The 113,607-nt window shown below is 34.0% G+C and overlaps 10 protein-coding genes and 8 pseudogenes across 13 annotated transcripts; 9 read left to right on the plus strand and 9 right to left on the minus strand.

The window, feature by feature from the left end:
- Positions 1–2,961: 2,961 nt before the first annotated feature.
- Positions 2,962–6,873, minus strand: LOC120127454. Of its 2 annotated transcripts, none has more exons than XM_039145370.1 (4): positions 6,798–6,873; positions 6,607–6,652; positions 5,334–6,152; positions 2,962–5,137 (listed from the first exon to the last, which is right to left on the minus strand). In XM_039145370.1, the coding sequence occupies exons 2-4, from the start codon at positions 6,610–6,612 to the stop codon at positions 3,815–3,817; spliced, it is 2,148 nt and encodes a 715-aa protein (XP_039001301.1). In that variant the 5' UTR covers positions 6,613–6,652; positions 6,798–6,873; the 3' UTR covers positions 2,962–3,814. The 2 variants fall into 2 exon arrangements, with proteins under 2 accessions (XP_039001301.1, XP_039001302.1); XM_039145371.1 differs by having other exon boundaries at positions 5,334–6,149; positions 6,798–6,872.
- Positions 6,874–7,802: 929 nt separating this feature from the next.
- On the minus strand, positions 7,803–10,766 carry LOC120127472 (annotated as a pseudogene).
- Positions 10,767–13,055: 2,289 nt separating this feature from the next.
- LOC120127280 (metalloendoproteinase 1-MMP-like) lies at positions 13,056–14,033 on the minus strand. Its single transcript, XM_039145223.1, has 2 exons — positions 13,506–14,033; positions 13,056–13,365 (listed from the first exon to the last, which is right to left on the minus strand). The coding sequence occupies exons 1-2, from the start codon at positions 14,008–14,010 to the stop codon at positions 13,160–13,162; spliced, it is 711 nt and encodes a 236-aa protein (XP_039001154.1). The 5' UTR covers positions 14,011–14,033; the 3' UTR covers positions 13,056–13,159.
- An 8,551-nt stretch (positions 14,034–22,584) lies between these two features.
- LOC120127294 (glutathione S-transferase F13-like) lies at positions 22,585–23,817 on the plus strand. The gene is made up of 3 exons (XM_039145231.1): positions 22,585–22,734; positions 22,815–22,863; positions 23,354–23,817. Exons 1-3 carry the CDS (start codon positions 22,588–22,590, stop codon positions 23,815–23,817), a joined length of 660 nt encoding a protein of 219 aa, XP_039001162.1. The 5' UTR covers positions 22,585–22,587.
- Positions 23,818–26,213: 2,396 nt separating this feature from the next.
- On the plus strand, positions 26,214–43,993 carry LOC120127359 (glutathione S-transferase PARB-like). Its single transcript, XM_039145269.1, has 5 exons — positions 26,214–26,440; positions 26,517–26,565; positions 26,652–27,102; positions 38,929–38,933; positions 43,979–43,993. The coding sequence occupies exons 1-3, from the start codon at positions 26,291–26,293 to the stop codon at positions 27,098–27,100; spliced, it is 648 nt and encodes a 215-aa protein (XP_039001200.1). The 5' UTR covers positions 26,214–26,290; the 3' UTR covers positions 27,101–27,102; positions 38,929–38,933; positions 43,979–43,993.
- LOC120127295 lies at positions 33,012–34,254 on the plus strand (annotated as a pseudogene).
- LOC120127297 (desiccation-related protein PCC13-62-like) lies at positions 35,015–40,568 on the plus strand. Its single transcript, XM_039145232.1, has 4 exons — positions 35,015–35,070; positions 39,880–39,967; positions 40,009–40,104; positions 40,176–40,568. Exons 1-4 carry the CDS (start codon positions 35,015–35,017, stop codon positions 40,566–40,568), a joined length of 633 nt encoding a protein of 210 aa, XP_039001163.1.
- Positions 41,463–43,278, minus strand: LOC120127361 (heat shock factor-binding protein-like). Its single transcript, XM_039145272.1, has 5 exons — positions 43,135–43,278; positions 42,486–42,539; positions 42,258–42,281; positions 42,149–42,191; positions 41,463–41,789 (listed from the first exon to the last, which is right to left on the minus strand). The coding sequence occupies exons 1-5, from the start codon at positions 43,135–43,137 to the stop codon at positions 41,644–41,646; spliced, it is 270 nt and encodes an 89-aa protein (XP_039001203.1). The 5' UTR covers positions 43,138–43,278; the 3' UTR covers positions 41,463–41,643.
- Positions 43,712–46,552, minus strand: LOC120127298 (annotated as a pseudogene).
- Positions 46,553–49,084: 2,532 nt separating this feature from the next.
- On the plus strand, positions 49,085–50,081 carry LOC120127358 (stress-related protein-like). The gene is made up of 3 exons (XM_039145268.1): positions 49,085–49,246; positions 49,335–49,562; positions 49,641–50,081. The coding sequence occupies exons 1-3, from the start codon at positions 49,145–49,147 to the stop codon at positions 50,064–50,066; spliced, it is 756 nt and encodes a 251-aa protein (XP_039001199.1). The 5' UTR covers positions 49,085–49,144; the 3' UTR covers positions 50,067–50,081.
- Positions 50,082–53,025: 2,944 nt separating this feature from the next.
- On the plus strand, positions 53,026–64,374 carry LOC120127355 (annotated as a pseudogene).
- LOC120127356 (thiamine pyrophosphokinase 1-like) lies at positions 63,656–67,219 on the plus strand. 3 transcript variants are annotated; one of them, XM_039145266.1, is made up of 6 exons: positions 63,656–63,781; positions 65,949–66,045; positions 66,184–66,256; positions 66,447–66,548; positions 66,697–66,946; positions 67,083–67,219. In XM_039145266.1, exons 1-6 carry the CDS (start codon positions 63,706–63,708, stop codon positions 67,202–67,204), a joined length of 720 nt encoding a protein of 239 aa, XP_039001197.1. In that variant the 5' UTR covers positions 63,656–63,705; the 3' UTR covers positions 67,205–67,219. The 3 variants fall into 3 exon arrangements, with proteins under 3 accessions (XP_039001197.1, XP_039001196.1, XP_039001198.1); XM_039145265.1 differs by lacking the exon at positions 63,656–63,781 and adding an exon at positions 65,679–65,841; XM_039145267.1 differs by lacking the exon at positions 63,656–63,781 and adding an exon at positions 65,701–65,841 and having other exon boundaries at positions 65,944–66,045.
- A 1,115-nt stretch (positions 67,220–68,334) lies between these two features.
- Positions 68,335–70,534, minus strand: LOC120127360 (uncharacterized protein OsI_027940-like). Its single transcript, XM_039145271.1, has 6 exons — positions 70,398–70,534; positions 69,738–69,918; positions 69,135–69,288; positions 69,011–69,048; positions 68,825–68,912; positions 68,335–68,718 (listed from the first exon to the last, which is right to left on the minus strand). Exons 1-6 carry the CDS (start codon positions 70,400–70,402, stop codon positions 68,639–68,641), a joined length of 546 nt encoding a protein of 181 aa, XP_039001202.1. The 5' UTR covers positions 70,403–70,534; the 3' UTR covers positions 68,335–68,638.
- Positions 70,535–71,887: 1,353 nt separating this feature from the next.
- LOC120127299 (probable E3 ubiquitin-protein ligase BAH1-like 1) lies at positions 71,888–72,334 on the minus strand. The gene is made up of 2 exons (XM_039145233.1): positions 72,148–72,334; positions 71,888–72,069 (listed from the first exon to the last, which is right to left on the minus strand). Exons 1-2 carry the CDS (start codon positions 72,332–72,334, stop codon positions 71,888–71,890), a joined length of 369 nt encoding a protein of 122 aa, XP_039001164.1.
- Positions 72,106–73,587, minus strand: LOC120127264 (annotated as a pseudogene).
- A 4,288-nt stretch (positions 73,588–77,875) lies between these two features.
- LOC120127300 lies at positions 77,876–80,953 on the minus strand (annotated as a pseudogene).
- On the plus strand, positions 80,944–86,212 carry LOC120127279 (annotated as a pseudogene).
- Positions 86,213–90,244: 4,032 nt separating this feature from the next.
- On the plus strand, positions 90,245–90,904 carry LOC120127301 (annotated as a pseudogene).
- Positions 90,905–113,607: the final 22,703 nt, after the last annotated feature.

Consider the following 113,607-nt stretch of genomic DNA (forward strand, 5'->3'; position numbering starts at 1 on the left):
ATTTTCCACGTTCCACCTGTATTTTCTTTATAATTCATGGGAAAATAAAAATTAGTTTCATATATTACTCCAAGAAACTTTGATAAGATGACATTCTCTAAGCTTATAAATTTCGATGGTTCTACCCAAATTCTCCTCGTAATTGTCTAATAATGTTATAAGGAAAAAGTTTAAATATAAAACTTAGGGTAAATTATAAATTTCACAATTTCAACTTTAATCATATTCCTGTTTTGATTTCTAAACTTATTTTTTCCCAATTTAATCATTAAATTTATGATTTGTCCTAATTTTATCACTTTATTATTAAATAATTAATGGTATTATGATTGGCTATATATTTTTTGAAAACTATGAAAATGCCCCAAAGCTTTCTTATTTTCTTGTGAAAAATATTGATTTCGAACTTCTTTTGATTTTTTTACGATGGCGCATCTCCTTCCCAATTCCAACGGTGGAGAAGGCAGTGAAGGTGGAAACGAACCATATATCCTGATGTATGTTGATCGGACAATGAATATTGTAGATTAGATTGATTTGTGATTTTGTAAGTTTTAATTTCACGTTAAATTTTGTGAGTTTTAAATATATTTTAAGAAAATATAAATTAATAAAATGAACGTGAATAATGATATAAACTCGTTGGTGTCTTGAATGATCAAAAAATATGTCGAGGAAATATAATTATGATGTTGGATAAAGCATAGATGAAATTTTAAGAGATACATCTTTGTGAGGAGGAAAAGAAGGAAAGAAAATAGCATTCAAAATACAATATACATCAACATAAAACCGGCCACATCATCATATTATTTTAGTTATTTTATTTAAAATAATACGGATTTTTAATAAATATATATAGAAAAAACTCGGCTATAGAAAGAGAAACAACAAAGAGACAGAAGAATTCTGAAACCATTGGCAAAGTTATAAAACTATGGCCAATATCATATTTCAGAATAACAATAATAATAACAACCATTTTTACAAGCATCTGCTACATCTCCATCGCCAACTACATTTCTTCCAAAAACAAATCGAAGTTGCTCGGTTATCATTGATGGCAGATCGATGTAATTCATGAAAGGAAACGCATATGAACACAACAATGTGAAGACACTGATGTTTATTTCATTGCATTATAAAGGACAAGACTAAGCAGCATTTCAGAGGCTGGAATGCAACAGATGCTGAAACGATTTAGAAGGAAACAGATTGCTAGTTGACATTAGCTAAGTAACCCTCGTGCGTACAACCAACACAGAGACAGACATGGCATTGTATTCTTTTTATTGTTTCTCTTTGGTTTTTAAATATTTTTCTCACATGAAAGTGAGGTTTGATCGAGGCGAATGAACACTAATGAGTATTATATTGTTTGTTGAAATGGACGCGTTTTGAAGATGAACAAAAGCATTACTATTGATAATTGATTGGTTTTAAATGCATCAACTTAGCTTTCCTCCCCCCCTCCCTATATATAATTTAATAGATTTATGTTTAGAATGAATTTTATTCTCAAATTTTAAATCAATTCAATTGTAATACTAAATTTTATTTTAGGTTTTTTTCGTTAATTCATTCACAGACGAATGATGTGTCACTTTAATTCTAAATAGAAGTCAACAAATAAAATTTTAATCTATTTTTTGTTCTATGTCATTTTCATCGAAGTTAAGTTTTTTTCTTTAAACTTTAGCAATTGTCAAAAATCACCATTTTATATCTTTTGCAATCACCCTAGACACTGATAAATTTAACTTATCATCTTCTACTATTTTGTCGATTTGGATTTTTTTTTCAAAAACTCTTTAAACATTAGAAAATCTATCTTTTTTGTAGGTTTAGGGATTTTTTTCGGATTTAAGGAATTGGTGTTTGTTTGAAAAATCAAATGCTAGAAGCCTTCTTTCGAGAAGATAAATAACATACTTCAAAAATAGTCTCATATTCCGATCATTAGAGGAGATCAAAGTATTTGAACATCGAACCTTTAGATGAATTTTTATCGATTTTGAGTAAATTCTGTGTACAACCAACTTGAAGAGAAGAAAGAGGGGTAAAATACAAACGTTTCGATACTGATATTATTGTAAATAATGACCGATGACGAGTAACAATTGATCAATAATGACATCAAAAAAATTTAACGATTTTCTAACATAGACTAAAATGATACACAAATTAAAATTTAGTGCATAAAAATGAAACGTTTAAAGTTTAATAGTATACAAATTAAAATTCATGAGAAAACAACCACGTCATTAATGATTTAATAATTCAATACTTATATTAAAGTCAAAATTAAATTTCAATATTATAATTAAAGCGTCCTTAAGCTCAATAGTAAAATGGGTACGAAATAACCTTTAAAATAATGTATCCAATTTAAAATACTTGATTTATAAGTTTATTATTAGCCAAGGATGTTAGATTGAATGATTAAGAACTCAATACCCTTAAACAAAATATCAAAGAGCCTCGTCTACGACAGGACTTTCTTAAAGCATTTTTTGATAATTTACATCATGTTTTTCATTTTCCCTAAAAACCCATACAAATTTTGGTTCAAATTCATGTCAATCAATGGGAGGATTGTTGGAGGGAGAAAACAAAAGACCTTAGTAATTCAACACCTTTTTGACTCATTAAACATAAATCTAAAGAAAAGCATTATTTAACTAGACTGGCAAAGCAATTAAAGCATTAAATTAATGATTAACATCATCATCAATTCACCACCGGCCTCATGAAAGTGAGGTCCCTCAAGTCTTATCCATGCGAGGAAAATAAAGAACTCAGCTAGAAAATGACCAAAGCTAAGCTCTTGGCTCAGAATGGAAATGGACCCAAGGGCTCTTTGTATTTGCATAAATGGTCCCTCCTGCATTTGACCATGTCTTCAAGTTCAACACACCGTTTTCTGATAACTAAAACATGGTTTTATAGAGAAACAGAAAATTAACTGGAAAAAGGGCAGTCATCTTTGTCAAGAGTCCAACATTAAAGGTTGGCACTGTTTGCAAGTCAAATTATCAATAAGGCAGTAAGAAATAAGAACCACCTGTGTTAATTGCTTCTAGGCTGGAAAAGGCCCTTCTTTCTGTGATTATAACCCCAAATCAGATCAACATCGGTTTCATCCGACTTATGTACAAGATGAACATGTTCGGAACTTCAAACTTCTTTCACCGGATAATGGTCACGAATCTGCAGTGAGTTGGGGGAATGGAGGTTAGTGTCATCCTCATGGATTTAAGGAAACATTTGCCCTCCCAATGATTGACTAGGAAAAAAATCAAAATCAGTAATCACCCGAAAACACAATGCTTCGGAACAGCTTTGTATATTGCAATTCTCCGGCTCGTTTCTTGATGTATCGTATTCTGATGCGAGTGACTGGCTTTTTTTTTTGCACTGCAGAAACCATCCTAAGTTTCCCCCATGCTGGAATTATTAGCACCGTTTCTAAAAAGGGCACTAACATGTGGCCTAAAACGAACTCTTCGTGAGTTATTCTGGGAAGCCTCTGCAGGCTCTCGCTTCTTTTTGGGATTGAAGAACCCACACCCAATAGCTTCTAAAGCTTTTGTGGTTAACGGTCGATTCCTAGTACTCTGCCGCCGGTTTTGCATTGTAGGTTGCTGGTTGACCTCCGCAACTTTATCAGGAATCTTTGAATTCGGCTGCACTGTTATTTCAGACTGAAAGAATGATATCTGTGAACAAGAATTGTAACTATTTTACACCGTCTCTGAGATGAAGGGTCCATCGGTTCCAAAACCCAATGAAACTTGAGGGATGTTTAAGTCTATCAATGTATGTGGCCGAGTCTTGTCAGAGATCCTTCTTCATGCAGGTAGCTTTCAGAGAAAATGCCTTCCTTTCTCTGATCAGGACTGCCTTCAGACAAAGAACTCGAGGGTGACAAGTTTTGTGGTCCCGTTTGAAAAACCGTATCTTCACAGGCATCAGGCAAGTTAGACCTACAGTGCGAAATGTCTTCATTTAACATCCTGTCAACCAAAATGTTTTCAACACTACAGCTTAATTCTCCATTGATACAGTCAGTTAACACCTGCTGTTTAGTAACAGGAACCAAATGTTTCGAATCACTAGACGGCACCTTTTGGCTGAAATTATACTTCTTAAACTTTTCTTCCTCGTCATGAAGAAGGCTTCTGTTGTGCATTTCTCGATTTTCCACTGATATAATGCTTATTTCAGAGGTGTGGGGAATAACGGTATTTGAGCTACTATTTACACAATTTGTTATGTCAAGACATTCTCCCCCATTAGCTAGGGCCACTGCAGCATTCGTAGTACTTGTTTCTTCCTCTTCATCTTCAGAGTCATCCGATGTATCCTCCTCAGAATCAATGGAAATACTAGAAGGGGTGGATAAGTTACTAGCTACAAGAGGTAAGCTTCTTAGCTCTCTAACTCTGGATCGTTCAACCCTGTTGGATAAACTAGTATCTATAATTGTAAACTTCATTAGATCTGGATTGCAGCTAGATTTTTGTGGCTTGAGGTAACAACTACGTTTTTCTTTTGTAGAATTAAAATTAGGATCTTGTTTTATTACTGGGTCCAACTTATTTTCTAGGTCCTCTCCGCTGCCTTTCGGCCCTTCAATTTCAAGCTCAAGAAGCCCCGGTTCTGATGCAACTTTATTAAGAACGTCACTAACGGAATCAAAATAATGGTCACCTTTCACTAATCTCCTCCTCGAAAACTTCTTAACACCAGGTACCAGGAACACCAGAGAATTCTTTAAACCAGAAAAAGCCTGATCTTTGGGCTGTTCAGAGTGCCAACCCCTAGCTAAAAGTCGAGGCCAAACAGCTTCCCAGAAAAGATCGTTCGATCTAGCTTTGCTCAACCTAAAACCTCCAGTTAGGAACTTGATAATCTCTGCTGATGTAAGACTAGAACAAGCTTTGCCAACTGGTATCTCGGGATGGAAAGAAACTACATGATTCACTTTTATTGGCTCCATAGCATTGCCAGTGAGGTCTAGCTTTCCTTTGCCAATGCCTATGGCTTCTATGAGCATACCAATGCCTACTGTGTTCTTTATAGCGAATACGTATTCCTCAAATGTTACTTTTCCCTCCCCAAATGTCTTAGAAACCTACAACAATCAGAATTCATAAAACATCATGGTGAAATAATTTTCTCTGAAAAAATATAGACCAAATACAGCTGCAAAATCATGTTCAAAAGTAAGTAGACTCCGAGAGATGTTCTTGATAGGTAGGTAACAGTCAACAGCAATACTGGAAAGATCTATTGCGTAGGTTTTGAGTATAGAAAAGTCAGGAAAATACCTCAAGCAACATATCTTCACATTCTTTTGAAATATAAGAAAATAACCGAGATAATAGTTCATGTTGCCTCCACCCTGTGAACAGCTTTTGTCCATGAACGCACAGCCTGCTTCTCAACTTTTGCCATTCTGACCATCTCCGATATCCAGCGGACTTGTAAAATTTTCCATAATAGAAAGACAATATCTCTCCCATCCCTTTACTCTCAGCAAATTTTTTCACAAGGATTAGATTTTTTCCGAAGATGTATAGCCCAAGAAGAATACTATCAAGTTCAATATCCTTCCATACTTCACTCGAAGACCCTGGAAGTGGACAAGTACCTCTATCCACCTTCAGCTTAGAATTTGGCTCCTCGGGGAAGTGTAATTCAGCATCCATCTTATTTCCAGTTGTAGATTGAAGCTTACAATTCTCTTTCATGTCTTTCCTATTAGCCGTCGTAGGACTTTCAACTTTATATTCTGCACATCCATGACTCAAAGTAATGTGGCTCTCTTCACTGTTTCCAGATTCAAATGCACCATTTATGCTTTCAGCTTCAGCCTTTGTCCAGAAAAGATGGATACACAATCCCATTGGAAAAGGGTTTGGCACATTCATTTCGGTTTTTGAATCGATTGGTTGCTTTAAAACCTCTAAACTCCAACATTCTCCAACTAGAGGTGGAATTTCTGCTTGGTATTGATCTCCGACACGAGGAATCAGCTGTGGATCTCCGGAAATTTCATCCGAAAAGGAACATGAAGCAAGTGATTTTTCAGATGGTTCATAATCAATTCCCTCCATGTCATTATCCAAAAAAGTGGTGTCCATCAGCTAAAGAATTGAGCAAAAATACATCATAATATCGTCTCATGAAATTGCATCCAAAAGATATATAAAATTAAACCTAAATCATGAAACCTCACGGCTGCAATTGAAATAAATAACATTTACATTTCTACTAATCTAAATTATCAACAGAAAGAACCAAAACCAAGTAGTAACCGACATTCATCTGCCAAGGCACAAAGCTTTCAATTCGTCAAATTCGGACAATCTCATTGAAACATAAGAGTGTACGCAGTAAAAAGATCTGGAAAACATGTCCATTATCTCAGCGAAAAAAAATAAACACGCAATCTCCTTTGATCAAACACATAGCGAACTGAACAATTAGACAAAACAGTAAGAAAAAAGAGATTAACCGATGAGCAGTTGGTAACAAATGTATATAAATAATAAACATGCAAAAAAGAAGGAATCTTTATTTCTAAAACATATAGCTAACCTCCATGGAAAGAACTCCAAGCTAAATTCCACGTAGCAAAACCAACCTGGAAAAAGTGGGTTTTCATCGTTATACAAGTATAAACCTCGATTCACTTAACTCTTCTTCTTTTTTACTCTTTTTTTACCACAAGTAAAACTACAAAAATAAAGAAAAGAACAGACAGGAAAAAGTAGAGAGGTCTTGGTTACCTTGTAAAAGAGGGATTAACTTTCATGAATACGAAATGAAAGTTGAACTTGCAGAGGGAGAAATAACAACAATAGAGCAAAGAAGAAATTCTCTCTAGTTTTTTTCTTCTCCTTCTTCTTTTTTGCTGTTAATTTAAAAGAAAAGAGAGCGAACGAAGATTAACGCTTGTGTTGGGTTCGATTTATGAGAGTTGAGACCACGCGCGTTCGCATGTAAGTTTTGATACAAGGGCTAAACTACCAAAGCGGCCTTGTCTGACTGTCTTGTGTTGCCTTTGGACAATCCTATTTTAGGAAATGTAGGCAGTGTTTTTTTTTACCTCCATTTTCGAACAAAAAAATACAATTTAATATTTTTATTCAGGAAATTTTTTGGGGTAATATCTTATTTTTAAAAAATTATTTTTCTAATTTTATAAAGGTAATATCTCAATAATTTAATCGATGATTGAGAATGACTAAAAAATTTGAAGGAAAAACAATCGTTACAGGTAATAGTAAAATAGAATGTATTGTTTTTTAGTTTAATGCATTTTTCCTTTAATCATCAAATTTTAAAACTTGAATTACAGTCATTACTTTTTTATTTTGTTTTTATTATAGCTGCTATTATTTGCTGTCGTTAAGATGTTATAATTTTTAATTTTCCATTGTAATTTAAACAGATTTAAAGGATTTTCGACGAATTGAAATAAATAATATAAGTAGTTTGACAAGTTTTTCCTTGAAATATAATTAGATTTAATTAAAATTATGTCATCAAAATAAAAAGTATCTTAAAAGATTAGTGACTACCAGTGTTTACCCAAATAATAGTTTTGGAAACTGACGTAACAAAAACTACCGGAGTTTGGGTTTTAGTGGGATGAAATCAATAGGAATGGGACGTGGCCCATTTGTGAGTTCATTTTATTCTCGTACACTGTTGTTTCTTCCTTCATAGACTAAACAACAGGGGTAACTACAAAATATAACAAGCTTTTTTCAGATGTTCAATGGAGGAAATCACTTAATCATATATCCCATGACATCTCACGCTTCTCTATAGCTCATAAGTCATCCCAACTTTAAGCAAACGCTTGTGAGGGATTTCAAACACTTTATCAGTTTGCCTCAAATTCCTCTTTATGAAATTATAAGCATAATTGATCAAAATCTTCTTCCCTATACCCGCACCTTTCACTGCAATCACTTCGTTTTCACCAACCAAGTGAACCACTCCAGCTTCCCTTGCTTTCTCCACCATTTCAACATCTTCTAACCACCCATTACTACTTATTTCTCCTCCATTTTCATTCATGTTTTCACCGTTTTCCGATGCGATATCGTCTTTCTCTCGGCATCCTGGTCTTCCTTTGGACCACGATCATTGATGTTTAACAAAGTGTCTTCTTTGATAAACTCTTTCAATTTTTCCAGCAAACTGATTTCGAAACCGTCTCCCTCATTGTGCACGTCTGTGTACCCATATCGAGCAGCGCAGCGGAAGACATAAAGCTCTCTCGGCTCTACTCTTCGGAAACGAAACCTTTCCTCGACCGGAACCTTGCTGATGGGTAATGATTTGATCGAGACGAAGACGAGTACCGAGTGCAACGCGGATACGTTTTCCAAATAATGCTTGAAGATAGGCGGAATGCCGTGGACGAGCTCCGAGTAAAACATGGCAAGTCCGGGGATTCGGCTGAAACATGTGTTCGTAGCTATCTCCTTGAACTTTTGAGGGGAAACCTTGTGGTCAAGCTCGTAATGGTACTTTCTTTGATACACGTTGCTCCAAATACACATCACAGTAACTATAAACGCCGCAAAGGCCAACGGCAAGTACCCTCCTTGGTCGAATTTATACAGGACCGAACTCAAATAGAGCAGCTCCACGGAACCGATGACGATAACATATGCGATTATCAAAAGTATGCTGGTTTTCCATATCATTATCATTATTAGAACCAACAAAGATGATGTCAAAGTCATTACGAATACCACGGCGATCCCTGTTCTATGACGATTAATTTCAGAATCGATCGATGTACAACAACGTTACCGCATATCATCAAAGTGTTGGGGGATTACCATATGCATTGCCGATCTTTTGAGTCGTCCTGAAACCAGCGGTGACCGCAACACAAGCCAACATCAAGAGGTAATTAACCTCGGGAATGTAAACTTGTCCTTCGTATTTGGTGGAAGTGTGCACAACTTTGACTCGAGGGAAACACCCCAAGGCGAGTGATTGTTGGATTATAGAGAAAGTCCCTGAAATCATTGCTTGACTTGCTATTATTGCAGCTGCCACAGCGATCACGAACATCGGCCAATATATACCATCTGCAACGAAGCAAGGCATTAGACACGATGTTATCGAATTTAAGGTTTAAAGTTTAGGGTTTACTTGGAATTGACTTGTAGAAGGTATCCGACACTAAATCTTCATGTTTACGAAGGAAAGAAGCTTGCCCGGTGTATGCTAGTATTAGAGCTGGATAGGTCACCGTGCACATGCTTATTTGTACGGATCGAACCGTGAAATGGCCTACATCAGCAAACATTGCTTCGGTTCCTGCATGGAGGTGTAAATTTCCTTCACTAAAAAAGCACGTTTTAAAGGGGGTTATATGGAGCAAAAATGTTGAATCAGAACCTGTTATGGCAAGAACGACGCCACCAAGGGAAACCCATGCATCCTTTTTGTTTCTCTTGAAGTAATCTACAATGTAGTTGGGGTTTATGGCCTTCACCACCGTTGGATCGAATTTGATGAAGTTGTAAACCCCAATCCCCCCAATGAATGCGAACCAAATACAAATGATCGGAGCGAAGGTGTAGCCGACTTTGTCGGTCCCAAATCTTTGAACCATGAAGAGGCAAACCAAGATAGCTGCAGATGTCCAAACAATCGTGCCTTCTGATAGAGAAGATTTTGCTTCCCTGATTCCTCCCACGGCTGATAAAACTGCAAATTATAGAACATAAATAACTTTTTAAAACTAGTTTATGAACTTGAAAGCATTGAAGATATATATATATATATATATATATGTTTATTGTTTGATCTATTGGTGGTGGAGTTTTCGTAAACCTGAGATGCAAGGAGTGAGGACGCCATCGCCGATGACCATGGAAGTACCGAGCATAGTGATGATGAGAAGGAAAATTTTGGCAAAGTTGCTATTCTCCAACGTGGACTTGAGTTTTGAAGCTCGTTTAAGGCGTTTGGTAGGCAAATCCAGCTGAAAATTCGATACATCAGCGTCCTCAGCTTGTTGACTCGGGATCAAACCCACCTTTGCATATCGGCATATCAACGAATACAAAGCAAACGTTCCTCCTGCAGGTACCCATGCATATATAATTCATGTTAGGTTAACTATAACGCATGATTTTACGTGAGTTGGTACGAACTTAATAAGTTTAATTATATATAAAAATATAATCCATAGCTTCTGCAGATGGATGCATGCAGTTGAAATTCTAAATGTGAAAATTACCTTCGCCATTATCATTGGCTTTCAAGACAATGAAACGTATTTGGTAAGAGGAATGAGAGTGATAGTGTAGAATATCAAAGAGAGAACCCCTAATATGTCATCGCCGTGCTTTATCCCGTCCGTGAAAGTACTCGCATATACGTATAGCGGCGATGTCCCGATATCCCCATATATTACTCCTAAGCTCTGAAAGGCCAGTTGCAGTATCGCCGACCACCCCCAAGCCTTTAAAATTATAACAACAATCCCAAAGTATTATGTATGTACATATAAAACGATGAATTAGATTAACTAAAATGCTGTGTTTGCAGACCCGAGAAGCGCGGCCATGGCGGTCTAGAACCTTGGCGGACTCCACGTCCAGGGAATCGATCCTGCTTAACTTGTCAAATAAGTTCTGCCGCTGATCGGAAACTTCCTCATGGTGATCGGTTTCTACTATCGGATCATCGGAGACTGTAGACATTTTTAGTATAAACAAGAAAAAGAAATTACCGAATAACAAATGTGTGTGTATAAGTATATAGTAGTGATTAGATTTATAGTTTATATGAAATCAATAAAAGAACGGAGTTTGTGAAGAGCTCCACGACGTGATGATGCACCAAATTAAGGTATTCTGATGTGATCTCCTGAATATTAAATATATCAATGATTAAGATGTGATTATTATAAATATTATATGATATTTTTGGAAGTTTGTTTAAGGAAATAATAAGAAAGGTAATTAAAGAAACAAATTAAAGTAGATAGTTTCATGTAAAATCGTCTTTCAAACGACTTTATATAACATTGAATGTTTTGGTCCAATTTTTTAAAAATAATTCAAATACATAAATAAATTTTAGATGCCTCTATTTTTTTAAAAAAAATTATTACTTCTCTAAAAAAGTCATTTTTACATGACAACTTATTATATAAAAAAAGGTTAATAATATAGATTATGACATTAATAACATAACGTGTAACCTTTAAATACTCAATCAGATTGCGCTTTGACGCAATTTTTATTTTGAAATTTTGTTTTTAATGAAGAAGTGTATGCGCATATGCCTTTCAACAATGCCTTGTAATTTTGTCAACTTACAAAATATTATAAAAAAATATACAATAATTCAACTATTAAACTGTTTCCTGAGTTGGAAGAATCAATACGTGTGATATAAACAAAATTAAAAATTTGTCTCTTTCAAATATATTATGTTATAGATTTTAAACTTTTCATGGTTATAGTTTAAGAATTTAAAAATTTTATTGGTTTGTTAATATATATTCAGTTGAAATAACATGTTATCTAGAATTTATTTGATCATTGTTTAATTAAATTAATTGTATCACATGTTTTTAAATTAGTCCTTAATTTTTTTAAGTTTATCCTTAAATTGTGATCATCTATCTAAATTAGTCTTCAAACTTTTTAATCTTCCAATTTCATCCTCAAATTCACCCAAATATGTAATTAGTTTCAACCATAAGTTATCCTAAATTTTATCTTTTTTCCAAATATATAATAATATACCTTGATCTAATAGTTCTATTAACAAGGGATATGATCAGTGCATTTCGATAGTTTGTAAAGAAATTAAAATGTTCAAAAGTTTAAGGACCAATCTAGAATGAGAGTCATAGTTTGATGATGAAATTAAAACGTTCAAAAGTTTAAGAACTAATTTAGAACGAGAGACATAGTATGGAGATAGAATTAAAACATTCAAAAATTTATGGACTATTTTTTTATAAATTTAGAATTAATACAAGATAATAAATGTTCAAAGATTTCTAGCACTTTGACAATAAAAGGTTTATACCACTTTATAGGCAGTGCTTGGACTCATGACTCAATGGATAACTACAAATCCCTTAACTATTAAGATCGCTTGGTTCGTGCAAAATTTATGAACAATTTTAAAATAATAATATGAATTTGAAGACATATGATACAATTATTTCTATAAGTTAATAGGAATAAATTTGTTATATAAATTTTAGGGTAAATTATGCATTTAGTACCTAAACTATCAGTTTTGATCCGTTTTAATACTTAAACTTTCAATTTTTAAAATCATACCTAAATTTTACTTTTTGTTTCATTTTAATACTCCATCGTTAAAAACTTAACACGTTTAATACTTAAACTATCAGTTTTGATCCGTTTTAGTACCTAATTTTTTTTAAAAAAATCAAAACTTAAGTATGATTTAGGTACTAAACGTGTTTTGGCACCTAGACTTTCATTTTTTTTTTCAAAATTTAACGACTGAGTACTAAATGAAACAAAAACTAAACTCTTGGTATGATTTGAAAAAATTAAAGTTTAAATACTAAAAACGGATCAAAACTGATTGTTTATGTACTAAATGCATAGTTTACCTAAATTTTAAAATATCAAAATAAATTTAGCGTGGAAAAGCTAGAACAGGAATATTCGAAGCCAATAGGAGAATTTAGTGAAGGTGGAATACAGATCTCTAATAAAACATCATCTAAATTTATTCGTATACAAATTATTCGCGTCTTTATCATAAAATCACAATGTTACGATTAGTAATAAAATACCATACTTCAATATTTTCATTATTGTGATTGAGTTAAACAATTTAAATCTTTTAATACCACCATGTATTATTAATTTAATATTTTAATTTTTAGCTTGGCGTATGATTGTGGATTAAAGCCATTTATAAAAGAAAAGAAATTTTCCTCCTTATTAAAAGATAATAATCCATTTTAATTTATGTATTATACGATAATTGATTAGCACATGCAATTACAAAAGCTTTACGCTTATACTTCACTTCTTATTATAATAATTTTAAATGTGATAATCACTTATTTAATAAGATAAAATCAAGCTTCCCAAGGTCTTGAAATTAGCTATATAGATTTAGCTAACTCAAGGTGCGACAGGGAAGTGTAGTATAAAGACTGTACTACATAGATGTCCTCTTGGCTAAGCTCCCTTTTGTTAGTTCCATAATCAAGATAAGGATACATGACTGCAGTTCGATCACTACTGTGCTCAAGGCCGAGCGTGTGCCCTATTTCATGCATGGCTCCAGACATCAAATCCAGCTCGTTTCCTACATACAGAAATATATGCAAAATTTTATGTTATAGAAACGAAAATAAATTATCAATAAAAATATATATAATTTATATGAAATTTGAAAATTTCATGACAACGACCGCACTCTCAAACCATCCCTTGGTCCATTCCTACCTGCAGGGTAAGATTTAGTGCTCCAAATCGTGTGGTCAATATCAAGGTAAAGCCTCCCATCAGGTGGATAATAACCAAAACCATAATTCTTAGGGTCCAGTGTAGTAAACGAAATCTTGATATCGGCGTTCTCGCCTGGGTATATCCTTTGGAACGCGAACTCAGGGACAGCACCTTGCCATTTTCGGAATGCCGCATCGATGACGGCAACAACCACGTTGGAATTCAGATTCGGGGGCATGGAGGAAGTGGATGTGAAACCATAGGTCAACGGGGAGTGGTACCATCTCCCACTGGAAAGGGTGTGGTTGGCATCAAAATGAAACAAGCCATCGAAAGTTGGTCGGCCGATGTCATCGGGGCTACCGCTGCTTCTTCTCCGGTCTTGCTCGTGATTTCGAAGAGATTCGAGTGTTATGGGTCTCGAATTCACTAGGAAGGCTGGAACACGAGAAATGTAAGAAATGCTCCGAAAAGTTGATGGGAAATTTAGCTGCCATTGCATGCTACGGTGGAAGTTTATGTGTTTTGGTTGTGCGGCTTGGTGTTTGCCTCGATCCCTATTTATACCTACAAAATGTTAATTAGTTACAAGGTCTTCATTCTCTCACAATAAGTTTAATATCTGAATTTGAAAAATTATTCGAATTTATCAAAATATTTAAGTTCGCATACAATTTAAATAAAGTAACTATATTAAAACATTATTTTCCTTAAAATCGTAAAAAATAATGATTAAATAATAAAAATAAGATCATATAAAGAAAACAGTAAAAAATTTCAATCAAACAATTTGGAATTAAAATATAAACAACATCAATATCGGTTGTGAAAAATAAGCATCATCGACACTAAATAATAAAAAACATGACAAACACGGACTTTAGCAAAACTTAAATATAATATATTTTTAGTGATTGTGATCATTTATCAATATGAAATAATCAATTTAAGTATAAAGTAATTAATAAAATAATCAAATAAACGTCAATTGGATAGAGGACAAAAAAACTAACTGTGAAAAAAGAAAAATTATGCTACAAGAGCAAATAAAAAAATCCACCATTTTAGATTATTTTAGAAGAAAGAAAAAGATTTATTGAATAAAATAAAAGAACACCATACATACAAAAAATAATTAGAAATAAAGCACGAACAAAGTGATCTCGGCAATAAAAAAATTATTGTTATTCATTAAGGTCTTGGGTTCGATTATCAATATTGCCAGAGCTATAAGTGTTTAATGTCAAATAGGTGAGAGTGTTCTTTTAACAAATAGTATCATGTACTCACTCCATATTAATAAAAAAAATAATTAGAAATTTAACGGATAAAAAATATAAAACAATTATTAATGATTATTTAAATTATAAATCTTTAAAAAAGTGTACCTGAGAAAAATTTTGCAGCTATTTTCTTTTTGATAAATGAAAAGGAATGAAGTAAAATAAAAGGTAAATTATATGTTTCATTACTTAATACTCAATATTTTTGTTTTGGTCGTTGAATTATAAAATTTAACAATCTTATTACTGAACTTTTAAATTGTGCTTATTTAAGTTTTCAAGCGTTAAATCTTTAACACTAGCCCAAAATGTTACTTTTTGGGGATTTTTACTTCTGTTGTTAACATAAAATTTCAACATTAATCTTCACGATTAACATTCCTTTTTATTATAATTCGACCGTCGACGATTATCACTTATAATATACTTGGTATTAAAATATTTTTCTTCTTTTCTTCTTCTTAGTCTAATTTTTCTCAATTTCAACAAAATTCAAGTCAAAATCTTTGTTCGGTCTGTAATCTTCATTGTTTAATTAACACGGAATCAAAATATATTGTTTTTCTTCACCTTCTTGAGCTCCCCACTTCTCAATTTGAAAGAAAACACTCTAATATTGATGAATCAAAGTGAGTCTAAAAATCTAAGTTTGAAAAAATTATAGAGAGGGGTGTTTTAAAATTTTACTAAAAAAATTAAACACCGTTAAAAAATAACGGTTAAATGATCTAAACAAGTTAGATTTGAAAGTTTAATAATACGATTATAATTTTTATGATTGAAGTATTAAAACATAAATACGTTAAAAACTATAGGTAACTAAATAATCTCTGTTTTGCCCACTAATTGTTGAGGATGCCTATCAATATCATTACATACGTTGGGTAGATTGACGGATTTTATATAACGTTCTGTCATTTTTGTCCATCGAGGGTGTTCTTTCACCCATGTGCTTCTCGTTCTTGTAATTTGCTGGCCAAATGATCAGCAAAATCGGCCTTATCTTTTGCAATTGGAATCCTATTGGATAGCGGAGATTGCCAATAGATATTTTTGATATATAATTTATTTTATAAGTAATGAATTTAAAATTTAAAATTAATTTATTATGAAAAATTACAATAAATGCAAAATATATTAAAAAGCTATATAAATATATAAAATAATTTACGTAGAACCAACCATTAATATGTAAATACCCTTTTAAAGTGTCATTCAACCATTAAATAGTTTGTTACATTTGAAACATTTCGAAGGGTTTTTTTATAAAAAAATACATTACGAAGGGTTGTTTAACCAAAACGGGGCTTTTAGGGAAATAATGTGAAAAATATAAAAATTAACTATTTTAGTCAATTTTGAAATTATTTAAAAAAATAAACTAAAAGCTATGATAAAAATAAAACCGTCTTCGTATTAAATCATTGTGTGTTATAGTAAAATCATTTGTATAAAATTAATTGAAGACCATATTATTTTTACTATAATTTTTTAACTTATTTCCTTCAATATTTTTATTTTTTTCTCATTATTTGTGTAAATAAGCCTATAATCATAAAAATGAACTGATATGACATGTATTGGCTGCTTTAGGAGTTTGGCCTCACCAATAATTCATTGTACGAACCATAAATGATTTGAACTTCACAGGAAAAATCCATCGTATAAACCATACATGATTTGCTCGACATAGGAAAATATTTGAGATGAACGTTAATTAAAATCAAAACGTTTATTTAAATTTATAATACTTTCAACTTATAAAAAATAATGTAGATACGTATAGTATCAATTAATCAAATGATCAGTGTAACAAAGAATCGGGAATATGATTTAAATTGAGGAAATATAAGTATGAATATTATTTTTGTAAATTATATAATCATAACCTTGGTAGTCTCGGTGATCAACGGCGACACTAATCTTGATACTGGTTGTCGACCGTCTGTATTCATTATTTTTTTAATTCTTAACAATTCTGCCTTTTTGACACGTATTTTTCTACCTTTATGACACGTTTTTCTCTGTCTCTATGGTAGTTTTCGATTATTTTCAACTTATAAAAATAAGGTGGCGTTTGGTTCGCATGAATCCCTTAGAATTAGGGGGGATTGGAATCAAATTCCACCATTTTTCCATATTTGATTCAAGTTTCCAAGGGAATTAGAATCCCTCATGGCTTCAACTTTCCATCAAATGAGGGAAAGTGAATTTCATCTATTATATGATGAAATTCAATTCCTTTGTTGGAGGGAATTGAAATTCGACCATACTACTTTCATCAATCTTTTGATAACTTATTCATATATTGAATAAAAATATTTTTTTTATAATTTCGGGTCGGGTTTCTAATTCATATATTCGGGTCGGGTCGGGTGAAACTTTATTTTGGTCGGGTTGGGTAGGTTTTTTAAAAGTGTGATATTCGGGTCGGGTCGGGTCGGGTTTAGGGTGAAAATACCCGACCCGAAAATATATATAATTTCAACTTATATATTTAGGAATAATTACAATAATACCCCTCTATATATAATTTTTTCCAATTAAGTCATTGCTTTTATTGAATAAAAATAATTTTTTATTATTTCGTGTCGGGTCGGGTTTCTAATTCATATATTCGGGTCGGGTCGGGTGAAACTTTATTTTGGTCGGGTCGGTCGATTTTTTTAAGTGTGATATTAGGGTCGGGTTTGGTGTTTAGGATGAAAAATACCCTACCCGACTCGACCCAAAAAAATATATAATTTTACCTTATATATTTAGGAATAATTACAATAATACCCCTATATATATATTTTCAATTAAGTCACTGTTTTTGTTGCATAAAAATATTTTTTTTATTATTTCGGGTCGGGTCAAGTTTCTAATTCATATATTTGGGTTGGGTCGGGTGAAACTTTATTTTGGTCGGGTCGAGTCTCGGATGGAGGTTCCCTTGTTCTCGGGTCGAGTCAGGTGGACCAAAAACCCGACCCAACCTGACCGATGACCATCCCTAATTGGGATGATTTTAACTTATGATGTTTATTAACATGATTTTTATAATTTACTGAAATGAATAATCAATTAATAAAATTTAAATTTAATTTTTTTTAAATTTTTATAATATATTGTTACATGTAATTTATAAAACAAACTAAAATTAAGCAAAAAAAAAAAATAAGAAGGGCAATCCTGTCATTTTACATTACTGAAATCAAATTCATCTGACATGTCTGCGAACCAAACAGAATATGGAATTAAATTCCAATTCAATTTCCTGCCAACCAAACAGAATATGGAATTGGATTCTAATTCCTGACAGATTCCAATTGCTTCACATATTTAAATTCTCTCAAAAACATTCCAGCAAATCAAACGCCACCTAAATGTTTGTTATATTTTTTTCTTTTTTCCATAGCCCCCATTAGTTTCTTTTTTTCTTCATCTTTATGATCAACGACGACATTAGCCTTGGTGTTAGTTGTCAACTGTCAATATTCATTATTTTTTATTTTTTTCTTAACAATTATACATTTTTGTCATGTATTCTTCTGTCTTTATGACACATTTTTCTTTGTCTCTATGATAGTTTTTTGTTATTTGACCATTGTTTTCTATTATTTTTTAGAGTATAATTTGACATCGCCACAATTAATCGAGATGACAGTTATATGTTATCATGACAATCTTTTCTGCTTTGGACTCTCGGATTGAATTTGGATATGTGATTTGTGTTTGTGGATAGTATTTTCACATAACTCGATTTTAATTTGAGATATGTCGGTGGTCTTTCAATAAATTTTTCTCTTTTGTTGTTCATTTGCCAATGCAGTCAGATATATTTGTATTTATTCATTGTTCAAGTTTATTTGGTTATATTTTTTAACATTTTTCTTGTATGATCCTTGTGTGATCTTAAGTTGTTAATTTTCTTGTATTTAGAAAAATATTCTTATTTTATGTTTAATTTACGATTGTGGTTGTAAATATTTATTATAATTTAAATATTTTCTATTTTTAATAAAATTAATATTTTCTATTAAAGAAAATGTAAATAAATATGTAACAAATATAAACGTGATATAGATACACTCCGAATTAAAATATATTAAATTTGAATTAATTTAACATATATTGTCAAATTTTGCAATTTATCCTCACCAATGATTCATTATCATATCAATCATAAATGATTTGTACGATAAAATATTCTATATATATATTTATTTGATGAAATAAAGTTAAAAACTAAACTTAAACAACTACTGTCAAATCACAACCAGCAGAGTCCTGCTGTAATAAGTAAACAACTTCCAGCGTGGTGCGTAGAAGACCATGTCAACATCCCTTATTATTGCATTGCGATAGTCTAAGTTCACGTTGCGATATATTCTAAGTTCGTTGCGATTTATTCTAAATTCGTTGTGATTTATTTCAAGTTCGCGTTGCGATTTATTCCAAGTTCGTTGCGATAGTCGTTGCGATTTATTCCAAATTCATTGCGATAGTCGAAGTTCGCGTTGCGATGTATTCTAAATTCGTTGCGATAGTCCAAGTTCGCGTTGCGATTTATTCCAAATTCGTTGCGATAGTCCAAGTTCGCGTTGTGATTTATTCCAAATTCGTTGCGATAGTCCAAGTTCGCGTTGCGTTTTATTCAAAGTTCGTTGCGATAGTCCAAAATCGCAACGACGATATTACATTTGTTTCTTAAGAATTTTATCTAAAAAGATAGTATTCGCGCAGACGTGTCGAAGACACGTATTACCACGACCACGACCCGACCCGAGACGGCGGCGACGGCGTGCGAGAGTCCTCCTTGTTCTCTATCACTTAACAAGGAAGTGGGAAAGCCAAGCCTTAAATACCATTCCCAATAATATTTCCAATACTATGTGGGATTGAGCATTACCAACACTTGTTCCCAATACTATGTGGGATTGAGCCTTAAATAGTGATATTATTTTTGAATGTTTTGCTTAAAATTGCAATAATCGCGATTGATTGTAGATTGACTTTTAATTATGACATATTTAATCGTATAATACTAATGCAATTGGTTGCTGATTCAGTTGTTTTAAGGTGCATGATTGTTAATTGTTTCCTGAATAATCACATTGTATTGGAAACAAATGTTGGTAATGCTCAATCCCACATAGTATTGGAAACACTATTGTGAATGATATTTAAGGCTTGGCTTTCCCACTTCCTTGTTGAGTGATAGAGAACAAGGGGGATTCTCGCGCGCTACCGCCGTCGCCGTCCGCCTCGGGTCGGGTCGTGGTCGGGTCGTGGTCGTGGTAGTTCGTGTCTTCGACACGTCCGCGCGAATACTATCTTTTTAGAGGAAATTCTTAAGAAACAAATGCAATACCGTCGTTGCGATTTTGGAATAAATCGCAACGCGAACTTCGACTATCGCAACGAATTTGGAATAAATTACAACGCGAACTTCGACTATCGCATTGCGATTTACATTTTCGCATTGCGATAGTCCAAGTTCGACTATCGCATTGCGATTTACATATTCACATTTTCGCATTGCGATAATCTAAGTTCGCATTGCGATAGTCTAAGTTCGCATTGCGATAGTCGAAGTTCGCGTTGCGAATCTGAAAACTGATTTGCGATACTGGAGATCGCATTACGAATTATCGATCGCATTGCGATTTGCGATACTGGAGATCGCATTGCGAATTATCAATCGCATTGTGATTTAGTTGGTCATTTTGGCAAATCTAAAAAAAATGGTTAAAATCATATATTTTAAGACATTTTTGGTCAATGAGGTTATTTTCTCATAATTCATTGTACGAACCATAAATGAGTTGAACTTCACAGGAAAAATTCATTGTATAAATCATACATGATTTGCTCGACATAGGAAAAATATTTGAGATGAATGTTAATTAAAATCAAAACATTTATTTAAATTTATAATACTTTCAACTTATAAAAAATAATGTAGATATGTATAGTATCAATAAATCAAATGATCAGTGTAACAAAGAATCGGGAATATGATTTAAATTGAGGAAATATAAATATGAATATTATTTTTGTAAATTATATAATCATAGCCTTGGTATTAGTCTTGGCTATCAACGCCGACACTAATCTTAGTATTGATTATCGATTGTCGATATTCATTATTTTTTATTTTTTTTTCATTTTTTTAATCTTAACAATTTTGCCTTTTTGACACGTATTCGTCTGCCTTTATAACACGTTTTTCTCTATTTCTATGGTAGTTTTCGATTAGTTTCAACTTATAAAAATAAGGGTTTGTTCTATTTTTTTTCTTTTATTCATAGCCTCCATTAGTTTTTTTTTCTTCGTCTTTGTGATCAACGGCGACACTAGTATTGGTGCTGGTTATCGACTGCTAGTATTCATTATTTTTTCTTTGTTTTTTCTTATTTTTTATTCTTAACAATTCTACATTTTTGGCACGTATTATTCTGTCTTTATAATACGTTTTTCTCTGTCTTTATAGTAGTTTTCGGTTATTTGATCGTTGTTTTCGTTTATTTTTTTAGGGTTGAATTTTATATCGCTACGGCTAATCGAGATGACACTTATTTGTTATCATGATAATCTTCTATGCTTTGGACCCTCGAATTGAATTTGGATATGCGATTTGTGTTTGTGGATAGTATTTTCACATCGATTGATCCTGATTTGCGGTATGTCGATGGTCTTTCAATAAATTTATTCCCTTCTGTAGTTCATTTGTCAATATAGTCAGATCTATTCGTATTTATCTCTTGTTCGAATTTATTTGGTTAGATTTTTTAACATTTTCTTTGTGTGATCTTAAGTGATTAATTTTCTTTATTTCATCATTGGCACGAGATAAAACACTGGATGTAATTAAAGTTAAGGTACTAATTTAAGAACAAGATTTTTTTTATACTAATTAAAAAAAATATGTCTATTTCAAGTACCAAATATATATTTAAGCCTTTAAAATATGTCATATTTCTTAAATTAAATTATAATAATAAACCATACAAAATATAAACGGGATAAATGGGATCAAATATTTATTTACTAGTTAATTCAATGTCTTAAAAGGGATCAAATTACAAAATATCGTATCCAAAGTGCAAATAACCTAAAAATTCAAGTTATCATTAACATAGTTTACCCAATTAGAAAAAGGATTAATATAATTTGGGATAACATCCCAATAAACATTGTTAAATTATGATTTGATCATTAAGTAATCATGACATCCATATTCAATAATCACATTATTAAGATCCAACAACCTAAGTAATGAAAGCGATTCCCTTGTTTAAATTGCTTGAGATACAGTTGGAGCAAAAAGACATGCATTCCACAAAACCTGTGTACCATATTGAAAAACTCCATCTCACAACAAGTCCCCAAGGGTAGTGGGTAGTGGATTTAGCACTGTTTCTGGGTCGATTGTTTAGTGTCTTATGTTTTACATGGGACTTTATCATCATTGTGATTGTTTTCATTAGAGGTGTCTTAGTGTTATAGACTGAGCATTACTTCAACATTGATATTTTCACTATCTTGATTTAGATATTATCTACCGGGGTATATAAGAAGTAATGGGGGGAGGGGGGGGGGGAGGAAATATAACAAATACATAACAAATGGCGCCATAGCCATGTTTGTAGCATAAAAATACTCGGTCCACATCTTCACATCTATATATAGAACTAATATCCCGTCATTAAGTAATGAAATACTTTTTAATATATTATAAGATACAAAAGTATTTGTAAATCCTCATCAATTTATTGCTCTATCTATTTTGTTTCTAATTTAATCTCTCAATGACGATCAAGTTGTACGGAATTGCAATGTCCACATGCACCGCCAAGGTTATATCCTGTCTCCACGAGCATGGTGCAGAATTTGAGCTCGTCCCTGTCAATCTCCAAACTGGTGAACACAAACAGCCTGCTTTCCTTGCCAAAAATGTAAAGATCCCATCCTTTTTTTTTACAATGTGTTTAAACCATGACTAGTATTTTAAATTTATGTTAAAATATATATGCAGCCCTTTGGTCAGATCCCTGCACTAGAAGATGGCGATCTAACTCTCTTTGGTAATTTCTTTTCAACATGAATCTCTGTCCTACTTAGAATGATCATAAGTCGGGTTGGTTCGAGTTTTTTACCCACTCGAATTAACCTGAAAAATAAACCAATACACCTGCATCTAATTTGATTTGGAATTTAGAAGGATCTCATCTAATTCGAAATTCGATCTCAATTTTTAGGTCAAAATATGTATTTGTATCATATTCTGCTAGACCTATATATAATTATTTTTATTAGTGAAAATAAAGATTTAATTGAAAAATAAAATAAAATTATTATTACAATTATATATAAATGATATTCTAATTTCAATATGATTTGACCTTACCCTTAAAATTTATGATCCGACCTTATTTTTAAAGTAAAAATAAGAAACCGACTCAATTGAATTAGACCGAGTCAAAATTCGTCAAATCCGTGTGAAGTGCACATCCCTCCCTCTCCTACCTTAATTTTGTTTCATTAATGTTCATATGTACCCTTTGGGAAAACAAGAATCCAGGGCAATCTCAACATATGTGGCTGAAAAGTTCAAAGGAAGCAGCTGTGATCTTCTAAGAAGCCAAAACCCGAAAGAAGCTGCACTAGTGAAGACGTGGATGGAGGTGGAGTCCCAGCAATTCAGCCCCGCAGTCGGCCCAATATTCTACCAATCCATCATCGTGCCTGTCATGTACGGCGGGTCACCAAATCAAACGATTATTGATGAGAGCTCGGCGAAGTTAGGGAAAGTGCTGGATGTGTACGAGAAGAGGCTGAGCAGCAGCAAGTACCTGGCTGGGGATTTTTATAGCTTGGCCGATCTGCACCACCTTTCTTATATATACTATCTGATGAAGACTCCGTATGGGAAACTGATAAACGAACGTCCTCGTGTTAAAGCCTGGTGGGAAGATATTTCTTCCAGGCCAGCTTTCAAGAAGGTGGCTGCTGGTCTAACTTTGGGTGACAAAAACTAGTTAGGGCCAGGCTTTGCCTATTGAAGTAAGAGCCTTTTGCAATAAGTAGTTGAAGTCTTCAATGTTCTCTATTTCATTTCTTCTTTGAAAACAATTAAACATTTCATTTCATAAAGGCTAAAGCAATGGTTGATGTGATTCAAGCTAATTAATATGCCTTCCTTGAATATACTAAAAATAAAATTGATTATTCGGTTGAGTCGGGTTTAAACTATTAAAAAATTTAAATTAATCTAATTAATGAGTATTGTTTTATTATTTAAAATTTTTAAAATCAAATTAAGTTATGAAATTAAGTCATTCAAACGTTTACTATTTTTAACTTAATTAATTAACAAAGTTCATATAATTTTATTGTATAGAATGAATTAACTATATTTTAATAATAAATGAAAAATTATGATATAATATACAAATATAAAGTCTTTTTATTAGTCTAGAGTAAATATAAGATAATATAATTCAAAGACTCTCAATAATTTAATATTGAACACTTATACACCTTTACGGTGTTGGAACCCAAAACCCCAAGGAAAAGGTGCATTTAGGCAAGTGGGAGGCCTATTATTATTAGGGAAACTATACCTTTAGTATCTCAATTGTTATTTTTGTTTCGTTGTAATCATTCAATCATTTTTTGTTTTGAAATTATACCTAACATTTAATTTTGGTTTCATTTTGATCATCCACCGTTAAAAAATTAGTGGTGGTGCTGATGTGTCTTCATAAAATAATGTCACATCACTATTGAGAAGAAAAAAGAAGAAGAAAAATACCACGTTAGTAGTTATGTTAATTTTTTAACGGTGTATGACTAAAATGAAATTAAAATAGTGGTATGATTTTGAAATAAATCATAAAAGAGTGATCAAAACAGAATAAAAGTGATAATTGGAGTGCTAAATATGTAATTTATCCTTATTATTATTATAATAAACCAAATCACTTCTACTTACTTTCGCAGCTTTCCAAGGTATGATTTGTTATATCTAATTAAGCATGACCATCTGTCCTTCCTTTCTTTTTCTTTTCACCTTCCTCATATAATATATATTAAAATAATAATGATCACTTGTCGAATAAAAAACCTTAAAGAACATTGTCGGTCCATTAAATAAATTTGAAATTTTGAAAAACAAAAGCCAATGCATTCACGTTAAGTTATTTAATTATTATAATTAAATTTTAATTCGATTAGTATTATATAATATTATTATATAATTTAAAAATTTAAATTCAAATTACCAAAAATATTTCTAAATCCCTATTCTTGTCGAGGAATAATCCAAGTTGTCAATAGTTTTTTTTTAATGCAATTGGTTTGCTAAAGCTGTCTCTATACCTAACTTCCTAGCATTCAATTATTAAGCATAAGTTTGAGTTTATATATTAATGTCACATCAGTGCCATCCTCTTTAAAGATTTTGAGTTCGAATAATTATATTTACAAGATGTGTGTATTATTAATAGTTAAGAAAGGTTTTGAACATATGTTACCCTTGTGATCACCTCATACAATTAGAAAAATATTTATGTCACATATGATATTTGTATTTTGATCGAATATTTAACTTGATATTTATATTCTTGAAATGTTTAATATAAGATTATCAGTTTGATAAATTATTCAACTACAAAGAATTAATCGTATTAAATGTTTTGTCAAATAATAGGTATTACATTTGATATTATATTAGAGTATATTTCCTATATAGATAAAATAATCGGTTGGATATCAACTTAATCGAAAAGATATTAAAATGTTTTATTTTAAAAATAACAATATTTGTATCAAGGGTAAATTATGCATTTAGTACCTAAACTATTAATTTTAATCAGTTTTAGTACTTAAACTTTTATTTTTTTAAATCATAACTAAAGTTTAGTTTTTGTTTCATTTTAGTATCTCACCATTAAGTTTTGAAAAAAAAAATAAAAGTTTAGGTGCAAAAACACGTTTAGTACCTAAATTATACTTAAGTTTTTAAAAAATTTAAAAATTTAGGTAATAAAACTGATAAAATTTGATAGTTTAGGTACTGATCATGTTAAATATTTAATGAAGGGGTATTAAAATGAAACAAAAAGTATGTTTTAGGTATGAATTTGAAAAAATTGAAAGTTTAGTACTAAAATAGATCAAAACTGATAGTTTAAGTATTAAATACATAATTTACCATAGTATTAATAATACGAATATTTTTATCTTTTTAAATTCTAATATAATATTTTAAAGAAATATCTAAAGAATCAACGTGGGGTCAACTGAATTATATAAAACTCTCCAACAACTCTATGAATCCAATATTTTTATTTTTATATTGAAGCATTCTAGAATGACGGGAGTAGGTCTCTTCCTCCTTCCATGTTCCATATATTATATGCATACAACAGCTTCTTTATCATATTCCACAAACAAAAATTTATCGCCTTGAAAACTTGAACAAGTTACTGTCTTCGTCATCGAGAAAGTATGGCAGCTATCAAAGTCCATGGAAGCCCCATGTCAACAGCTACTCGGAGGGTTCTTGCATGCCTTTACGAGAAAGAACTTGATTTTCAGTTTGTTCCTATAAACATGGCCGCCGGTGAACACAAATCCGAGAACTTTCTTGCCCTCAACGTAAGCATTTTGTTAACAAAAATCTATATAATTCCATGTTTCCCAGAAAAATAACTTTTCTCATCATGTTTTATAGCCGTTTGGTCAACTTCCAGCTTTTGAAGATGGGGACTTGAAGCTCTTCGGTACAGTTTCATGACCCAAACCCTTGATTTGTGATCGGTTCATCACTGTATGTCATGTTTAGCTAAGACCCTATTTTGAAACGCAGAATCAAGAGCGGTGACCCACTATCTCGCCCATGAATACGCCGACAAAGGGACCCAACTGTTGATCGCCGGCTCCAACAAGGAGGCGGCCATCTTAGATTTGTGGACGGAAGTGGAAGGCCAGCGGTTCAACGCTCCATCTTCAGCGATAGGCTGGGAACTGTTTTACAAGCCATTCTTCGGCATGGCGACCGACGCTGCAGTTGTGGAAGAAAACGAAGGTCTTCTCGGGAAAGTTCTTGACGTGTACGAGACTCGGTTGACTCAGTCAAAGTACCTGGCATCCGATAACTTCACCTTGGCCGATCTGTATCATCTCCCCAACATTGAATGCTTGTTGGCGACACCGGCCAAGAAGCTGTTTGAATCGCGCCCGCATGTTAGCGCTTGGGTGAAGGAGATCACTGCTAGGCCGGCGTGGTCCAAGGTCCTGGCTATGCCGAAACACTGAAAACACTCTTAGGTGCTGTTGAGTATTATGTTTTTAATGAATAATGACGGGGTTTAAGTGTTTGTGTCAATGGCTTTTGAGTGTCGTCTTGTTCAATCTTCGGTGTGGAGATTGCTAACGTTCGTATTTGGATGCCAACAAAATAAAATTTTCAACCATTGAATATTATTTCTTGATTATTTGCTATATAATATTGTTGAGCGACTATAATTTGGTACGCAAGTCGTTCAACATTTAAGAATAAAAATATAAATAAGGTAGTCTACATTATCCATCACTAAATTTTGGGTGATGTATTATTTATATTATTACTTTTTTTGGATTTTTTTCTCGGTTTCTCAAATTTTGTCTTAATTAATTCGAATCAATTTGTGTCGTACACCTGACTTTATTGAGGGAGTCTACCAGAATGAATTTTTGTTTACACAATGCCTCGAAATCGAGACATACTTAAATTATATGAAGCTACTTACCATTTGAATCAATTCTTGTTGGTTATATTAGTGAACTTTTAGTTTCTTTAATTATAATACTGAACTTTGATTTTAACTTTAGTTATGTTATTGGGTCGTTAAAATCCAAATTATGTGATGACATGGACAAAATGATATCGTTGGCATGGCTATTGATGCCTAAAATGACATCGTTTTAGGCATTTAACTTTATAGATGTATTTATTTTTGTCACTAAACTTTTAAACATTTCATTTTTTTGCACTATACTTTTCCAGTTGTCGTCGGCAGCTAATCATTGTTCGTAACATATAGTCTTTCTTTGCAAGATCGGTACTAAAACATTTATATTCACTCAAAATCGATGAAAAAAATAAAAAAAAAACACTAAAAGTTTTAGAGGTTTGAGAACTTTCTTAGATTTGAGGGTTTTGGAGAAGTATTATTTTTGGTTTGTTTGAAAATTTGAACGGTGAGAAGCATTATTTCGAGAAGGCAAATAACAAATTTCAAAATTAGCCTCATCGAACAGTCATCGAAATCGATTTGAGTACTAACATGTTGAACATTAAAATGAATTTTCGTCGGTTTTGAGTGAGTTTCATGTAAAATCAATCCTAAGAGAAGAAAGAATAGTGAAATACAAATGTTTTAGTGTTGATCTTGTTACGAAATATAGCAGATGATGGGTGGTGATTAGCTACCAACTATAAACGAAAAAGTATAGTGCGAAAAAAGTAATTGTTTAATAGTTTAGTTGCAAAATTGATAAACAAAAAAAGTTCAATGCCTAAAACGACGTCATTTTGAACATCGATAGTCATTTCTAAAATTACGTTTTGTCTATGTCATCACTATGACAAAAAGATTTGTCCACATCATCATGCCGCTAAAATTAAAGGCCCAATGACATAATTGAAACTAAAACCAAAATTCAATGTTATAATTGAAATATTTGAAAGTTAAGTGATAAATGACATAACACCTAAAGTTTGGCCTTATAAATAAGTAAAAGTCAAAGAGTTGTTGAGCTGATAACACATTTTTATTTTTGAGTTTTCAGTAGATATAAATTTTAATATGATTTTAAAGTATAATTTAATATTTAATTGTTTTTGAATCGATAAAGATGTATTAATGACAAATAGAATGTTAATTTTTGCAAAAGAGTACGTAAGGGAAACTTAAAAAAACAATGTGGCTCTCGTTATCTTTTCACCCAATGTAACCCTCAAATTTAGAAAACAAACCTAATATAGCCCTTTGACCAACAATTTTTGTCGTTGCCCTTTAGGATGTTGATGTGGCACTTTACGATACTAATGTGATAGTCCACAATGGATAGTGATGTGGCAGATGAGCTAAATTGATTTTTTTTTGTCAAGTTAAAGGTCAAATTGAGTTTTTTTAAAGTTTAATGACTTATTTGATTTTTCAGGAAAAACTTATTTTAAATTTAAACTATACAAATATAAAAATTTGATTCTTTTGAAAAGTTTGATAATTTAGATTATGGGTGATCTGTTAAAACTCAAGGTACAAAGGATATAAAATATTTAAAGATTGTGATGAAAGAAATAAAAGAATTTATATAAATCGAAACAATTAAACACATAAGGTTAAATTCAATTTATTTCTTCAAATCATTTTATTTAATTATCGATTGAATATTAATTTACTTGACATTATTATTATAATTAAAAAATAAGTATTTATATGTATTTAAAGTTATTATTTTTAACTTAAAGGTTGAGATTTAAAAATAATTTATGTAACATCCCAAATCAGGGTCAGTGACTAAATTATAAATTTTGAAAGTTTTCTGCTCAATTTAGAAATAAATTAAAAGTCTCAGGAGTTAAGTAGAGAATTTTAATATTGGATTAAATAGCAAAGATGGATGAACTAAAGGGGTAAAATGGTCTTTTCATGGGAAAGATTTTTATATTCCCTTTTTGAGTATTAAACGTGAGAATATGAGAGTTCTAGATTTCTCTTCTTCATCTCTTTTTTTCCACCGTGAAGCCATAAGCAAAGGTAAGATCTCTTGTTAGTTGATATTTAGCTGAATTTATGATTTGGTTATGATTATTGGATGATAATTAAGCTTTAGGAAAGCTTAAATCATCTTAAAAACAAAGGATGGTGGAATTAGGAGATATTAAAGATTAAGAGTTTTTGAATGAAATTTTGGAATAGAGTTCATTACTCAAATTGGAAGTTGAATTTGACTTGTCATCTATGAGAATAAAAAGTTAGAAGTGTTAGAATTAAGTTTGGGTAACATGGAAAAATTGGTATGATTCTTGAATGATATGTGGAGGAGTGGATTTTTGAGTTAAAGAGATATTGAATGAAAATTATTAGTTTAAGTATATATTGAGTTAAGAATATTAAAGGAAGTGAAATAGGAAAGTGATTTTCGAGCTCAAAATGTGATTTCTGGGCTAGGGGAATCGGTACCCATTCAAGGGGAACCGATACCCCCTCAAACGAACCAGAATTTACAGAATGTCATGGGGAAACCGATACCCCCACAAGAGGGAACCGATTCCCCCTAAAAGAAAGTTGTGAATATTGGTTTAATACGTTCGTGTAAGTTGCTAGTATCCAATTACAAGGTGTAGGTATCTAATAATTGACTTAAAATGTACATTTATGTAGATTCTAAGCGTAAAACAATTTCGGAATATTTGGCAAGTAAGATCGATCAAGGAAAAGATAAAGATCGGTATGACAAGTGAGGCCAGGTGAGTGCATATTATTATAATATACGTATTGAATATGGAAATTGGACTTGCGATAAGTCTGTTTCCAATATGATTGTAGGAGTAGAAGTATGATTATGTTTGATATTGTGAATATGTTTTTTGTTCGTATTATATGTTATGTGGTATGAATTTATATGATATGAGTTATATGACAATTACTTATGTATTATAGGAAAATTGTTATATGAACATGTGATATAAGTTATAGGATCACAAATTATGTAAGGTAACCACGACTTATGTGTTAACAAGAAAGTGACATAAAATATAGAACAAGATATAAATTACCTGATTTAGATATAAGGGAATTGGTGGAATCAACTTAAGGGATTAAATAAATGTGAGATAAGTTCAATAACATTGACCTATAGAACAATATGAGATTAATAGATATATATTAGGAGATATTGATAGAACTGGTTATAGGGATATGTAAGACCAATTATATGGTAAAGATCTATGAAGCTATAGGAAGATGTTATAGGAGTTTTTGATGATAATTTATTAGAAGACTTGCATATGCGATAAGTATGTGAAACTGAATTAGGTAAACATGTGTAAGGTTATATAAATAATAAATATAAATGAGACAAGTAAGTAATGATATGATCAATTATGGGAAATTGTGCATTAGAGTTATAAGATTTATGGAGAATGGAGGAAAACTAGATAAGACTGAACTATAAAAGGAACTGAGAATAATATATCACTTAGGAGATTTGGATATAAAGTGATGATATGCACATAGAATATAAAATGCATGTTTATAAATATGACCATGAATGATGTAAATAGGAATAATTTAAGTACTATATAACTATGAGTATTTGAGTATGTATCTAGGTGATGTGATGTATGAGGTCGTACAAAATATTATAAGACTCCGTGATTATATGAGAAACCAAATAGGTACATGTGAATTATATGGAAATGAACTACGTGAATGGGTGTGATCTTATGAAAATTTATGATGAGCCATGTGAATGAACTATAAGATTATATGTATATGTAATTATGAAAAGTCATAATAATAGAATGTAAGCAAGGTGTCAATAAATGTAAAATGACACGAAAAGTTATATAAGCTACGTGATATGTGAAAGTGAACTATGTGTTATGTGAAGTATAAAAGAAAATGCCCATGTTATGTGTCTTGAGAGCTAGGGGTATAGTTGGCATGCAAAGAGTCGAGGGTCTACGTGGTCCTTCGGGATATATATATATTCTTTGGAATATGTGTGAAGTCTTGTGAGACACATACTTGATCCCTAGTATATGTATATGATTCTTAAGGAATGATATGTGGTCCTTATGGACATTATTATATGGCACTACGGTGTAATTCTACGCGGCACTCCGGTGCAATTCTACGTGGCACTTCGGTGCAATTTTACGAGCTGTGGTGACAACATTAGTGCACAACCTCTATAGAATCACATATCTATGGTTCTCACATGTGTACATGGGCTAATAAAGGAAATAATATAAAAGAACCTTGCATGATAGTATGTGATTGGTTTGTCATATTTATGGTGTGAAGTGATATATGTGATATGATGATGTGTAAATACCTTACATATGATTTACATATTTTGTGCTATGAAACCTGTTATAAGAATATGTGAATGATGTGTGTGTACAAGTAGATAGTGGTTGCATGACAGAATGTATGATTTTGTATCATATAATAAGTATAGATTATGAATGCATTAGTAGTGGTTATATGTTTTTATGCCTCACTAAGTCATCGACTTAGCGTGTGAGTGTTTCACACGTAGGTTCCGGAAAGCTAAAAGAAAAGTGAAGAGGAGCAAGACCGGTCAGTTACTTCTTACCAAAGATCAGATCAGAAAAGATGTCTTGAATTAGATGTATTTTGTATATTGAATATAGTTGGCATGCACTAATTGATTTAGTTAAACAAACCGCTGTGACTTTAATGAAAGTTTTAAATTTTCTCGAGTTTTTGTCATGAGTCAAAGTTCGAAAAGTCAATGTGACACCTCAGACTCGTATCCGGGTCGGGTATAGGTTGGGGGTGTTACAATTTAAGTATCGTAATTTTAAAAAAAGAATATTTCCAAACAAGTATATTTAATCGGGTGGTCAAGTTATTCATTTTTTCTTCATGTTTCCTTAGTAATTTAATTTTTTAAATATATATTTAATTTTTTAGTAATTTAATTTTTAATTTTAGTATTTTTATATTTTTCTATATTTGTATAATTTAAATTTAAAATAATTTTTTTAAAATCAAATAAGCCCTTGAACTTAAAAAAACTCAATTTGACTCTCAAATTGGACAAAAAAATCAATTTAGTCCATCTGACACGTCACCAGTCATTATGGACTACTACATCAGCACCGTGAAATCATGTTAGCATTGTAACGCTCAACGACAGAAACCATTAGTCAAAGGGATACATTGTGTTTGTTTTCTAAGTTTGCATTGAGTTTGTTTTCTAAGTTTGAGGCCACATTTGATTTAAAAAAAAATAACGATGGACACATTGGTTTTTTTTTAAATACGATGGTCTCACTTACCCCTTCACCTTTTTTTAAATATTCTGAATTTAAGTAGTTCATTTATTATTAATATATTAAGAAAATATAGAATAAATACTACATTATAATCACCTTATTTTATAAAAAAAATATTTAATTTTTGTTTTTTTTAACAATATAAGTAAGGTAAGCAGTGAAGGAAACAGGGGATTGGTCAAAGTGAGTGATCTGAAGCAGAGAGTGAAAATGAGGATGGTTGGGCTAACCGGAGGGATTGCATCGGGGAAGAGTACAGTCTCTTCCATGTTCAAGCACAACAATATTCCCATTGTCGATGCTGACGTCATTGCTCGTGTAATCTCTCCTCTTTCTTCTATATCATTTTCCTTTATTCGTTTTTGCAAATCACCTATTCGATCAAATTACAATTAGAAAAAAAATGAGAAAGATGGAAAAAAAACCTGGTGCTACTAGTTTCTGTTTTTGTTTGCAGGATGCTTTGAAAAAGGGTTCCGGCGGGTACAAAAAGGTGGTGGGGGCATTTGGGCCGGACATTTTACAAGATGATGGCCATGTTGATCGTTTGAAGTTGGGCCGAATCGTCTTCTCTGATGCCTCCAAACGTCAACTCCTTAATCAGTAGATTCTCTATAGTTTCCTCTTCTATTGTACTTATTCCGGTTGCCTACTAGTCCTAGAGGCCAGAATTTTAGCTTCACAAACGCTGATAAAAAATAGCATTTTTAGTGTTACATTTGTTCTTCTTTAAGTTGGTTTTATAACATGAATTTCTCAAGTATGTCTCTTATGGTGCTGATGTCATAGCAAATTCTATTACTTTGATGATGTTTCATTTCTCTAGGCCAAATGCCAGGAATGTTAGTGTCCTTTATCCCTAGAGGTATTCTGGACGAGGCTTATTATGTATCATCGTCGTTTACCTTGTCTTGGAATTGTTGATTGTATTGATTCTGAATTTGGTTTATTTCTTCTCGTAAGTTATTTGCTCCTTATATATCTTCTGGCATCATTTTAGAAATTTTGAAGCTTTGGATAAAAGGTCATAAGGTGATCGTTCTTGACATACCATTGTTGTTTGAAGCCAAGTTGGATAAGTGGACAAAACCCATTGTTGTTGTATGGGTTGATCCTGAAACACAGCTTCGACGACTTATGGAAAGAGATAATTTGACAGAGGAGGATGCCAGAAATAGGAAAAGTGCTCAGATGTCTCTAGATTTGAAGAAGAGCCGAGCAGATATAGTGATAGATAACACTGCATCACTTGCAGGAAAAGTTCGGCGAGGTTCTGTCTCAGGTCAAAAGGCCCTTGACATGGACTGAATTCTGGCTTTCCAGGGATGGAGCTTTGTCAGCTCTTCTTGGTGTGATTATAGGTGTTCTCGTGATCAAGAAACTCTTTTAGTATTTATAGGTAACTCAAATACAATCACCATCTTCTTGTGGTTTAAAAAAACTGGTTATAATTCTTCTTTTCTTGACAAGGAAGTGATGTTGTTGTAGTTTTAAATGACAGCAAATAGCTGAATTACTCTTATTGTTGCTAGTTTTATATATAAGATTTCTCTACTGCATCTTTTACTTACAGGTTATGCCAAACTATTTTAGAACTGAATTAATTGAGCCTGATTCATCTGTTATTACTCGAATAACATACTCGAGTTTAACTACGTTTTTTATTGCCTTGTTTTATGATTTGATTGATCTCACTTAGAATTATCATCCGGTGTAGTCCTTCTTGAGTTATTCTTCCCAGATTTTACATGCTTCACAATAACTTTTAAAAGTTTAGTGATAAAAAAATCATTTTAACGTTATATAGTGAACATTTTTTAATTTATCCTATTTCATATTAATAGTGCATATCGATGTGTAATATTAATAGTGTATTTCGGTGTGAAACATTCACTGTAGCATCATCCTTATTCACATATATCTATAAATGGACCAAGGGGATGATGGGGACTGTCTTCCCTTGAAATTATTTTATATTATTAATTAAAAGTAATAAAAATATTTTAAGACCCCAGCGGTAGCGGTGGGATCAATGGTAGTATATGTAAATAGTTGAATTTCCCTCCTATAAATCGACTTTATAACTCGTAATCTTGCTCATTTTTCATCTATAAAGACTTTCGACCCCTCTCCCCCATTCTCTCTCAGAGATGGCTGCTGATCAAGATGCCGCCGGAGGAGCACTGAAATATAAGGTCAGATATTGGTATTTCATCATTTGCTCATTTCTAGTGCACTTAATGGTAGTTTTCTAACTGAGCTGACTCATCCTTTACTGTTTTATACATGGGTTTTGAAAGTCCTCATTCATTGTGAAGGCTGCAAGAAGAAAGTCAAGAAAGTTCTTCAAGCCATCGATGGTACATGTGCATGTTACTGATTCATTACAAGTGGTGATTCTGTTTCAGTCTTCTTCTTTCTCACGTTTTTAATCTTGTTTTATTTACGTTGTCTGTGATATCTTTTCTGTAATATCTTTTCTTTTGGGGTTTCGTTATTAAGGTCTATAAGCCCTCTTTAAGGGGTATTGTAGGGTCTACCCTCCCCTCTTTTTCTTATTTATAAATGAAGAATTTTTTTTAATATTGGCCCTCCCTCTCTCTCTATCTCATTTTCCCAGATGTATGAAAGAAATAGTATTTTCTGTGTGTTCTTTTGGCTAAAACATTTTGGTATTGTACGAATGTCTTTTGCTTTCAACATTAAGGGTGGTTTAATTCACGGAATGTAAGATTATTAGTGGGAATAAAAGATTATCAGAGAATAGGATTACTGAGAATGTTGTATTTTGTATTTAGTTGGTTTGCAGGAAATAAGATTACCGTGTTTGGTTAAAAGGTTAAAAGAATAAAGATTATTGAAATGTATATTTGACCAAATTATCTTATTATATTTTGTAAATATTCAAGTTGAAAAATATTTATATATTTTCTTTAAAAATTTAAATTCATAAAATTTATAATTTTTTACAAAATTAAAATATACAAAAATTTAATAAAATGGTAAAATTTTATTTTAACTCTTGAACTTCATATAAAATTTTAATTATATATTTTCTGTAAATCTAAAATAGTTTAAGGATAAATTTGTAATTTAACATTTATAGAATTTTTATTATTCAATGAAGAAGAAATATATTTAAAAAAAAAATAAATTTAAAGGCATTTTAGTCCAAAACGTCGGTAATGTTACAATACCTAAGGGAATGAAGAGAATGACATTTCCGGTAATATACCTAAAAATCTACTGTTGGTAATAAAACATTACCGGGAATGACATTCCCGACCAAACCAAACGGAGAATGTGAGTTTCATTCTCGAAAAATCCCACGTTCCTCCATCCAATCAGCTTCTAAGAGATATTAGTGGGTTCCCGCATCCCCCAAAATAAATAATGTTTATTTTCAAATTCATCTATACGTTTTCCTTCATATCCATTGCAATACACAATTCTATCTCATTTGTTGACGACCATTTTAAAATAAAATTTATTAGAGGTAACATAATCATGTAATCTTTTATTTTGAAGAGACAAAATTAATTTTGTTATTGTCTCAGCTTAATTTTTTTTTTAGAATTTTTAGTATTTTTAAGGATTATCACCTCATATATCTCTTTATAGTTTTACCCTTGTCTAATGTAAAACAAACATCCATTGAATCGAATTCAGATCATAGTAACTATCACCTCCCCGTTATACGTCAACAATCCCTATGATTCTCAAGCTTCAAACTCCCTAATTATCTCATTTGTTTATGAATTTTGGCTTCCCTCGATCAATTTAAACAATTACTACATGAATTAATTACAAGACGATAACTTGTTTCCATTGCTTTTTCAAAATAAAGAAAGGAATAGTAACTAATCTACTATTCAAATATTGGGGCATATCGTGAAAGATGAATGATAACATGATGCTGATATTTTGGGACCCTCTTGCTAGACAATGATTTATAAAATCTATTTGTCTCTTCTCCGATTCATCATTTGAAGAAACACTTTGTTTGATTCTCTGTATTGACTGATCTAAAATATTCTCAAGAGTGAACACATGTATATATTAAGTATAGATAAGTCGTAGACATAAATAAAATTTTAAGCTAAACATAATCAATAAAATGAATAATTATCAAAAGAGAATTTAAATTTCAAAATGAACACTTATCTACTCTCACATCTTAATGAATCCTTGGTTGCCTATGCACCTAAGGTTCTAAAAATCGAAGTTCCTATCACGAGATAACCCCTAAAAAAGTTTGGAATTTTAATACCAGTAATTTAACAATTCATGAAGTTTGTTAATTAAACTGAGATTTAAGACATAGCAGATTGCATGTCAAGTTGAGACGAAACGGAAAGGTAGATGTCGTAAAATTTGGAGGATTAAGGGACATGTTGATTTGAAAGCCTTGAGTAGAAACCGAGCTGGGAAAATGCAGAACAGTTCATAATAACAACGAGGGAGCAAAGTGTATCTTAGTGAGAAATACACGCGCATCGTCTCCTTTGCTTTGTTTTTATTACCAAATTTCACCCTTTCATTTTAATTGAATTTGGCGTCCAAATAATAAATTTAATTTAATTAATTATAACTTCCCTTAGTATTATTTTTAAATATTTTTATATAAAATTTTTCTTTACTAATACTTATCTAAAAGAAAAATAATTATAAAGATTCTATAAAAAAAAATAACGAAATAAATTAACCGAAATTTAGTAAATCATTAAGAACACAGAAAAGCAGCTTCAACAACACCCAAATGCGGGATAAAAATTGAAGGACAATCACACGTCGTAAAAGAAAGAAAATGACAACCTGGCAAATATTACTCATTTCCTCTATGTTGCAATAGAAGTCTTTCACGTATAATTTAATAACAATCCCAGTTATAATTAGGGCAAAGCACACAAATAGTACCCGCCTATACGATACTACTTTGTCAAGTTCCTCGACTATGAAAGTCACAAAATCTACCCCCAATTATAGGGAGTTACTTCATTGGGTCTTTTGACTGTTAAATGTTACAAAATGGTATCCCGACTATTCATTATGTTCCAAACTCGTCATTTTTCGTTAAAATTTGACAACAATCTGCTGGACGTTAACTTGCTAACTGAGATATGATAAATTTGATCTCATAATCTCAAACGACTATCATATCTCAGTTAGTATGTTAATGTCCAGCTCAGACCACTCCTATTTTTTAACGAATATTGAATAGTTTGGAACTTTTAACAGTTAAGGAACTCGGCATAGCAACTCCATATAATTGGGGGGAGTATTTTGTGACTTTTAGTGAGAGACCAACAGATAATATTCTATAATTAAGGGGCTATGTACTTTACCCTTATACTTAATACAATTTATAATTAGATCAATCATTATATATAAATATATCGATAACTAAAAATATAAATTCGGACAAAGTTTACGCATAATAATTAGACTTGAATCGATCTAAATTAAAACGAATAACTCATATCAGACTTAATCGTAAGAATTTTTATATCACGTTTAAGACTCTAAATTGCTTAAACTTTCTTCCAAAACTCTTCAATCGAAAGATAATATATTTTTAAAAATTTAAATTTACATTTTCTAAATATTAAAAAAACTTATAATAATCTATACTTAAATTTATAATATTAAACGTTAACCTGAAATCTCAAACACTTGGGTTGTTTGTTTGCCTCTTAATGGAAGCATTCAGCGCTTTTGTTTCGCACCTCTAAATGATTCAGTGTTGACTGATTCAGCAAAACAGTGTTGAATGATTCAGCACAGAAGTACATTCTGGATGATTCAGAGCCAGTAAACAAACATGTCACATTCAGAGCTAATTCATACAGCCTCTGAAGTAAACAAACAGCTCCTTAGTAAATATAAAATTAAATGTTCATTCTTCTCAGTGCATCATAAAAAAATTTAAAAAAAGTTATATTACGTATAATTTTATGTTGAGAATATTCTTAAAATTTTTGTAGGGACGAATTTTAAAGATATGAAAATAGATTATTAATAAAAAAATATATAAAAAAATCTATAAAGTATGATAATTAATTTGAATTCGTCAGAGGGACACTTCCTCTACCCATCCCCTAAATCTTTTTTTATATAAATTTTAAATTTAATCATAATTATATCTAGAAAGGAGGGAAATTAAAGACTCTAGAGAAAGAAAAAAAGAAAAGTGTTCATCACACACATTTAACTTAAGGTTTGGTTACATTAATTTCGTGGACCTAATTCTCTTCAAGTAGTATGGAGCAATATGCTTTTAGTAACGTTGGGCATTTGAGGTTCTCCTTTTATATTTTGCATAATTAGGGAGACGACTTCCGTCGTTTCTTAAAAATTTTAAATTATCATATATTTTAGATATTTTTTTATCTACTTTTATCTTCTAAAATTTTATAAATGTGTCACTCCTTAAACTTTAAAAATTCATCACATTTAGGATGTGTTCGACCTTATTCATAACACTATCCATTTTAGTTGATAGAACCAAAGATAGAGTTAAGATAATATTTAGCAAGGATAATGATTAATTAATATTTAAATCTAAATTTTAAAAAATTATTTAACTTTTTAACTTAACAAAATCTAAATTTAAATATTATTAACTAATATTTAACTTAACAAAAATCTAAATACTATCTATCAAATGAAAAAAAAATAAGGGTTATAACCCCTCCCACCCTCTGTCTTGGATACGACTTTCAGAAACGCATGCAAATGATCTACTATAAAACTACAATTCATGTCGGTTAATTATGTGTTTAAAAATAAATGAGTTATTATTTTTAGGGTATTGGTGTGGTTTAGTAACATTTATAGTTTCTCAAAATGTATACATTTTATTAAATTGATATTAATTTAAAATAATTTAATAAATCTAATTATTTATTTTTAAATATTTTATCAATTAATCTTTGATTTGATAAATTTATTTGATCCGAGAAAATCGAAAAAAAAAATTATTGGTTGAAACTTAGTTTATTTTATTTTTTTGCAGGGCTATAGTAAACAGGACACTTCCAAATGCTCCACTAGAAAGGCCACAGATTAATCTGAGCGCAGCAGCTTTTGCCATGGCTTTGAATGTCTCTAACTTGACTCCTCCATTAAATATCTACTCTAACAGGCTCGGATTTATGCTCGCATCTCGCTGTCTCTTATTACTCAATATGAGGGTGCAAATGCAATTACCCCTCTGATTATCGGCACCAACGAGCGACAGGTAATTTCTCTGTCCGATCCCATCCTTTCCAACCCGATTCTCGAATAACCGCCTTCTTCTTCTTCGTTTAGCTGCTGGATGGAATAGCACGCTACAACGCCGCGGAATACGAAGCCATCAACGCCCTACTCTTCCAAAACGCCAGTAGAAGGGTACCACCTACTACATTAACAGTGGGGAATCTCACCAACATTACCGCCGAAGGGGTTAACCTACGTGGGAGGTGCGGTGCGAAAGATGAAGGTTTAATCGTCCCACTGCAACAAGGAGCCGAGAATCGAACTATCACTAACGTCGTGCAGGGGGATGTCAATTCCCTTTCATTTACTCGCACCGAAAGGGAGGTCCTAAGGATCTCTTTTGCAACTGGCAACGCCACCAGACCCGGTGCACTTTTACCGAATGGCGTCAATGGGACAGTTTTTCGGTTGATTCAAACACTGTTCCGAAGCGTTGTCCCATGAAAGCTAGCCTTCATCATATATAATCGTCTTAGTATACTAAAAGTAATCAAATGAATAAAGAATTATAGGGAAGTCGCTTTCTAGTTTGGAAATGAAGACTATACATGTTAGAACGAAACATATATATACATAGTTATATGTAAATGTTCGAACTTCGAACCATCATAATAGAGATTTGGAATTATGTGATTCGGCAATATTACATGTCAGTTTTAATCATTTTTTTAACTCTCCCACTTTCCAAGTTAATAATACATAAAAAAATAATTTGAAAACCTTTGCATACAATTTTACATCAAAAAGTTTTTTAAAATATAATTAAATTATTATTTTATTAAAGGAAATAAATAAGAGTGGTTTAGATCAGAATTAAATAGTAAAGATAGTCTATTCCGACTTATGTCCATTATAATATTATGCTACCTGGAGTAACAGATTTGGTGTGATAGTTTGGAGAGTCACCGAATTTTATTTTATTTTTTGGAGATTTAATCAAAATTTTGAGGGGTTAATGAGAATTTTTAAAAAAAAAAAAATTGAGTGCCTAGTTAAAATTCAAAAGTTTTGAGAAACTTAATAAATTTCTTTTAACAATTTTAAGGGGAATTGATTAAGAAAATTCCAAAGTTCTAAGATTTCGTTAATTTTATAATAAATTTGAAGAGGCCTAATTAAAATATTTTTGAAGGGTGTAATTCAAATGCCCCCATATATTTAGAATAACGCTCTCTGGCTCAATGGCTCCTTTAAAATTGTTCCAACCTTCAAGCTTTACATTTTAAGATTTTAACTCATTATTATTCTATTCTAATTTTGATCGAAAGATTGGATCCGATTTAGAATAAGGGTCATAATTTAAGGATAAAATTAAATTTTCAAAAGTTTGAAGATCAATTTAAAATGAGGATAAGGCAAGATAATTTGTGCTCAAAGTTCATAGAATAAAATACTTAATACAAGGGAAAAAGAAAAGGGAGATGGGAACTCCTAGTATTGTCCCTCTCTTGACAAAAGTAGTCTCAAACAAAACCATTACAATCACAATCAACTGCGAGTTATAGTCTTTGGCCAAGTTTTATGCTGAGCCTTCATCTTGTTTCGCTTCATCCGACTTTTGCTTTGATGGGTCTAACGGGGATAAGGAGCCCTCCACTCCCATCTCTGCTTTTAGGTCATTGATGCTTTGCTCCAACTCATTTATACGGTTTCCCATGTCATCGAGTGCTTAGAAGTTAAGTCAACAATAGTTGTCCCACACTCAACAGTAATAAATAGCAACTCTTTTCATTTAAAGTAATGCTAAACAATGGAAACATAACAAAGTTTCAAACTTGTTCAGATCTGGCCAACATAACAATAATGAGACACAGGTTCACATCACTATCTAAGAAAGAATCTTTAGTCTAGGATTTCCACATAAGTTGGTGAATGTATAACTAAACTTAAGACTACTTTACACAATTCAACCTAGTTATGTAACAATCAAGTTAAAAGCTCAACAAGAAAAAAATAACTTTTTTATGTAAGAAACAACATTTTCAAAAAAGGTTGGTCTTATGGAAGAACATTTGAAAGGATATTCTTGGTGATAATGGAATCAGACATCGTTTGAAACCTTGATTGCTGCAAACAAAATCTTTGTCAATACAAAAATAAAATCCAATAAAAGAGGGTCCAATTATAACTCACCATTTGTTGAAGAAGATTTTGCACCTAAAGAAACCAAAGAAGTTGTTACCAAAGACGTACGAGAATGGCAATAAAAAAACCAAAGGAAAAGATTGATGATTACACCCATTAGATAGCATTATCTGACTAGGCAACAGTTCAACATTAATCAAATTAAGCAGTGGTTATGCTGTGCCAGCTACATTTCAAGCAGTTCTTTCATGTTATAAAGAAAGGTTAGGAACTCACAAAAACTGTCATATCAGCAGTGTTTTGCTTTGACTCGTCCGAATTATGTCCATCCTGCAAAAAGCATAACAGTCAGCTTGCATACCGCACATTATCAGGCACATGACTTGATAACAAAATTAATCCCTACTTCAGATTGCTTTAACGTCAAGACTATAGTTGATCAGATCCTCAACTTACTACTCTGAAACTGTACTCCTCTAAAGAACTTCACACAAATCTAATTTTCTTTAGGAACTTCTGCGGAAACTGCATAGGAATTATGAAAAATCTCAAGGAGAACAAGGAATCGTATGCCACTAATTAAGGTTTCGTCACAGAATACACTAAGAGTGATAATAGAGCCCATAAATCAAACCCGAATGCCAGCATTTAAAGCACAAACAATTTTAATCCAAAAAAATTACAAAATCAATAATGAAATGATAAAATCCCTAACTGTCAAAACACATACAGATAAACGACTTCAAGATAACGGATCTAAAACAAGTAGCTATTATTTCAATTTTTTTTATGAAAAAACGATATGATTTTAGATCATAGCATTCTGAGCAATTAAAAAGGATCCGAGAAAAGTGATATTGAGGAAGACTATCAGTTCGAACGATTATAAAATGGAGAAAGAGAAAGGAAATGAAATAACGTTAACCATTGTTTCGCAGTGGATCTTGGATGTGCTCCTCAGTTGCAAACCTGACCCGCAGCTTCAATTCAAAAATCTTGGGAGCGTTGAGCGAAATTAAAATCGATTGCTTCGCTGCTTAATTTATACGCGGATGGTTCGGTTCCTTTTTCATCCCGTCTATCACCTTTTATTTACCAATATGCCACTCCCTCTTTAAACTTTTTTAAATCATTATTTTTAGGGTAAATTACCTAACTGTCACTTGCCTTTCATATTCATACTTTTATCCTTACTAAATTCAAAAAGTTACATTTTGACTCATATTATCATTTTATTAAGATTTTTTGTTAAGTTATAACTTTCATATTAGTAAAAAGGATTAATTTTTAATGTAATCCTTAAATTTTAATAAATTACTAATTTGACATTTAAATTTTAGATAAATGTCAATTTAAAATAAACGACACGTCGGTGCTCAAAATTTTTAGTTAAATTTTTCATATTAAATAATATTTTGATGAAGAAAGTTCATACAAGCATTGCACTGCACACAAGTGAAAGTACACCATGATATTGACGAGCAAATGTCTGATTGGATAACACTTGGAAGATGAGAGTTCAAAATTTTCGCCGGATCCGCCAGACACTTCATTTTTCCTTTCGACTAACCGATTTCTGGCTTGCATAAGGATTTTCCGGCGTATAGTACCACAAACCCAACAGTATAAGTAAGTGAAGGCAAAGGAGTAGAAGAGATGAATATAAGTTTGATGGAAACACATTCCAGCACAGCTCCACTCCTAAGAAAATAAGCAGGCTGAACAAACAAAAGATTAACAAATTATTATACAGAACTAACAGCACCAAGTGTATTCGAAACCGTGTTGGGCTAAAGAAGTTACCGAAGCAACGTAGGGAAAGGTGTTGTCCACAATAGGTAAGGCAAACTATATAAATACCTGCACCTAGAGACCATAGTTAAGAACCGATGAGGGGGATCGGAAATGGTCTGATTCCGTCTCAGAGATTATATAGAGAAGGAATCAAATAGACACAAACTAGAAAAGTACTTATCGAGATAGTCCGTAATAATATGTATCATCGGAGGCGTAAGAGATATGAATATCAAAGGTAATTGTTCTAGCTGGACACTCACCACGAGTAGAACTGATAATGCAATGAACGGGCACATAAAATGCCAGTGAAGTTTCAAGCAAACATGGTTGTCAAGATATCTGGATTTGTCTTCACCAAATTTAGCATTCCGAAGAATAGGATCGACGGAATGACGGGATTCTCTAATAAAATTCATGTCTATTGAGGGTTGTTGGCCATGGAGAGCCGGATGTTGACAAACAACACCTAACCCTTGAATACAAAAAATTAAAAAGCCCTCCTTCATGCCTGCAAGTCATATGTACAAGAGCAATCAAAATTATTTATATAACTTACATGGATACAAATATTGCCTAAAAGGTTCAAATTAGAAATTTTATGATAAATAAAACCCGGCGACCACACATTCATCATTTACTACCAAGTGAATATGAACCATTTCACTTACTTGCACCATTTATAATGAGCAAATACTATAAGCAAAACGAGGTGTGCAATCAGTAAATAGACGACAAATTCCCTCGACACAAAAATGGGTTGAGGAATGAACTTGAAGTTGACAGACCTAACAAAAGAACAGAAGTCAGAGTTAGACCTCAACGACACCCATTGTTGTTGTGCAAGTCACAAAAAGCATTGTCCGGAGAACAATGAAGTATAGCGCTATTCACAAAAAATGGAACTAAACATGTTTAATAACTGGCAACTAATCGGAACAGTGAACATTTTTAATACTATAAAATTACCAGAAGTGGATGAAGACGTATCAAAGATTAAAGGCTCGTGATATATATTCAATTGGATATGAAACTAAAAATGGAAGCCCCAGCACAATCTGCAGAACCTTTTACTGAGTATGTAGAAAAGAATAAATATATTGGCAGGCAATGCCACCTGCAACAACATTACTTGCAGTAGTCCAGCTCACCTAACCACATTGAATATAAGTTACGATGCAAGGAGATTTATATTTATTCCCGTGTTGTCGTTAAAGAAAGGAAATTAGAAGTAGAAATCCCAAGTATCAGGAAATTTTTAATGCTAATAAAGAGTCGTCAAGGGCCTTTAGCATGAGTGTAAAAAGAGATGGAGCAAAGAGGAGAACATTCATCTTTATTGAAACCGCAGCAGTCAGCACTACAAATAAAAAAAGAGGGAAAGCAGGATCAACTTTTCTTTTCCCTTTTAAAAGGGAATTAAAAACTGTTTTGATAAAGTAAGCATACTACCTAAAAATAATCAACCCGAAATGCCACCATCCAAAAAGAATGGATTCAATGGCGGCATGGAGGAATGTCATTGCAAAACAGTCATTAAACAGACGAAGCACGAATATTGAGTGAACTCGCTTTAAAAGACAAAGCAAACTAAGAGCCCACCATGGAAGCTGAAAGAAGTTTTAAGAACAGTAAATGTCAATTAAAAAAAGCACTGATGCAAAATAGAGTAAGAAATGTTAACAATAAAGAAAGTTTTCCTTTTCCAGAGATTTGATAGTTTCGGAGTGAAGATACAAACGTTAGTTATGCTTAAATGTGAAAATGGAAACAAAAAATCATAATTGAAATCAAGTGATCTCAATTTTACAAGTTTCCAACATTGAGAACACTCAGTTAAAGATATATATTTCTCAGCTTTATGAATTTTACATAATAATAGTACCTGAACAGTAAGCAAAAGCAAATTTCATACCACATCAGTCTTAACATAGATTAATAAGACAATCCCCAGGTTTATGATGTATAAAATCCCAAACAAAATCTGCAATCAAAACCAAAACAAGAAGTAAGCATAACTGGTTTACATAAGCACAAATCATAGACAAGAAAATTCAATTTGCCTAACTAAAATGATCACCTGAGCTGGAAAAACCTGTCCTCCAGTAACATGCTGAATAGCAGAATAAACATAAAGGAAATCAGCAGGGTAGACGAGCGGCCCAGCGTCTGGCTGAGAGCTTCGTGATAGGTCTCTCAGCTTGGTTTGTTTGGGCCGACGGCAGAAACCGACTGTTTTTCTCTTTCTTAGGCTTACTTAGGATTGAGCTTGGCTTGGCTACAGCATCAAATTTTTTTTTGGTTAAGTTAAAATTGATTACATAGTAGTATTGTTCTAAGTACTCTCAACTATTTGATAATAAACGCTTAATCACCTTTACAGTTGCTAGTGCTCGAACTCGTGACAATAATTCCTTTAAACACTGAGATAAATTAGCTCATGCTTAAACTGACATCAGAACCCAAAAAACAGGAATCTTACTCATAAGTTGATGCTTTTCGTCTTCCTCCATGACCAAACCCCCTTCTTCAATTCGGGTGAAATGCATCACATATTATGACTCTAATGAGACAATAATAATTCTCTCGAATCGCATGACATCAATATAACCACATATTCCCTTCACACGTAACAATTAAAGACTTTACATGATGATCATCTTCATTTATACTTCACCAACATCATAATGTTATGTCGCACCTCACCTGGATAGTGTAAAATCCACAATAAGTTGATTGAACAAATGTTCTCTCCACGATAAATTTGATAGTATCGAACAGGATTTGATGCCCCCATTAGAGTAATCAAGTCTATTAGATTCATTGATCTATTAAATAGTTTCAATGATAATTTCTTTAATCTTATATGATCTTTAAGTTATGTGCTTATTTTGAAATATAAATTTTTTTTATGTTAATTATTTATTTTATTAATGGTATTCATCTCAAAATTTTATTTATATTCACTCATATAAAAATTTTATATTCTTAATATATAATAATCACCCTAAAATTTATTTTTAAATTCGTCGTGATCAGTAATTATTGTATGGATCTCACTTTCTTCATGGTTAGTCTAGCGGGGTGACTCAAATTTACAACCTCTATGCTCAAAATATTAGAATAACTAATTATATTGGACAAACCAATGTTCTCAATAATTAAGGCATTGTTGTTTTTTTAAAGTATTAATTCCGAGTACACTTGTTGTTATGTGAGCTATATAAGAATGTATGTGTTGTACTCAGTTTACATATCAATAATATACTTCTCTCCATTCGTTGTGAAGTTTCCTTATGAATTCTAATTAATTAATATGGTATCAATCACTAAAGATCTTGATGGCTTTTCTTTCACATGTGTATTTTTTGGGCTGCTGGTGATTTCGCCCACTACATCTATTAAAGGAGAGGTTGAGTTTTGATCAAAGAACGTCAAGATGTTTTTCTTTCACATGTGTATATTTGGGCTGCTGGCGATTTCGCCCACTGCATCCACTGAAGGAGAGGTTAAGTTTTGATGAGATGAACTTCTTGTTGTGGAAACAACAAGTGTTGCTCAATGTACGTAGTTATCGTCTTGAACGATTGCTTATTGGTGCGATGAAGCCTCCACCTAAACTAGTTGCTGATGAAGATGGTTCGAATAAGGCGTATGAGTACTTTGTTGCTCAAGATAGTGCATTGGCGCCCTGGTTGTTGTCTACGATAAGCACACATCTTCTTTCCCAATTTGTTGGAGCGGAAATTGTATCTGCAGTTTGGAGCACAGTTTTTCCAACCAGGTCGTCGACAACTGTTATGAATTTGCATTGTAAGCTACAATCTCTCAAGAAAAGAGAATATATAGTATAAGGACCTATCTTGCTCGAGTTAAAGAAATATGTGATGCTTTGACATCTTGTGAAAGTGCAGTTTCCCTGGTTAGTCGTGTTGCAAGTATGTTGAAAGGGATGCTAAGGAAATATCAACCTTTCATGGCAGTTATAACCACCGGTAGAGATTCCCTTTCTTTAAATAGAGTGTGTACAATACTCATTGATTGGAAACCAGTTGGTTGGAATTGATGCCCAAGAAGAAACATTGTTGGCGAATGCTCATGTTGCTCGTGTAACGGTGTCAATTAATTTTGGATCTAATTCATATTTCCATAATTATAAGTCTCATCATTTGCCATCTTATAATGGAAGCAGATCTGGTGAAAGAGGTGATCGCGGACGTGATCAACTGCGTATTCAGTGTCGACTATATTACTCAACCCCGCATATATAGGAGTATAAATTGTCATTGTCAAATAGTTAAAAATACTCGAATAAATATTATATTATATTTATCTCAAATTTATGTAAAAAAATTACTAACTATATCCTAGCTTTGTTATTTTCTCAGTGGTCTAAAATAATAATAAATTTTAATTAAATAAAAGTGATAGTAAAAATAATAATATATAAATTTTTATAAAAAAATATGAATGAAAAAAAATCACTAAAAGCGAAGATATTAATAAAAATATATATTATAATACAATAAATAATATAATTTTAATTTTATGAATAATTATACAGATACATAAATATTAATAAAATCCTATTTTTTATTATAAAATAATTTTAGGGGAGTGCTATATTTAATAAAAAAAACATAATGTATTTATTTAAAAACAAAATTCAGTTATTGGTCCAGAAGGCCATAACTTCCACCGTGAAAAGAAGTGAAGGAACCATGGGAATGAGTAAAAAGTGACACATGCATCTCCTTAACGTGTGTGCCAACAGCCGTTCCAATGATGTCTCGGCACGTAGAGGCACCAAACCCCTATCTCCTTTTGCCACTTGTCAATCATTCACGACATGAAAACGACACCTACTCGTCCACCCTTCAAAAATGTTTAAACCCTCATATCAATGGGCTCGCCACATTTTCCCTCGGGCCCAATTTACACAGCCTCCAAACTGATCATGGTGACCCTTTTAATCTCGCACCACGTGGCATAAAAATGTATCATAACCGTAGGAATTGCTATAAGAAGAGCTGTTGTTACAACGCTCTGGTTCGTCTCTCTCGTTATATTCGAAGAAAGCTTTCGTTTCAATTTCTGTAGTCTAAAGTCTGTTACTACTTTTCAAAGTATTAGTCTCGATAATGGCGAAAACAAGGGTGGAAACGGATGTCAAACGGCCAAAGGAGGCGGAAACCACAGTTAAATCACCAACAACGGAGTCTGATCCTAAACAAAAAGAGGCGGTAAGCGCAAGAAGCATCTCTTGATAATTGTTTTTTTCCTTTTCTTTTTGATGGATGAGAAGTTGATTTTGTTTTATTTTGAATGTAGATCGAAGATAATGTACAGAAGAAGCTCAAGTATCTAGATTTCGTTCAAGTGGCGTCAGTTTATGCAGTTGTTTGTGTATCATGCGTCTACGAGTACGCCAAACAAAACTCCGGTCGGCTTAAACCGGGCGTACAAACTGTCGAAGAAACCGTCAAGACCGTCGTCGGCCCCGTTTACGATAAATTCCACGATTTACCGTTCAAGCTCCTCGAGTTCGTCGATCGCAAGGTAAGCATTCAACGCCTCAGCCCCCCGAAACGCCATTTTTGTTAATGAACCGTTATTTTTTACACACGTGGTCTGCAGGTTGACCAGTCCTTGAACGAGTTGGAACGTCACGTGCCGTCTCTGGTAAAGCAGGCTTCATGCCAAGCTCGAACCATGGCTTCGGAGGTCCAACGAGTCGGCGTTCTAGACGCGGCTAAGATGATCACGAGGAACGTTTACAGCAAGTGTGAACCGACGGCTAAGGAGATGTACGACAAATACGAGCCGGTAGCGGAAGGGTACGCAGTTTCTGCTTGGCGGTCGCTTAACCGTCTCCCGTTTTTCCCTCAAGTGTCTCATGTAGTAGTCCCCACGGCCGCTTACTGGTTGGAGAAGTACAATCAGGTGGTACGTTACTCCGGTGAGAGAGGGTACGCTGTAGCGTCGTATCTACCTTTGATCTCGACTGAAAGAATCGCAAAGGCTTTCGGAGAGGGTCACGGGGAAACAGTTCGCCGGCAATGAAATCGGTAGGGGGTAATAGTAGGGTTTTGGGGATTAGGTGGTTAGCTTCCTCAACTGAAAAATGTCGTCGATGGAATGGAGTCAATGACTCCATTGTTGGCCTTCTTTGTTTTTAGCTTAATATTTTGGGTGCTCAAGATCAATGCTGAATGGTTTTTCTTTTTCTTTTTAATATAATAAATATTTTTTATAAGTCGTTTTTTAATTAAAAATATATAAATATAAATAATATAGCGTTAAGAGTGCAATAAAAGATAATCTAATGACTTAAATTGAATTGTCTAAAGCAAAATGTAGAGGTATTATGAACTAATAAGACTTTAATTGAATTGTAAAGCTAGTTCATGTAGAGGTTATCTATGAGTGAGATTTTTTCATTTCTATGGTAAGTATCAATCTCAATAATTCTAATTTAAAAAATTTATTTTATTCATATGATATAATTAATTTAAATATTTATCAAATCACAAAATTTAATAATTATTAATATTAATTATTTTATAATTAATTAATTTTACAATAAAAGAACTGTTAATTTAATTAAAAAAAATCAAATCAAATTACAATAAAAATTTACGGTTGTAATTGTAAACTAAATATATCATAAGATATTTTTTTTATTGTTACACAAAGATCATATAATAAAAAAAGTTAAAAATCATAACCAAATAAATTTAAATAAAAATAGATGCAAACATATCTAAAAATATTAACAAAATGATTAAGAAACATATCAAGCTATTAAAAAACTAATGATAAACCATAAATCATAATTGACGATAAGAGAAAATTATTCACGAACACAAATTATTCTCTAATTTCAATCTGAGAATTCAAAGCATGATAACAAATACATCATCTTAATCAATTATTACGATGTCAAATTTAATTTCTTAAAAAAACAAATGAAAATAAGGTAAAACGACTAAAAACATATACTAAAATATAAAATGAGACATTTCATACAGATAGAGTTGTTAAGAATAAGAAATAAAAATAAAATAATAAAATATAGGAAAAACAATAAATACTAACGATTCGATTGATGGTCAACGTTGGTGTTAACCACTGTCGATCACAAAAATAAAGAGAAAAATGTTATTAGTTATTTAAACATTAATTATTCAAATATGAATGACATAAAAATAATGTTTAAATAAATAAAGATTACGAAATAAAATATTGTATTAAGTTCGAGAAAATTTTAATTTTAATTTGTTTAAAAATATTTTATTTTAAATAATAAAATAAAATAATTAATTTAATATCTCTAAACAAAATTTAGTATTTCATAATTTGTGTCTTTTATTTTAATCTAACTAAAAAATATTTTTTCTTGAAACATACGGTGTCATATAAGATATGTATATCTTATCAAACACATATTTTAAAATATGATCGACAAAATACATATTTATTTAAATATTGTATGTTAAAAATATATTATTTCTTTAAATGGAATAGATACATACCCTCAAATAATTAAAAAAATGATATCATTTAGGTAATTTTACATAAGACAAAATCCACAAGTATGACAAAAAGTACAGCTTTAATTCCAAGCAGTTCGCCTTTTACTTGATGTCTCAAATTTGAACTTGATAAATATGAATGAAATCATGGTTGCATACATTGACCGTGTAATAATTGATGTGCATCGTATCGACTCAAAAACAATAGATATATTTATCAGATCATATCATATCATGTGCATTTGTTCCCCTTAAGAACCAAAATAAAATTTAAATCATATGATAGATAAAAAAATATATATTATACTCGATTCAAATTCAAATGAACTAAAACACATAATCATTCCTAATTACATCTGTAATCTTAGCCAAAAACCCTATGCACATTGAACACAGGAAATCTTAGACGACAAAATGGTTTTTTCAAAGCAATAATAATTTTATCATTTAATAATATTATGAGCTAAAGAAATGTTTCAGCGACACCATCATTGAAAATAATAGAATCAACAATCAAATTCCTCCCTAATTTCTCTATATCATGATTTTCACTTTATGACAATTCAAGACAATGATTATGCCTATTTGAGTCTTAAGAATTATCTCATCACTCAGTTGTGTCCGCAACACACTTTATACGCTCAACTCACTTGTTTTGATCAAAACAATGAGGTCCATTAACTCTCGAGTCACCAGCGACACCATGCATGTGGCTTGCTGAACTATTTCCTAAAATCGTTAACATGTGTAGAAATTTTATTTCGGTCACAAAATAAACTACCAAGCATTCTCATACGATCGATGAAACCAAAGTTTAATTTCGTCGCATCTTTCAATAGCTAACAGTAATATATTGAAAATTTCTATTTTTAGTTTCAATTATGGTTTACCTGGATACGAGGAAATCAAAATGTTTTTTTGATGAATTAAAACCAAATGAAAGAAAGAGAAAAATATATGAGTGGCTTGATGTTTAATTTAACACGGGAACCTTCAAATGACGACAAAAACAACAGTATAATGAGAAAATAATGCTATAGTAAAAACTAAAAGTTAATTTTTTTTATATGCCATTGTTAATCGTTACATAAATTTGAACTCCAATTATGTTAATTTTATAGACAAACAAAGTCTTATCATTATTGAAATTGACCAATGATTACTTCGTTAACCGAAAACTCAAATTTTACCATGATTGCCAATTTTAAAAAATTGGGGATTTGAGAAAGAAGACTTCGCATCAACATTTTCTAACGATAACTAACATAATAATCGTAATCAAAGTGAATTAAAAGGTTAGTGATGAAAAAGGAAATATTATAAAGTTTAGTGACTACCAAATGTAGTTGACCTTTTACTTAATTAGCAAAAACTGCAAACTAAACCACCCATTCCGCCTCTCCCTAATTATCCTAACCTCCGAAAACCAAACCAAAAGAAATAAAAACAAATATTAGCTGCACCTCAACAGAGAAACATTTGATAACTGATCTTCCCGCAATCATTCACTTCTTTTTCTCTTTCCCCGTTCTCTTCCCAAAGACCAAAAGGTTTCCTCTCCTCGAATCAGAGAAAACCCCAAAAGGTAAACCCCCTCTCCGCGAAACCTTTTCCTCTGTTCATCTTCAACAACAAGATGGTCGAAACGCGACGCAGTTCTTCCTCTTCCAAACGTCCTCTTTCATCCTCTCCCGTTACGTCATCCCTTCCCACTTCTAGTAAACGATCCAAGGTATTACGTTTCTTTTTCTTTTGCCTTCTAACAATCTAATATTTCCCTAGGATTCTTAATATGCATGCGCGCCAAAATCATTTCTTCGTATATGTTTTTTTGTTTAGATTTTGAATCTGGGTCTCATTTTTTTCCATTTAGGCATCTGATCCTGCGTCGTCTCCCGCCGACGGAGCATCGGTTCCCGAGACGCTTAAGGAATCTGGGTCGGAATCGCCGGTAACGGAGGTCCAGACCTCTGATCTGCAGGTCTCTGATGTGGCTAAGGCTGATGATGGGTCTGTTCCCGATAAGTCTGCCGATGCTGATGTTGAGAACGGTACTTTAGTGTCTCCGGATTCTTTAGGTGCGATCCTTGGTTGATTTCTTGTTTGGTTATTAGGGGGTTTAATCCTTTTGGAGTTGATTTTGGTTTTTATGGGGTTTTGATGTGGGGGTGTATTTGGTTTAAGCAGAAGAAGCTGCTGTCGATGTGGAGAAAGTTGAGGGGCTTAGTGGTCGGGTTAAGAAGAAGCCAGCTAAATCAGCTTCTAAAGTCCCTTGGGGAAAGCTTCTATCTCAGTACTCCCAGGTATGTTCTATGAAATTTTTATTAGCTTTCCCCGTTATGACCTGTCTTTTGATTCTTGGTCTCTGTTTTTAATCGAGTAGGATTATAAATTAGAGTCAGCATTAAATGAAATGAAAAAGAAGTGCTTTTGGCATGTGGATTTTGGATGTCAATGAATTTTTATTGCATGATTTGGGTGTAGAGCTATAATACTATGTTTGGTTCCAATCATGGAGTGTAATCTTGGAGTTCATAATCATATAGGTCAATTTAAATTCCTAGTTTAGTTAAGAGACTTGAACTCGAAGACACTGGAAGTTTTCCATCAGGGAGAAGTTCTGAATGTCCTTTTTAGATTAATGGTTATCAGTTCTCCCTTGTTGGTCTATTTGAAAAGAGCCAAACTGGACCATATGAATTTCTAAGATGTGTTGACAACTTTGCCTAGCAACATTTTTTTTGGGATTATATCTTTCAAAACGTGTAAGTCTGAAAACTCACAAGTTAACTCTGGATGTGTTGGTCTATTCGTATGCTTTATGGTTGTTTTCATGCTAAGGCACTCTGTTTCATATTCTTATTAATGTTAGATTCACTCTTTCTTTATGTTTTATTTATCCTCAGAATCCTCATTTGGTCATGTCTGGCACACCATTCACTGCCGGCCAAAGCCGTCAATGTAATTTATGTCTTAAAGATTCCAATATCAGCAACATTTTGTGCAAAGTGAAGCACATGGAGGTATGTAGCTTCGCGATACTTATTTGCAAGTTGTCTGTTCATAATTTTTATTGCCTGTTTATGAGAGTGCCGACTTTATTGTTCCAATGTAGAGCAATGGCACTTCTATTGCACTACTAGAAGTCACAGGAGGAAAAAGGTTCTGTCCAGGTTAATGGGAGGGCTTACCGGAAAAATGCTAGTTTAATTTTAAATGCAGGCGATGAATTGATTTTCACTAGCTCGGGAGATCATGCTTATGTATCCTTTTTCTTTAACACAGTCTTAACACATTTTTTTTTGACAACGATTGATATTCCTCTCCCTCTCAAATGAGAATCTATGCGCTGTTGTCTTGCCGCATGTTTCTTTTATTCAACTTTGGTGTTCTTATGATATATTTTTCCATCTGAGAGTTACTTTAATTCCTTAATGGAAACTTAGATATTTCAGCAGCTCACCATTGATAACTTAGATGCACCAGGCATACCTTCTTCAGTGAGCATTTTAGAAGCCCAGACTGCTCCTATGAAAGGGATTATTGAAGCACGATCAGGGGATCCATCAGCTGTTACTGGTGCAGCAACAATATTGGCCTCCTTGTCAACAAAAAAGAATCCAGATATGTCCAATCTACCTTCTGGTAGCAATATGTCGGATGACTGTGTTCCAGAAGTTGATACGAAGGATAGTCCTGGTGATAGTGATCCAGCAACTGCTTCTTCAAAGCAGAAAACTGTTGCTCCTTCTCCTGATGATACCAATGAAAGCCCTAATCTTGACACAATTGGATTGGATGATAGTATGGATGCTGATAATATGAAATACCTGGGGCTGGTTACGCTTTAAGACCATTGTTGCGAATCCTTGCCGGTACATCATCTACTGACTTTGATTTTACTGGCAGCATTACCAAAATTCTTGATGAGCAAAGGGAAATTAGAAAGATGCTTAAGGAATTTGAACCTCCTAAAGCTTCAATCTCAACTAAGCGGCAAGCATTTAAAGATAGTTTACAGGAAGGCATTCTCAATCCGGATAATATAGATGTCTCATTTGAAAATTTCTCATATTTTTTAAGGTAAATCTTCTCACTTTGCTCTTAATGGTGTTTGCACATCTGTATTGTCTTGGAAATATAATTCGATCATTTTAGGATTATTGCATTTACTTCTTTTCCCTATCTATTGTTTTGCATGTTTGCAAGTTCATTTATTATTTATTGGGTAAATTTTTGACCACACTATTATTGCAAGTGACTGGAAATTATTCCTCTTACACATTATTAGTTTTGTGCCTTCTGTTTTTTTGTTGTTCCCAGCTCCTGCTTCACTGCTTGCTTACTGGATTTGGGTTATTGAAAAGTTTGATAAATTTACTTTTAAATTTCTATCATGACAGTGATACAACAAAGAAAGTTTTGATAGCCTCGACCTATGTGCATTTGAAGTGTAATAAATTTGCAAAGTATGCTTCAGATCTCCCTACCATGAGTCCTCGTATATTATTATCCGGTCCTGCAGGTATGACTTCAGTTTTATGTTAATTTGTCATGTAAAAATGTTCGATTCTTCTTTTTGATCCCTATGAAAGTTTTTAAATCCTTTTGTATTTCTAGGTTCGGAAATATATCAGGAGACGTTGGCAAAGGCACTTGCAAAGCATTTTGGTGCTAGATTGCTAGCTGTCGATTCTCTTCTGTTGCTTGGGGTATGGATCTTTTACTTGTTTTGACTTTTGATTCTTTTAATTGCATGTTATGAAAGCAAAATTTGGGTTAAAATTGTAGTTTTCATGCTTCCTACTTTTTCTAATCTTAATATCAGGGGAGAAGCTGACGCAGTCTATATTTATTGTTAATGTTGTATTATATGATTCTTCCTTGTCAAATATGTAAATGACTTGGAATTTCTTTTCAATTTGAAATCCAATGTGCTAAACTCTGGTTGTAATTTCCTTAAGGAAACTGTGTTTTAACAGTTTATTATGATAGATACTTCTTCCGGTTGTATTTACTTTCTCATGGTTGCTCAAATTTCTTAACCTTGAGGTTCTTAACCTTGAGGTCGTGGGATCGAGTCCCACGGAGGGCATTTCATAATTCGGAGGTCTCTTACGGAAGCTGCTCTCAACCTGGTGTTGGGGGGAAGCCTACTATCTTACCTCCCCTTATCCCATATATACGGGAAAAAGGGACAGCCATATGGTTGCTCAAATTTCTGTATTGTCTAGTTTTGGTGTTTCTGAACGTCTGTACTTTTTTGTGGTATCTTATGTTATTTTCTTAAACATATATCTAGGGGTCAACATCAAAAGAAGCTGATGGTGTGCAAGAAACTTCAAGGGCTGAAAGGGCATCAATATATGCCAAAAGAGCTGCACAGGCTGCTGTGTTGCAGCAGAAGAGACCAACATCTAATGTAGAAGCTGATGTGGCAGGTGCTTCACTGAGCTCCCAAGCTTTGCCAAAGCAGGACATATCTACCGCTACATCTAAGAACTATAAGTTTAAGAAAGGTGTGTCATTTCTTTGAGATAATACTGGCCTTTTCTATTTAGTAATGCCGCAGCTTTCTAAACAGATAAATTAATGAGGGTATATTATCTCCTTACTGAATTAATTTTTAAAAATTCTAGGTGATAGGGTTAAGTTTGTAGGTGTCGCATCACCTTCTGGGCTTTCCTCACTACAACCTGCTTTAAGGTATGTTCTTTTGCATTATGTGTATTCCACACTTTAGATTAGACATTGCTTTGTTTTCTCTTTAATAGCAAGTTTCTATAGAAATTTTAAATTTGAAGTTGATCTCATATTGGTGCTTTCCTTGCTAATTATGCCATCTACTCGCTATAATTACTGCAATGGATTGATGATCCAATGACCCTCATCCTTGATTTTATCATCATTTGAGATGTTTATATATATTTTTTGAGAAGTTTTGGAATGATATATGGCTGGGTATGGTTTCTCTGAAGGAGATGTTTCCGAGACTTTTTGCTTTATCAAAAAATAAAATGTGAAAGGTGGCAGAATTCAGGTTGCATAGTATATCCGGTTGGGTTTGGGATATACAATTGAGAAGGAATTTGGTGGATTGGGAGGTTGAGCAATGGTTGCAGCTTATTTCCTTGTTAAACACCTCATCTCCTTCATTACTCGAGGAAGATTGTTGGATATGGCTAGGTAATGGAGAGGGTTGTTTTTCAGCTAAATCCTGTATCACAAAATTTTTTGATAAGGAGGGCATTAATGGAGAAAGGGTTTTTGGGACAGGCACGTTTGGACAGGGGTTGTACCTCCTCGTGTAGAAGCTTTTGTTTGGCAAGTTGCACATCAAAGAGTAGCAGTTAAAGAGGAGCTGTTGAAGAGAGGTGTCGTTGGGATTGATCATCCTTTATGTCCGATTTGTGGGAAGTGTGAGGAGTCAATTTCACATCTGTTTCTGCATTGTGAGGTGGTTTGGTTTCTGTGGTCCAAATTTTTGAGGGACTGGAACGTTTCATTTGTAGTTCCTAAGAATATGACGGATTTTTTGATTTTGTGGGATGATTTAGTTCCGAGATCTAATATTTGGAAATTCATTCCAAGGGCGGTTCTGTGGTCAGTTTGGAAATGCAGAAATGGGATTGTTTTTCAAAAAAAGGTGGATTTTGCTATGATGTTCTTTCTTGCTAGATACAAAACTGCTACTTGGTTCGGGGTGAATTTTAAGGATGTTTATATTCCTTTCGATTTCCTAGTTGGGGATCTAAAACTGGCAGATTCGAATGGTAATCAGAAAAAAGGGTGTTCTACTCCTTCTAAGTGGGTACCTCCTCCACAAGGCTTCCTTAAACTCAATGTTGATGGAGCAATGGCTAAGGGTTGGGACAAAGGTGGAATAGGTGGTTTGATTAGAGATGACAGGGGTTTGTTACTGGGTTCATTCTCAGAAAATATTGGAGGTGGTCCTCCAATTCTTGCAGAACTAATGGCGATCAAAAGAGGTTTGACTCTCATCGAAGAAGTAGGTTTCTCTCCAAGTCGGAAGATTGTTTTGGAAGTGGACTCCACCACAGCTCTGAAGTGGATTAAACATCCTGACCTCTGTACCCCACTATTTCAGAACTTGGTTAGAGGTTTTTCAAGACATATATTGAGAGCCGCCATCTGGGAAGCGGATGAGTTAGCAAAGGCTGGTATTGGTTGATCAAGTAGTATTCTGTTGAGGTTTTTGTGTTCTTGTGTTTGTCCAGTTTTTTAGGTCCTGGTCTTATTGCTGCAGGTCGCTCTATGTTTTTAAGTTTTATGTCAAGCTGTCTATGACTACGAATTGGTTGTACGTTATGTTTCAGGGTAATAAAATTCAGAGGTGCTCTTGTCCTCCTTCCGATGTCCTTCATGTTACTGATATAACATGAAGGATATGAAGGGGGTTTTAATGAGGCCTTACTTCTATAAAAAAAAAGATGTTTATATTATGCATGCTTTGTGTTTACATTATGTTTAGCAAAAATGGTTTTAAGTCATTTTTGTTCTGTAGGGGACCAACAATTGGTGTTCGGGGAAAAGTAGTCCTCGCTTTTGTAGAAAATGGTTCCTCAAAAATCGGGGTCAGATTTGACAGGTCTATTCCTGAGGGCAATGACCTTGGTGGTCTTTGTGAAGAAGATCATGGTTTCTTCTGTGCCGGTGGCTTATTCAACCCATCTTTCATTTTAAACACCTTTTCTGATTTTTTGTGGACCTTTTGTCTAATCTTATCAATTATGTTTTGTTCTACAGCTAGCTCACTACGTTTGGATAGTTCTGGAGGTGATGATGTTGACAAGCTGGTCATTAATGAAATTTTTGAGGTTTATATCACTGGTTAATACGTGAGAGCTATTGTTTTATCATGGTCACAATTATTTTCTCTAAAACTGTCTCATTTTTTAGGTCGCATTGAATGAAATCAAAAACAGTCCGTTGATATTGTTTGTGAAAGACATAGAGAAGTCTATAGCTGGAAATACAGATATATATACTGCCTTGAAGAGTAAGCTTGAGAATTTGCCAACAAACATTGTAGTAATTGGTTCTCATACACAGATAGATAACCACAAGGAAAAAGTAAGCAAGTTACTATATTTTGTTTAGCTCTGCTTCTTTCTTTTGTGCTTTACAAATTACTTTTTAACGGTTTGTTGTTGCCAATTGTGTTTCTGCAGTCCCACCCTGGCAGTCTTCTGTTCACAAAGTTTGGTTCCAACCAGACTGCTCTGCTTGATCTTGCTTTTCCAGTATGTCAAGCACCTGACCCTTTTATTTTGCCTAATTTCTTTTACCTGAAAGGTTGAGTATATTGACAAAGTGTTCCAGCTGTTCAATGACGGTCTAAATTTAACTATATACCTGACTTGTCCTAGTGGTTTTTAACTCTCTGCTTGTGTTAACCTTTAGAAGGATCATGTGTGATCATATGATAATGTGTAAAAGGTTTACACTTGTATTTATCTTGTGTTAACCTTTAGAAGGATCATGTGTGATAATATGATAATGTGTCAAAGGTTTACACTTGTATTTATACATGTTGAAACGACATCCTTTGTCCCTTGGAATATGGTATTCGCCTATTTTTCCTAGCGTTCTCCTTCCAATAACACACCTGATGTATCGTTACCTGTGCAGGATAATTTTGGTAGACTTCATGAAAGGGGTAAAGAAACAGCTAAAACCATGAAACAAGTAACTCGCCTTTTCCCTAACAAAGTGACAATCCAGTTGCCTCAGGTGCATATTTGTGGGTTCCTGCATCAGTTACCCTCATAAGTCATATCTTGTTAGAATATTGAAACACTTAATTTAATATTCCTGAATCGTATCAGGATGAAGCTTTACTTTTGGACTGGAAGCAGCAGTTGGAACGGGACATTGAAACTCTTAAAGAACAGGCAAATTTTGTTAGCATTCGATCAGTGAGTAACACTTTAATCCTGCTCTGTTTTTTCTTTTTTCCAGCTGTGTGCTCCCTGTTTCTGCATGATATTAAAAGCTTCTGTCTCAAAGTAAATTGCCTGAATCTGACTTATTTTACTGTCCATGTGTAGGGTAAGTAACCTTATTGAGATGGATGAAAAGTTTATAATAAAAATACACACCTCCCCATCCACTTCTCCTGAACAGGCAGAAGTTGCCTTCTGTTTCCTTGATATATAGGAATTTCTGAATTGTTAACGTGTTTGAACCTTTGAACCTTTTCTGTAGAAGTACTCGTCTCTTTATGGGAAATATCTCTTAACAGTATTATACTATCAGGTTCTTAATCGAAGTGGTGCAGACTGTCCGGACCTTGAATCACTTTCCATTAAGGATCAAGCCCTTGCAAATGAGAGTTAGTATCCTTGGGCTCCTTATATTTTATGCACACCATCTAAGTGTATATTCCTTGTTTTTTAACCATTTAAAATCTATACATTGAAAGATTTCAAGGCTTTGTATCTTTTTTCTAAATTTAATTAATCATTTATTTTAAAAGTTGTCAAATATGTTAAAAACTTTTTCCCTATAAAATTTAAAAAACAGAATTATACTTTCGTGAAAGAGGTGCTAGTAAATATTGTACTAATTGTTTTCCCTCGATTTTACTGATTTTTGTACCTTTTCTTTTGTCGTAGGTGTGGAGAAAGTGGTAGGCTGGGCACTGAGTCACCATTTCATGCATTCTTCAGAAGCTTTAGTCAAAGATTCTAAACTTGTAATTTCAGCTGAAAGGTATTATATTCTTCACTTACTGCAACTTAAATCCTAGAAATGCTGAAACAAAACCTAAAATTAGATGAACTAAATGTTTCTCCATTTCTTGTGCTTTTTTTTTCCTGTGAATTTTCTGTTGCAGCATCAAATATGGATTTAGCATTTTGCAAGGAATACAAACCGAGAGCAAAAGCTTGAAGAAATCACTCAAGGTACAATTGCCTTCTTCATCTCTGGTTTTATTTGTAGCAACTGTGCCTGATGTAGTTATCAATTATTTATGTGGTTAGAGATTTTGGTTTGGTGTTGAATTACATTTAACCTTTTTTATTTCCAGGATGTGGTCACTGAGAATGAATTTGAGAAGAAACTCCTCGCTGATGTTATTCCACCAAGTGATATTGGCGTTAGTTTTGATGATATTGGAGCCCTCGAAAGCGTCAAGGATACATTGAAGGAATTGGTCATGCTTCCTCTTCAAAGGCCTGATTTATTTTGCAAGGGACAGTTAACTAAGGTGGACTCGTTTATACATAATTTTCAATGTGTTTTGCTTTATCATATTTTACTTAGAATTATGCAGTTTAGAAGCTAAATCCTGTTTTATTATTTCCTATGTTATTGCCCCTGCAGCCCTGCAAAGGCATACTGCTCTTTGGACCTCCTGGTACTGGGAAAACAATGCTTGCTAAAGCTGTTGCAACCGAAGCTGGTGCGAACTTTATTAACATATCAATGTCCAGCATTACTTCAAAGGTATTTTACATGTGTATAAACTGTACAGGATTCCTTTCTGTTAGAAGATAGATTATATGACACATTTGTATGTCTTGCAGTGGTTTGGTGAAGGAGAGAAATATGTTAAAGCCGTTTTTTCTCTTGCCAGTAAAATTGCACCTAGTGTTATTTTTGTTGATGAGGTTTGCTATTTTCATTCATTTTATTGTTGTGTACTTTTTGTTTCTTGGAAGATTAATTGTTGATAATTCATTGGTTGGGTGGTTATTTTAGGTTGACAGCATGTTAGGACGACGGGAGAATCCAGGTGAACACGAGGCTATGCGTAAAATGAAGAATGAATTTATGGTAAATTGGGACGGTCTCCGTACGAAGGATAAGGAACGAGTGTTGGTTCTTGCTGCTACAAATCGGCCATTTGACCTCGACGAGGCAGTTATTCGGAGGCTGCCTCGAAGGTAATTTGTATTCATTTGTTTGAGCTGCTGTAGTCTGTCCTTATGATAAGAGCACCATTGACTTACCTGTTGGATATTTTGTGCAGATTGCTGGTTAATTTGCCTGATGCTCCAAATAGAGAGAAAATTTTAGGAGTTGTATTAGCCAAAGAGGAATTGTCACCTAATGTTGATTTGGAAGCTATTGCAAATATGACCAATGGATATTCTGGAAGTGACCTGAAGGTTGATATCTTCTAATGAGTTATCATATATATTGGTGTTAATAATTCTGGCATATGCTTATTTTGAACTTCCTTTTTCCTCTTAAAAATAAAATTTTTCATCAAGTTAGCAATGCTTCCCTATTTCTGTTAGCCGAGTCATCTTCTAACTTTTATTTGAACCCAAATGGGTAAGTGGCTTAATCTTTTACCTATTTTTCCCTAATAAAATTCTCTGTTTGCAGAACCTCTGTGTGACTGCTGCACATTGCCCCATACGAGAGATTTTGGAAAAGGAAAAAGAAGGTCAGTGTCGTCAGTCCACAATTTAGTTTATATGTTCTTTAAACTGGTGGATGTGTCTTGTATATGCTCTATGGGCACATTACAAAATCTTAATGCTGTTATTTAAATGGTAGCCAATAATAGTTATCCATAGGCCAACAAGCTGATCTCGTGTTGATTCAATGGTAATTTCATCTACAATTTTATATGAGAAATCATTCTGGCTCATATATCATGATTTGGAAGTTCTGAAATAGATGACATTTTCGTGGGTTTTGTATTACTTTTATATTACTGCATCCCCATTTTTCATGAAAGTTCACTATAGGTACAAGATTATACTGATATATCATGCAAATTTTAGGAGAGAGCTTCCGCAGTGGCCGAGGATAGACCTGCACCTTCCTTGTATAGCAGTGCAGACGTTCGGTCTCTATTGATGGATGATTTTAAATATGCCCATGAACAGGTATTTATTCAGCATATTTTTAGATCTTTCAGTTTTGGATTTATCCATGGTCGAAGAAGTTCCAAAATTTCCCTAAGTTTATTCAGTATGTGTGCCAGCATTAAGCATACACATTTTTCAAATGGAATAATTCGGAGTGCAGATAACAGCATTTGTTTAATGGAATGTTCTTTTTTTTAAAAAAACTGTGCTTTTATACATATATATGTATTATATTTGATTGTGGCTGGTTGGAATCGGAATGCAGGTTTGTGCAAGTGTGTCATCAGAGTCTACAAATATGAGTGAGCTTCTTCAATGGAACGAGTTATATGGAGAAGGTGGATCAAGAAAGAAAGAAGCTCTAAGCTACTTCATGTAGAGGGGAGGGGAGGTATTTTTGTCTATTGCCATTCCTTTTTCCTTTGATTCTTCATTCTCACCGTAGAAGGTAAGTTGGCTAAGTTTGAGCGACCTGCTTGTGGAATTCCATTGCTGGTTCCGGCTTCTTTCCTTGTATTATAATAGTTCCCAAAATTTTCGCTTGAATTTTCATGTTTAGAAATGGTACAGTATTTAACAAGTTGGTTAACTCCGATTTAAAGCATTTTCCATTCCCCTCAGCATATATGCCTTCGAAGAGCAAATTCATTGGCTGTGGAAATTGGAAAGAAGTTCCTTCATCCCCTTTACTTGTTCATTAAGCCTTAGGTCAATAAGTACCGTCTCTTCCTTCCCAAGGGTCTGAGGCTGAAGGCACATTCGTAGGTGAGATCAGAAAGACCATCCCTCACTATAGCTTCAACAGAAATATGAAACTAAAGCGAAGTTCACACTTGTAGTTGGTAGTAATTGGTGGATTGTGCTTGCCTGGTATCTGTCAACCGAAAGTAAAGACTGGGCCTTGATATGATAAAACTTCCGATTGCGTATTTCCGCAGTCCATGGCGTCTTCATGTCCTCAGATTGTAGATACAAAAGAATAGCGAACTGATCAAAGTAATTCTTTGTTTATTGGTAATGATGGAAGTAGTAAAACCCTTTGATTCCATGCAGGGCTGGGAAACAAGGCACCCGAGTACCTTTGTTCTTTGTTTTTGTTGTGGGAGAGGACGGCTGTTATTATTGTGTCCGTTGGTGAGGATTGTAAACCAATATTTATAAACCTTGTAGTCATAGCAGCTGGCCTGCAATCTAAATGATATCATTTTTATTTAATTTCAAACGTAAAACTGCATGCACAATTCAGTATTTTTTTTTTTTTGTATATTGTGGATCAAACTATGTATTACTGTTCTATTCTCAAAGATTCAGATCGAAACTTTAAGAATACATTAACGTTAAACGCTTCATGGATGGATTTTACTGTTCTTGTGACTTGACCAATTAATTCCAAAATAATGATTCTGACACGGTATAATCGGTGGTCGTATTATTTTATAACCAACAAGATGAAAGGGGAAACGAGGTTCTTTAATTGGCTTTAATGGCGTGAAGCCGTGAAACACGACAAGCAAGAATTTAAAAAAGAGAATAACTTCAGTGATGAAAAATATCTTATAATATATGATTTTAATCAAATTTTTTTGAATTTGTTAAAATGACCAACTAAATCGTAATACGATCGATAATTCGCAACGCGATCTCCGGTATCGCAAATCAATTTCCAGATTCGCATTCGACTATCGCAACGTTAACTTCGACTATCGCAACGAATTTGAAATAAATCGCAAAGCAAACTTCGACTATCGCAACGAATTTGAAAAATCGCAACGCGAACTTCGACTATCGCAACGCGAACTTGGACTATCGCAATGCGAATATGTAAATCGCAATGCGATAGTCGAAGTTCGCGTTGCGATTTTCCAAATTCGTTGCGATATCGGAGATCGCGTTACGAATTATCGATCACATTGCGATTTAGTTGATCATTTTGATAAATCTAAAAAAATTTAGTTAAAATAGTATATTATAAGACATTTTTGACGAGGATATTTTCTCTTTAAAAAATGTTAACTTTTGGGATTGGGGCGCGGCGATTGTGATTAGAGACAAAGCGGAAGATACAATTTGTGAGGAGCATCTGAGGCCACGTTTACCTGAATCTAATAGAATAAAATAAAAACAATGAAGAACGCTATGATCCATCAAATATGGAACCATTATTCTGACAGCCTGAAATGTGGCGCAGAGCTGATCTCATCATCCCATTCTACAAAACTAGCATCGAAGACAATGTAAAAGCACTGCCGAAGGAACCACCGTTTTCCATCGTTTCTTGTCCCTGCTCTCGGCTCTTGGTGAATCGCACGTTATCCACGATGGACCTTATGCACCATTCCTCGACGTTTCTTCTCCCTACGATGCCTGAAGACCAACGCCCTTCTCTAACCTACGCCCTCGTCGTTCTTAACCAAAGCCTCCCCAGATTTACTCCTCTTATATGGAAGCACGGTCCTTGCTCCATCATTTACACTTTTTGTTGATTTTTAATACCCGTTACTCTGTGTCACCTCGAGAGTGAGATGTTCTGTTCACTTTTTTTTTTGGGTTTAGAGCAGCTCAGTTTCGCCTCTGTGCTGACGGTGGTGCCAATCGTGTGTACGATGAAATTCCTCTGTTGTTCCCTCAGGAGGATGCTTCCGGTGTTCGACGCAGGTTTCTTTTCCTTTTCCGTTGTTGTTCGACGCTTTGATTTGTGTTGGTTTTATTTTATTCCTCCTAAGTAAGTTGTTCCACAGAGTTTAGTTGAAATCTCAATACTTAAATCTTACCATTGGAGCTTTGATTCTGCAGATACAAGCCGGATATAATTGAAGGAGACATGGATTCCATACGAAAAGAAGTACTTGACTTTTATACCCGCCTTGTAAGTAGTGTTAATATCAACTATATGTGTGTGTATGCATGTGTGTTGCCGATTATGATCAACCTCCTTTCATATGTTGTTTGGCTTGCCAGTCTTGTTTCCTACATGTATGCCGTGTGTTGCTATGTTCTTATGAGCATTAGGCCCATCCGTTAATGCTGAGATGTTTTCACTTTCTGGTTTGCTGCAGGGAACAAAAATCGTTGATAAAACTCATGATCAAGACACGACTGATCTACATAAATGTGTAACATGCGTCCGTGACTTTGCTCCGGGTTTGGACGAATGTAATGTAAGTTAGATGTTCTGGAATTTATCTACAGGAATCCGCCATATATGCATGAGTATGCGTATTCGAGTAGAGCATAGGAAGATATCGTACATTCCATCTTGTGTAGTGTGCTTGGATAAGCCTTTCCTTTTTTCTGGCTTAATGGCAGCTCTGCATTCTTGTTGCTGGAGCACTTGGTGGACGATTTGACCATGAGATGGGAAACCTAAATGTCATATGTCATTTCTCGTCCCTGCGAATAATCCTTTTGTCCGATGATAATCTCATCCATCTCCTTCCGAGGACTCACCGTCACGAGATACATATTCAAACTTCTGTCCAGGGTCCGCACTGTGGACTAATTCCGATAGGGATGCCATCAAGAAGCAGTACAACAACAGGGCTTCAGTGGGATCTGGGTAAGCATATATGATTTACTGTTTACTTGGCCTTTGAACTCAAATGGACATAAATTCCATGCTTTACTCATCTCATCCCTTTCATCATGCCTTATATCGTATATAATTAGAAAGAGCCGTTTCAAATTAATTGCAGATAATACAGAGATGAAATTTGGTGGGTTGGTAAACACGTCGAATATAGTAGAAGGGGATAATGTGACGGTGGAATCTGATTGTGATCTTCTATGGACCATTTCCCTTAAAAAGTTGTCCTAGTTTGCATTCTTATGAATTGGCTGCACATTTCACTCTTGTTTTTGTATGCAATTGTAATGTCAACGGTCGATGAAGCCGATGTTGATGGGGTCATTTGGGATAGTATGGGAAATATTGAATTGCTGCCTGCAAAAGTGCATTGCAATGTAGCAATTGACAGAAGTTTTCTGGATTGGCTGATGATAAGAGGTGATGAAATATATAATAAATGAATATTTACACGTTTTTTCTTCTATTTCCATCTCCGAAGCTTCTACTTCCATCTCTGGATATATATTTTGTCTCTGCAATCGATGTGTTGCTTTGAGCTTTATCTATTGAAAAAAGAACCAAGGCAAAGCAAGGCGGGGCGCCTAGCATAAGAAATTCAGGGTTTTAGACGGGCGATTGAAAACAGTCAGGTTCAGCTTAACTTGCTTCTTGCAACCAATGCATTCTTGCCACCTCATTCCCCTTTTTAGTTATTAATTTAATAAAACATATTTACTATAATTATTAATATATTTTTATAAATGTATTAGTATACTTGTAATATTTTATGAATTTTATGATGTTTTGTAAAAATAAAAAAAATTAAAACTTCTGTAAAGACTTTATGAACCTTATTTAAAAAAATTTAAAAGATTAATCATATGTAAAACATTATGATAAAATTAATCTTAAAACAATAATTTTAAAAACGTTAAACACTTATTTTGATAAAACAAAAACTAACACTTAAAATTGATCGAGAAGCTTATTTTTCAATTAAGATCATTTTTTATGATTTAATAATAAAATAGTCAAAAATAAGAACAAGTTAAAGTTAAGTTTCGATTAAGTTTATTTACTTTTAATGATAATTAAGATCACTTTTAAAGATTTATGACAAAATAGTCAAAATAAGAACAATTTAAAAGTTTACTCTCAATTAAGTTCACTTTTAAAGAATTCATAATAAAATGATTAGGACAAGATCAATTTAAAAGCCAAGTGATTAAATTAAATGAATAAAGTGACCAATATAAGCGCGAGAGTAAAATTGAATGATGAAATTTGTAAGTTACCCTTTAGTTCTCCACGCTAACAATTCCAAATTCCATTGTTTTCCTGATATAGATAACATTGGAAGGTTAAATTCCAAAAGAGAGTTTGCAACAAGGATGAAATCCAGATTATCTCATTTCTAAATGATAAACATCAAACAAATGATTTAACGGTACACATACAGCATCCTAATTCATGTCAAGGAGCTAAAATTGTCTACCCATCGGACTGAAACATATATCTCCCCGGATTAACCAATTTTTTTTATCTCCAGCAATTAAAAACCATATCAAGCTTTGATCCAAGTCGAAGATACGGGAAAAAAAAACAAAATATCAGGCACACCCATAGTTCATCAGCATTTCAATTTTCGCTAAACTGATTTCATGTGCTTGCTTCAGCATTCTTTTAGTCTGAAGTTCCGACACTGTGCTCCTCTGGCTTTGCATCTCCTTCGGCCTTGTCAGCTGGCTTTGCTGCTTCTTGCCCTGCATTTGGTCGGAAATCAGCAACATATTATAGCATGAACCATCAAGAGAAAAGGTAATCTCACAGGAAAAAAAATCACCCATTAAAGCATTGTGGTATTCTTACCTTCCTCGTCACTGTCTTCAAACTCATCCATTCCGCCCATTCCGCCCATCATGTCACCCATTCCGCCCATTCCCATATTACCAAAGTTCTGAACACCGTGACAATTATTAGGTAAGAAAGCAAGTCTTCATAAGTTCCTGCTAGAACTACACATTGTACATAAAATATTATATATCCATTCCATACCGAGAAGTCCATTCCTCCCAAGTCAAGATCGCCAGCACCTATTCAGAAGTAGTAGCAAATAATAATTTGTCAGTTTGAAATGTATCAGCCTCCGCATCAATTCAATCCGACTAAAGAAACATACCCTTGTCTTCATCTTCATCCACCCATTTGTCCCAGTCCACTTTGACATAATGGGGGCCCTTGCCATCCCCACGCAATAACTTTTTCCACCACACTTTCTCAGCTTTCTCTAAGATGCAGAATATGCTCCTTAGACCTATATTTATTTTGCTTTCCTTTTTCCAAGAAAAAAAATACAAGGTGTCAAATAAAGATGGAAGAATGCTTATCCCACGTATGATTGGTAGAAAAGAATAAAAGAAATGTATCCTTCATTGATTGTCATCTTATTTTTTCCCCTTTCTAAACACAAAAATTTCATTTTCTTTCACTTTTATGAAGATAGAAGTAGCATGAATGTGCCAATGTGTGTTGCAAAGATGTTTGATTGTCAAAACATTTTAGTATAATCCAATAGAAAGCATGATAATGCACTTAAAATGAAGTAGTCCTAAAAATAAGACACTAAGGAGCTAAAGGCTACCCATAAAATATTCAAAATTCACTTAAAAAGCAACCAATCATCAACATCTTACCTTGGTCAATATCTTACCTAGGTCAATATCCTAAACAAATGGAACAAACATTTAGTTGATTCTCAATAATGGCTAGGTCAATATCTTACCTCCACAACGACCTTATCAAAAAGTTCCAACTTCAACTCATATTGGTTATTTCCAGCAGTACCAGAGAAACTAAACACTCCCTCTGGCTCAAGATTGACCTTTGCATCCTTAGAATCGGATAACATAACCGTAATGAAAACCTTATCAGCTCTTTGAGCCCATTTCACCTCGGGATGACGACTAGCAACAAAGAAAAAACAAAACAATTCAACCACGGTTAATTAAAGAAGATTTCAAATCAAAACAGAAATGACAATCCAACTCAGTTGGCGTGGGATCGAGTCCCACGGAAGCATTTCATAATTCGAAAGTCTACTATTGAAACTGCTCTCAAACTGGCGTTGGGACATCCTACTATCCTTCTTCCCCTTACCCATTACATATTGAATTACATATTGAAATAAGGGTAAGCTAATTTAATTTTTTTTCCAAATCAAAACAAAACAATCTCTAATGAAAAAATCTCAGATACCAACAGTAATAAAAGCCCCACTACAACAGTTCTTCCCAATAGCTAATTAAGTTAGTTGAAACAGACAAAGAACACAAATGGTAACAAAACTCTTAAAATCAACCAAATCAGTTGCGGGCAGCTGGGGAAAAAGATTCGGAATATGAAATCTAAAATCAAAATAAAATAAAAAGATTGTTAAGCTTACCTCATGATTTAGTACTGAGTAAAGAGTGTTGAAATGTAAAGAATTGTAAAACCCTAATGAAAACACCGAAGAATGTAGCCGACAACTAATGAAGAGTAAGATTTTAACTTACAAAACGGACACCATTTGCCCTTTACTTTACCTTCTACATCGTGGATAAATCATGGGCCTTTTGGTAATTTCAATTATGGATAAATTTTTTATGCTATTGTGCGTGTAGTTGTATTATGTTTAATGCATCAGCGCCGTGTTATTTTGACTTTATTTTTGGGTATGAATCGGACGCTTCAAAAATCAAATCAGCACCTTGAGTCTGGTACTCTTGTTTGTTGGGTTAGCATAGCCCAATATAATTGGCTCGTTGATCCACCGGTTCAATTAAGCTCGAGTTGGACATTTGGATTTGGAGTTCAATAACATTAATTTATTTTTATATATCTTAAATTATTTATAAATAAATAATTGTGCATTTCAACATGTTCAAACAGGGAGAGAGTTCGACGGTATATGTCGAACGATGCTAACTATAATAGCTGTGGTGCTATTATGGAGTCTGCATCGCATATCTTTTTATGTATATGTGATAGCTCTATCAGGTTGGAATGAAGTTATTAAATCAAAATTAATTGAGGAATTTATCCGAAATGGATTTAGTGGACTGAATTTAATTGAAACTTCAAAAGCCTGATTACTTATCGGTAGATGTGATGACTGAAATCTGCTATTTGGCTTGGTTATATAGAGTCTATTGATGCGACGAAACAGAACAATGTTTTGTTATGGAATTTATGGAGATAGATAGCATCCTGCAGAGTGACAAAAAGTTATAAATGGAGGTTGTGTATGCACTTAAGTTGATCAACGCTTTGAAGGTAGGCCGACATGTAAGAGTTAATCAATCTCTCATATGGAAGCCTCCATCGATTGGGAAGTGTAAGCTAAACACTGATGGTAAGATCATCAGGGAAGACTTTGCAGCCTGCAAATTATCAGCATTGCTGACACAATACCCAGTCATGGACTGTGATCGGGTCTTAGTCGTCGATGCAGGTGCGTACTTCATTCATATATTACCCGGACTCAGTAGTATGTTTCGAATACGAATGTGTCTGACATAACTATACTTTAAAGTCGAGCATTCATCATAGTTTGCCACATGATCTTCATAGCTTTTTTTTCCTCCTTTAACAAGCACAGGAAAGGCAAAAGAATTTGACAAACCATCACGATTGCTCGAGATGCCGACAATTTGCAGCCGTGGTTCAAGAACAATACCATATTCTTATACTCTGAATTGTCAAAAACTCCATTTTATTCAGAGATCGACTTCATCCTACGATTCATTTACTATGATCTGTAATGTCATTCAGTATGACAGTTTTGAAAATGTTACTGAAGAATGATTTACACTGGGAAATAAAACACTCCTAATACATAAGAAAGAAAATAAGATGGGTTTAATGTAGATTTGCAGGAAGAACTTGGTATAATCAGACTCCGACGAAAGCCCGACACTCAGATTCCCAGTGTTCCTTTACCTGTCGAATTCTCTCCGCTCTTTCTGTCTGAAGTCGCTGCTCCCAGTATTCACCACAGCTGATCCAAAACAAATGCATGATTCTTATGAGAACATATTGATTCAGATTCATGAATCTATCACTCTTCACTGGATCTGCATGGACATATATTCCGAAAAATTAGTCATAACTTCTCTTTAGCAATATACTAAGCTCATCCAAATGTACAAAACCTTCATAAACGCCAGCCTCTCGACATAAAGGACATTTTTCTTTCGGCTCTGCTGCTTTCAGGACATTAACAACGGTCACCGTTGCAGCTGAACAAGCGCACATGTAGCAGAAAATATGCCCACAAGTGAGGGATACCGGTGGAATACTGTTTCCTGTTATATTAAGGAAGAAAATGGAATGTCTCATATCAGTGAAGATTGCTTAGTAATCGTGACTATCATGCTACCAAAGCTTAAATCTTGCAACTTATCAAGCATATCGAGCAAGTTAAGTCAAATCAAACTTGATAGAATCAAAGAATTCGCAAGAAAGGAACGGTTTGCCATCATTAAATGTGAGGAAGCAGCCCTCAAACAATGCAGGGGTCACTCCTGATTTGGCCTTGGTTTCCCTCAAATTGATGCGGAAAGCCATGAGCTCACATAGCCATGACGATTGAAGGATTTCGATGTGCATACTCTGCGCTTGTGACCTGAAGGCTTTCCCTTGTTTCGAGAAATGAACCTGCATCGAGAGCAGAATCAGAACAGAATCTCTTCAACCACAAGAAAATTACCATCAATGCAGAGATTCTCCACAGAGAGATAAACTCAAAAACATACCTTATCGTATTTTTCAGTATTTTACGAATCGCGATAGCATTAATCAATGCATAGTTAACCAAATCTTTCCCTTCTTGAATCAAGGCAACATGGCTTCCTTGCAGCTTACCTTTGAACCAGATGAAGTACTTCCTAAAGCCGGAAGCCAAGTGCAGTTCAATCAATTTATGCGCACGCTCATTGAAGCAACCGACAACGTCAGAAATTTCCTTGAGAAGAGAGGGGAAGAAGGTCCCGTCACACACTGGTAAATCCATAAAACCCAGATTTCAAATCAGAAAAAGAACAAATCAATAAGAAAAAGGGGGAAACCCAGGAAACATAGAGAAAAGGTTGAATTAACAATCAAAATGATCAGAAGATAAAAACACAGAGATGCTTTTCATCAGCTGCCTCGATATATACCTGAACAATGGTGAGGACAAGTTTGGATATCAAGAACCCCATGAACGTCCTTCTTGGACCGAGTATGCCTACGACAGTTCTTCAAAATTTTCTTGAGCTTCTTGAAATCAACCCCCGGTAGTTCCTTCTCCTGTCCCTGCATGTATTCTTGATATTTCTTGCATAACTTCATGTCTCTCTCTCTAATAAAAATTATTAATCCTTTAAACCCAGGAGAACAGAAATCTCGAATTACTTAGTTCCCTTCAGCTCTTTCAATCAACTTACATCAATTCAACAAGACATGGAAAGAGATGATGATGATGTGTAGTTTTAGATTTTATGTGATGAGTGATGACAGCAGAGATTGACAAAATCTTCGGGTTAACTTTTCTATCTCTATCGATTGTTTCAAGCAGGCTCTTTTTTTACGTATGGTCATATGGATATGAACATCTGCAGCTGTCAAAGACAAAAATTTGGTAAATCATTAATAAAAATAATCGAAGTGATCTACAATGGTATCCTCCAATGGTTTCTATGCTAAAATCAAAATTGGAGTAACTATAAATAATAAATTGTAAATTTTGTTTTTTAATTTTAATTTATTATTTTTTAATAATTTAAAATAATTATAATATAATATTCGTTTACCGGAATATATTGAAGCTTAAAAATTTTAAAATAATGTATGTTCTAAAAATTCACCCTTAATATAAAATTTTACATTTGTTCATATTTATTTAGAATTTTCTTTTAATTATTGATAATACACTACTCTATGCTGGAGTTTAAAATTTTCAAGAAAAGTAACATTTCTAATAACTTGTGTTTTAAATTGAGATCGTCTAATAAATTTAAATTAATTATATTTTTAATATATTTTATATTAAATAATAATATTCAACCATTTCAATAAATACAGTTAGGAGTTGTTTGTTTACTTCAGAATGATTAAGCGCTAAATGATTTAAATGCTGAGTGATTCAGAGTCTATGTATGAATTAACTCTGAATGTGACATGTTGTTTGATAATGGCTCTGAATCATTCAGAATGTACTTCTGTGCTTAATCATTCAGCACTGTTTTGCTAAATTAGTTAGCACTGAATCATTCAGAGGTACAAAACAAACGCGCTGATTGATGAACCGTTCAGCATTCAGCGCTGAATGATTCCATTAAGAGTCAAACAAACAACCCTGATATCCAAAACAATTAGTAAATTGATATTGCAGTCCTTGAAAAATATTTTGTTGTGTACAATTTTAAAATAATTACTTAATGTATTTTATATTTTATATTTAAGTGTTTAAATTTTTTATTAAAATATATATTCAAAAAATTTATTTATTTTCATCAACTTACTTATAATATCTTTTACTTAAAGTTCTTAAAATTAACATGTATCATTATTAAAATATTTTAAATATTTAAATAAAAAATTAATATATGTTAAATAATTATTTTAATTAAAATATTTTATACCTATATAAGAATGAATCATTTTAATATTTAAATAAAAATATAGTAATATATTTTAGAAGTCTGTTTTTTAAATTAAGCGGCTGCGTCTAATGTTTCATATCTAATTGGTGGTTCGACGCTTTTATGATAAAATTCTCTTATTTTCTTAGTGGGTGGTCTATATTTGACTCACCCAACCAAAACCACAGAGGCCCCACCGCTCACAGAAATCAACACTATACCGACGGCCGCCGCGGAAAATAACATCTGGAAAGAATCAAGAGCCCCGCACCCTTATCTCTTTTTTTTTTCACGTTATGTTTATCTTTAATCCTTGTAGATGAGATACGACATAATATAGCTTTTATGCCAATTGTTTAACTTGCAACATTTCTGTCGGTTGAAAGTATGCATTTTTGTATTTTTTTATTAATTTAGAGTAAATATAGAATAATATTTATTCAAATATATCTCTCAAATTTTCGACATTAAACGCTCATATCTTTACAGTTATGGTGCTCGCACTCGAGTCCTTAAAAATATCAATTATTTTACAACGAAAGTCATTTAATTCGTGCATTTTTTTTTTATTTTTTTAAATAGTTTAGGTGATTATAATATAATGTTTATTTAAAAATTTTAACTAATTAATAATGCAAATATTCTACATACGTACTTAAATTTATAATCTCTAAAAGATATTTTTTTAATTATTAAAATCACTTAATGAATTCACATTTTATAACTTATGTTGCTTCCTCTTTAAAAATTATAATTAATCTTGTGAAGATGCCATTTGATTGTGGCCCGTTGATAATTTGAAAATTATCTTATAAATTATAATTAAGTTGCTGATAGTATCGTCAAGCTCACCTCGCCCCACCATTTCAACACGATGGAATATGTTTCTCCTTCTATGGAAATTGTGGGTTTACTTGCCTTCAATGCTGCCTCAACGCACCAAACTGCTGCTACGCTGCATTATCATAATGTCTTAGGCTCTTCTTAATTCAATATATATATATATATATATATATTGTATAGTTTAATGTGAGTATAAGATAATATTTATTCATAATATTTTTTTAGTCATTGATAACGTGCACACACTGAAGATACAATTGTTTGAACTCAAAATCTTTAGAGAGAACAATACTCCTTTAACCACTAAAGTCATTTGATGGATTCAAAGTTAAAGAAAATATAGATTATAAGAATATAAAAGCTGAATTATATTGAATATATATAGTTGACTCAACCAAGAGACAACTACGTGACACAAAAATAATATTTATTCTCTATATAGATCATTCTAACATTTGCTGAACATGCTACTGCTTCCTCTGTCGCTTATTCACATTTTGCATATATGGACCACTTCCACCCACAAGGGCCAAGGCCACAACATTAATATCTAATGATAGTGCCGATGATGCCAACTTTAGTCTCCAGTGGAATATCCAATGCTTTACCTCCATTAGGATCCGATATCATAGTTGAGAGAGGCATTCTCCATGTATCTGTATCATTTAACCATACTGGCAATACTGATATAGCTTCTATAGGGATCTTCTACCGGTGAACCCAATGCTTCAACTAGATCCAGATCTTTTCTACATTGTTTATGGGAACAATTGAAATACGTAAATCAACCATTGACGGTTCACTTTGATTTGAGCGAAAAGTTACAGTATGTAGTTATACGATAATTAGCCGATGATATTAGCGACTCAAATACAAGGGAGAATCATGAGAGAGAGAGTGAATGAAGAAGTATCTCTCTTGCATGTCGTATTTAATATTGATCACTTGTGCATGCTTAAATCAAACTTTAAATCACGATTCCTATTATAAACCAACATGATATAAACACGACCTCCAGTCAATAGATTGACTTTGACAATCTATGGAGTTTATCATATATTATCAAAGGGTTATGTTCAACAGAAGGACTTCCTTTGTAGGACAATTTCTCCAGATCGGTCTTAGTAAGCGATCAGAAGAGTTTATCTCCAGAGGGGGGCATATCTCCGAAGGTATAACACACATCATTTCCCCTTTGAGGATGAGTAAGGTACCAGCTAACATGGGTTGAATGTCTACGTAATCTAATAAACTGATAATATGTACTCTCTGGCTCTACGTACGATAAAACATGGTCTGTGTTATCTGCGTTCATAAAAGTCAAGTTCACCCATGTTAAAACTCGTAGGAAGATGAGTTCTATCTGTTTATGAGCCTCAAATGATTGTTACAGTCTATGGATTTAACAATGCAGTACTTTATCGTTCAGAACACCCAACATCATTGGAAAAAGGGTCACCTGCTTTTCTTTCTTTCTTCCTTTCTTTCACGAATGCTGTTGACCATTGAGAAACTATTTGGTTGCTTACTTATAGGTCCAGTTCTAGAGGTGCGAGCTCATTAGTGTCTTCAGTCTTTCCCCGTCATCCAGAAAGCGACGGTGGTGCCCATGGTCTAATACAGGCATCTGTTCTCTTTCATCAGCAGCAAATCATTTCAATCAACAGCACTTGAATCAATCTGGCATACCGTATACCTGCTCCTGTAGTTTCTGTTATGACGAGAGGTGTGGCCCTAGCAGTCCCACTCCCACAACTTGATCATCAAACTGGTGGCTTCTATGTCTATCCTCATCAAATTCATCAGGTCAGAATCTACATGAAGCAGAAAGCCTGTATCCAAAAATTATAGCGCTTTCTAAAGAGAATGTTTATCTCATTCCCCAACCGTAACAAGAGTAGCAGGTTGGGTATATTTCTAGCCTGGATTCTGGCAATCGGTCTAGGAGCTTTCGCGGTAGAAAAACTTAGATAAGTTGAAGTTTGGTTGCAAATGCTTTAATTGGTTTGTCCATGTTTGTTCCAAATGATTGCATCCGACTCAGATTCGTGCTCTTTTCCCTCTTACCATCTCGGATTCATTCAGGGATCATTTGTTTCAGGAGAAACATTTCTCTCAAGTTTAGAAATGCAACCCAGAAAAGAATACCCATCTGTTATATAAATAAAAAATGGATCCCTATTACATTGCCTTTCTTGAGCAGTTCCTATCACACAAAACTATATCCATTGAGAGTCATCAACTCTTCCTCTTGTCCCAAAATTCAGCTATAGCAGCAAGAATTTTAAGACACTTCAAAGAAACTAATTATAACTGAGAAAGATTCCATGCTTGCACAAACGTGAAAACAGAAAACTGAGAAAGATTCCGATAAATGAGATAAATGCAGCAAAATTATTAGATAATTGATTAGTAGCAGAACAAATAAGCATTCAATCCGAAAATTTAATAGTTCAAAGACTGAAATTCAACTTCACTTGATAATCTAATGATCCAATGCTAGTATACAATGTAATAGATAACCATGTAAACAATCACCCAGAGTCTTATCTACCATGAAAGCCAGCATGAAAAGAACTCGCCCAGTAAATGAAAAATACCACAACTCAATTCTGCTTGCAAATTCCTCTTTATTCAAATGAAAACGACTTACTGGTATCTTGATGTGATATGCTGTGGCTCCTAAGTGTACAGAGGCAAATCAGTCCAAGCACCGGAAACATGCCCGTTCTCGCAAGCATACGCTCGAACAACAGGCTCCCCGTCGTCATGGTACCCGAAAATCCGCCTCAAACAAAAAGCAGAACGCAAATCCCACGTCTGTTCGCAAGAGCAGAAGGCGCAGTTCAGATCGGTCTTGTTTCTGTTCCCATCGTTATCGTCCTCCACACACGGGATTTCTTGAAGTTCTTGAAAATTCCTCTGAAAAGCATGTAATTCGCTTCTCCTCTGAGTGAATGCATCCGGCCAATCGCAAATGTATAAGCAGTCGCCTCGGAATCGGCTTGCTAACAAATTGCCTTGTTCTCGGCTTAAGTTCCAAACGCCGTATGCTAGATGGGATCTGAGCGGTTTAGATATCTTCCTTCTTTTAAGAACGGAAAACTCACGCCCGCGTTTTGTCTTTGTCGTCGATTGTTCTACTGTATAACCATCTATAGGCTCAGACGCATTAGACACTGTGTCGTAACATAGATCATCGAAAAGTGACAATGAAGAATCAGACCCGGGAACGTTCAATTTCGGATCCGGATTGGGATTCTTTTCCACTTTGCTGGAATATGGCTCGGTGGACAGCCTCGAGGCTTGGGGGACGGCGTCGCCGAAATCGGAGTGCTCGAGAAGGACGCCGGCGTGGTGGAGGCCAGGGCAGCAGACAGAGAGCTTATGGAGGGAGGCCCAGCGGCCGAGCGGGACGGAGGATGAGAAGAAGAGATCGGCACAAATGGAGGGGGGGTTTTGGAGCATTTTTGTTTAAAGCAGGTGTTGCGAATTAGGGATGAGAATTTGGTGCAGACGCAAGCGAGACATGCCCAGCTCTTGGGATCATCTTCGAGCTTCGAGAAGATATTCAGAACAACATCGTCGGAGAGTTCCGAGAACGACGTCTCGTCATTTTCATATTGGGAAATCTGTTGATATCCTCAAGACGGTGGAACAGGTGAAACTTGTAGTTAGCAGGTGGGTGGATTTCATAGATCAGCTCAAGAGAAATAGAGATTTTCCTTTTCTTTGTTCTTACTACTATTTTGAAGTTGATCTCAGCGAACTTTCAAGGGAAGATGAGGAGAAGGTTGCGGCAGCTGCATTAGCAATGAATCTGGCAGCCACGGTCCCGGCCCACGAGACGGTTGGCGTAGCATATTGTTTAAACTACTACTTGAGCACACGGGTTGTTCGCATATATTTTAATTAGTAATTTGTTAGTTAATTATTAATTATAGTTTAATTTTAATTTTAATTTTAATTTTAATTTTTTCATCTAATTTACACAATATTTAATACTACAAAAATATAATTAGTGAAAATTCATTGACTTCAATAATAATAAAAATATTATTATTTCTAAAAAAATTCGATCTCAAATTACTTATTTGTCAAATAAAATATAAGATCATAAAAACAACTCAGTAAAATAATGTGATCAATAAAACATTAAACTGTTATGGTCGAATCCTGATAGAAAGTTACATGAGAAATAGACGAGGTTGTTGTTCTTTCTAAAATTTTAGTTTAATAATATTTAAATTCGTTATCAATTTAAACTTAATAAAAATATTTTTTTATCTTTTTAATTTTTCAGATTAATATTTAATAAATCTCTGCTGTTTTAAACTTATGTAATATGTCTCTCCCAACATCCGTAACAATGGTCTTTAATAGATTTAATTTTTTATTCACTTGTGGGATCTTTGTGATTTGAGGGACCATCATAACTCCTATCTTCTTGATAATTTATACAATTTTTTATTGAGTATGATCAACTATCTCTTGAGTACATCTTTAGATTTAACCTTAATAAAAAAAATTGAACATCTAACAATGTATACACATACCAAGAACTACAAGATCACCCTTTCATATTGGGGTGACAAATATAATATCATCCAAATTTTTCATTTTTTAGATATTAAAAAGTTACAATTAATATAATTTTTAATCCTTCCTACAAAAAGGAAGAATGTGAATTTATTCTTCTTCTCTACATGGATTAAGAGATTAAATCTAATAGTAAGGATAAATAATTCACTTATTAACTTCGACCCACTCGACTATCACAAACACCACCGATCGATGCAATACAATATGTTTATTTAGCTATGTATTTACTCAAAATAAGAGTAAGTTTTTTTTAAATATATCATAAAGTGTTTAGTGTTGAATCAAGAAGATTTTTTCCCCTCTATTCCCATCAGAGTTATTTCTTATTTCACATGTTTGTCATGATAATAAAGGAGGGGAAACTAGCACACTTGAAGAGTTTAGTAATAATAGATTAGAGTATTTTTGTACATGAACATAAATAAATATGTATAAAGTTTATCTTCAATCAATCAATAAATATTTGAAATGTTATATTTAAAAAAATGAAAAACTAATCAATGTGGTATTTATATTACTAAATCCCACATTTAATTGTCAACGAGTATTAGTACGAATGATTGAGATTCAAGAATTTGATTTTATAAGACTAAGTTTGAATCTTACAACATCACTCTTGATGAATAATCTGTAATTCCTATAAATTATAGATTTTAGATCCTGACCTTATACTAGATAGCCACCCTTTATCTAAACTTAATGTACTAAAAAAAACCACAAACTTAGCACATTAAACTCTATCAAATAAATAATATTAAAAAGATATTGTTTTGATAAATAATAAAAAGACCAGGAGACATTCCATTCCAAACTTGAGCTCGAAGGAGTCGAGCTTCCATTCCACAACATTTCCCTGTACATCTCTCAACTCTGAACTGCAGCGCTCCATTGCCACGTCAAGATCCGTCAACAAATAGCCACAACAAAGTTACTTGTAGTCAACTTCCGTACATCCTAAAATTTATCTACACACAACCGTCTGATCCAACGCTCTCCTTGAGAGAGAAAAAAAAAAGGAATAATAAAAGACACAGCGGGAGGGAGAGTCGGATTTCGGCCCGAAGGCAAGCGAGGAATTTATTTTCCATTTAAAAAATAGAGACTGAAGAAAACAGTAAGCAGAAGCGAAGGAAGAGAGGGATTTTCAAAAGCTTGAAATAATGGCGTCATCACCGTCTCCATCGGCGCATTCGTCGTCATTCTCGTCCTCCGAGTTCTCTTCTCTACCTGTCGTGGCGCTCAGGGAGAGAATCGTTGAGAAAATACTCGAGAATCGCGTCACTCTCATCGTCGGTGAAACCGGCTGCGGTACTACTTCCGTTCACCTTGTTTTTACGCCGATTTTGGTTTTTGCTTAATTAGGCCGTGTCTGTTTGGTTGTTTGTTTAGTTCAAGAAAACTATCTTTAGTAAATTAATAGTCTTCATGGCGATCCTAAGGAAAAATAAGAAAGAGAAAATATAAGCTCTGTTTGGATGTCAGTGTTACAATATTACTTAAGTGCGTATGATGCTGATGATGAAATGAAAAACCTAAGGGAGCAAGTTACTTCAACTTAGTCAAAGCTACGTTTGGTTCAGTCTAATGGAGGTTTCAGAGTCTAGAATCAAGATAAATCACATTTCTGATTATTTTGTTTCTGCTTTTTTTCTTCTTCTTTTCATTTCGTTTTATTCAAGTATAATCGGGGATGTCTACAAAATGGAGTTACAAGGACTTTGAATCTTCCATTTCAAAAGCGCTGATGTCATTGATTTTTTTTACTTGTACCTCGTTATATTTTTTAATGGTAACTTGTAATTCCTAATTTACTAATACTGAAGAAAGTGTAGTTAGCTTGCTTCTTTCCTCCAGTGTTTCAATCTATCTCTACAGACTATAATTAGGAATATCTCATGTTTGACTGGAATTTAACTATATTCTTTTAAGTTGCTATTTGCTAATGGGTTTTTTTTTCTTTTTAAATTTTCTTCTATAATAAGGGAAGAGCTCACAAGTTCCACAATTCCTATTGGAGGAAAACATGGCTCCGTTTTATGCACACAGCCAAGGAGATTTGCTGTTGTAGCAGTGGCGAAAATGGTTGCAAAAGCTCGGAAGTGTGAGATGGGTGAGGAGGTTGGATACCATATAGGTCATTCAAAGCATCTATCATCTAGGTAATTTGAAGTCAGTGAACTGATCATTTGTGCTAGCTATCAAACATTGCAACCTTCATTTAGTAAGAAACCCTTTATTGTTCTTTTTCCCCCCAAGAACGAAAAAGAAGGCTTATTTTTTAACCTTAGTCTGTCGAGTTGTCATTACAAATATCAGAAATCAATTGCAATGCTTAAAAGACATTATCCCCTTAATGGTACTTCATTGATTTTCCATTCTCATAGATGGAAATGGCTTTAACAGTATTATCTTTTTTAATTCACTTGATTGTTTTGACTATTGGTATAGCCATCATATATACTCTCCGTCTGTCTTTTTCTCTTTCTTTTTTCCTTTCTCCATGAATGCACAAAAGATTTGATGCAAGCAGTCTGCTTCAATTTCCGTCGCCACTTCTAGGCAGTTTGTTTACTTCTGTCAGAATCTATTTTAGATTTCAGTTTCATTTTGGTTTTTTTTCCTTCACAGGACAAAGATTGTTTTCAAAACTGCTGGAGTTTTGCTGGATGAAATGCGAGATAAGGGATTCCAGGCACTTAAATACAAGGTTTATTCTTGATGAAGTGCATGAAAGATCCGTTGAGTCTGATCTTGTCCTTGTTTGTGTGAAGCAATTTCTACTGAAGATCAAAGACCTGAGGTTAACGATTAACATATTCGTTCAGTTTCATGTATTAGTTTCTGTTTTCAAATCCATTTAATCTGTTTATTTTAAAGCCAGTATGGAGTTGGGGAATGCTTTTCTGTCACTCAACCGTTAACTCAATCTCAATGATAAATCTGTGAATTCCCCAGGGTGGTTTTGATGTCTGCAACTGATATTGGAAGATACAGGGATTACTTCAGGGACCTTGGTAGAGGTGAAAGAGTTGAGGTGCTGGGAATTCCCAGCTCTAACCAGAAAGAAGTTTTCCAGCGACAAGTTTCATATCTTGAACAGGTCAGCTGAACTTTTGAAATTTTTGGGGATTTTAGATCTGTTCATTGAGTGACACATTGTCTGATGGTGCATCATTGAGAATCCTGCAAAAAAAATGTATTCTTCACGAAGTATTAGAGGCATTGTGATGTTAAACATGTTTAAGGGAAACAACTTTACTGTCAATGCCTTCTAAATTATCATGAAAGATGAGTTATTGTTATCTGTATATGGTCTATGATAATACTTGGGCCATGTCAAACGTGATAGTGAGATTTGGATTTTTTAGATAAGTCGCAGAGGCATTCAATGGGTTTCAAGTGTATATGAAGTAATAAATTATGATACTGGAGCCATTCTTTTCATGGACACCTTGATGTGTTACTTCTTTTTTTTACCAGGTAACTGATTTTCTTGGAATCAGTTCAGAATTAATAACTTCAAGATATTGTTCTGGTCCATGCCCTTCCATGGCAGATGCTGAAATCAAGCCTGAAGTGCACAAACTAATTCATGAATTAGTTTCACATCCACAAAAATGAGCCCGATACTGAAAAGAGCATTTTGGTTTTTCTTCCCACGTACTATGCCCTTGAGCAGCAATGGTACCTTTTGAAGCCATTTAGTTCATCCTTTAAGGTTCACATTTACATCGTAGTGTTGATACTGAACAGGCTCTCATGGCTATGAAAATCTGGAAATCTCATCGGAAGGTATACCTTCTAACCCTCATTATGACCGCCTGAGTATTAATGGCTGAGCCTGCAAAACATTGATTATGCACATGCATCTTTAGCATGCTAATTGTATCCTTAATTGCCTTTTTCATAACTGGGAAGGTTGTCCAAAAGATATGATCATTTGCAGTTATACAGGAAAGTTAATTTGATGGTTTGATGTTGGTTGTTTTGGTTGTTCATGAAGTCAAAATTTTAGCTTCCATCAATAGCATCTACCTTGGTGACTTTCTTCTTCAAGTTTATATCTTGTGTCGTGCTTACGGATGTTTCAAAAAAAAACTATTTTTCACAGGTAATACTGGCGACAAATATTGCAGAATCATCTGTGACCCATACCCAAAGTGGCATTCGTTATTGATTCTTGCGGTCTCTACAAGTCTTTTGGGACTGCTCGTAGAAAGGATTCAACAGAGCTTGTTTGGGTTTCTAAGTCTCAGGTATTGGAATTTTGTTATGTCAATTGGAGTTTTATTATATTAGTCCCTCCTTTTTACCTAAATGTTTTAGGCTGAGCAACGGAGAGGTAGAATGGTCGTACTTGTGATGGCCATGTATATCGGTTGGTTACACAATCATTTTTAGCGATCTTGAGGATTTTGAGTGTCGGCTATACTGAAATTGTCCTTGAGGCAGCAAGTGCTTCAGATGTTGTGCTGAATCCAGAGCCATAAATGATCCCAAAGGTTGCTTTATATTTTGATTGTAAATGATAGGTTATACATAAATTATTATGTAGCTATAGATGTCCTTTTGTGAAAATTGTATTACCAATATTGGCTTCAGTTTTCCTAGAAAATTTAAGTTGATTATGCAAAGTAACTTGCTTGCCAAAGCTCTATGCCCATGTATGCACTGATTTTTATTGCTCATTACATAGTAAAAGGTCAAATGGGCTCTAACTTTTGGTATATTGGGGTTAGCTTTGTTGCAGAAGGCTCTGGACCTCCACATGCAGAAGTTGTTGAAGAGCATTGAATTGCTACTTCATGTGAAAGCACTTGAAAAATCATCTTCGAGGGCCGGTATGAAACGTTTTATGGAAGGCTTGCCAGTTTTCATTGTCTTTTGATGCATCCGAGCTTGTAGTAAAGTTAGGAGAATGGGATGTTGCGAGAAGGCATTCTTCTGGGCATATTATGGATACTCAACCTCTCCTATTCTTCATCCTTTTGGGGATGAGCATTTGGTACTGCCCATTAAGTCATAAAATTGTGTTTTGTGGGTACCCTTATGTGAATTTTCCTTCTCATTAGCATTTCTACTTCAGTTTACAGAGTATATAAAACTACTACTTCGTGGGGATAGTGACAAAATTGTCCTAATGGTCGGAAGGAGTCACATTCTTAGGAACCTATGTGCATATCAGTTCTGGCAACGTGTTTTTAAGGTACTGTATCTTCTAAATTGGCTGAGGTTTCATCCATCCGATCTAATTTCAACTGTTGTAAATGTGTTCCCTTTTTCTGAGGATAAACACCGTCTGGAACATTTGAAACGAGTGCTGGAGTTTGAAGAAATGGAACCTGCAACATATTGCTGCCAAAGCTTGAAGAAGAATGGTGCTCTTTCCATCTTCTGCAGTCATCGTTGCACCATGTCTCTGAAATGTGTATGAATTGATAAAATATTAAATTTTGTTTTGTGTTTTTCAACACAGTTTTGTGGTTGCTGGTTTGTCTTTTAAACATTGATTGTCCAAGTTAAAATGCTAGCCTCCTATCTCTCTTTCTCTCACACACACTGAGGCACAAAAAAAACATAAGGAACTTCATTGTTTTATTAATATTAGTCTTCTCAACTTGATCATCTCTTTTTCAGATGAAGATATATTAAATGCATGCACCGTTTCCGGCCATACTTTTACCTACATCTAATGGCGTTCCAACCTACTATTATCCTTATGAGTTTGCACACACTTGCCTTCTTGAATGTCAGCCAGGGAGAAATGGATGCACCTTCTTCTAGTGATGAACGCTTGAGGAATCTCTTGAATTAAGGAAAATGTGTTGCTGTACCATTTGTTACTTCTGATCACTTTCAGATCAATGATGTGGCCGAAAACTGGCGAATACTATTAAGGAGGGTACTAATATATATATATATATCATGTGTGCATCAACTTTGTTTTGGGGCATATTTAATTGATTTTATTGTTATATTCAACAGATAAGAGTTCAATATGCGGAACAGCCATTAATAATGACAATGATTGCACGTCAATGGAGAGATTCCTTGTGTCTACTTTGTGAATGGACGTTGCAACAGGGGTAGTCTGTGCAGATTTTCTCATTCACCAAGCAAAAAAGCCAGCTTGCAAGTTCTTTTTCTTCTGCAGGTATCTTTTGCTCTAATTCTTGAAATGATATTGAGTACCATACAGACCAATATGTTGTAGTGACCAAATACTTTCACCACTGGGGCAAGCGGAAACCCACTGTAACCCTATTACCTTGCGGTGCCTCCAGTGATATGTACATTGTATTTTGAGGTAATTGTGGAATATCAAATATTACTGATGGAAGGAGCAGACTTTTATTAATATAGCTGCTTGTATCTCATTGACATGGTTGGGGATGGATAAATGGAATGTTGGATGGTGCTTATGCAGCCTTCAACATTTTTAGTTTTTACAAACGGTCATGTACACAGTGACATGATCTGGTCTGTTGTTTGCTTGCAGTTTGTACAGATAATGTGTATGATTTATAGTTCATATCTATTACTATTTAAAGTTTCTATAATTTGATGTTAAAATAAATGGAACAGACTATTTATATAAATTCACTGCAGTTAGTTGGATCATGATGACATGGATGCATCAGGACGAATAATTTCTTCTTGATAAATTCAGCGTATTAGCACATTGACAATTCTCATGGTTTAGTTTTAATACTGTGTAAATGGTTTGTAGGGTTGTAGGAATGGAGATCTGTGTACTTCTCTCATGATTCGTATCACTCAACCTCATCGAATGGCTCAAATATGTTTACCAGAAGCGGATCATGCAGATCCCTCACCTCTTCTAAACTATTAGCAACCTCTTCCGATGGATACTTCCTTTTGTTGGACGATGCTAATATGCATTTCACCTCAAATCTTGCTAAGTACTGCAAGCCGTCAAAATTATCTCTACTACGAGTTTGACAGAAACATCGATATGTGACCCATTATTGACCGATGTCAGAATCCTATGGGGCCTTCATCATCCCTATCAGACCATTATTCAAATAGGGGGGAACCAAATACCGTGGCATGAAGTTAAGATCATCCTGTGGCATCCTTATCTCGATGGGCATAGTGAAAAATTGGATGCGCAGAAAGTTCTTGTGCTGAACTTTTTTGAGTATCTGGCTATCAGAATATTGAGTGATGCCAGTTTGAGGTTAAACTTTTTCTTCCATGAACAACATCAAATTTTCACCTAGAGGTAAATCATCAATGACATACCAATGTTATGCTCTTATCATAGGCCGTAGTGATTGTGGAGTTAAATATCTCGATTTTTCATCTTTTTAAACTTGTGTTAAGGTGTGGTATTGTTTCAGGTGGAAAAGTTGAGCCAGAGAGAGTCTTCTTCCTTACCGAGTCATTTCTGTTTGACGAAGCTAGCTTTGGGGAGTTACTGGATACAGTTACAGTTAGCAAGCCAATGTTGACATCGAGGTCGGTCTCATATGTGTTTGACCTGCACCCACCTAGTGATATCCAGTTTGGTGACTATGGTTCTGTGTTTCACAAACATCTGCATGACCGGTAAACATCTCGAGAATTCATTGCCTATCATATCATATCATAGAACAATGAATATATGGTCTTATAAGTTTTTTAAGACTGCATTTTCACACCATAAAACGGAGATGGTTTCTACAAGGTAATTGGTTATGTTCATATTATATCTGCAACAGCTCCATGAGGCACCAATGCCTACACTCGTGATGAAGGCCTGGAAGTCTATATGATGCAATTCACCTGTAATTTGTGCTTAACATTATCAAAAACTACAAGGATAAAGATTAGAGTTGACGTTATAGCTGCCATGATCACTACATTCATGTGAATTGCATCATTGATTTGATAGGATCATGTGACTCGAACTAAATGAGGATTTGATCGTCTTCTTCTCCCAATCCTTTTAGGTAAAACGGTCACTTTTTTAACACCCAAATCTATAGGATAACATACATTTCTGTTCACTCAATTATTAGTAGTGTATTTATTCAAAAAAATTACAATTCAATCATTCAGTTAAAATATTATTATAAATAGATTGGTGAATATAGGCCATGACTTGGTATATCAAAATTTATATTTTTATTAATTTGATCTTAATTGGAAATAATTCAATAAATTTAATCATTCATATTAATTTTTTTTATCAATTTAATATTTATTCTTGCATAAATGTTGTTATTATTATTTTTCTAGTATAATAAAAGTTTAATGAAACTTGTTACTATTGATTTGATTCGATGGACTTGTTTGGTTTGACATTATTGCAAAAAATATTAAATTAATAGAAATTTCAAATATGAAGAGTTAAATATATTGAATTGTGTCTAATAATTATCAAATAGGTAGAATGTGCAACTTTTGGATACTAAAACTGATATTATACCAGATTATGTTAGAGTTTATTTTAATTTTAACGCTTAATGATATGTTTGTATAATATTTTCATGAATGATAAATTAAATTATTTTATAAGAAAATGATTGTTTGTAATTAAATTAAATAATTGAGTTACTTGATATGTTTATCTAAATATATTAATGCTATAAACAACAGAAATTAACAGAAATCGTCCTTACTCAACACACCGTGGCGTCAACTATAGGTCTGCGTAGCTGATAACGTCGTTTTGCACATTAATTCTATCAGCCATTTCTTCATCTCATTTGCCGTGTTTTACTTTGTTAAATAAATGGTAAATCCGAGATAAATAATAATAATAAATATTATTATATAATCGAAAGAAATAAAATAAATAAAATTAAAATAGAGGAACATGATTTGTTTACTCGTATGTAACATGGAATCGAATGAATAAAGTATGATAAATCGAAAAAAGGAATTTTGTTGAGGTCTGTATGAACATTTCCTTAAGATAGATTCGCTCCTTGTGCTTTGAGTAACGTTGGACGTCGGTCTCCCAGGATACAACAACAAACGATCACAACATTAAGCACAACCATAGTGATTAGTCGAACATCTTACCTTTCTCTATCATCGGAAAGAAAGAATTTGGAAGGAACTTTCTAAGTGTTATCATAATTCAATTTTGTGAATTGTGTCTCAAAGTTGTCATTGTAAACTTGTGTTGTGTTCTGTCTTAGAATTGTGTGTTTATAATTGTGTATAAATAGCTAATATAGATGATGATGAATCGAAGGGTTAAAACCTTTTGATGAAAATACTTAATCTTTCAATTAAATGACCTTTTGATGAAAAATGTTTAATCTTTCATGAAATTCATGAGTATCTCACCTATCCTTTCACATGTTCTTCCCTCTTTATCTTTATAACCTATTCCCAATATCCAATCTGAAATTTATTGCTTTCACCCTTCTCTCGCTTTTCCCTTTTCAAAAAAGTGTTCCCGTGTTGGTGAAATTATTATTACAAAACAAAAAAAATTAGTATCGACTACAACAAATAGTAATAAAAGATGAGAATAGCATTGTGATGGTCTACTGTTACAAAAATAATTGTAATCAGAAATACTAGTCGTCATTAAGATTAATATAATATTTTAAGATTTCTATACTCGAATAATAAAAAATTATATAGAAGTATTACTCTTTTCAAAGCAAATACAAACAGTCCATACAAATTTTAAATTCTCTTATATTCAGATTTTTTTCTTGTATTGTTTTTGATTATCTATTTTAGCACCTCTTAAATTTTAATATAACTTCTTTAGTTCACACTCCTGGCTAAATTTCTACATTTGTCCCTAAATATAAACGCATAAAAGTTGAAACGAGAATACTAAAAAAGTAATTTTGAAAAAACAAATGATTAAATATGATAAAAAAATTATATTGTTTATTTTGATAAAATTCACAATAGCAATACTTGTAAAAAAAACATGTATGGTTGATAATTGATATAGACTATAAGTTAAATTAGAGATTAGAATATAACATGTGAATAGTGTAAAATGAGTTTAGAGTCCATAATGAGACTTATATATCATATCCATTAGTATATATAGAACAATATTGAGAATTAAACAAAAAAATACGTATGATAATATAAATCTTATCTTTCAAGTAATTATAATTAAAAATTGTATTTATACTCTTCAAAGATCCAATATCTCACCAACAAGAATCCCTTTATAAAAAGCTATCCTCGCTCGTATAGTTCATGCAACAAAGGCTCTTCCAGCCTTCTCTTAAAATCCACTCGACACCAACTTCTTTTCCCCTAACTCAACGCTAATGGCAAACGCCAATATTCACCTTGCACTTCTGCTTCTCCTAAGCGTCCTAAAATGGGGACAATCAACAAGCAATTATGTGCAAGAAGCAGCAGCGTGACCAGATACCGTGCCCTTTGTATCAGCACATTGGGGCCATTTTCCGCTCTGCCAAGACCAGTCCAAGCAGGTGGGCTCGAGCCGGGTTTCGGTAACCATAGGAGAAACCAAGAAAGTCACCCAGTACTTGTTGAAAGTGCAGAATACAGAGAGATGAGGGAGGTACAAATCCCACTCTCGGATTGCATCGAGTGCTTTCAAGATGCTATCGACCAACTTCACGGCTCACTCGGGTCCTCAGGAATCTAAGCGCCAGACAGTTTTACGAACAGATGGGGGACGTGACGACTTGGTTGAGTGCAACGCTAACCGATCAAAAACTTGCATGGATGGGTTCGAGAATCCCAGGGGAAGCAGGCCAAGATGCTGCGGTACAGGGTTTTGAGATCATCGTATTTTACGAGTAATGCTTTGGCTCTGGTCAATAAACTTGCAACTTCTGGGCTGTAGAGCTTGAATCATCATCCTAGACGATTATGAAATGAAGATGGATTTGAAATCTTAAAGTGTAAGATTAACGATAAATAAGGCATACACAGTAGCATAAATCCACCTCAACAAATTACTTCAGATGTTAATTTCACTATGAAGCTACCAAGCATCAAATTATGTTGTTTCCATGCAGCTATGTATGAATATTAATCGTTTGCTCGTAAAGTCCATCCCTTCGAGCTTTATTCTTTAATTTTTAGGGTAGGCAAATTATACTCGTTTTAAATTCGACTCGAAACTTAATCATATACTAAATGAATCCTCAATATTGTTTAATTAATTTTTTTATCAATCTAATAATATGCTTGAGATAGAGGTGTATTCGATCATATATGTTCACAAATAAGCTTTGGAATGGGCATGGATCATGTCGGATCATATTTTTACCTATCCGACCTCGACCGAGAAGTACTACACTCCACCCCTCACTTGACCCCCTCGATTTTGAAGAGCTTCATCCAACCGGAACTTGAACTGAAAATTTGACCCAACCCGACCAATCCCAGATTTCCCTTATTTTCTCATCTATTCCCATATTTCTCATATTTTTCTTCAATTTTCTTATTAACCAAACGGACAACAAACATAAAAATAAAAGGGAAAACTAAGTTAACTAAGAAAAATCTGATTTTTTAGAAAAAAAAATTTAATTCATAAATAATATATGCAATACAATCTTTCGGATTTTAAAATCCTCATAAATTAAAAAAAAATGTAACAAAAGTGAGATGGAAGAGACAAGTATATGGTTGTGTTTACGATGGTAAAAAAACAAAATAAAACTCTCGATATTGTAAAGGAATGACAATGAATGAAATTAGAAAATAAAAACAAAGAAAAAACAAGAAAAAGAGGAGAGGGAGGGAAGAATGGAGGGCGACAGACAGATTGTGGGAAAGTGAAATGGAACTAAAACTCTAAATGTTTTATATATGTGATGGAATTTTGTAAATACTTTAATATTTATTTTGTAATTATGTCGGTGAGATAGTTTTTACTCTAAATTGATTTTAACTTAAACTTGAATCTTTCTATATGTACTAGACCCGACTCGACTTGACTCGATTTTTAACAAAAAATTGATCTTATAAGGTCGGGGTCGGGTCAAATTCCATATGTAAACAAGCTTGTTTATCGTTCTTATTTTCCTTTTATTTTTTATAATTTAAATATTGGTGAAGATAGAGACTAAAAAATAAAGGTGAATTTTAAAGTTTAAACTGTAACCCTAAATTTTATTAATTTACTTCTTAAAATTTTAAAATTATTCCTAACATAATATCATATGTACATTCATGAGCTCATCCCGAACTCGGGCGAACATTGGTTAAGACTCAAGGCAACTAGTCGGTTGGCCGTACACTATCTCTTAGTTGTATTATTCTAGTTTCTGGTTTGTTGGAGGAACAAGGTACATGGTTTCTGAGGCCTAATAGTCTATACCTACCTAAGTCAATTATTTTATTTGACGAAAGAGCGATAAAATATTAAAGATATCGTGGCATAAAGAAAAAACAGTTTTGATTATATATATATATATATATATGAGATGAGTGAGTTTTCGTTACGCCTCAGACTACGTAAATGTTAAATAATGGAGATGAAAGAGAAGAATAGATAAAGTAAGAAAATCGCCTCAGTGACAAAAAAAAGTTATAATACGATTTTAACCACTTTTTTTGATTTGCTAAATGACCACAAAATCGCAACGCGAAAAAAAATCGCAACGCGATCCCCAGAATCGCAAATCAGTTTCCAAAATCGCAACGCGATTCTTGAAAATCGCGATGCGATAGTACAAATTCGCATTGCGATTTCAATAATCGCAACGCGAATAGAAAATCGCAACGCGAACACATAAATCGCAACGCGTATCCGTAAATCGCAACGGTATCCGTAAATCGCAACGCTATGGTAAATCGCATGCGTATCCGTATATCGCAACGCGTATCCGTAAATCGCAACGATAATACATAAATCGCAACGCGTATCCGTAAATCGCAACGCGATATTAAAGCGCCATTATAATCGCTACGGTATTTTATTTTCAAATTACAAAAAGATATTAAGACAAATCCCGTAATCGCAACTCATACCTAAAACCTAAAATCACAACTCAGTCCATCTCCACTCTCACTACGGCGAAGAAATCCGTCCCATCTCCGAGATTTCCGTCCCCATCTCCGGCGAAATCCCTCACAACCATTCACGGTCAGAAATCCCTCAATATTCAGAAATGGAAAATCAACCTCCGGGTTAGTTTTTTAATTATTTTTATTTTGAAATGTTGCATTATTGTAGGTTTTCATATTGAAACTGATGATTTACTGGTCATTTCAATAATAGATAACCATTTCACTTAGATTTCATTTCGCGTTACGATTCTGTCGTTGCGATTTCATTTCGCGTTGCTATTCTCTCGTTGCGATTTTCAAGTTAGTATTTGTCTTTGTCTTTGTTCTGTCTTTTGGTTGAAGTAATGCAATCCATTCAAGTTTCAATTTGCAGAAGAGTCGCAACGAGATAAATGAAAATCGCAACGAGAATGACTGTCGCACGAGAGAATCGCAACGCGAAATGAAAATCGCAACGAGAGAATCGCAACGCGAAACCAAAATCGCATTGCGATTTTCATTTCGCGTTGCGATTCTCTCGTTGCGATTTCATTTCGCGTTGCGATTCTCTCGTTGCGATTGTCATCTCGCGTTGCGATTCTCGTTGCGATTTTCATTTCAACCAAAAGACAAAACAGTGTTGCAAATTTTAGTTTAAGAAAAACTACTACTTTTTATGTTATTGTTTTTGGTATATCTTCACAGTGTAGTTTTTGGTATATCTAACTGGTATGTTTATTGTTTTGTAGAAATTTTTTCGGCTCAATTGACCTTGAAAATAAAGTCAGCCTGGCCACTACAATTGCAAGAAGCTTCACCTGCTCAAGACAATTGTTTGAGGAAACCTGCTTCGGGCCATGGCTGAGAGTACAGCATCCGGGTGGAGATGCTAATTTGACCCATTGTGGCTTCAGACCATGACATCAAATCTACCCGACAGTATACAACGTGGTGAGGAAGAGATATGGTTTCATTTTCCACAGCGTATACTTGCTTTGGGGGAAGGAGTTCTGCTTATCACTGGTCTACGATTCGGACACGTGATGTAGGCCTACACTGTCATAGCCCGATCATGGTTATCCCGGGTTTTTCCGGATGAGTCATGGAGAAGCCGAACCTACATGTCGACGACCTGAAGAAATTATTTAATAAGAAAGCTGGTTTCACTCGGATGGAAGACGTCGATGTTGTAGAGTATGCCTTCTACTACTTGTGTATGCCGGCTTTTTAGGCAGAGAGGCCAGACAACCTATTCATCGGGAGCTAATAATATGGTAGAGGACCTGAATGCATGGAATCTGTTTCCGTGGGGTTCGTATATAGGAAAGCTACCTGGACTAAGTTGTCGTCTGCCTTTGATGACCGCAAAAGTTTGCGGGGCGATGGGTCCAAATACACTTTGTCAGGCTTTGTTTGGGCCTTTAAGGTAAGAATTTCTATATAATGTTTCTAAAATTATAATTATTTAACAATTACTAATTTGTTATTATATTGTTTGTAGATTTGGATATTCGAGGCTTTCCCCAGCATGCGTACATATGCAATAAAAACGTCAAATGATATTCCCAGGGCTATTTCCTGGAAGAGGAAAACTCTGTTGGATTGGGAAGACTTAATACCATATGCCACAATAATAATGTAAGTTAACACAAATACTTTCATATATATATAAACAAGTTATTAATAGTAGACGTTTAACTTTGTTTGAGTTTTATATTTTAGGAGGCCAACATTCCATTACAAAACTGTCACCCACGGAGGAAGAGCTTGCCACTGATGGTGGCAAGCTAGTCAGAGTTTTTTGATGGCACGGATGATGAGCAGCATCCACTTCCTCCAATTCGAGAGCATCACCTCACCTAGAGCCATCACCGATCGTGGACTATACACCTCTAGAACGAGAGCCATCACCTATCCCGTCACATCATCGAGCCTCTTCTCCACCATCACCTCATGATAGGCGACCGGCAAAGATGCACGACTCCTATCTCCTGTTCTCCTCCACCTCAACGGGATGAGTCAAGGGAGTTACGTGATGAGGTCAATGCCTTGCGTGAGGAGATCGGTACTCTACGCGATAACGATGGTGCATGGTGTGGAGGTGTCAACTTTACGTGGTGAGGTTGCCGCTCTACGTGAGATGATAGTATCGTTGCAGAATGAGGTTCATACTCTACGCAACGAGGTAAGTTTAAGATTTCCATATTTAACTTAATGATAAATTTACTCGTAATTTCACTTAGATTAGCCATTTCACTTAGATTGCTTAGTAAATTTATTCGGTTGCTGCCAATTCTGCTAAACTGTGTCTTTAACACTGTGAAATAGTATTTGTCTTTTTTGTCTTTGGTTGAAAGTAAATTTGTTCGGTTGCTGCCAATTCTGCTAAACTGTGTATTCTTTAACACTGTGAAAATATTTGTCTTTGTTTTGTCTTTTGGTTGAAAGTAAATTTGTTCGGTTGCTGCCAATTCTGCTAAACTGTGTATTCTTTAACACTGTGAAATATATTTGTCTTTGTTTTGTCTTTTGGTTGAAAGTAAATTTGTTCGGTTGCTGCCAATTCTGCTAAACTGTGTATTCTTAACACTGTGAATAGTATTTGTCTTTGTTTTGTCTTTTGGTTGAAAGTAAATTTATCCATTCAAGTTTCAATTTGCAGAAGAAGAAATAGTTTACTTTCGCAACACGAAACTTAAAATCGCAACGCGAAACCAAATCGCAACGCGAAATGAAAATCGCAACGACAGAATCGCAACGCGAAACCAAAATCGCAACGACAAGATCGCAACGCGAAACCAAAATCGCATTGCGATTTCATTTCGCGTTGCGATTTTCGTTGCGATTTTCATTTCGCATTGCGATTCTGTCGTTGCGATTTTCATTTCGCGTTGCGATTTGGTTTCGCGTTGCGATTTTAAGTTTCGTGTTGCGAAAGTAAACTATTCTCTTCTGCAAATTGAAACTTGAATGGATAAATTTACTTCAACCAATAGACAAACAAATACTAACTTCAGGGTATTAGTTTGAAACATATTTTTCTTTGTTATCTGATGCATTTTGTGAACTATGATAGAAATGACTTGGTGAATACAATGCAAGTTTGAAACATATTTGTCTTTGTTTTCACTGTTTAAATATCATGTCTGTTTATTTACTGATTTTTGTATTTAATTATTTAGCGGCCCGATAGAGTGGATGCTTTACGTCGGGTTATGCTTGCACGACGGAGTTCACGCATCAGACAGCGTGCACGTGCTATTAAGTCTCCGTACACCCCAATAGTGCGAAGACACCGCAAGAAGAAGCCGACTCGCCTGTCATCCCTCAAGAGTCCACTCCTATCGTTGAAGAGGCCCCCCATATCATTCCTCGAGAGTCCCCTCCCACCGTTCAAGAGGCCACTGTCATCATTGAAGAGGTCCCTCCCACCATTCAAGAGCCCGATTCACATGGCGTCATATGTAGGCTTCTTGAGAAACCCTGTCGTGCCGGACATGATGGATTCAAGTTGGCTCTCGTATGAGTTACCGGCCAGTACCATACCGGTATCTGAAGAGGAGAGGGAACAACTACCGGACACAATTTTGGATAACACCCTTTGGGCTAAGACCGCAGTTGATTTTTATCTACATAAGCGGAGCAAGGGGTGTTTCACTGACATATGCAAGCTCACCGATGATATCTTTTTGTTGCTTGAACGGCCTTGGTGGGGCGTATTATTAGGGGTCGAAGACAATGGCTATTTCGATGGGGGGTAAGTCTTATATTTTTCTTATATTTCAATTGATTAATTTTTTTTTTTAAATTTATGTAAGTCACTAATATATGTCTTTTTTTGTAAAACAGCATATCGATGCGTGGGTGACACGTCTTCTAATAATAAGAAAACTTAAGAAAAATAAAAATATACGATATACAATAATGCCGACGTCTTTTCACGCCGTTCACTTGAAGAATGCACGAGATGAATCATTTGATTTGGGCAATGGACAAGCTAAACTTTATCCTGCATGGTGGGAGGTCGATAAAGTTAGTATTTATTTTAGATTGAGTTTAAAGGTTTTATGAAATAAGTGCGCAAATGAATGAATTATTACTTATGATTGCAGGTGTTTATCCCTGTTTTGGAACGTAAAATTGGATTCTCGTCGAGCTTCAGCTCCCATCCCTTAAGACAATAGTGTATGACAGCATGATAAATTACATATCATTGGCTGATTTAAGAGATGTTATTAAGGGATGGAGCTCTCATTTGGCTAAATTCTTGGATGCGATCAATTATTGGACTCGTTCTGGAAACAAGAAGCCAAAGAAGCTCAATATTACAGTTATTAGAGACGAGACCGCGCCACAACAAACGAGCGGAGCCAGAGGAGATTGTGGTCCTCTCGTATGCTTGGCGTTGGAGCGTTTGACGACGGGAAGCATCAAGTATCTACCTCCCACCGATAGAGATAAAGCTGCAGTAGGCTTGTGGTTTCGGCATTATATGGCTAAATCGATATATACGAGACGCTGCCTACCTGCATCCGCGTTAGTCCATAAGGTAAGTTTATACTTTTGGTTTGAAAATGTTTGGTTAAGTAACTAGAATTCAATAATTTGTAGGTGTTGTCTGAACAGTTTGGTTTCTGCAAATCTCAGAAGTGAACTGCGTGAAAATGATGTCGAGCTGCAAAAGTTGATTCATAGTTTAATTGATTGTTTTTGATTGTTTAATTGATTTGTAAAAGTTGATTCAATAGTAGATGATCGGAAATAAGAATTATTGCTTATTTTTTGATTGTTTAATTGATTTGTAAAGATGATTTGTAAAAGTTGATTTGTGTAATTGATGCGACATAATTCTTATTTGTGCTTGTTTAATTGATTGAAATGTAATGGTTGATTTTGTTGATTTCAATCTGCATTATGTTGAAGGCAAAAATGACTATCGCAATGCGAAATGAAAATCGCAACGAAGAATCGCAATGCGAAATGAAAATCGCAATGCGGAAATGAAAATCGCAATGCGTTTATAATTTCGCATTGCGATTATCTCGTTGCGATTTTCATTTCGCATTGCGATTTCATTTCGCATTGCGTTCTTTCGTTGCGATTTTCATTTCGCATTGCGATTTTCATTTCGCATTGCGATTTCCATTTCGCATTGCGATTTTCATTTCGCATTGCGATTTTCATTTCGCATTGCGATTCTCTCGTTGCGATTTTCATTTCGCATTGCGATTTTCATTTCGCATTGCGATTCTCTCGTTGCGATTTTCATTTCCGCATTGCGATTTTCATGTTGGGATTTTCATTTCGCGTTGCGATTGTATTTTCCGTGTTGCGATAGTCAAATGCATGCCTAATAGTGATAACAACTGAATAACAAGAGTTGGTTAAGTCAAAATGGTTGGCCTGAGTCATTAATTCAACTGAAAATGTTAAAAGTTCACACATAAATCCACATAATACAACGTTTGCATTTAAAAATCACCTAAGTTAACAGTCTCAAAAGGTGAAGCCAATCGTGATTGGGATTTTAAAGATGATTGCCTTTTGCTTGACACCATATGAGCTTTGGATTTTGATGAGGATCCATATTTTGGTAGAGGAAAAGATGATTTTGATGGCACTGGTGATCCACATGTCAACCTTGTATGATACTTTCCTTGCACCGACTACATGTCGATCTCTTCTTCTCTTCACCCTTAGACGGTATACGATCGTGACTTTTTGGTCGGCCAGGTAGCCTTCTGTCCATGGCTGGTGGCAAAACTGTTTGTAAGTCATCTGGTATGTCCCACTCAGAAGGATGTGGAATAGGGTAGACAATCTCGGCATAAGTCTGTCGATAAACTTCTGTAGTGTAGCAATCCATAGCGTATGCGCTTGAATCATCTTGGTTTAAATGAAGAGCAACTTTTATAACATGGCCACACGGATAACCAGATGTTTGCCATTTCATACAACTACACGTCTTTGCATTTAGATCGACTAGCCCATTTAAGTTATTATCCAGTACTTGAAACAAAGTGTTTGAACATGGTTCAACTCTCCATGACGTTGACTTCACAACACGTTTCGTTATCTTTTTTTCAGTCCATGGTGTAACACGATGTTCCAATGTTCCTGTAAATTTAAATAAACATACTTAGTAAAATATATAATATGATAAGTTACGAATTCAAGAAATAATACCTGCATGGTTTCTTTTCTTGTAGTACCACTGTTGAATAGAGGCTCGAAAAACTCCATTAACATAGTAGTGGGTAATTTCCGGGAATGACGACTTAGAGCGTTGATTGATTCTGCACTATTAGACGTCATGAAACCATATCTTGCTCCAAGTTGATGTACTCTTGACCATCTTTCAAACCCGACATCTTCTAGTGTTTGAGCACACTGAGGCAAAACACGTCTTAAACAATTTATATGCTTATTGAAATCCACTTCCCGATAAGCTTTTACAGCCTTCCAGTATGTCCATTTGTGCTTTTTTATACCAGCAGACCTTGATTTTAGATTTCTATACAAATGAACACCACAAAGTCCATGAAAAGCATCTGGGAAACACCTTCTAACAGCGTTGTCAATTGAGTTTGCCCTATCGGATATGATTGTCAGATTGCTAATAGGACCTATGCAATCCCTAAGATGCCCCATAACCATGTCCATGAATCAGAGGTTTCAGATTTGCCAACCCCGTAAGCTATTGGCATATCCCATTGTTAGCATCCATGGCTACTGCTAATAAGTTTACTCCAAGGTATCGACCTTTCAAATGTGCTCCGTCAACTATAATAACTGGGCGCATGCAAGTAATAAACGAATGAATCTACAAAATAATATACACAAGAAATATAATCATTTAAATGTGAAATGCATGTAACTAACAAAAATGAGTCAACAAAATTATATTGATTTACTAACCGTAGCACCAATGGCGATAAACAGCAACTCAAAGCGTCCATCTCTATCTGTTTTGATATGAGTTACCGACCCAGGATTTTTCAGCTTTAAATTGTGACAATAAGCCGGCAGTTGGGCAAACGATGCTTCTGGCGACCCCCTCAACAATTCCAAGGCATAACATTTGGCTCTCCAAGCTTGAGAATATGATATACTAATCTTGAACCGAGCATTCATGTCAGTCATAATTTCATGTCCCCGATATACCCTGCCATTCAAAACATTAACTCAGCCAGAAAACCACCCAACACCTTTTTGTTTGCCTGTCTATGGTGAGGAAAAACGAGGGTTCTTGAACATGTATGTTTATCAATAAAAGTCCTAACTTGAAATATTTTGCAATATTTTATTCTCTTTGCAATCATACGCCACGTACAGTTTTTGTCAATCATACACCTTGTTTCGAAACGATCTTTGCTTGATTTGTTAACTTTTAGTTGATAGCCATCTTCCACACATTTTGTATACAAAGCTATCTTCAAGTCTTCCTTTGTATCAAAACAATCATCTTTCTTGACACGAATAACTTTTGTGTAACAATCAACTGCTTTCTTTGCCAACTCTTCTTCCGGTAACTGAAGTAATTCTGGCATATTCCAGTTATACTCCCGTGGCATTTTCTTTTCTTCGGGGACTTTTTCTTCTTCTTTTTCTTCTTCAGGATTATATGAATTACAGAATGGATGTTCAACATGTTCATTCACAGTCGTAACTTCCTCCTCATTATCATCAACAACATCTTCCTCGGCAACGGGTGTTTCATCATCAAAATTCGGGTATTGACCAATATTAAAATCATTACACACATGGTCTGTTTCTTCTTCTGAAACATCATCAAAATCCGTGTATTGACCAATATCAAAGTCCGGATATGACCAAGACCAAATTTCGAATACTGACTAGTACTCACAATTTTTTCTGTTGGCTCATCATCGTCTAACTGGTCAATACGAAAACCGGAATTTGGTGCTGAAAGTTGATTGGGATTTGGATTAGAGAAAGGTTGTGGGTTTTGAGAAAAACTTAGTTGATTACTACCCGCTACTGACCCAACAATACTACTTCTAGGTTCAACAACATACAATGTAACATCATCTTGTGAAACACTAATGTAAGCAATGAATCGTTCAACATCTTCATTGTCGGTTAACAAATAAACTTTACCATTTCTCTGATAAGATAGCCTAAATCCACTTAGGGGCTCTAAATTCAATTTATTTGAAACACGTAGCATTAGAGTTTCATAAGTTAACTTTTGTAAAGACAATTTTAGTTGAAGATTCATGGGTAAAGGCATATATTGTAAAACACCATGAACATTATCCCATGACCCTCCAAAACACAAATCTATCCAAACATGATCAGATGATTTCATGGTTGTAAATTAATTTACTAAACAGACGAGCTGCGAAACTAAAACCTGTTGCCGGATTGGGAAGGATGTCGTTGGATATAGGAACGGATGTCGCCGGAGAGAGTGATAGATGGAGATGGAATGAGTTGCGATTTAGGGATTTAGTTTATGATTTCAGTGTTATATACCCAAAATTTCAGTGTTGTGATTTACAGATTCTCGTTGCGATTTACGGATTATCGTTGCGATTTACAGATTATCGTTGCGATTTACGGATTATCGTTGCGATTTACGGATACGCGTTGCGATTTACGGATTATCGTTGCGATTTACGGATACGCGTTGCGATTTACGGATACGCATTGCGATTTACGGATACGCGTTGCGATTTACGGATACACGTTGCGATTTACGGATACGCGTTGCGATTTTATGTATTATCGTTGCGATTTACGGATACGCGTTGCGATATACGGATACGCATTGCGATTTACCCATACGCGTTGCGATTTACGGATACACGTTGCGATTTACGGATACGCGTTGCGATTTATGTGTTCGCGTTGCGATTTTCATATTCGCGTTGCGATTATTGAAAATCGCAATGCGAATTTGTACTATCGCATCGCGATTTTCAAGAATCGCGTTGCGATTTTGGAAACTGATTTGCGATTCTGGGGATCGCGTTGCGATTTTTATTTCGCGTTGCGATTTTGTTGGTCATTTTGGCAAATCCAAAAAAAGTTGGTTAAAATCGTATATTATAACTTTTTTTTGGTCACTGAGGCGATTTTCTCTAAAAGTAATTGTCAAATGATATAAAATCAGCAGTTAATATATCATGTCAGTTTTTCTATCACCTATAGTATTGATTATTAACGCCGAGTGATTAATTTGTAATAAATGATAACGTTAGTGATTAATTTGTAACTTTTAAAATATTAGTGGCAAAAAAATTACCTATCGTGGGAAGAAAATTATACATTCTCTGCATCAAAAGCAGCCTCCTTTGGCTCTCAGACACCATTTCTTCATATCCTAAACAATCTTCAACCTTCTTGGTGCAAATCCTTTTTACCATGGCATCAACCTCACTGGTTTCCAGTGCATCTTGGACCTCCAAAACTAACACAGCAACACAAGTATGGAGGCAAAGAAGGGAGAGAAAGAGTGTGGTCAAGATGAGTTTGGGAATGGCCATTTTGGGGGGATTTGGGGGAGTTAGCTTGGAGTTATGTTGTTCTGTTTTAGTGTTCAAGACAGAAGAAAATGGTGAGTTTCGAGATAAAAAGAAATATGGAGATGAGAGAGTAGAGATGGAAGAGAAAAGTAGGTCAAAGTAATAGTCAAACGGTGTCAAATCAGCAGTTAACATGGCATGTCAGTTTTCGGTCACTCACAGTAACGGTCGTTAACGTCGAATGATCAATTTGTAACAAACAATAACATTAGTGACCGATTTGTGACTTTTGAAACATAAGTGGTGAAAATGATAACTTACTCAAACATTAGTGACATTTGTGCAGTTTACCCTTTTTTATTATTCCTTTTAAGATTTATCAATCACGGCAATACTACAACATCAATCATCTGTAAAATAAACAAAATTACAATTACAGTTTCTAATTTCATTCCAGGAATTGAAAAAAAAAAATGGAAATAACACTTAATCCCCATATTATTCCATGTGTATTCACCCGCCGTGAATTGTCAACAATGATGACTCGCTGTGTTTTATTATTTATTAAATTTCATAAAACTACTTACCTTTAGAAATCTTTACAAATATTGCTCCCTTTAAAATATAATTTTAATGGAACAAGAGCGTAGAGAGATCCTTTCAGTAGTTATTTTTCTAAACATAATTTTAATTAGGGTGAAATGTATCACAAGTCATTCATGTATTACTAACAGTATAAATGAATCATTGAATTTTAAAAAATTATAAATGAATCACTCGACTAATCAATTATAACGACATGTCACTCTATCATTAAATAACTAAAAGATGTTAATTTTTTAATTACAACTTAGTGACATTATTGTAACAATCATAAATTGAGTAATTTGATTGTAACTAAAAGGTTAACACATGTTTCGTTTTTTTTTTTCAATAAAAGGCTAAGGCCATGCAGGCTAAGCCATGTTTGTATTACAGTGAGGAGAAGCAATTACATCACAATTAAGAACATTTTGTAAGGACGATGGCGGCGAAGGGAGAATCACAATCTTGTACGGCAAAATTGGGTTTATTTTAGCAATACCATCAGCGAGCATATTTGTTTCGCAAGGCACCCAAATGATATCCGTCATCCAACATCGCTGGCGGAGCTGGTGGATGGATCGCACCGGTGCATGGGGACTAGTTGAGCTTTGAGGATCATTAACGAGCTTCACAGCATCAGAACTATCAGATTGAACCCCAAGTAACTCGAAGTCATGATTCCAAGCCACTTCCAAACCGATGAACAGAGCCCAAAGTTCTGCTTGTAAGCGTGTTGCAATGCCAATATTTCTGTGGAAACCAACAATATGTTTCGTTTTTAACGACAAATGGACAAATAATTAAAATAATCGATAAATTGAGTGACTCATTTGTACTTTTTTGAAATTCAATGATCATTTATAATAACTAATTGACTGATTAGTGGTGCATTTTACCCTTTTAATTATCATGAACATATATGTTCTTAAATTTTATAAGTTAAGACTATACATGTGGTTCGTATTGATGGAGATATTTAAAAATTAATTCATTAGAAACAACAACAACAACTAAGGGAAACTCAACAGAGGTAGTGCAGACTTGGGGATGATTTTGGGCGGTGAAGTATCACTCACAACAAAAGGATTAAAATGTAAACATAAAATTGTTGGAGCCCCTTGGCTTTAAATATATGTTACCTTAAAGATGAGTTTTATTTTAGAAATTTAAATTTATTAAATATTCCTTTATAAAAAAACTTTTACACATCATTGACATAGACGAAATTAAAATAGAAATTGAAAATTGTTAATATATATATATATATATTAAATGTTTAAATTTAAAATTTAAAATTAATATTTAATTCGATTAATTTTTAAACGACCTAAAAGTCATTAAAAAAAATGGGGACCTGAACGGCTGACCCCTCCTAGATGCTACGTAGTTCCGTTCCATCATTGGTAAATAAAAGAATAAAGCAAAAAAATTTTGTTTCACGATAATCATGCTGAGAAAAAAAAATATAAAGTTTTTTTAATGGTATATTTAATGTATAAGCTAATAAAACGATATATAATTTTTTTATACGTATATAATTTTATACGTGACCTACACCAACCTCGTGCGTTACGGGGAAACTTTTTATTTGTATTATTATTATTATTATTATTATTATTATTATTATTATTATTATTATTATTATTATTATTATTATCATTATCAAATATTCGAAGCAGAAAAGAGTTGGTAATGATAGTATTAATTAGTTAAATTATTTCTAATAAATGATTCTTGCCAAGAGGAAATCATTGTTCTAAGTTTAATTTGTGGTTAAAATAAATGTTATTCTTCTTAATCTTTAAAATTATTGAATTCAAGCAGTTACGTTTACACGTGTATACATATTATCAATGATTATAAGATAATATTTTAAATAAATAATTGTTGTTGAATTCGGGTTAATTTCCAGCAATATTAACAAATTCACCTTGAAAACTATTATCTATGTGACTAATATGAAAACGATTGTATTAAAAATCACCCTAAGGTAGATTCCCAAGAAAGAGGAGGGGTCACAATGCTCCCTCTTAAAACTCAATTTTCTTAGACAGAACTACCAAGACAAGTAATTTTAATAGGACAATAATTAACAAGAACTATACCCGACAATAGCTATTAAATAGACATAAAAGAGAACACCAAAATTTAACGAGGTTCGGCCAAAATTATGCATATGTCCTCGAACACTACAAAAATAATATTTCACTAATAGATGAAATATTACAAAGAGAGAAAGAGTACAAATAGCCTTTAATAGTGAAGAAGGCTTATATTTGTGGGATACTTAACTAAGGAGGAGGAGGGCTCTATTTATAACAAAAGAATTTCCACTCCTCCTTATACACAACCAATGCGAGACTTTTCCAAAAAACCAACAAATCTCCACCTTGGAAAATTCCACACACATCTCTCAAAAATCCAATCTTCAGTAGTGTCTGCAAATTCATCTTTCAATTTGTAACAAACAATATTGACCAAGTCTAAACAATGTTTAAACTTGACCACAGTTACCACTTTTGTCAACATATTAGCAGGATTCTCAGTGGTCCGAATCTTCTGGATTATGACTCCACATTCTTCTAGAATCTCTCGTACAAAGTGATATCGAACATCGATGTGCTTCGCCCTTGCATGGTAAACCTGGTTCTTTGCTAAATGAATAGCACTATGACTGTCACAGTGCACTTTGACGTGCTTCTGTTCTATTCCCAATTCACCAAGCAACCCTTGAAGCCAAATTGCCTCATTCACAGCCTCTGTAACTGCCATATACTCTACCTCTGTAGTAGACAAAGCCACTGTTGACTGTAAAGTAGACTTCCAACTGACTGGTGCCTTTGCAAATATAAACACATAATCAGTAATTGATCGACGCTTGTCCAAATCACCTGTATAGTTTGAATCACAATACTCAACTACACACTGACCATCTTGTTTGTCTTGCTGAAAGACCAAACCAATATCGGTGTTAAGAATATACAACAAAATCCATTTCATAGCCTGCCAATGCTCTTTTCCAGGATCATGCATATACCTGCTCACAACCCCAACTGCCTATAAAATATCGGGTCTTGTATACACCATTGCATACATCAAGCTACCAACAACACTTGCATACGAAACCTTTGACATGTATTCCCGTTCTGCATCATCATTAGGTGACATGGATGCATCGAGCTTAAAATGAGGAGCAAGATGTGTACTAACTGGTTTTGACTTCTCATTCACGCCAAAACGTTTTAGTACTTTCCTCAGATATTTTTTCTGAGACAAACAAAGCCTCCCCAATTTCTTATCCTTTGATATCTCCATCCCTAGAATCTTATTCGCTTCACCAAGATCATTCATCTCAAACTCCTTGTTCAATTGAGTCTTTAGTTTCACAATTTCTGTCTGACTCCTGGAAGCTATCAGCATATCATCAACATAAAGAAGAAGATATATATATGATCCATCCTGTAGCTTGCGTAAATACACACAATGATCATATTTGCTTCTTGTGTACTTCTGCCCTATCATAAACTTGTCAAATCGCTTGTATCACTGCCTTGGAGATTGCTTCAAACCGTACAACGATTTTTCTAATTTGCACACCATCTTTTCTTTTTCAGCAACTTTGAATCCATTTGGCGGAGTCATGTAGATTTCCTCATCCAAGTCTCCATGTAAAAATGCAGTTTTTACATCCATCTGAACTAGTTCCAAATCCAACTGCGCTACCAAAGCCAACAAAATTCTGATGGAGGAATGTTTTACAACTGGAGAAAATACTTCATTATAATCAACTCCCTCCGTTTGAGCGTAGCCTTTAGCCACCAATCTTGCTTTGTAGCGGATGTTATTCTTGTCAGGAAATTCATCTTTCTTTGCATATTCCCACTTGCACCCAATTGCCTTCTTTCCCTTCGGAAGACTAGCTAGTTTCCACGTCTGATTCTTTTGAAGGATTGCATTTCTTCATTCATGGTGATCCCCCACTTTTTATGTTATGAACTTTGGATTGCTTCATTAAAAGTGGTAGGAATGTCATCAATTGCAATTGGTGATGGAAAATAGACCATATCAGCATAACGAGCAGGTTGTCTAATGATCCTGTTTTCTTTTGTGAGTGCAATTTATTCATGTTGTTATGGAGGTTATTGGGTCTGAACCTCTTCTTCATCTGACTCTTCTTCTACCATAGGAGAGTCAACATCAATTTCTTTACTGGTTGGGTCAATTCTGCTTCCTTCAAACTCCACATGTTTAGGAGTTCCATCTGTCTGCTCCAATTTTTCTGAAGTCACATTTCTCAACATGGTAGATTCATAAAAGGTAACATCCATGCTGAAGATCATTTTCTTTGTTTCTGGACACCAAAGACGATAACCTTTCACACCAGAGGTGATCCCCATAAAGATCGCCTTCTTTACTCTTGGATCCAGCTTTGACTCCTTAACATGGTAGTATGCAGTGGAACCAAACATATGTAAGGAATCATAATCTGTAACAGATACTCCAAACCGTTTCTCTAATGGTGTTTTACCACTAATAGCAGTCGATGATAAGCGGTTGACAAGCATAAACCAAAGCCTCAGCCCAAAATTCTTTGCCTAACCCAGCATTAGATAACATACACCGAACCTTCTCCGCTAATGTCTGGTTCATACACTCTGCCACCCTATTCAGTTGTGGTGTAGATCTGACAGTGAAGGGCCCGGAAATACCTTATTCTTCACAGACTTTTAGAAATGGATCATTTTTGTACTCTCCACCATTGTCTGTACAAAGACGTTTGATTTTTTTGCCTGTTTGAGTCTCCACCATCTTTTTCCATTTAAGGAAAAATCATAGCACCTCATCCTTTGTCTTCATTGTATAAACCCAAACTCTCCGGGAAAAATCATCAACAAATATGACATAATAGTGTGTTCCTCCCAATGAAGTTGTCTTGGAAGACCCTCATATATCTGAATGAACATAATCCAAAATACCTTTAGTATCATGGATTGTTGTTCCAAATTTCACCCTCGTCTTCTTCCCTTTGATGCAATGCTCACAAAAAACTAATTTGCAAGCCCGAGCACCCTTCAATAATCATTGATCTATCAACAATTTCAAGGATTTTCACCAACATGCCCCAAGCGCATATGCCATAACCTGGTTGCTTATTACTCTTGTTCATTAGTAGAAGCTGTCACTGCTGCTGTCCCAACAATTGTACTACCCATAAAGTAATACACATTGTTTCTTTTCTGAATTCCCTTTATTATCACCAGTGCACCAGAGATAATCCTCATAATCCCATCTTTTGCCCTCACTTCTAAACCTTTTGACTCTAAGGTTCCCACAGAGATGAGATTTCTCATTAAATCTGGTACATAATGGACACCTGTTAAGGTTCTGATTAATCCATCCTGATTTCTCAAGTGAATTGAACCAATCCCAAGTGTGCCAAGAGGGGAATTATTTGTTGTGTAGACAATTCCACCTTTTAGTTCTTTAAAATCAAAGAATCATTCTCTATTGGGGTCATATGGTGGCTATAAGGTGAATCTAACAACCCTAAACTGGAATAACTGGTTGATGGCGTAGCAGCGAATGCAAAATCTGAATCTGCATCATCATACTCGACCATATTTGATTCTGAGACAGCCTTTCCCCTTTCAGGTTTGCCTTTATTCTTTAGCCTGAGACATTCTTTCTTTCAGTGCTCTTTTTCTCGACAAAAGGCATATTCATCTTTGCTCAATTTGGACTTTGACTTCGATCTCCCTCTCCTTCCTTTATTTTGACTCTTCGAACGACCTCTAACAACAAGAGCTTCTGTTCGACACTTGTGTTTTCTTGTTTGTATTTCTTTCTTAATTCATAACTATACAAGGCAACAATTACTTCACTAAGAGACATATCAACCTTCCCATGAAGTAGAGTAGTTTCAAGATACTCAAACTCATCAGGAAGTGATCCCATCAATATCAGAGCTAGATCTTCGTCTTCAAAAGTCTTGTCCATATTCATCAGATCAGTCACCAACTGATTAAAGCTAGTAATGTGATCATTCATAGTGGTACCTGGTACATAGTTGAAGCGGAACAATCTCTTTTTCATGTAAAGCTTGTTCTGACCGCTTTTCTTCAAAAATTTCTCCTCTAGTGCCTTCCACAATTTACTTGCAAAATTTTCCTTAGAAAATGCATACTTCTGCTCTCTAGAAAGACACGATCGAATAGTACCACATGCTAATCTATTGATCCTCTTCCATTCTTTCTCCTCAACATCATTTGGTTTTTCTCCTTCAATAGCAATGTCTAGACCCTACTGAAATAGGGCATCTAGAACCTCACTTTGCCACATGCCAAAATGACCGGTGCCATCAAAAATCTCCACTGCAAATCTAACATTTGTCACAGCATTTCTTGCGGATGTTTTTGTATCGTCTGCCATTTCTGCTATAAATTCTATTTAATAGCTGTCAATGCGGAATGTCAATTACCCCAAGGAAATTTTTTTCTGATATGGAAGATCAGCCTAAGCCGCAACCACAGATCATACTAAAATGAACCAAGAGCTCTGATATCAATTGTTGTGGAATTCAGGTTAATTTCCACCAATAATAACAAATTCACCTTGAAAACTATTATCTAAGTGACTAGTGTGAAAACGATTGTATTAAAAATCACCCTAAGGTAGATTCCCATGAAAGAGGAGGGGTCACAATGGTCCTCTTAAAACCCACTTTCCTTAGACAGAACTACCAAGACAAGTAATTTTAATAGGACAATAATTAACAACAACTATACCCGACAATAGCTATTAATTAGACATAAAAAAGAACACCAAAATTTAACGAGGTTTGACCAAAATTATGCCTATGTCCTCGAACACTACTAAAATAATATTTATCTAAATATTACAAAGAGAGAAAGAGTACAAATAGCTTTTAATAGTGAAGAATGCTTATATTTGTGGGATGCTTAACTAAGGAGGATGAGGGCTCTATTTATAACAAAAGAATTTCTCCTCCTCCTTATACACAACCAATGTGGGACTTTGCCAAAAAAACCAACATATTATCTTATAATCATTTTAAATCGTTAAAAGAATATGCTTATGTTACCTAATAAATAATAATGCATGGTTATTATTATTAATACTAAGCAACCCAATGATAAGGTGGTTACATTGACAGCAAATCACAGGGGCTTTGAGCATATTATAATAATTGATTTTGAGGCGATCAAAGGGTGGCTAATGGTGAATGCCTAACTGACCTTAGTGGATAAAACGTGGGGAAATCCTTATTCATTGGGGGTACTCAAACGTTGCTTATTGCTTAAGATGTGAATGCCTCGGCTCCAACCACGTGCAATTGCTCCCTTTTAGAGCCTATATTTATTTCGGTAATTTAAAAATAAAATTCAGTTAAGATAAATCACATGTATCCTCATTTATTATAGAGAAAATAACCTCAGTGACCAAAAATACCTTATAATATATGATTTTAATCAAATTTTTTTGGATTTGCCAAAATGACCAACTAAATCGCAATGCGATCGATAATTCACAACGCGATCTCTGGTATCGCAAATCAGTTTCCATATTCGCAACGCGAACATCGACTATCGCAACGCGAACTTCAACTATCGCAATGCGATTTTCCAAATTCGTTGCGATAGTCCAAGTTCGCGTTGCGATTTATTCCAAATTCGAGTTGCGATAGTCCAAGTTCGTTGAGATAGTCGAAGTTCGCGTTGTGATTTATTCCAAGTTCATTGCGATAGTAGAAGTTCGCGTTGCGATTTATTCCAAGTTCGTTGCGATAGTCAAAGTTCGCGTTGCGATTTATTCCAAGTTCATTGCGATAATCGAAGTTCGCGTTGCGATTTATTCCAAGTTCGTTGCGATAGTCCAAAATCGCAACGACTGGTGGTATTGCATTTGTTTCTTAAGAATTTTCTCTAAAAAGATAGTATTCGTGCGGACGTGTCGAAGACACGTATTACCACGACCACGACCACGACCCGAGACGAAACGAGACGAGACGAGACGGACGGCAGTGGCGGCGGCGCGTGAGTCCCCCTTGTTCTCTATCACTCAACAAGAAAGTGGGAAAGCCAAGCCTTAAATATCATTCCCAATAGTGTTTCCAATACTATGTGGGATTGAGCATTACCAACACTTGTTCCTAATACTATGTGAGATTGAGCCTTAAATAGTGATATTATTTGTGAATTATAGTTAATGACTTTAGTATTTGTATGAAAAGTATTTGTGGTTCGTTTAATTTTCATGCAATTCTAATTTATTTTCAATTGATTGTAATTGCACGATAACAAATTTTTTTATTCTCGCGAGTGATGCAATTTTTTTTGAATGTTTTGCTTAAAATTGCAATAATCGCGATTGATTGTAGATTGACTTTTAATTATGACATATTTAATCGTATAATACTAATGCAATTGGTTGCTGATTTAGTTGTTTTAAGGTGCATGATTGTTAATTGTTTCATGAATAATCACATAGTATTGGAAACAAGTGTCGGTAATGCTCAATCCCACATAGTATTGGAAACACTATTGGGAATGGTATTTAAGGCTTGGCTTTCTCACTTCCTTGTTGAGTGATAGAAAACAAGAGGGACTCTCGCGCGCCGCCGCCGCCGTCCGTCTCGGGTCTGGTCTGGTCGTGGTCGTGGTAATACGTGTCTTCGACACGTCGCGCGAATACTATCTTTTTAGAGAAAATTCTTAAGAAACAAATGCAATATCACCAGTCGTTGCAATTTTGGACTATCGCAACGAACTTGGAATAAATCGCAACGCGAACTTCGACTATCGCAACGAATTTGGAATAAATCGCAACGCGAACTTTGACTATCGCAAATCAGTTTCCAGATTCGTAACGCGAACTTCGTCTATCGCAATGTGAATATGTAAATCGCAATGCGATAGTCGAAGTTCGCGTTGCGAATTTGGAAACTTATTTGCGATACCGAAGATCGCGTTGCGAATTATCGATCGCATTGCGATTTAGTTGGTCATTTTGGTAAATCTAAAAAAAGTTGGTTAAAATCGTATATCATAAGGCATTTTTGATCACTGAGGTTACTTTTTCTTTATTATAATATACGATACTATATGATCTGGGTATAATCATGTCCCATTTAAAATTATAATATTTTTATAATTTAATTCAAATATCATAATAAGAGATCATTTGTCATTTTTTTGACCACTTATTTATTTCAATCCATTATATAATATTATAGAATTATTTTAATTCTTTTAAAATGAATAATGACTATTTGATTAAACTTGTCAATCCCATATGATTAAGAGGTTGTTTAGATACCTTAATCACGGAGATTATAGCGACAAACAATTTGCTTGTGAAAGCAAAAACCCAATTTCCCATTTTCAATACAAGTCTATTATTATTATTATTATTACATTTTAGTATATGTTACTTTTTATGTTAATATAAAGACCCCATTAATCACTCTTTCAATTTCTGTAATGAAAAATAAACATAATAATGATAGAAGAAATCCTACTTAAGTTTTGAGATAATTAATGGTACAATTGACCTATACGAAACATCCATTGCCATAACAATGAAAGCTTTCTTTCAAAGTGACATCCTTTTCATTAGGGCGAAATGCATGTGCCCTTTTCTGAACTAACAAAACGTGCGGATCCCTTGTCGTTTAAGGAACTAAAAGAAACTGAGATCCTATATTAGCGTTTCTAACATTAGCCCAACATTAGAAGTTACAAGGAAGACATCCAAAATGTCCAAATTCATCAAAGCTGGTTCACATGAAGTGAGTTTACCTTAAAAAACAACCACCAAATTAAATAACAATCCAAAAATAATAATATGAATAAAGTAATAAGAAACTCGATATTCTTTAAATGTGATTTTAAAATTGAATCTTATAAATAGAGATGAAGTTTTACTCCTCGTTCAAGGACTTAACCTAATTTAACACCAGATATAGTTGAGATTCATGGGAAATATTTGATTCGTGAAATATAATATTATGTATAAAAAATAAGATTTTTATATTATCTTATCTGACTTATTTAACTGTATGACTTGACATCAATTATAATATAAACTCATGATTCATGAAAAATATTTGAGTCACCTAATACAATAATACTTTGATAATATATTCTCATAATAAAATATTATCTAACGCGTTACTAACAATGTTACTTTACTTTGCTTGGTTTAGTTAGTATGAACTTAAAAATTATATGAATTGTTAGATGAGATATTATGTCAACGATGTTAAAATGTTAAAATTTTAGTGTTTAAGATTTAATGATTCTATTATTTTAAAAGATTAATAGTTAAATGTTATTTTATTTTAAAGATTAAATTTAATATGATAAAAAGACAAAAATAAAAATAAAAATTATAAATGTTGATGACAAATAATCATCTAATAATAATTATTATTATAAATGTTGAAGACTTTATACTCACATTAGGGTAATAATAATAAAAA

This window comes from Hibiscus syriacus, unplaced genomic scaffold (genome assembly GCF_006381635.1).
Source record: "Hibiscus syriacus cultivar Baekdansim isolate YM2019G1 unplaced genomic scaffold, ASM638163v2 tig00110467_pilon, whole genome shotgun sequence".
In the NCBI taxonomy this organism is placed as follows: Eukaryota; Viridiplantae; Streptophyta; class Magnoliopsida; order Malvales; family Malvaceae; genus Hibiscus; species Hibiscus syriacus.

Coding starts and splice junctions, on each gene's coding strand:
- LOC120127454 (XM_039145370.1), bottom strand. Junction 5,138..5,333: donor GTGAAGATATGTTGCTTGAG/GTATTTTCCTGA, acceptor TGATTGTTGTAG/GTTTCTAAGACATTTGGGGA.
- LOC120127280 (XM_039145223.1), bottom strand. CDS start 14,010: ATGCAATGGCAGCTAAATTTCCCATCAACTTTTCGGAGCATTTCTTAC. Junction 13,366..13,505: donor CACTAAATCTTACCCTGCAG/GTAGGAATGGAC, acceptor TTCTGTATGTAG/GAAACGAGCTGGATTTGATG.
- LOC120127294 (XM_039145231.1), top strand. CDS start 22,588: ATGACGATCAAGTTGTACGGAATTGCAATGTCCACATGCACCGCCAAG. Junction 22,735..22,814: donor CTGCTTTCCTTGCCAAAAAT/GTAAAGATCCCA, acceptor ATATATATGCAG/CCCTTTGGTCAGATCCCTGC. Junction 22,864..23,353: donor TGGCGATCTAACTCTCTTTG/GTAATTTCTTTT, acceptor TGGGAAAACAAG/AATCCAGGGCAATCTCAACA.
- LOC120127359 (XM_039145269.1), top strand. CDS start 26,291: ATGGCAGCTATCAAAGTCCATGGAAGCCCCATGTCAACAGCTACTCGG. Junction 26,441..26,516: donor AGAACTTTCTTGCCCTCAAC/GTAAGCATTTTG, acceptor CATGTTTTATAG/CCGTTTGGTCAACTTCCAGC. Junction 26,566..26,651: donor TGGGGACTTGAAGCTCTTCG/GTACAGTTTCAT, acceptor TTTGAAACGCAG/AATCAAGAGCGGTGACCCAC.
- LOC120127297 (XM_039145232.1), top strand. CDS start 35,015: ATGGCTGCTGATCAAGATGCCGCCGGAGGAGCACTGAAATATAAGGTC. Junction 35,071..39,879: donor AAATATAAGGTCAGATATTG/GTATTTCATCAT, acceptor ATTTTTTTGCAG/GGCTATAGTAAACAGGACAC. Junction 40,105..40,175: donor TCGGCACCAACGAGCGACAG/GTAATTTCTCTG, acceptor TTCTTCGTTTAG/CTGCTGGATGGAATAGCACG.
- LOC120127361 (XM_039145272.1), bottom strand. Junction 42,192..42,257: donor AAAATCTTCTTCAACAAATG/GTGAGTTATAAT, acceptor TTTTGTTTGCAG/CAATCAAGGTTTCAAACGAT. Junction 41,790..42,148: donor TGATTCCATTATCACCAAGA/ATATCCTTTCAA, acceptor ACTTCTAAGCAC/TCGATGACATGGGAAACCGT.
- LOC120127358 (XM_039145268.1), top strand. CDS start 49,145: ATGGCGAAAACAAGGGTGGAAACGGATGTCAAACGGCCAAAGGAGGCG. Junction 49,247..49,334: donor ATCCTAAACAAAAAGAGGCG/GTAAGCGCAAGA, acceptor TTTTGAATGTAG/ATCGAAGATAATGTACAGAA. Junction 49,563..49,640: donor TCGAGTTCGTCGATCGCAAG/GTAAGCATTCAA, acceptor CGTGGTCTGCAG/GTTGACCAGTCCTTGAACGA.
- LOC120127356 (XM_039145265.1), top strand. CDS start 65,709: ATGGACCTTATGCACCATTCCTCGACGTTTCTTCTCCCTACGATGCCT. Junction 66,046..66,183: donor GCTTCCGGTGTTCGACGCAG/GTTTCTTTTCCT, acceptor TTGATTCTGCAG/ATACAAGCCGGATATAATTG. Junction 66,549..66,696: donor CGGGTTTGGACGAATGTAAT/GTAAGTTAGATG, acceptor GCTTAATGGCAG/CTCTGCATTCTTGTTGCTGG.
- LOC120127360 (XM_039145271.1), bottom strand. Junction 69,049..69,134: donor GGATGAAGATGAAGACAAGG/GTATGTTTCTTT, acceptor ACTTCTGAATAG/GTGCTGGCGATCTTGACTTG. Junction 68,719..68,824: donor TGAAGACAGTGACGAGGAAG/GTAAGAATACCA, acceptor GACCAAATGCAG/GGCAAGAAGCAGCAAAGCCA.
- LOC120127299 (XM_039145233.1), bottom strand. CDS start 72,334: ATGAGACATTCCATTTTCTTCCTTAATATAACAGGAAACAGTATTCCA. Junction 72,070..72,147: donor AGAGGCTGGCGTTTATGAAG/GTTTTGTACATT, acceptor ATGTCCATGCAG/ATCCAGTGAAGAGTGATAGA.